General features: G+C 36.6%; 4 protein-coding genes across 10 annotated transcripts; 2 read left to right on the top strand and 2 right to left on the bottom strand.

Annotated features, from left to right (window-relative positions):
* Positions 1–25,925: 25,925 nt before the first annotated feature.
* Positions 25,926–90,381, top strand: atp11b (ATPase phospholipid transporting 11B (putative)). Of its 5 annotated transcripts, XM_053513402.1 has the most exons (31): positions 25,926–26,243; positions 44,171–44,287; positions 46,378–46,467; positions 49,296–49,376; positions 51,232–51,339; positions 51,991–52,119; positions 53,182–53,285; positions 53,636–53,683; positions 53,770–53,834; positions 53,964–54,045; positions 54,170–54,320; positions 54,460–54,657; positions 54,843–55,004; positions 55,491–55,666; positions 55,960–56,028; positions 56,534–56,607; positions 57,816–57,919; positions 59,060–59,241; positions 60,871–61,074; positions 61,939–62,092; positions 62,863–62,965; positions 63,497–63,642; positions 63,750–63,809; positions 64,565–64,692; positions 66,252–66,390; positions 67,942–68,007; positions 68,108–68,211; positions 68,873–69,038; positions 72,277–72,362; positions 75,418–75,549; positions 75,661–77,210. In XM_053513402.1, exons 1-30 carry the CDS (start codon positions 26,217–26,219, stop codon positions 75,500–75,502), a joined length of 3,408 nt encoding a protein of 1,135 aa, XP_053369377.1. In that variant the 5' UTR covers positions 25,926–26,216; the 3' UTR covers positions 75,503–75,549; positions 75,661–77,210. The 5 variants fall into 5 exon arrangements, with proteins under 5 accessions (XP_053369377.1, XP_053369375.1, XP_053369379.1 ...); XM_053513400.1 differs by lacking the exons at positions 72,277–72,362; positions 75,418–75,549; positions 75,661–77,210 and adding exons at positions 83,187–83,290; positions 88,625–90,381; XM_053513404.1 differs by lacking the exon at positions 72,277–72,362.
* A 133-nt stretch (positions 90,382–90,514) lies between these two features.
* mccc1 (methylcrotonyl-CoA carboxylase subunit) lies at positions 90,515–106,239 on the bottom strand. Its single transcript, XM_053513405.1, has 19 exons — positions 105,957–106,239; positions 105,506–105,549; positions 104,430–104,563; positions 104,007–104,102; positions 102,788–102,909; positions 102,549–102,696; positions 102,143–102,264; positions 101,884–101,995; positions 99,277–99,358; positions 98,803–98,930; positions 97,855–98,038; positions 95,904–96,013; positions 95,493–95,709; positions 94,169–94,255; positions 93,681–93,730; positions 92,277–92,414; positions 91,950–92,057; positions 91,142–91,213; positions 90,515–91,054 (listed from the first exon to the last, which is right to left on the bottom strand). Exons 1-19 carry the CDS (start codon positions 106,010–106,012, stop codon positions 90,926–90,928), a joined length of 2,139 nt encoding a protein of 712 aa, XP_053369380.1. The 5' UTR covers positions 106,013–106,239; the 3' UTR covers positions 90,515–90,925.
* An 890-nt stretch (positions 106,240–107,129) lies between these two features.
* Positions 107,130–121,283, bottom strand: LOC128542618 (lysosome-associated membrane glycoprotein 3). 3 transcript variants are annotated; one of them, XM_053512550.1, is made up of 6 exons: positions 121,158–121,278; positions 111,413–111,627; positions 110,097–110,216; positions 108,398–108,470; positions 107,990–108,157; positions 107,130–107,389 (listed from the first exon to the last, which is right to left on the bottom strand). In XM_053512550.1, the coding sequence occupies exons 1-6, from the start codon at positions 121,246–121,248 to the stop codon at positions 107,250–107,252; spliced, it is 807 nt and encodes a 268-aa protein (XP_053368525.1). In that variant the 5' UTR covers positions 121,249–121,278; the 3' UTR covers positions 107,130–107,249. The 3 variants fall into 3 exon arrangements, with proteins under 3 accessions (XP_053368525.1, XP_053368526.1, XP_053368524.1); XM_053512551.1 differs by lacking the exon at positions 121,158–121,278 and adding an exon at positions 112,795–112,875; XM_053512549.1 differs by lacking the exons at positions 107,130–107,389; positions 107,990–108,157; positions 108,398–108,470; positions 110,097–110,216; positions 111,413–111,627 and adding exons at positions 116,663–117,064; positions 117,680–117,850; positions 118,132–118,204; positions 118,909–119,028; positions 120,277–120,491 and having other exon boundaries at positions 121,158–121,283.
* Positions 121,284–126,659: 5,376 nt separating this feature from the next.
* On the top strand, positions 126,660–130,634 carry kng1 (kininogen 1). Its single transcript, XM_053513674.1, has 7 exons — positions 126,660–126,968; positions 127,211–127,327; positions 127,399–127,468; positions 128,914–129,089; positions 129,252–129,362; positions 129,642–129,731; positions 130,166–130,634. The coding sequence occupies exons 1-7, from the start codon at positions 126,771–126,773 to the stop codon at positions 130,487–130,489; spliced, it is 1,086 nt and encodes a 361-aa protein (XP_053369649.1). The 5' UTR covers positions 126,660–126,770; the 3' UTR covers positions 130,490–130,634.
* Positions 130,635–134,160: the final 3,526 nt, after the last annotated feature.

The raw sequence follows: 134,160 nt of genomic DNA, 5'->3' as shown, positions 1-134,160 counted from the left end.
AGCTGTTAGTGAGGGGAATAATTTGATCTATTACATTATATTGTAAGAAGCATGTTTTTGTCGAAAGTTTATAAAGCATTTAACTTGAATGACGATTGTTCCGCAAGATGAGCAAAGATTTTTAATAAATTTTGACTTGGAAAACAAACATGTCTTTGTTTATGAGTATGCAGTTCTTGTTTTGACGCCAGCATTACAGGATTACAACTGAGCCAACGGTTTTTCTCTCTCTTGTGCTGCGGAATTGTGGGTAATCGTCTCCCTTGCTGCGTCTTAGTGCGCGTCTCTTACTGGTTGTTAGAATTATTTTATATAAAAAGGAGTTATTTCGACTCTCTTGCTTTCTTCCTCATAGATCTGATATTAACGTGTTAAATCTTCCCTGCTGCTATCTTCCTGTCTCCTCTTGCATCTGTTCTTTCCCCTCTCCCCCCTAACTTGAGTCAACATCTTGTGATTCGTTTCTGGACGAATCCCCCTCTGACTTCCTCTCCTTTGATTCTTCAGGATCTCACAAGGACATTTACAATGGTTCATGTTCTTTGTAGTAACATATGTCTACGTATGGCACAGGCGTTTGGTCAAACATATAAAAACCTCATCTTTTGCTGTTAATAAACAGAGACCTTTCTAAGAGACAACGTGTGTGCTTATCGAATCGCAGCGGACAGACCGAGCAACTCACTTCTTCTACTACGCAACTTTAAAAACTTTACAGTCGTATAATCAACATCTGTGCACTATAACACTGTGACCACATGTGTGCGCATAAAACACATTTTATTTTGTGTCTGTATGCGTGTGTGTACAGCGCATGTGTAAAGCAAAAGCAAGTCTCATTAGAGAGGTTAAAGATCCAATTTCTCTCTTTGCTTAAGGCTCAGCCTGCTCTTTGTGTCTGTGTGCGCGCGCATCATTGGACACCATGCCACTCACATGCACTGTCACGATTTTTTTCAAAGGTAGAGTGCAGGTTAATTTATTTTATTTTTACTTTATAGCATTCCGTTAGTGTGTTGCTCAATCGAGTGTCATTAGGGAGATTTCTTTTTTATTATTATAATAAAACAGTGTTTTGGGCACGTGTGAGTGAAAAGAGTGGAGGAAGGGCAACTGTGTAAGACGAGAAGGGGAAGAGGGGAGCTTACTTCAGATTCAGACAAACACATATACACAGTGCCTGTGCGAACAAACGAAAACACCTATCTGCCAGGATTTGCTTTTACTTTTTGTAAAGGTAAAGTGTTTTTTTTACTTAATATTTTGTGTTAATTATATTTATGTGTTTATTTTTTGAGGCTGTGGAACGAATAATTTGAGTTTGTATTAGGTTTTCGATTTGGTTTACGAGTGTTTTGGAATACGTGTCCGCTTCCTGAACGAATTATGCTTGTAATCCGAGGTTGTACATGATTTTTGGCACATGTTCCCTCAGGATTTCACTTTCACGTTTAGGACATTATTTGTTAGCAGCATGTCCATTCAAGAATTGGAATAAATTGAAAAACTTAATAACATTAACTTAATAACATTTTTTTTTTTTTAAATAAAGAAAGAAAGAAATAACCACAAGTAAAAGAAATTGAGAAAAAAAAAATGAGTAAAAGAAAAAGTAACCTCCATAACAAGATTTAAAGCATCAGTATTGTTCAATTTCAACTCAAAGAAACATGTTCCCACAAAAAGGCATTTTATCATTTATTTATTGCTATAGCAGCATAACAGGATTTTTCAAACTAACATCAACATTATTCTTTGAAATGTGATGAACACAGAACAAGAAGTGCATGTGATATTTTCTTATATTCTCTCTCTCTCTCTCTGTCTTTCTCGCTTTCTACTTTATAACACATTCCAAAGGTATGTTATGTTTTTTGAGTACATTAATAATACTAAGATAAGTACATGCAACAAAATAGAGTATGTGTCCCAAATACTCTTAACAGTAGTAATCTGGAACAAGTAAACCATCATAAAACATTTATACATGATATCATGTAACTTTTTTTTTTTTTAGTATTACATCATAAACATATGTAATATGTTAGTCATGATCATTTTATAACCCTTCTACTGTAAACAGAGATTTTTATTCAACTGTTAGTTGTTATTATTATTTGTTGGTCTTTCGGCGGCTCCCGGCAAGGGGTCGCCACAGCGGAATACCCAGTCCGCACTACAACTTGGCACACGTTTTACGCTGGATGTCCTTCCTGACGCAACCATCCCATTTTATCCAGGCTTGAGACCGGCATTGCATCCATATTGAATAATTTGTCAGATGAACTTTACAGCACAGTGAAATATTTTTTTGCATATCCCAGTTAGGAAGCAGGGTCAGCCAGGATACATCACCCCTGGAGCAGCTAGGGTTAAAAGCCTTTCTCAAGGGCTTATCAGTGGCAACTTGCGGGTGCTGGGCCTTAAAATCCTGATCTTCTGATCAGTAACCTAGTAACTCACAGCCTTAACTGATTGAGCCATCCCTGCCCTATAAAGATGTGGACATGCATAGTAGTTTATACAATGTCCACATCTTTATTTGTTTATATGTATCTGCTTTTGGGGGTCATTTTTCTTTTTGGTTCTGGCCAGACCCACATATATGACCTCAAACAAATTTGTAGCATAGCACCGTAACTCTGCATGCACTATACTGTATACTCTGCAATAAAGTACTTTTTCTAATCAGGCCCAATAAATGCTGCAAAAGTTAGACCCTCATAATTGACCTGCATATGTTATAATAGTTTTCATAAAACAAATCTTTTATTTCTCTATTACAGCACATTTTATCAACCTCTAGGTTCGATCACTATCAGAAATCCCAACAATACAAGTGCACCTGATACACTCGTATCATAATTTATCCCATTGCTTGATCCTGATTTTAGATATATTTAGATATTTTAACACCAACATTACAATATGTTCCTAGTGTGGTCTGAATAAAGATTTGAAGAGGTTTTCAAACCTTTTTGTTTGACAAAACCTGTTAGTGACACCTAGTGGAAAATCATTTAAACATTTCACCTTGAACATTTCTCCTGCTTAAACAATAACAGTTTCTAGATGGCATTTATTTCCAGGACAAAAAAAAGACTAAAATATTTATAATAATGTAGCCTAATATAAATACAAAGATGATCTATTGATGTAGTGGATCTAATAATTTAGGTATTTGTAACAGTATTTGTTACTGTAAATGCAACATAATATACATTTTACATCTATAGGTTGACACAGTGGGGTACATTCTGGATGGGTTGCCAATCCTTCGCAGGACACAAACACAAAAGGCAATTTAAGAACACAACTGATCCTAATCTGCAAGTCTTTGGACTGTGTGAGGAAAACCAGAGGAATCAGGAGAAACATACCAAGCACAGGGAGAACATGCAAACTCCACACACAAAGACCCGAGGCAGGAATCAAACCCGCACCCTGTAGGTGCGAGGCAGTAGTGCTAACCACTAAGCCACCGTGCCACCTTTATAAAAACCTGGTTGCTTTAATTAAAATTGCTTATTTAGCATACTTAATAATATCAAGTGTGTTGCCAGAATTAAAATGTGTACAGTGGAACCTTGGGCTCATATTCCAAAACACTCGTAAACCAAGTTGGATTTTCCTATAAGAAATAATAGAAACTCAAATTATTTGTTCCACAGCCTCAAAAAATAAATACATAAAAATAATTAACACAAAATATTAAGTAAAAATAAAACAAATTAACCTGCACTTTATCTTTAAAAAAAAGTAAAAATAATAATAAATCTCGACAGATAAGTTTTTCTGTGGATGTGTGTGTGTGTGTGAATCTAAAGTAAGCTCCCCTCTCCCCCTTCTCGTCTTACACAGTTACTCTTCCTCCACTCTTTTCACACGCGCGCAAACACAATGAAACACTGTTTTATCAGAAAAATAAACATGAAATCTCTCTAATGACACTCGATTGAGCGAGACACTAACAAAATCACTGCTGTAAAGTAAAAAAAATAAAACAAATTAACCTGCACTTTACCTTTGAAAAAAATCGCGACAGAGCAGTGTTTCTGTGTAGTGCAGAAAGAGAGTGTGTGTGTGTCTGTGTGTCTGTAAAGGCAAAACTAGAAGGGGTCTATGTGTGTGTGTGTGTGTGTGTGTGTGTGTGTGTGTGTGTGTGTGTGTGTGTGTGTGTGTGTGTACGATGTCCAATGACGCACGCGCACACAGACACAAAGAGCAGGCTGAGCCTTGAGCAGAGATATAGAATGTATCTTTAACCTCTCAAGACTTGCTTTTGCTTTACACACGCGCTGTACACGCATGCATACAGATAAAAATAATATGATAAAATATGTTTTACGCACACACACGTGGTTTTACGCACACACATGCGATCACAAAACTCCAGACTTCTGGTAATTCTCAGAATTTTTAAATCTACAAAAGGGTTAGGGCTTTTTCATATTTAGCTCCAAAGCTCTGGAATAGCCTTCCAGACACTGTTCGGGGAGCAGACACAGTTTCCCAATTCAAAAGTAGACTCAAGACGCATCTCTTTAATCTGGCATACGCGTAACTCATCCCATAACTTCATATTCCAGTACACCTATCCTGAATGCCAACTACGCTAATTCTCTCCATCTTTTCTGTATTTTTCTACCCATCCCGAGGCATCGGGAGATTGTGCCAGCTTCAGTAGACAAATGCCACCCCTCTGAGGTTTCTGAGGCATCCAGAGAAGGACCAGCTCCAGCTGGATTCTGTTTTATGATGGTTGGAGCTACGCATGCTGCTCCTGTGCTTCCAGTGAGCCAGACCCCATCTGCCCTCTGCACCTACTGACTACCGTGCTGAACTGGTCTTCATGTTAATCTACACAACTTCTGTTATATTGAACTTTCACCTGCACAACACACATGATGTTATTTCTATCTGTTATCACCCAGATGAGGATGGGTTCCCTGATTGAGTCTGGTTCCTCTCAAGGTTTCTTACCATCTCAGGAAGTTTTTCCTTGCCACCGTCGCCGTCACCCTTGGCTTGCTCATCAGAGACATTTCATTTATCTTTCATTCATCTAATTATTATCTAGACACATTTTTCTCACACATACACACTACCAAATATTTATTAAAATCTAAAATTTTTGTGAAGCTGCTTTAAGACAATGACCATTGTTAAAAGCGCTATATAAATAAAATTGAATTAAATTGAATTACAGTGTAACAGTACAGTATTTATTATACCAGTAATAGACTCACACTAAGACCCAGCAGGGGAGACAATTACCCACAATTCCGCAGCGCAAGACAGAAAAACCGTTGGCTCAGATGTGATCACGTGATGCTTAGTGTCAAAACAAGAAGCGCATGCGTGATACATATTACTCTGTACTCGTAAACCAAGACTTGTTCATTTTCCAAGTCAAAATGTATTAAAAATCTTTGCTCGTCTTGCGGAACACTTACAGACCGCGTTACTTGCAATCTGAGGTTTCAGTGTATTTCACTTTCAAAACACTTAAGAGAAAGAGATTTAAAGAACAATTTCTCAGTAAAAAAAAAGCATTCTTTATTGATTTTGAGCAATAACATTAATGTTAATTCTAAATCCAAATGATTAAAATGTAGGTAAATTCTCTTATATCAGTCTTAATATACTTATTACGTATATGTATGGGTATGTTATTATGGATACGTATGAATATGTGTAAATTATATAAATGCAGAAAGTCGATGCAGACTGATATTTGTGCAGCAGTAGCGCAGTGTTTCTTGCATGTTTTTCCACTTAGGTGTTGAATGGAAGTGAAGACAGGAGAAACTCCAACTAAAGAGTTCTCTACTGTAAGTTACTTGGTTAGAAGAACTCATAACCTTTTTAAATGTTTACAGTAAAATTCTAGTATTAATTAAACCCTTTGAGAGTTTATATATTTCCAGCTGAATCTGTATATGGACCCTGCAGTGTGTTAATTTAATTCAACACTGCTGGGAATTTTACAACATTACACCTTAGTCTATATTCCTGCCATGTACTTTACCATGTTAAACCTTTGTTTTTCATTTAACTCTGTAGCTTACCTTGTTACAATTTATTTCATAATTGTACACTGTTATTTATCATGTCTTCATTTGACTTCTTACCCTGTTATTGACCATGCAACACCTCATCTTAACGTATTACCCTGTAGTTTACCGTTACACCTAAGATTATGTTCTTAACCTGTAGTTCACCAGGTGACCCCTTAGTTTACCTTCTTATTCTAAAGTTTATCTTGCCTTAAATTTACTTCTTACCCCGTTGTTTACCTGTAATTTACCATGTCACATTCTGGTAAATAGTTTGTATTACTATAGTTCATAGTTTTTATTATATTTACATTGTGCTGTCTCTGACAATGACCTCGTTATTGAATCCATGAGAATTAATCCACCCATTTTATTGTTAAACATGTCTGTATTATATCTGCCCCCGCAAGTATGGATTATAAATATGTGTTCAGTGCATGCCTGAATAAAAAAACACATGCTTTTTTAGTGGGCGGCACGGTGGTGTAGTGGTTAGCACTGTCGCCTTGCTGTGAGTGATGCTTTTTTAGTCTCTCACATTAGTTCCACATTAAGATCAGGTGATGGTCTAAAACCTCCTTATGTCAAAACATAAATATGAATAGATGAAGTGTAGAAATAATGCGCTTCATTTCAGTCATGACTACAAGAGATGCATCCTGAATAATATCTCAGTATATCACTGTCTCTGTTCAAATGTATAGGTCTATCCTACTTAAATTTAAAATTTAAATAAAAGGACACAAAGTCCCAAAGGGTTCGATTCCCATCTCAGTGTGCATGGAGTTTGCATGTTCTCCTTGTGCTTAGTGGGTTTCCTCCGGGTACTCCGGTTTCCTCCTACAGTCCAAAAATATGCAGGTTAGGCTAATCAGCATTTCCAAGTTGCCTGTGGTGTGTGAATGAGTGTGTGAGTGTGTGTATGTGTGTGTGCTCTGCGATAGATTGGCACCCTGTCCACCGTGTACCCTGTCTTGTACCATAAGCCTCCTGGGATAGGCTCCAGGTCGCGACTTGAATACAGGATAAAGCGGCATAGAAGGTGAGTAAGTAAGTGAGAGAGAGAATTATTGAATCAATTATGATTAATCAGTCTTAATCTTCTAACAGTGTCTTGCAGGTATTAGATTTAATAATTTTTTTTATACCCTTTATGTACAGTATTACATCCAAGGGGTAAAAAAAAATTCTCTACTCAGAATTGTCAGAAGTTGATGATTAAATTTTTATAACAGCAGCTCTGACTTCAGTGCAATGGTTTAAGTGGAGAAGTTATGGAGAATATGTTAACAGTTTACGTTTATATAGAATCTTCCAGTGTAAGTACTTTGTTGAAAATAAACCGACTTTATGTTTGCTGGCATCAGGACAGGGGAGTTTACTTTAGTGCCAGGTTTACTGCTTCGTTTCAAAGCCATTTCGGCATTGTAGAGAAGCAAAATAACAAAAATCTAAAACTTGTGTTACTGGCCAAAAATTTATGAATTTAATGTACTGTAGTTAATGTACAGTAATATAGGTCAAAACAGGAACTTGTCTCAAATAACCAACTAAATAATCAACTTTAACATTATGGATATTTTCAGAAAACAGCACACTGTATAACCCATCATTAGAGTTTATAATTAATTAATTAAACCACTATGCTCATAATATAGGAAGCATACGTAAGTATTAGAACTGTTGATTTGCACTTCAGGGTCTGGATTCCTGCCTTGTGTCTGTGTGCGTGTTCTTCCGGCGCTGGGTGGGTTTGAAAGTTCTTCCTGTGCTCTGGTTTCCTCTCACAGTCCAAAGACATGCAGATTAGGTTAATCAGCGGTCCCACATTTCTCATAGTGTGTATATGTTTGTGTGTTCTGTGATGAATTGGCACTCCATCCAGAGTGTACCAGTGTACTTACTCATGCCCTAAGTCTCCTGGGATAGGCTCCAGGTCCCTTACAGCACTCTACAGATGATAAAACGGTATAGATGATGGGATAAGATGATAAGACTATGATCATAATAAAAAAAAAAATGCAAAGTATGATTGCTCTGCAGCAGAAGATGAGGTTGTCCAGGAGGCAGAGCTAGCAACATCATAGTTAAAAGTAAAGGTAAAAGTTTGACTATTCATTCCAGTGGGGAAAAATGAGGAATAAAAAATAACAATCACAAAAGAACAACAGGAGAATTAGAATCATTTAAGCACCAGGACTACATGGAATATGAACAAATTATTTTAATTTCAGCTTAAACTTGTTTCTGTCTTGAGTTTTGCTTTCATATGATCATGGTCTCGAACCAAAGGTTTATAAAAATGAGGATGTTATTGTTTTTTAAGTCTTAGATCTTGTATATCCCTATATGATACGTATAATGATAGGGATGTCACAAATATCTATACTGTTATATTCGACCTGTTTAAAGGGACATTCTTTTTAAAAAATTGCTTTATGCTTTTTAAAATTTGTCCAAGAATTTTTTTTTCCATATGGATGGAGCAAGTTTTTTTGATATATGCAGTAAAAATAAATAAATAAATAAATAAATACACACATACATTTTAGCTAGTTAAGAAAAGCTAACAATTTTTAATTAATTAATTAATTAATTTATTTATTTATTTATTTATTTGTATTGCATCTATCAAAAAATTGCTACATACTGTACATATGGACTTTGTCCCCAAATGTAGATTTTTTTTCCATATGGATAAACTTGCAAAAACATTCTTTTTAAAAAAACAACAAAAAAAAAAACAGTCTAATCATTGATGTACTGCATAAATTAAGCTGTCTAATTAGGTAAGGCCCCCAAAAGGATTTGATCATTTTATTTCTAAATATTGACTTAATTTTATTCTGACTTTATCTTATTTGCCTTTGACTCCATTATGACTTAGTCTTTGCTATTCCTCGAATTAACTCTACCCACATTTAAAAATCTGCTGAAATAATTTAGCTAATTTTAATGCCTATAGCTCACAGCCTCTTGTTAATCTACATATTGTTTACCTTAATAGATACTTTGTTAATGCACTGACAATAGAGGAGTGCACAGCTAGAAGTTATATTTTTCACTTTAAAAGACAATTAATGTTCGGTACTGTTTGTGTTAGCTACATTGAGTGTTGACAGAAGCATGAGGGCAGGTTTGGTTATCAATAGTTATAAAATCACTGTGCAATTCGACTTCTGCAGCTCTCAGCACACAGAGTATACCAAGGTGTCTATCTGTAATACAGTGTGCCAAAATATATATGGAATATTTCAGGCGCTGTGTGTGGCAGTGAGTGGGAGTGTGTTAGTGCCACATAAGCCGTTATGGTGGGGCTGATAGCGAGGCCTCGTGTTCACACTAACCAGTTTACCAATTCCATTATGCTAAGCCCGTACACACTCGCTGCTGATGAACGATTAGAAAATGCGTAATCTCCCGTGGCACCATCACCGGACTACAACAGGGAAATTTCATTCATCCTATCCAATTTTTCTCCTTATTTAAAAAAATAAATTACTCTCCCTCAGTAATCAGATCCATAGCAGGGCTGGTTCATGAGTTAAGCCAACTTCCATTACGCTTTCATCTCTTGCTGTATTGCACAAAAAATGTTTTAAAATCACACGTACACACTAAGAAACTCCAGAGCTCATTTGCCAATGCTCTCTGTATTATCTTTAACCAAAACCCATCAGGATTTCTAAAATATTGCAAAGAGAAGCTGTTAAAGCTTAGTTTACACTCAACCTGTACGAATATCTTTATTTAATTATAAAACCACAAAACTGTAAATTAAACATAATTATCTGTCATGATGTTTGTCAATTGCCCATAAGTAAAAGTAATTTAAAAAAAAAAGCATAAGTAATATATATATATATATATATATATAAATCATATATATATTAATTTTAAAAAATCATAAGTAAAATAAATATATATTTTCCTCCTCTGTTTTGTCATTAATACAGAAGTTCTAAATATTGTACGATATAGCAGAATATTGACATACCATAATAAACATGTATAACTTCTGTTTTATTTGCCCAGTATAGAGGAGGATTCCATAAAATATAAATAAACATTTTCTTTTTTTATTATTGTAGGCCACATGCAAGGTTTTTTATGAAATGTTAAACTATTAGAACATAGCAGATTACAGTAAATACCAAATACTCAAAAATGGAATGAACCAGCTACCTATAGCATGGGTTATAATGAATAAATACATAAATTAATAGATGACACATCAAATGTAGATTTGCATATTTAATTTGTCTAATGTAATGTTTTTTTTTCCTGAAACGTCACACTTTACTCACACATAGTTCTCAAAAAAAGGCAAAATTTAATTTTAAGTTTTAAGACACATCTTATTACATTCATAAAATCTGTGTTGTGTGGTTTATTACAAAAAAACATTACAACAAGCACAAAAAACTCATTAACCATTATATTTTTTTTATATAATTTTAACATATTAATACTATAAACTGAATATTTTTGAAGACATGGGCAGTAAAGCATGTTGTAATATTTACTGCAACATTTCTATACATTATAAGTTATAAGTCATAATATAAGAAACCCTACCCTTAAACTGATTTAAGGGACGCAAAGGCTTTTCACAGGCTAGTGTCAGGATAAATATTAATATGCATTAAAATATCTAACACAGACGAGGCCTTCAGAGTGATCAGGTGATCTGAAAATGGATCTCTCATCCTTTAAATGGCAAATGAGTTTGTTTTGTGTTGAGAGAGAGAGAGAGTGTGTGTGAGAGAGAGAAGCTGGAGCTGCAGATCTATTAGTTTGCTCTCCATGCATATCCAATTCCTCTTCAATCTGACGATGCATTTATAGGTATAATTGAAAATTAGCTGTACATGTTTTTTTTTTTTTTTTTTTGGTAGGCAGGCTAATTTATCACAGCCCATTGTTCCTCGGTGACACTTTCGCCCTGTGTCTAACGAGGCTGTGGGAGCTGCAGGTCGAGCCAAAGCGCCCAGATTTTGTTCCTCTCATGCATTTTCTGCGCTTTGTTGCTAATTGTGGCCTCCTCTCCATTGAGTGGTGAGTGGACTAAAAGAGCGTGCTGGCTCCACACCGGCCCGCTCGGCCTATTATCAAAGATACTCTTGATCTTTTCAAAAGCAGGAAATAGATTTTTTATCCTCTTCTTACTGCACGAGAGATGAGGGGGGAAAACGTAATTTGCAATGCGTCCATTAGTTCTTCATTAAAGCAAGATTAAATTGCACCGCAAAATCACATCTGCCTTGCCATGATTAAAGGGTGGCATTTTTTACAGGCCAAAACTAATTACTAGTCAAAATGAATGAGGAGTTTAAAAAAGCAGGCGTGTTTTTACTTTAGATAGTATGGCTTGTAATTAGATTTGACCTAATTCCACTATTTTGTCTCCATTAATGATATGAGACAGTTCTCATTTCTCTCACTCTTTCTCACTCTTGACTCACAGTGTCTAACATATCGTTTTAATAAAATTAGTAAAGTTTATATTAACGTCATTACTAGTTACAAAGTGCTAAATTATGATAGAAAGCGATAAAAAAGATGAAAAGTGTTGAATGAGAGAGTAATTTTTTGTTTTGTTTTTATTATAAACATTGATTAAAAAAATCTGAAATATCCCATGTATGTATGTCACTAATACATGTACACATTGTACATCTGTATTAAAGTATCTAAATTCTCATGCTAGATATTAGACATTAAATCCAATATATGCCAGTACCTGAAATAAATATTTGTTTCTGTTAATTAAAGTAGATAAGGAATAAAACGTAATGGAATTCTGTGTATTTATGTTACATTCTTCCATAATGGCACACCCTGAAGTAATTTACTCTGCTTATATGACAGCAATTTGCCAACGATTTATATTTTAATTTACTTAATGCAAAACTTCCTACATTTACATTAACAATGTAAAGTTGGGTTCAGTGTCATGGGAACATGCATGAAACCAGCTCCTCTTCTCGCTGTCATTACCGTCAAAAAAAAAAAAGTCAGTCTCTTACCAGCATCTCTTTTTTTCTCTGTCTAATTAGATTTAAAAAATAAAATAAAAATCAGCTTGTTTCTCATTACAATAATTACAGCTCTGTCTCTGTATTTAAAAGACACTGGAGACTCCTTTAATAAATAAGTACAAGTCTATAAGTTCAGTCCTTATAGGTCATTTTACCATATCACTGATTATATGTTTTTATTTGTTAAATAAGAAGGAAAAAGTGACTGGTGAAATATAACATAAGTGAGAACAGCAACTACAGACATTTCACAACATTAAAAGTTACTTTAAACAAATACAAAATATGAGTTTTATTCTTTAATAAACAAAATTACATTATTATGCTGTATCAAGAATAAAACACTTAGCAACATGCTGTTATTAGAAAATAATCAACTTGGGCTTAGTAATAATTCTCCTTCATCACATCACCTAGTTAATGATTATTTTACTTCAGAAGCAGTATACACAGTGGTTTATTCCCTGTTTCTTTATATTCTAATGTATTATGTCAGTTTTCAGATAAATTTTTCTTTAAAAAATTCTGATCATGAGAAATTGACTCTTAGGAAAGTTTTTTTTCTTTTCATTCTTCTTTTCATTCATTTATTTAGTGAAAATCCAAACACCTTAATTTTTAGTGTTGGAATCACCCCGATTGTGCTGAGCTGAGTTTTTTTTTACCTCTCTCTCTCTCTCTCTCTCTCTCTTTCTCTCACACACACACACACACACACACACACACACACACACACACACACACACACACACACACACAAACTCACACATATTTCCAGCTCATAAACATTGCAGCCTGAGCTTATCCTAAGCATGTTAGTGTTTGTGATGGTGTGTGTGTGATAGCAGCCTCAGTCCAAATCAGCAGAATGAACCGTGATCGTGGAACGTGTGTGTATGTGTGTCTGTGTGTAAAAGTGGACAACACATGCAGCAAATATGCAGCACGGAATTTATTATGATAACAAACCATTATAAATGCTCCTAATCTGCTTATGTCCAGGGTTCAAATTCATTCTGTATTTGTGCTTCACCGGGCAAATATTTTCTTCACAACATACTGTATGCTTAACACGGCAAAACCTAGACACTTCCTGTAAAGTTTAAGTGCTCAGAATTTATTTACTTCTTTTAAATTGATTACATTTTTTAAATCTAAGAATTTGTCCAATTGCATAACAGAGGATTTAAGCTAATTGAGAAAGAGGAAAGGAGGTGACATCACCACTCATATTTCATTGCAGACATGAAGCAAAAAGATCATCTTCATCATCATCATCATGTAGCAATGTTAAAATGCATGACATCCAGTGTTCTATTGCTTTTTTACAATGATTTTGTGCAAACCACCCAAACAACCTACCGAAAATGGTAAAGCAAAGAATCACCAAACATTTCCTTAAATATCTACTTTTTAATATTAGTCACTTCCCCTACATACTACCACCACCAAGTGTCTTGCTGCTATGTAATGGAGTGACAATCTTATTGTGTGCTGGGAAAAAATACACTTTTATGAGGTGGCTAATCTGAAGGTTTTATTACCGTGGTTATTATACTGTAGGTATGGTATGTGGTAGAGAAATGTTGACTGATATCGGATATTATTATATTTTCTCTCACTTTTTCTAGAGCGTTTGTCTTGTACAGGATCACAGGAGGCTTATCCCAAGGAACTCAGAGCACTAGGCAGGATACCTCTTTGACAGTGTGCCAATCCATCTAGCATGCACACCCTAACACCCTTACATTTAGTCTAATTGGCCGGTCTTTGAACTGTCGGAGGAAACCGGAGTACCCGGACGAAACCCACCAAGTACAGGGAGAACATGCAAACTTCACGCACACAGATTCCAACGTGGGACTTGAACTCTCAACCATTGGACGCGTAAGGCCACAGTGCTAACCGCAAATGCCGCCTATATTCACTTACAAATTAATCACAAACGTTTTTCCACTTTTCTGTGAAAAAAGTATTTAACTTTCAGGGTATCAGGGTAACCTTAATGCAAGTTTTCCCAAGGTACAGTATGACAGCAAAGGTTCGCTGATTTACTGGCAGAAATACAGTAAATAGATAATTAAAGATATGAATAATTGTAAGGATAATTGTATATATGAAAAAGTATTTATAATGACTTTTGATGGAAGTTAAACATTTCAATAGTCCAGAGTTTGGCATTTGATCCAGATGTAAGCAAAAAATGTAAACATTATTTAATGTAATCAGTTACTGTTTATGCAATTGTTTTTACTTTTTAATAAAAACATAAATTATAAAAATTATTACATAAATTATGTTTTGTTTTGTTTTTTGGTTCCGTATATATTTAAGGAATATCACTTGAGCAAGAGTGTGCTTAAACAGAATATTGGCCAATGTATAGCCATAGTGTATTATTGCTTTTATAACACAGTTCTATAAATAATCAGCTATTTAATATAAATTTATATTAAATAGCTGATATTTCAGACATAAACTAGCAAAATGCTCTGTTTGTTTTATTTCTCTGCCCTTAGAAGCTATACTCAATTTACAGCATGTTGGTTAGCTGGCTAGTTTGCTCACATTCATTTGCATTTCCTTTTTGACGGTACATCCAGTGAAATGTTGCATCCCTTCTTCCTTTTCGTCTTCCCCTGACAAGTTTTCATGTTCTAGGTCAAAAGTTAAGTTCCTAAAAAATACCATTTTCCAAGTTCACTGATGATGTAGCTAACTCACTCTAGCAATGTTTGTAAGCCAGAAAGTAAAGATTTATGTGACAAAATACACAAAATACAAACAATGAATTTCCCAGCGCGATTATAGAAAATATAGGACCGTAGAAGGTCGCTAAAACCACTATAAAACTAACTCTCATCAACCAATCAGATTGCAGAGTTTAACTCACTGATGTACTGTATGAAGTAGTTTTAACTACATTGCTGTTGAATTCTGCATTTGTTACAATTTCTACATGTAACAATACCGAAGATGCGAATCACAGAAAATACATCACATAAACAAATACTAAAATCTTTTTTTAACTTCAAGTTCTAATTGAGTTTAGGAAAGAAAGGAAAGAATAGCCGTTTTTTTTTCTTGCAGGTGCATGTATTGTGAAATGAACAGTTTTTTTTTTTTTTTGGTGGACTTGCTGACAATATTTCTCCTAAAATCAAAATATATCTATTGTTACAGAGTCAATAGCCCCATTAGCTACTACAACTACAGAAGTGTACAAATCCATATTATGAACACTGAGTTAAGTAAAAAGAAAATACTAAGTTTACAACTACTCGAAAAAAACGAGGGTCAGCCAGTTCAAAACAATCACAAGAACGTTTGTATCCCTAAATGCAGCCGTCAAAACAATCAAACTCTATGGTAAAACTAGTTTTCATGAAGACTGTCCCAAGATAGGAAGACCAAGAGCTACCTCCACTGCAGAGGATAGGTTTATCACTATTTCCAGCCTCAGAAACTGCAGTCACCTCAGACTAGAGCTCATATAAATGCTCCCCAGAGGTCAAGAGGCAGACATAGTTCAGTATCCACTGTTCAGAGGAGACTGTGTGAGTCAGGCACTCATGGTCAATTTTCCACAAAGAAACCATTACTTCAGAAGAAACTTGCTTGGGCCAAAAAAAACAAGGAATGGACATTAGACCAGTGGAAAACTTTTTAAAATATAAGGTTCTTGGTTTTAGCTGCTATATCTTTATCAGACATAGAGAGGGTAAATGGATAGCTCCTGAATGTGTGTTTCTGACTATGAAGCATGGAGAAAGAAGTGTGTTGGTGTGGTGGTGCTTTGCTGGTTACACTGTTGGTGACTTATTCCAATCTGACAGCACACTTTATCTGCATGGAACATTGCTCAAGCAATCACATTAGAACTAACTGAGACAGCATTCTGCAGCAACATGCTACTGTATACTATCTGGTTTGCACTTAGTTGGACCATCATTTGTTTTCCACCAGGACAATGACCTCAAACACACCTCTAGGTTATGTAAGATCTATGTGGCTAATCAGATGACTTGGCCTCCACAATCACCTGATCTAAATCCAGCTGAGATGGTTTGGCATGAGTTGGACCAGAGAGTGAAGGAAGAGCAGCCTACAAGTACTCAACACCTCTGGGAACTCCTTTAAGATTGTTGGAAAACCATTCCAGGGGGACTACTGTACCTCATGAGGCTGACTGAGAGTGCCCAGAGTGTGCAAATTTATCATGGCTATTTTGAAGTATCATAAATGTGAAACTATATTTAACATGGTTTTAACACACAATTTTTCTGGTTTAACAGCTTATAATAGTGTAGTAGCATATTAGTTTGCTTTTTGTTTAGATTTATCAGCATTGTTAATATAAGGAGTCGTGTCATAGTTATAAAGCATCATAAATAAGGACTAACTTTTTTTTTTAAATGATGATTTTGACATTATGTATATTCTCCCCTTTCTATGAGGCATATTTATTCCTGTAAACACAAGTCGCCTACTTGTACTTGCATATAAAAGCCACATCTTCCCTCTTGCTTTTATTTCCTTTAGGATGTGTAAAATGTGTCATGGTGAACGAGGAACTAATGATTTAACTGAATTCATCTCATCAGATCTGGGAGAAATCCTAATGTCACTTATGTCACCCTTTAATTCAAAGCAAATGAGTCTGGGCTGTAATAAGGAGCTTCTCCGAATTAGGTTCCGTTTGCAGAAAATTGCAAAAGCCCAGTACTTTTATCTGCGAATTTCACTCCTGCATAAGCAAAAAAAAAAAGCCTTCATACATTATTTGGTTACATTCCATCACTATGAGGAATAACGCTGGGTAAATTCTATGCATGCTAATGATAAATAGAAATCCACCTACCAGCCTACAGATAAAATGAGTTTAATTTTCCTCGCACCCAGCGCTGGGTTGGCCTTTCACAAATTACTTATGCACAGCTATTATTAAAATAGGAGGGAAAGCAAATTAGAAAGTCGTCATATCTCCAGACTGGATTTAGCCGAGGCAGGCCCGAGCCCACAGAGTCAGCATTTTCCCCTCCTCTCTCTCTCTCTCTCTCTCTCTCACTCTGTCTCGTTCAGAATTTCTCCTCATTTCCACATCTCTTCATACGTTTACAACCATGTTGAAGAAGGCCCGACCCTGTGTTTACCAAATTAACCTGAATCTTTTCTCCCCTACAAGTGTAATGCAATTTACAGCCTTGCATTCAGCATGTGTTCAAATGCATTTGTTGCTGAATTGCGGTGACCTTTCACTCCACATCGCTTCATCCTCCCGCCGCTGTGGGAACACAATGAGAAAATGTGACATTGTGTATTTGTGATTACTGCTGTGAGAATGTGAAGCAAATGCAAAGTTGAGCCCTAGTTTCTGAACTTATAAGGTGACAAAATGTTAATTGACATGGAAGTGTAAAATAAAATAAATACTATTAGATGTAAATAATGGATCAGAGTAAATTAAGCAAACCACATTGGCTTAGCTGACGTATGATCACAAAGTGAGCGATAAACTCAGCAGAAATGTTCGTACAGTAACAGTCATAACTCTATTTTTCATTGACAATCAGGAAAGGGCCGCGGCTTAAAGTCTGAAGGCATAAACCTGTATGTTAAATTATTCAGATAATGATGATAAAGATTCAGTTTGATTTGTATAATTATTTTTATATCACAACACTTTGTAATTTTGCATAATTAGTTTATTATTTTTCTAAAGTAACAGCTCTGACAATAATGAAGCTACAAATTACAGGTGTAGCCTATAATAATGCTCATTTTTTAAATACATTATCATTCTGTATTAACAGCTCTATTTTATCTGATTTAAAAAGATATATTAACGTTATTATAGTAGAGTCTTTCGTAAGGAGACCTTTTCAGTTAGTAAAGTTTTATTTTCGGAAATCTTCAGGATCTAGAGTTTATGCTTTGTTTATACCGCAGGAGTTTATGATTTGTGGTTTTTGGTAACTTGACATGCTGCATTCATTTGTCTTCTTAATTTAAAATGCAGAAAATGAGGATGATCTAGGAATGACTAGATGCGATACTCACTTACTCATGCACTCATTCATTATCTATACTGCTTCATCCAGTAAACAGGGACGCGGGAGGCCTAGAGGTGGCACAATGCGGGCAAGGAGAACATGCAAACTCCATGTACACAGACCCAAAGCAGAAACTAAAACCAGACCCTGGAGGTGCCACTGCTAAGCCACCCCTCCACCACTAGTTGGGATAACATTAGTGAAAAGTGAAACTTGTTTCCACAACATTAAATGTAACTTTAAATGGATAAAATAATGTGTCATCCTACAATGAATAAAAAACAAATTCAAATTCAAATTCAAATTTTATTTGTCACATACACAAACATACACAGTACGAAATGTAGTGAAATGCATTATACGACTGCCATTGACCCTAAAAGAGAATTAAAGTTTACAAATAAGAAATAAATATAAATAAAAGAATACGATAGAAATTAAATAAAAAAAATTAAATTAAACTAGGAAAAAATAGAACTAAAAATAAAAATAGAAATATGATGTGCATAAAAATAGAAATATACTGTACATAGAAATATGATGTGCATAAAAATAGAAATATACTGTACAAATTGAAATATACTGTACTGGGTGTGCAAATATGCATAGAACAAAGTGTCTTTGTGCAGAGGTAATTAAAGTGTCTTTGTGCACTGGTCCAGGATGTAAACGTAAACATGTAGTTTAGTTGTGAAGGTAGGTGTGCAAAGTTATTAAAGTGTCTAAACATATCATTTTTGAGTAGGTGACCGCCTTGGGTCTGTGTGCATGGAGTTTGCATGTCAAAAAAGAAAAGAAAAAAATATATATAGTCAAAAAAAAAAAAAAAAATAAATAAAAAAATATATATATATATATATATATATATATATATATATATATATATATATATATAGAGAGAGAGAGAGAGAGAGACTTTATTCTGCTATTTTATAAAATTCTACATGTTGCAAATGTTGTAACAGAGAGATACAATGTTGGTTCAAAACTTTCATTACTTTCATTACCCTGCACTGTAAAATTTCAAAAGGAAACTACACACTGAACATGTTCTAAGTACATCTGGGATAAAGAAGACACTGTTTAGGAATTTTGTGCTTTAAAATATTGGCAAATTTCTATATATACAAGTAACATAAGAGATTTAAAATTTATAAAGTTTCTAAAGATGGCCAGTATGTAGAGCAAAACTTTTCTGATTTGTTATTTTTGATCTTTAAACCACGGGTTTTAAGAATGTGTGTCTCACTGTGTGATTTTACCGCTACTGGCCCATTTTTTTTCTCCAACGTAAAGTCTTGCTCAGGAAATCCTTCAGTTTAATAACTCAGCTCCTTTTTTCTCCTTTGAATCGTGAGCATCTCACCTCAGTCAGCGAGTTCGTCTGAGAATGAATTAATTCAAACTGAATTTCTTTTCTGAAAGGAGCTCAGCCTGGTTTTCCATCATAAAGTACTCAGAGAAATTATTTCTGCAGTAATAATAACTCAAGAGCTTCTCAAGGACATTCAAGGTCCTTCAGACATCCTGGTAGAGAAGGACACTTCCACATTGTTATTATGAAGAAAACAGAAACGAAGAGGGATCAATGTGGAGATTGTAATGAAAGGATTCATAAATAACCTGAACTACACACAGTACACACAACAACACCTAGACACACACAAAACCAAAAATACAACTAACCTTTTAATGTATAAACATTTTTTATATCACAAATTAATATAAAACCACTCCTCAGTCAGAGCAACAGGTCTTCTATCAAACAAAATATTGTTCTGATAACCGAAATGTTTCTTTTTATGTCAAACAGAAGTTAAAGAATTTTAAAGTGAATTTTTTTTTTTAAATAATAACAATAAAGTTTTTACAGCAAATACACTTAAATATGGCACGATTAAATGCATATTTAAAATCAAATGTACTGATGAAAAGACATTATTGCCAAATTACATATAAAAAACTGTATGTTTACTACAGGATAACTTGAGTTATTATTACTGCAGAATGATTTCTGAGGAAATGTGTTCTCAGTTAGATCACTCGCTTGAGTCTCCTCACACACATTAAGGCCATGCCTCATCATTATCTTTTCATGGAAATGACCGTTTTTCATGCTCACACAGTGGTAAAATAGTCACTCACTCCTTTTGAAACATTTCTGTGCAATATAAGTTTGTGCACTCTTCTTTATGACGTGATGCTACAGGGGCACGGCAGATATTTTGATTACAACCTGAATTTATTCTTATGCCTATTTGCTATGACTTCAAAAATTAGTGTGTGTGTGTATATATATATATATATATATATAAAGAGAACATATATGTTAATGTGGATAGACATGTGGATTTTCCTTCAAGATTTCAGAGGCTTGAACAATGTGACAGATTTCAAATAATGTATTTTACAGTACTTTCACTGCCCACTGTCTAATTTTTTGTGCAGCTCCACTGTCTGAATCACAAATCCACACACTATAAGTCAAAATTCTGTGGTTAATTGCTATAACATGTGTTTGTGGTTTATTGTTTCTTACATTGCTAGTTTGTTGATAACTGATCACTAGTTTGTAAATTAGTGATTAGATTGCTGTTTAATTTAATTCTAGTTTTAATAGAATTTTTTTGTTTATTTGTTTCTAATATATGAAATAATTGTTTCATATATTGTTTTCAAGTTTGTTAACTAGTGTTTGTTGTAAGCACTAAATTCTGGATTGGGTTTTCTATAATGCTATTGTTAAAAAAAAGTTATAAGTTGCAGTCCAAAGCTGTTTTCAGTGTGTATCTTTAGGCTGACTATATGGCACTATTATAGGCAACAGCAAGTGGTTTCCAAGTGTTCAGTGCTCCAACAAGATTTAGGGCATCGCAATGGGTTATGCAGGTCTACAGAGCAAATAGGTGTGAAAGTGGGGTTGGAGCAGCAGCATCCAAACATGTAAGTTCACTATACCACTATACCCATGTATTCTCGAGGTTTATTCACAAAAGGACTGACCAAACAAATATACAGTATGTTGAACACTGAGACAGTGTCTGTGTTCTAAAACCTAATTGGAAGGCTTTTTAATAAGTAAATACATTTGTAAATACATGTATAAAAAAAACTCTGTTCCCAGCTGTAGTGTTCACTATTTGAGATATCAACAAACAGCCTGCACCTGTTGATTGAAGTAGGTGTGACAAATCATCAAAGACCAGCTTAAATACTGCAGCATGAAAACACTAAATGCTCTATATATTAACAGTGGTATCTTTTAATTTGATTTAATTTGGAGCCAGTGCAGTCCAGATAACAGAAGGGCGATGTAGTCATCCTATGTTCCAAGTAAGAATTCTTACTGCTGCATTCTGGACTAACGCTGTTTGAGGAACAATGTTTGTCTAGTTATAATGCTAGTTTTTGTATTAGTATATACTATGGCACTAATTGTGTATATGAATGTTTACTGTAACGCTAATTTGTAGATTATTGTTTACTATAGGGTGGATTAGGGTTTACTATAATGCTGGTTTGTGGATTTGTATTTACTATAATATTAGCCATTGCAGGGCTATTATTCATACTATTATCCATATCAGGGCACACACATACTCATTTACACACTATGGGCAATTTAGAAATGCCAATTAGCTCTCCACCACAGGGAAAACATGCAAACTCCATGCATGCAGAGACGGGAATCGAACCCGGACCCTAGAGGTGCAAGGCGCAGTGCTGACCACAACACCACCATGCTGCCTAGTGCGAACTGTAGTGCTAAGTTCAAGATGAATGTTTACCGTAATTAATGTTTATTTTAAAGATTATTTGTGGATAATGCTAGTTTGTGGATTAGCATTTACTATGGCAATAGTTTGTTTTTTTCTTTAACACAAATTCATAGATTAGTATTTACTATAACACTAGTCTGCGGATAAGTGTTTTCTGTAACATTGGTTCATACAGTAGATTAAAGCTTGGCATAACACACTAATTTGTGAATCAGTGTTTATTAAAACAATAGTTATAGTGTTAGTTAAGCGTTTACTGTAATATTAGCTTGTGGATAAGTGCTTACTATAAAGCTAGTTTGTGGATTATAGTTTAATGGTAGTTTGTTAAAAAAGGTTGTTTATTTCGGACAAAGTCATTTTGGATTAGTGTTTATTACATTGCTAGTTTAAGTAATAGTGTTTACCTTAACATTAGTTTGCTTAATATTAAGTGTAGCTGTAATTTCTATATGTATCCTTACCAAGAGTACCCAAATATGTCATCCAATGTAAGTAATAATATAATTATCAATATAATATAATAATTCTGTTGTTGGTCAGTTTGTGTCGTTATGTTGCACTGCCATCTATTGGGTAATGACATCATTTCATTGATTTTCAGTCTTTTCACTCCGTGTTTGAGTGCGCGCGCGCGCGCGCGTGTGTGTGTGTGTGTTGGGTGTCATTGGACAAACTTTATAGGCAAACTGTAAGTAAGTAAGAAATTGTTTTTTTACTGGTACTAAATAACATAGCTTGTTGAAGTACACATTTTAAATGTTGGTACAATTCCAGAAGCTAATGTTGGAACATTTCAGTGAGTCGGATCATTTGACTCGACTCACCAAAGAGAGTCGATTCTTTAACCTTACAAATGGCTCAGATATCGGCTAAGATCTCTCCCTCTCTCTTTTCTCTCTCTCTCTCTCTCTCTCTCTCTCGCTCTCTCTCGGAGAAGTTAAAATTCTTGTGACTCATATGGATTCAGTTTCGTTGATCAGGAGATAGGGACTGTAATTCAATCTGGCTTTTTAACTGGTAGATGTGTTCACATTTTCCTCCTCCGTTTGTTTAAAATTATTTTTGGCGTGATTCATCGTCCTGACCTCTAGATGGCGCACGAAAACCAATGTATTGTAGTGTATTTGAACTCTTAATCGGCTCTATTACAGAGACTGTTATAGAGACACAAAAGCTAAATATTTTGAGCAAGGATTTTTAAGAGATTAAAGGTGACTCAGAGAATATTTATATTATTTAGACAGATACGAGAGGCGGCACAGTGGGGTAGTGAGTATCACTATTGCCTTGCACCTACAGGGACAGGGTTTGATTCCCGGTGTTTGGAGTTTGCATGTTCTCTCCATGCTTGGTGGGTTTTCTTAGGGTACTCCTGTTCCCTCCCACAGTCCAAAGACATGCAGAGCAGGCTAATGTGTGCCTTGCGATGGAATAGCACCCCATCCAAGAGGATATTATTATACATATAGTGTTTGAAAAACTTTTTTATAATCATTTCTTTATTTATTGATTAAGTATTTTTGCTTTTTGTGATAATAAAGAATTATTTATAGCACATGTTATATAAAACTGATAAAATTATATTATATAGGTATTAATTGCATTTTTTGTTTATGTTTTAAGTTTACTGTAATATATTACTAAAATCAGCAAAAAATTAATTAATTTTTTTTTTTAATGTTTGGTGATAACCTGATGTGTAGTGCAAATGTAATGAAAATTAGTTTATTAGATAATTAAGATTAGTTTAATATATTTAATATTCTAAAGTATATTATTGAGTATAATAAAAAAAAATAGTGCACAATTATTGTAATATCACATTGTATACTGTAATGTTATTAAGAATGTTTAAAACTTCTGGCAGTACAATAAAACGTATAATAGTGAGTTAGGTTGTTGTTAAACCAGTAAAATAAGTTCTAAGGCACCTCTGCCTCACACGATAAATGTGCCTCACACCCGGAGTGCTCAAATCTCATCTCTGAGTGTGTGTGTATGTGTGGGTGTGTGTGTTTGTGTGTAGTTTGCAGTGTTTTCCCTGTGTTTTGTGACTTGCTCTAGGTGCTCAAGTTTTCTACCTTCTACCACAGTCTGAATTATACTCTGTATACCATACACTGTAGTGTATGGTTAAGTGTGTGAGTGTGAATGCCCTGTGATGGTGTACCCTGTGATAGGTTGGCATGCCACCCAGGGTGTCTCCTGCCTGGTGTCCTTTGCTCCCTGTGATATGCTCCATGCCTCCTCTTACTCTAAGCAGTCTGAAAACTGAAAGAATGAATAAAGTAATTCATTTTTTTAATTATTTGGCTCTTCCACATTCTTAAATACATTACTTCTTTAAGGTCGCTAAATGTTATGTTGCCAGATTTTGAATAAATCCTATTTGTATTGATTTTGGACTAATATAATTGGGATGGAGGATATAATTTACATTTGGGGTTTAATCTTCACTTTCATTAAGTGTTATTTAAAGTTATTTAATTTTTAGTTTTAAAACCAGATCATGTATAATGATCAATTCAATAAAATGTTAAAAATGTCTTAATTCACTCTGGCCTTTTTCAGAAAGCAGCCTTCCAAAAATATATAATAAGGCTATGATATAATAATAATTTCAATGTTATATCTGTCTCAATGATATAACATTGAAATGCAAACTGATAGCTCTATATAAATGTCTTTATACTATTATGTTTTATGTATTATGACAACAAAGACTTGTACGGCAGATGCGTTGCTTTATTAGATTTTTTCCCTTAAATGTTAATTTTTAAAAGTATTCTGTATAGGGATTTGTGTTTATTTAACATTCATGGAAGTCCTGGTAGTCTCCAGTGTCAGCACAACAATCAGAGGTAACGCTGTAACATGTATTGCATTGTGACATTGTTTAAACTTCGCATACTAACTTCAAAAAAAAAAAAAAAAAAAAAAAACTTTTGATATAAAGAAAACAAAACACTTATAGTGGGAATAATTCAGCTTTATAGTGATAAGTGTAACTTCACCTGATCACACAGATGAATGATATAGTACAGTGGTTCGCAAACCAGTTAAAGATCAGTTCTGAAAAATTAGGATTTTCGATTTCATTTAAAATACCAAATGATTCAACATGTGAATGTCACACAAAAAATGTGTTGCTGCTAGATTGATACAACAGCATATTTAGTGCAAATATAGTAACCCACAGGGGATGTAATGTCCAATGATAAAAGACTATACTGAACTTCCAGCCTCCTAACACACAGTATGACTGCTGATAAATCACTGCTATCTATTATTACTTAAATGATGATGGGGTCCCTGTTAAGTCTGGTTCCTCTTCCTATTGTCATATCGAGAGTTTTTTCTTGCCACCATCCCCCTTGTCTGGGTCATCAGGGACAATCTGATCATTTTTTTAATACATATTTTCTTACATATTTCATACTCATTTGACAATTTTTTTTATTGATACTGTAAAAGCTGTTTTGCAACAAGTATCATTGTTAAAAGCACTATATAAATCATATTTAATTTATATTTATATCTAAATGAATTAGAACTCACTAATTTTGAGGTGCCTGTTAGCTAACAATTAAACTCGGTGAAGTTAAAGACCAAATGCTTGCTGCTATCAATGTTGCCATGACAACAATGTCAAACAGGGAAACTATTAAGTTTATCCTTAATCTCGGGCTGAGGTCACTGTAACGATTTCCACATAGAGTAGAAAAAACTAATAGTTTATTGGTGAGTATAACAATAAACTAATATAAAAAATAAAAATAATTTTTATTTCAAATTAGGAAACATTGACTTTATTACATAGTATCACTGCGTTCCTAATTTGAGGTGTGGGATGGGTCCGGACCCAGACTTTGAGAAACTCTGATATATTACCTAAATGTATCAATCTGGCAACTATGAAAGCAACTTATGTGGTTTATTTTAAGCGATCTGGCAACCATTCTGTATGTGTCTGAGCGGTTTGTTGTTTCAACATCATTCAGTCAGTGGGAGGAAGAGCAGCTTCACTTCACCTCAGACATGAAGGACTAATAGACTTTATTTACATTTTTATTTTTAACGCTACTTCATTTCTTTCTCTGTGCATGCCGTGATGTACAGAGTGAGCACCTTGCGCAGGAGGAAAACATACATGTTGCGGAAGTATTTCGGCGGAGAAAGGAAAGGCGAGCTGGCTAACTTTTGCTAGCTAGCGAGCGAGCTAATTCGTTAGCAACGCATCTTATTAAGCTAGCTGAAGTAAGCTAAGCTAAAATCCTGAGGATGCTGCGGTGGATCCGGCAACAGCTGGTGAGTTACTCTTTCCTGCCTCTCTGGTTTTTATTCGCTAGTATTTACTTTGATGTAGTATTTAACATTTATAAATAGGGAATATTATGTTTTCGATAGGTTTTAATTAGCGTTAGCTGGCGAGCTTTCAGACCAAAAGTGTATGATTTTCTGAGTGCCAGAGTACCTTATGTACCTAATGAGTTGTGTTTACTTCAGTTTGTTTTATTTTTATTTCTATAACATTTTTAGCAAAAACTTGATAATAACTGAAAGCTACATGTTAACCTTTTCTGTTAAGTTTCTTTGACTAACCGGACACTAACTTCTCTTATGACGTCATACTTGAATGGGTAAATTTATATAATAAAATAATAATGTTAAATTTTTGCTATCATTCATACATGTTTTTTTTATTAAGGCTAATAGAATACAACAGAAAGCTTGATGAGCTTGAGTAATAAAGGTAAATAAAATAAAAACATTTTATTACTCTTATACAAAGTACCATAACGGAAACTACCTAATGATATCACAGTGCTATAATTTCCTCGTTTCCTTCTTCATCTACGTTCTTGTTTAGCGGCATTTAGAATCCAGTAGATTGGGTACATTATCGCCAACTGTCCATCTCATTCTCCCTCATCTGCCCGGCCTCTTAAAGACGATTTTCCAGACCACCCTTCCCTAAAACCTCTAATACATTTTCTCTATTCTTTCCCTGGCTTTATCTGTGTCTTGAATTTTGTCTGCTCTATCCGTTACTTTCACATGCTCTTTCTCCCCGACATGTTTCCTCCCAGGACCATTCAGCATCTAGTTGGAGTTCTGTAGGTTGCATTACCACCTATAGAGCTCTCTCTCCTTAGCTTCCCTGTTCTTTAACGCAGACGTTTCATCCAGTCTTCCTCCTAATCAACATTCTTCCTTCCCTGATCAGTGACATCTCATTTATTTAGATTAATTATATATATTAAATAATAGCATTGTGATGTCACTAGGTGTGTTTCTGTAACAGTACTAGTGTAACAGAGCCTAAATGCTTTTTTCCCCTTTATTAGTGGTGCTTGCAAAGCATCACTATTGTTATCTTGCAGGCTTATTATTTTTATTATTAGTGGTGCTTGCAAAGCATCACTATTGTTATCTTGCAGGCTTATTATTATTCTTTTTCTTATTCTTTTTCTTCTTCTTCTTCCGTATGAAAGTTCGGCGCGTAACTAGTCCCGCACCGTTTGTCGTAGACCCATGAGTGAGGTGTCAAATCAAGCGGCCTATACGGGAATGGGGTGCTATGACTTTTCTAAGGGGTGGGCGGTTAATTGCCCCCGCAGGGGGCAATTAACCGGGCAAAAAATCCCATAGACTTAACATTACGGCCAACTTTGACGGATTGTAGCGCAGAGAGGGAATCTTGTAGAAACGTAAACTTTTCCAGATTTGAAGAGGTTTGCAACCTGTGTCAGAAGATACCCCGCACAAGGGGATACGTTCGACCCCCGGGGCAAGAGGGGTCCCCAAAGTTGCCCCATAGAATTTGAATGGGGATTTTGGCAACTTTGCCCATTGACTTATAATGGGAGTTAAAAAAAATTACTAGTGCCGCACCGTTCGTCATAGACCCATGAATGAGGTGTCAAACCGTGCGGCTTATTCGGGAGTAGGGTGCTCTGACTGTTGGAAGGGGTGGGTGGTTAATTGCCCCCGCAGGGGGCAATTAACCACCTACAGACTTAACATTGAGACCAACTTTAAGTCCCATGAGTGAGGTGTTAAACCGTGCGGCCCATCTTCGGGAACGGGGTGCTGTGACTTTTCTGAGGGGTGGGTGGTTAATTGCCCCCGCAGGGGGCAATTAACCGCCCACAGACTTAACACTGAGAACAACTTTGACTGAGTCTTGCACCGTTCGTCGTAGACCCATGAATGAGGTGTCAAACCGTGCGGCTTATTCGGGACTAGGCTGCTCTGACTGTTCGAAGGGGTGGGTGGTTAATTGCCCCCGCTGGGGGCAATTAACCACCCACAGACTTAACATTGAGACCAACTTTGACCGAGTCCCATGAGTGAGGTGTCAAACCGTGCAGCCCATCTTCGGGAACGGGGTGCTGTGACCTTTTTAAGGGGTGGGTGGTTAATTGCCCCCGCAGGGGGCAATTAACCACCCACAAACTTAACATTAATTTAACTGTGGAACCGACTGTCGTAGAGACACTCTTTTGCATGTATCATCATGCTCATAAGCCACGCCCCCTAGCACCTTTATTAGCATGCTGTTAGCATGATGCTAACGCGATTAGCATTTTGCTAGCATGATGCTAACAAAATTAGCATCTTGCTAGCTTCATGCTAATTTCATCAGCACATCGCTAGCATGATGCTAACGCTATTAGCATGTCGCTAGCATTATGCTAACTTTTCGCTAATAACATGTATAGAATGTTCCTAGCATCATGCTAGTGTAATTAGCACGATGTTTAGCTGATTAGCATGGTGCTAGCTTGATGCTAGCTATATTAGCATGTTGCTATCAAGATCCCATTGTCGTAGAGATATGGAGGGTCAGAGTTTCGCCACGGCAAGCACCACTCACATTTTCTTCAGGAAATGTACCTCTCTAGTTATTTTTATTCTTCTTCCGTATGAAAGTTCGGCGCGTAACTAGTCCCGCACCGTTTGTCGTAGACCCCTGAGTGAGGTGTCAAATCGTGCGGCCTATACGGGAATGGGGTGCTATGACTTTTATAAGGGGTGGGCGGTTAATTGCCCCCGCAGGGGGCAATTAACCGCCCCAAAAATCCCATTGACTTAACATTGAGACCAACTTTGACGGATTATAGCGCAGAGAGTGAATTTTGTAGAGACATCAAACTTACCAGATTTGAAGAGGTTTGCAGCCTGTGTCAGAAGATACCCCGCACAGGGGGATAAGTTCGACCCCCGGGGCAGGAGAGGTCCCCAAAGTTGCCCCATAGAATTTGAATGGGGATTTTGGCGACTTTGCCCCTTGACTTATAATGGGAATTAAAAAAAATTACTAGTGCCGCACCGTTCGTCATAGACCCATGAATGAGGTGTCAGCCCGTGCGGCTTATTCGGGAGTAGGGTGCTCTGACTGTTGGAAGGGGTGGGTGGTTAATTGCCCCCGCAGGGGGCAATTAACCACCCACAGACTTAACACTGAGAATAACTTTGACTGAGTCCCGCACCGTTCGTCGTAGACCCATAAATGAGGTGTCAAACCGTGCGGCTTATTCGGGAGTAGGGTGCTCTGACTGTTCGAAGGGGTGGGTGGTTAATTGCCCCCGCAGGGGGCAATTAACCACCCACAGACTTAACATTGAGACCAACTTTGACCGAGTACCATGAGTGAGGTGTCAAACTGTGCGGCCCATTTTCGGGAACAGGGTGCTGTGACTTTTCTGAGGGGTGGGTAGTTAATTGCCCCCGCAGGGGGCAATTAACCGCCCACAGACTTAACACTGAGAACAACTTTGACTGAGTCTTGCACCGTTTGTCGTAGACCCATGAATGAGGTGTCAAACCGTGCGGCTTATTCGGGAGTAGGCTCCTTTGACTGTTTGAAGGGGTGGGTGGTTAATTGCCCCCGCAGGGGGCAATTAACCACCCACAGACTTAACATTGAGACCAACTTTGACTGAGTCCCATGAGTGAGGTGTCAAACCGTGCGGCCCATCTTCGGGAACGGGGTGCTGTGACTTTTCTAAGGGGTGGGTGGTTAATTGCCCCCGCAGGGGGCAATTAACCACACACACTTAACATTGATTTAACTGTGGAACCGACTGTCGTAGAGACACTCTTTTGCATATATCATCATGCTCATAAGCCACGCCCCCTAGCACCCTCATTAGCATGCTGTTAGCATGATGCTAACGCGATTAGCATTTTGCTAGCATGATGCTAACAAAATTAGCATCTTGCTAGCGGTATGCTAATTTCATCAGCACATCGCTAGCATGATGCTAACGCTATTAGCATGTCGCTAGCATTATGCTAACTTTTCGCTAATAACATGTATAGAATGTTCCTAGCATCATGCTAGTGTAATTAGCATGATGTTTAGCTGATTAGCATGGTGCTAGCTTGATGCTAGCTATATTAGCATGTTGCTATCAAGATCCCATTGTCAGAGAGATATGGACGGCCAGAGTTTCGCCACGGCAAGCACCACTCACATTTTCTTCAGGAAATGTACCTCTCTAGTTATTATTATTCTTCTTCCGTACAAAAGTTCGGCGCGTAACTAGTCTCGCACCGTTTGTCGTAGACCCATGGGTGAGGTGTCAAATCGTGCGGCCTATACGGGAATGGGGTGCTATGACTTTTATAAGGGGTGGGCGGTTAATTGCCCCCGCAGGGGGCAATTAACCGGCCCAAAAATCCCATTGACTTAACATTGAGACCAACTTTGACGGATTATAGCGCAGAGAGTGAATTTTGTAGAGACATCAAACTTACCAGATTTGAAGAGGTTTGCAGCCTGTGTCAGAAGATACCCGGCACAGGGGGATAAGTTCGACCCCCGGGGCAAGAGAGGTCCCCAAAGTTGCCCCATAGAATTTGAATGGGGATTTTGGCGACTTTGCCCATTGACTTATAATGGGGATTTAAAAAAATTACTAGTGCCGCACCGTTCGTCGTAGACCCATGAATCAGGTGTCTACCCATGCGGCTTATTCGGGAGTAGGGTGCTTTGACTGTTCGAAGGGGTGGGTGGTTAATTGCCCCCGCAGGGGGTAATTAACCACCTACAGACTTAACACTGAGAACAACTTTGACTGAGTCTTGCACCGTTCGTCGTAGACCCATGAATGAGGTGTCAAACCGTGCGGCTCATTCGGGAGTAGGGTACTCTCACTGTTGAAAGGGGTGGGTGGTTAATTGCCCCCGCAGGGGGCAATTAACCACCTACAGACTTAACACTGACAACAACTTTGACTGAGGCCCGCACCGTTCGTCGTAGACCCATGAATGAGGTGTCAAACCGTGCGGCTTATTCGGGAGTAGGGTGCTCTGACTGTTCGAAGGGGTGGGTGGTTAATTGCCCCCGCAGGGGGCAATTAACCACCCACAGAATTAACATTGAGACCAACTTTGACCGAGTACCATGAGTGAGGTGTTAAACTGTGCGGCCCATTTTCGGGAACAGGATGCTGTGACTTTTCTGAGGGGTGGGTGGTTAATTGCCCCCGCAGGGGGCAATTAACTACCCACAGACTTAACATTGTGACCAACTTTGACTGAGTCCCATGAGTGAGGTGTCAAACCGTGCGGCCCATCTTCGGGAACGGGGTGCTGTGACTTTTCTAAGGGGTGGGTGGTTAATTGCCCCTGCAGGGGGCAATTAACCACCTACAGACTTAACATTGACTTAACTGTGGAACCGACTGTCGTAGAGACATTCTTTTGCATTTATCATCATGCTCATAAGCCACGCCCCCTAGCACCCTCATTAGCATGCTGTTAGCATGATGCTAACACGATTAGCATTTTGCTAGCATGATGCTAACAAAATTAGCATCTTGCTAGCGTTATGCTAATTTCATCAGCACATCGCTAGCATGATGCTAACGCTATTAGCATGTCGCTAGCATTATGCTAACTTTTCGCTAATCACATGTATAGAATGTTCCTAGCATCATGCTAGTGTAATTAGCATGATGTTTAGCTGATTAGCATGGTGCTAGCTTGATGCTAGCTATATTAGCATGTTGCTATCAAGATCCCATTGTCGTAGAGATATGGAGGGCCAGAGTTTCGCCACGGCAAGCACCACTCACATTTTCTTCAGGAAATGTACCTCTCTAGTTTACATTTATTACTCAACAACTAAGCAACAAATAATGAATAGTTAATTACCTTTTACTACACGAGGTTTTATTCGTGTTTCTGAATTTAAAACATTAAGTGATTTAATGAAGTGTGTGTGTGTGTGACTGTCTGTCTGTCTGTGTGTGACTGTCTGTCTGTGTGTGTCTGTCTGTCTGTGTGTGACTGTCTGTCTGTGTGTGACTGTCTGTCTGTGTGTGACTGTCTGTCTGTGTGTGACTGTCTGTCTGTGTGTGTCTGTGTGTCTGTCTGTGTGTCTGTCTGTCTGTGTGTCTGTCTGTCTGTCTGTCTGTCTGTGTGTCTGTCTGTCTGTGTGTGTGTCTGTGTGTCTATGTGTGTGTCTGTCTGTGTGTGTGTCTATGTGTGTGTGTGTCTGTGTGTGTGTCTGTGTGTGTGTCTATGTGTGTGTGTGTGTCTATGTGTGTGTGTGTGTCTATGTGTGTGTGTGTGTCTATGTGTGTGTGTGTCTATGTGTGTGTGTGTCTATGTGTGTGTGTGTCTATGTGTGTGTGTGTCTATGTGTGTGTGTGTCTATGTGTGTGTCTGTCTATGTGTGTGTGTGTCTGTCTATGTGTGTGTGTGTCTGTCTATGTGTGTGTGTGTCTGTCTATGTGTGTGTGTGTCTGTCTGTGTGTGTGTGTGTCTGTGTGTGTCTGTCTGTCTGCCTGTGTGTGTCTGTCTGTGTCTGTCTGTGTGTCTGTCTGTCTGTCTGTGTGTCTGTCTGTCTGTCTGTGTGTCTGTCTGTCTGTGTGTCTGTCTGTGTGTCTGTCTGTCTGTGTGTCTGTCTGTCTGTCTGTGTGTGTGTCTGTCTGTCTGTCTGTGTGTGTGTCTGTCTGTCTGTCTGTGTGTGTCTGTCTGTCTGTGTGTCTGTCTGTCTGTCTGTCTGTCTGTCTGTGTGTCTGTCTGTCTGTCTGTCTGTGTGTCTGTGTGTGTGTGGGTGTGTGTGTGTGTGTGAGAGATTATATTCAGGTGTGAGGACAGACTGTAACTACACTTTTACACCAAAAAAAGCTCTGTACAACACTTTACACACAACTTAGTCATCAAACCTTAAACATTATTGTCTTATGTTTTTTATTTTGACCAGAGCACAGAGCTGCTACAGAGAAACCGAAAGGCTGTTATCTTGATTATTAGAAATGAAAAACAATTATTTAAATACTAATTACAAACAGGAAGCAAAGGATATAATATTAAGTAAATATATAATTTTTAACATATTTAAGTTATTTATATACCAATTTATATCAATTTAAACCAATTTCTAAATGTAAAGGTACATGTTGTTTATCATAGAGATGTGATCTGATATTTGCCTGTATTATCTCCTTTAAATAATCTTTTTGAAGACAATCATTAAAGTTGAATAAATTTGTAATGGCCAGGTCGTTAATAATAAAAAAAATCATTAAAATCACCAAACCCACATGCAGAACTTGTAATAATCTTGCTAATAACAGTTTTTTTTTATTAATACTTAGTTTTTTTTAAATTCTGTTAATACTTTACTCACTGTGTGTGCATTTACTGTCCTTCTAAAATCATATTTCCCGCCTGTGTAGTCACATGACTCCGCCCGTCTTGTCTGACACATGGAAGCAACATGAAGTAGAAAGAAAAAAAAAGAGAATAATCATCAAAAAAATATTTATAAAACTCATCAGTGAAATATATGGGAAAAGTACATTAATACCGCACATAAAGGTAGAACTTCAAAGCCATTTTGTTAGTAAATTTAATTGTAAAATCTTTAAGTAATTGTGATATTGATTTGATATCATATCCTGCCTAAAATTCTTAAATTCTTTGCTAGTCCTATCATTGTTTGGCAGAATTACACTGTTAATCGACTGTTTAAAAACTACACACGCATGTAGTGATGATAAACGGAAACGTTTATTAGGTAACATCTGTGTGAAAGTCTAAAAACAGGAGGAGGACTCAGACACAAAAACTGCAAATACAAAGGAGGTGTGGCTCAGCACTACTGCAGTTCAAACTGATCTAATGCTCTTGGATTAGGTCACAGTTGTTCATTTATAGTTATATTTCATTAATCTGTAACCTAATTATCTCCTAATTATTAGTATCTTAAAATGTAACTCCAAAACATCTCTAAAAAAACAAAACAAAAAAAACAACAGCAATATGTTTTTTCTTTTTACCATTTTGCTTATTCTTAAATAGAAATGCAGATTATGAGACAGGGCTGGGCCCTATGACATCAGTATAATTATAATGAACATCACAATGTATTTACTGCAACATGGTGATTATGCATATCATGATAGGGTTTTATAATAAAACTAAATCGTCTGAATCATATTTTATTTGTAGATTTTTGCTAAATTCGTTTTTTTCATATTTTACTTTCGAAGTTTATATATATAAGTTTATAGTAATATATGTATATATATATATATATATATATGTATATATATATATATCATGGGTGGGCGATATACCGGTAAACACGATTAACTGGTAGAAATTTGTCAACCAATAGAGATTTTGGTCTATCGTTTTAGTCGTGATATAGATCACGTGATGTTGCACGTTACATAACCACACAATACATATTCACTTCTATGGGAAGCCAAACACATCTAAAGTGGGGCAAAACCATGGCACGCAATTGAGCCGGCGTAGGTAGACCAAATATCTGCCCAGCCCAGTGGACAGCGCAGCGCGACTATCTGGATAGCGCAGAGATGATGGTTCAATCAGGTGACACGGTTTCGTCCAACTTTTCATGTGTTTGGCTTCACATACACTTCGACAATGGAAGAAGACTGTGCAGCAGTGAGTTTGCTTAAATGTGATGAAACCAACAACGAGGAGATTGTAAAGAAAAATGCATCGTCTGTGGTGTGGAATTGGTTTGGGTATAAGAAAAGTGATGTGACTAAGACGAACGAGATTTGCAAGGTATGCAAGTGCACTGATTTAGCAAGCGGTGGAAACACATCAAACCTTTTTTATCATCTGAAATCTGATCCAAACGAATATGGCCAAAGTAAAAAAAATGCGACAAACCTCAGCAATTCACAGTTTAAATAAAATTACACTATGTAAAACAGTTTCTTATTGTTTGAATTTTTATATTATTTTATATATTGTGATAAATATCGTTATCGAGGTGGAAAATTGCTTCTATCGTGATAGAAGATTTTGGTTATATTGCCCACCCCTAATATATACATAAATAATACATTTTAAAATCCTTTTTTTAAAATAAACTTGCATCAGTTTTAAATCAAGTTGTTAAATTCTTTTTCACTTAATTTTTATATTTCACCATAAGCACAACCATTTTGATGGCAGTGTGTAAGCAAAGTAAAAGGTGATGCATGTCACATATGTCAAAAATATAATATCACAGTTCTGCAATATTACCCAGTTCTACTAGTTGTGCATGTGTGCTGTGTAGACATGTCCTATGTGGAGATAACAGTCTACGTTATGAATAAACGCTGTGTTTGCGGTGTTAGCCGCATCATATCCTACCACATAATCTTTAGATGACAATGCTGATGTTTTATATTTTCCTGTCGGTGTCTTTAAACAGCAAAAACACAAGTGTGTTTTTATGCCTTGTTATTTTGGACTTTATTTAAACCCCATGCATTTGATGGTTCACGTTTCCCTAAGCATTTCTTTCCTCCATAATTAACATCTCTCTCTTTCCGTCTTTTCTCTCACAAGTCAGGCGTGAATTTGAGCTTCCTGCAGGGAACCCCGAACATGAACACGGAAAAACTTTGTGACACTGAAATGTTGATGTTGATCAATTTTCTATAATGGCAGCTCTGACAGTAATGCAGCTGCAAGTCACAGGTTTTTATTGAAGCGCTCATTCTAATATGTTGTTTCTGTAGAAGCAGCTCTTTCACAGGGACTTTTACTGCAGATGCTCCACATCATAAATCTTCACAGATCTTCAACTCCAGTCCAGGAGGGACAGTGTTTAACACACAGTTTATAATTCATAAACAACATAACCACTGAACCTGGTATCTATCAGATTCGTTAAATCAGCTGAGTATGAGCAGAATAAGCACCAAACTGTGCTGGACACTAGCCCTGTCGTAAATGGTAGAAAAAAAAACATTATCATTAAGGTGGTGGCAACATTTTTGCAAGGAGGACTGTTAACAGAACTAATTTAATGTAACTGTAAATTTATTTTTTGAAAAATAACAAGATAACATAATATTTAATAAAAGCAGAATCTTCAGAGCAGTCATTATTGTGCAGCGATCTGTGATTTTTTTTTTTCTTTGCAAATATATATTTCTTTACACAAACGAACAGTGCTATGCCTCATCCATGTCCTATAGTAGGTATGTAGCTGAAGTTAGTGTGTTTTGTGTCATAGTTAGAAGCAGATTTATTACTTTTCAGGTAGTTAATTAAGTGCTTTTTGAGCTTCCAGGTAGAGACAATCTCACCTGACAGGTTTTCTGCAGTCACTGTGTTGATGTTCCAGGCGTGTGTGTGTGTGTGTGTGTGTGTTTGTGTGTGTGTGTCATCAGGTTCTCAGGGTATACAGGATGTCAGCATTACACAGTCACATTCACAGTGGTTTGAAGGCATGGTCTGTGTGTCTGTTAATTCTAGTGATGGTGCATGGGCCCTGTGTACATGCCTGTCAGTCCCAGTGAAGGAGGTTTGGCCTCTTTGTCAGTCCCAGTGAAGGAGGCGTGGCCTCTGTGTGTGTCTGTCATTTCCAATGAAGAAGGCTTGGCCTCGGGGTTTTTTTCCCTGCCCTGAGATGAGGCAAGATGTACCAGTAGTATGAATTATTAATTAATGTTAATTAGGTCTAATGCCTAACACCGGGCATTGTTACTGCATTTCACTTCATTCATTCATTCACATCATTATTTTCATTAAACAACTTAATAAAATATTGTAAAATTAAATTTTGAAAGTAGGGTGCTTATCCATACATTACAGTAGCTTTGTATTGCTGCATGTTTGTCAGTTTTTCATGCCTGCAGCATTCTTTTAAGAGACTTGAGCTCAGTGGGAGGAGGCGCTCCATTAATCTGATGTATTTAATTAAGCACTCTGGTCTCGTAATGTATTGATTTATTACAGCCTGTGTTTCATAAGTGCTTTAATGCGTTTCACTTCAGTGATTTGTTTAAAAGCTGGTTATTGAAGCTCAGATTAATTTTACACACTGTTTCAGGTTTGCTAGAGAGTGGTATAAATGTACATTACCTCTCAGAGGATCGCACACGTTTTCCTACAGAGAGGTTTAAAACAAAAATCCACTGCAGATTTGAAGTTCATGGAATAAAATAATGTTAAAAATATGCAGTTTAGTACAACTGTCTTGAGGGTATTAAACTGCAGACTGCAGTATGAATTTCTGCCATGTTGTTGTGTCTACAGACTGTGTCATGGCTGAAGTCATGTGGTCAAATGGTTGATCATAAGATTACGCTGATTCATTTGTCAACTGAGCAGGAAGGAAGCTACTTAGAGGAGCCTTTAAATGATGGAGCTAGTAGAGATTCCCATGCAAATCATCCCCATCCAAAAGGAGCAGAAAACAAAAAGAGCAGAATTGTTCCTGTGCAGTTTACGATATAAAACTTGCAATAAATAAGTTCACCTTCCAATTGGAATGAACAGTATCCAAACATAAACATACAGTTTTTACTCTTTAGCATAATATTCACGTGACTGAAATTTTCACTGTTGAGCTGGTGCTCAAAGTGTTGAAACACACCTGAGAGCTGACTGGCTGCGTATTTAATCACTTCATTATTATAATCACCAAAAATGTATCAAATGTAAGACTTCTTCGTATTTTTTTGGTGAAAATCTGCATCCTATTTTTACTTTCATGTTTTATTTACCTTTTTTGGCTGAATTCTTTCTGCAGTTTTATTAATGAATAATAAAAAAACCAACTTATAAAAAGTTAATTTCCAAACAAGCACAAAGAGAGTTAATATTACATTAATGAATTTGGAGCGTTTACACACATTTACTGTGACAGAAAATGTGAGTCCAGTTGAGAGTGCAAGAGATTTGAGAAACAAAGTTTGAAGCTTCTCATGCTTCAGATATCATTGAAAGGTTCATGATACATATGCAAAATCATTCCCAATTTGTATACAATAAGGCCCATCTGCTGTTTTAATGGCAGAGAGAAAGACTGTTCTTTTAGTGAATTTTTGAGTAATTACTCAGTATTGGTGAACTCTGAAGTTATCTTGTAGTTAAAGTTTAAAGTTCTTTAAAAGAGTTCCCTGAATGTTTACGTAAGTTGGGGGAATTTTCTTCATCTCAGTTAAGACATCAAAATTATGAAATTCCATAGTGACCCAATATCATAGGTGATATTGATAAAATTGTCAAAGAGGGTAAGTACAGTGAGTAGTAAGTAAAAAAACTAACTGATGACAAATAAAGGCTAATCTGTGCTTGTGTTTCTGTCTATAGAAAAATTATAAACTATACCATTTTGTTAACACATTGCATGCTAGAATTTTTTTTTCAATTTTTTACTTTGGCACAGGCCTGATAATGCACTTTGTAATTCATGTGGGTTCTACCGTCAGAAACGCCTTAATAGACGATATCAGTAGTTGCCTTTGGCGTCTGTTCGACAAGAACTTGAGTATACGTGGTGGAATGTGAGCCGGTTGCTTGTCAAAATTCAACATCAGTAGTTGAATTTTCACAACCAGAAATCTAACTGGAGTGTCGTCATGAAGAGGTTCTGGCAATTCGTTGAGAGATCCCAAAGTTTCCTTTTGTAACAGCAGTGCAATCATATTATTGTGTCATGACAAAACCACTTCCCTTCAGTGCAGTCAGAACTCTGACTTGACCTTTTATGTTTGGCAGCACAGTTAGCACCAATGTCTCACACTCCCAGGGTCAGGGACTTACCTGTTACTCTCACATTCAGTCTGTATGCGAGGGGATTGGGAGTTTTTCTCTAGTTTCCTCTGCAGTCCAAAAACATGTTTTGTAGGATGATTGGCAATTGTGGTACTCCTGTAGGTTGCCAGAGGTAGCGTAATTGTACTTACAGCATCGTCAGCAGGCGTGAAGTCATTCAGGCCATTGAGGCCAACTACTGATGCTGGCTTAATGGGTGAATGGATGGATAGATTGAACAAAATCACTTTATTCTGTTCTTTTCTATTTTTCATCTATTCATTTTTGGTTACAATCACAGAGATGTTTAGTATGAGCATTTCCTGAAGCGCTTGCCCTGTATCTGATTGTGTGCATTGTGCTGCTGCCACATGTTTGGCTGATTAGATAACTGAGTAGGTGTACTGTTATTCATACATACAATGAATGCAGTGTGTGCATGCATGTTTTGCTTAAGCATTATTTATTATTCCTTCTTTTTATTTTGGTATACTTGGAATAGACATGTGGTATTCCATGAGTCCTGCAGAGCAGCTAGAGAGTAATGTTTAACTACATGTACAACTCACTGGTCACAGATGTTTTAATAATCGCTATCCCTGAACAAGGGCACTACTTCGTGTGGAACAAGTGATAGTACAAGTGATAGTGCAATAAAACAGTAACAGTTTGCTAGCTGAGCATACTCTAAAGCAGAGTAAGTGGAAATATAAAGTAAATCTTGTACATTTCTCAGGACTGCCCATCACCTCCATGGTTTATTCTTCTCACCTTGTAGTTAGCTTTACTGCTGATTGTTACAAAGCACTTATGCTGAAGAATTTTTTTTTTCCATACATGTTTTTATTTTTCTTCTTATAGATGAATGATTGCAGACTTTTTTAATTGGTTAATGTGACACGTTTTTCTTGTGAATGAGCTCTTTCTATGGAAACCATAGCATGTGAGAACAAGTGCATTGATTACAAAACATTTTTACTATGGTCATAATAATAGTAATTCTAATACTAATTCACCTTGTAAGTAGCTTTATGCTCTTGAACAGACTGGAAGTTTCCTTGTTGCTGTTTTTTTTATTAAATGAAAATGAAGGACGTGGCATGCAAAATGAATGTAAAGCATGTTGAATCACACAGAGATTGACTTTAAAGTGAAATGTTCTGGTTTGTCTGTCCTTTTTTGGAATAAATTGCATTACACAGTAATTAAGTCACACACATAAGCCCTCAGTGATTGTTAATGGTTTCTGCACTTAAGAAAAATTAAAAATACATTTGTTGAATTACATTCCTTATTGTGGTCAAAGTTTAATCAGTGCCTCCTTGTTTTTTTGAAAATGCAGCCTGTTGTCTGATTGATTCGAATGCTGGCTGCCCTTGGAGAGGTGTATGTATATGTACCTGTACCTGTGTGTGTGTGTGTGTGTGTTTGTGCGCGCGCGTGCATGTGCAAACAGTGCAAACAGTGCAAACACAAAAGCTCGGTGAAGGCAGCTGTTGAAAGTGTGTCACACGGGTTGGATGACGTGGCTTCCTCACTCACTAATTTTCATGGAATGAAGCAGCAGCTGTAACTCTGTGCTTTCACTTGCGGTCATTTCACTACCACCTCAGCCCTGAATATTTAAAGGTATAGGTCTTTCTTTAATACGAAACATTACAGAGAACACAAACAAGAAGCAACAAGGCCCCAATCCCTCTAAATTGTTCCAAAGTGAAACTTTAAATTAAAAAAGTGCTTAACCTGTGAATAATACTATTTTTCATGCCACGCCTAGGGTTTTGAAGAGCTTTTGATAGACAAAGCATGAGGAAGCAAAGTAAGAGGATGCATTAAAGATTTTAAAATCAAATACACGTTTCTGTTTCAATAGGCTTCTTATAAGTTTAGTACTGCATCTTACATAAATTATGGGTTATAAATTCTTGTGCAATATTGTGCGATACTAAAATATCACAAGTGGTATTGTGTGGTGTCATTACACCAATGAGTTTTTGTTTTTTTGCCATTGAGATAACAGACCGTAAGTCTTGTGGACCTGAAGAAGTACAATTTACAGAACTCACTGTATATGTGTACTATATGTACCCTATCATAAGGCATGAACATAGGGTTAATATATTGCGTTATATTTGTGACTAGTTTACATTTTTAAACTGTATTTTCACTCACTCAAAAACTCTGTCTCGTGTCTTAACATTGCAGTCCTGTCCTTGCTGTGATCTAAAGATGCTGCATTTAGGCAGTGTTTCTTCAGTGATTCAATCCAGACTAAATAAATTCACAGCAGGCATTGTGAAATTTGTACATGGTAGTGGAGAATACGGAATTCAAAAGCACATCTGTTCCGTTCTGTTTTATGCATTCCCGGTGCAAGAGAAAAGTGTTGGCACTATTATCTGGAGATCATGTGTATAAATCCTGCTGCAGCCATCATTAGCCAGGGGTCTAGGAAGCAGATTGGAGGGGTGGCATACTTCTGTCTAGAGCTGGGTGATATGTCCAATAAATTTAATCGTGAGTTTTTTTAGATTAAATACAATTTTAGAATGATTAGAGGGTATAGGATGGATTATTTTTAAAATAACCAAACAGTGTTAATACAAATTTCATTAACAATTTTTTTTGTTATTTTTGAAAGACTATAATCGGTACAAACAACATGCAAATCTTTGGGAAATCTTTATTTATTTGGGTTCTGGTTATGGCAAGTTATTGTCATTCCTGTTATACAAAATAAAGTAATATTACAAAATATGTGGGATTTGTAAAGTGCAAGCTAAAGACTTGAATTGTTTCTTATAAAATAAATAGTTGTAAAAATACTAAATGAACTAAATGGAATAGAAGTAGAAAAGAAATATCTGATGAAAAACTATTTTGTAAACCAGTTCAACATGAGCATTTTGCATGTTTTTAGCAAGGAACACAAGCCTGTCCACTACATCAGACTTGAGACATGCCCTGTAGCATGATACAATGCCCCCGCCAATACTAAAGAACGTCTCTGATGGGGCACTTATAGCAGGAATAGCGAGATAGTTCTTGGCCAGATTACTAAGTCTCAGAAAGTTTGCCTCATGTTGCTTTTCATGTTTCTGAAAAACTTTTGGCTTGGAAGCTCATATTGGTGGATTATTTTGAGCATATGATAAAATCCAGGCTTTTCAACTGTATATATGGGCACAATGTCTTGTGATGTAATGTGCCACACCATCAGTAATATCTTTCTATCGAGGCCCCTGCTTATCAAATGGGATACAGTGGGAAAATGAGACTGCTATTGTTACCTGCTTTTTAGCCGGGGTTTTGGCACTACTGCTGTCTTGTTTAGCTCCCAGCGCTACACACGCCTCCCATTCAACAATGTGGTTCTGTTTGAGGTGTTGGAATAAATAAGTCATGCTGCTTCTTTTAGTTGCTGCAAACTTCAGACAGATTTTACATTGGGCTTTGGCTTGTTCAACGCAAACCATTTACATACGACTGAAGAAACCACACCTCTCTCATAAACAAGCTCTTTGGTTTCGTCATGTTATATTTTGTATTTCCCACGTAGCAGAACTACAGAAGCTCAAGTTGTCATACAAAAGTTAAATTATGAAATTAATTTCCATTTTTTAACATCAACAAAGAAAATCAAATTAGTAGACCATATTCATATAATTTTTTTATTAATAAACAAGCAACTGAACTTCTACTCCTCCTGGTATATTGCAGCCTGCTAGGGGACCAGTAAAAATCCAGTCTTAAAGCAATGTTATGGCTTCACCTTTCCATTCTAGCATATATCTCTAAAGTGTCACATCAGATAAAAAAATTTGACCCTGACCTTTTGTTCTTTGATTATTTGTTCTTTTTATCATCCTGAAAAATAAAATCAAAAGCTGAAAGCAAAGCACAAGTGTGCTGCTTTATGGAAATGGGTTGTGTTGTCATGGCGATCGATCAAGCCATGATTTGATTAGTGTCCCTCTGTAGATTTAATTATTTAGACAAATGTGCAGCATTTAAGTTAGAGAGAAATCCAAACTGCATCATAATCTGGTTACGTGTGTATCGAGAGGTCACATCAATGTAAAAAAAAATAATAAACTTTTTTTTTTTTTTAAGGAATATGATTTCTGCGGTCTGTGCGTCATGTCTGACATCCCACATCCCTTCCTGAGGGACTGTAAATAAAAAGCCAGTACTGAAATTCAGTAGTAAGTGATTTAAGTCCGCAGTGCTGCAAGTGAGACCTTTCTGTAATGAATTGTTCAGCTGCTCTATGTCTGAATTAATAATGCACCTTTCAGGCCAGGTCTGTCGTTCTACAGAGATTAGATCTCTAAACTACATTGGCGCCTAATATTGACATCATTACATAAGGCACAAATCTATGCCACTCTTTTTAATGCTGTTTCGCAGAGCTAAAATGTGCAGTAACCAATCACATATGAGGAGACATTTGATGCCATGCTGTTAGAGAAAAATAGTGCACAGTAACTGGCAGGATACAACCTGGCATAAAGCGGAGATACACTTACCACTCCAGAGCATTGATTATTTTCCTGTATGTTCTGAAGATACCGTAGGAACTTGTCAACTGATTAAATTTTTTTAGAAAACAGCATAGGTACATTTGATACTGTAAATCTGTTCACACATACAGTAATAGCAGCTATAACCATTTGGTTTCTCCCCAACCTCTGTGTGTGTGTGTGTGTGTGTGTGTGTTTCTTCTTCTTCTTCTCCTCTCCTAAAGTTAATGAGAAAAAAGTCAAATGTTGTTTTACTGAGAAACCACAAAAAAAACCTTTGTCCTGAAGATGTTAGAAATGTTGTGTTGTTTACAGCTTTAAAAAATTTTTTTGGTGCTGTCTTCATCTGAAAATTAAAAAAAAAAATTCACCTTGCAGAAAACTTGTTACTGTATAGGTCTTTATGAATGAGCTTTTATCATAGAAAGGATAAGTTATTGGTATGCATTGCATTATATAAACCTTTCATTTAATACGGAATTAAATCGTCTACTGCTACAGTATGATTTGTACAGTGTTAATTAGTTGATATAGTTCCTAATTTTTCTTGCTGATTCCCTTTTTCTGTCTACACAAAGGAAAAAAAAAATCAGCTGGATGGATAGACAGGTGAGACAGAGACAGCTTGAATGTCTAAACTTCTGCCTTATTTGTGTTCCTCTCTTGCAGGGTTTTGACCCGCCGCATCAAAGTGACACCAGAACCGTTTACATCGCAAACCGCTTCCCTCAACATGGACATTACATTCCACAGAGGTTTGCGGACAACAGAATCATCTCCTCCAAGGTAAGTCAAGTCTGAGAGCCCCTTAATTTCACAACCATTCCTGCAGCACAAAAAACTCTAGACTTCATCCTAAAATTATCGGCTATGTTTAAATAAAATTGTGTATAGTTTCTACAATATTAGAATAATAGGAAACTACAGTTCTGATCCCGAGTCAATTGTCCATTATATTAGGAACACCTGCACATTCTGGCAGTAATCTAACCGGGGTGAAGAACAAAAAATGTCATGTATCATCGATGTTGGTAGCGGATGTGTTGGTTTGAGTATTTCAGAAATTGCTGTTCTGTGAATTTCACACTCAGTTTGGGGTGAAAAACAAAAGAAAAGAGCCTGCAAGCTGAAACACATGGTTGATCAGAGAGGTCAGAGGAAAATGGCCCAAATGGTTTGATCTGCCAGAAAGGATATAGTAACTTATATAAACACTCTTAAACTACTGACCACCGTTATAAAGGCTTCTGAGTTACAATATTCTTCCTGTCAGTTCATACCAGTCATCCTCCTCTGATCTCGCATAACAGCAATGTGTTTCAGCCTGGAAACCCTTATCACACAGGATGTTTATTGTTTTTAACACTTTGCTGAACTCAAGACACTGTTGCATGTGAAATCCTCGGACCAACTCATTTGTCATTAACAACCATGCCACAATTAAAACCACAGGGTTTACACTTTTTTTTTATTCTGTTGTTTGACATGAACATTAACTGAAGTTCTTGACCTGTATCTGCATTATTTTGTTGTCGTGCTGCCAGATGATTGGCAGGTAAACGCATGAATGAGCAGGTGTACAGGTGTTCAGCTGTTCTTGTTAAAATGACTGGTTATTGTATTAGAATCTAAAGAGAGGCTTTATACTTTTTTGGTTTACTTTTCTTTTGTATTTTTTGCTTCAAGTAAAAACCACAATTATGGTTATGCAAACCACAGTGGCTTTTTATAGCTTTTATTGTCTGATGGTCTGTGATCGCTAGAAGTGTTAAAAGAAACATGTGAATTTAAGGACAAATTGAAAATCTGTCCTGTGCCCATGTGCTGCTGTCTGTGACAATATTTTAGTGTTATTCATTTATTAATTCTAAAAATACATGATAAACATAGAATGAAACTGATAATGCAGCACCAGAAATAACATAATATATTTGTTATAATTATATAGTTAGTATATAGTTATAAATCTGACATTAACAGAAGAATTTATATTTACTTACAGTATTAAAAAGGTGATCTCTCTCTTTCTGTATAATGTGTATATTTCAAGAATATAGTATTTCAGAAATGTGGTATACAAGATCACAAGATCAACTATTATTTCCTCAAAACATTGCAGACTTTTTTGATAGATTTTTAGTATGAAAAATGAAAGTTGAGCAATATAACACAATGATACATCTTTTTATCTTCATTATCATTAGGGTTCTAAACTTTAAAAACTTTATTAATTATTTAATGTTAAAAAACCTTACTTTTTGTCTTGAAATTTTTAAGTATTTATAAATGCAGAACAGAAATCTCTTAGCCCACATTGACCTTTTGTTGGCGCTGTGTTAGCAAAACCACAGTAAAATTATATATTGTGATGTGTAATTTGAAGTAATGTTATATTGTGTGTAATATTATTGCAGCTTTCCTGATCTTTAATGTATAACAAATCTTTTGTTTCGTTAGCTTTTTTCTCCCCGAATAAAATTACACACTTGTATGTGGGCATTCAGGTCAAACCAAGACTTGATTGTGTAGAATAACAGAACACGGTTAGTTATATAATTCCCTGCTACACTAATACACTTAACCCACCGTTTCACTAGTGCTTGAATACCATCAAGGTAGAAAGTGTTCTCAGGTCAATATGTGGGATGTGGCAGTAACTCCCAGCCGTAGTGTACAAGTGGTGTGACGAGGTCCTGGTTAAACAGAATGCTTTGTGCGTAAAGTCTTCTGTAAATGTCATTTGGTTTTACAGTTCATTAAAAGTCCCGGTTTGACTTGAACGTTTCTTGTACATGCCAAATTATAAGTTTTTTTTGTTCTTTTTCTAATGGGTCAGAATATATTAATCACTCACAGCTTTAATATTTCCTCTGCAGTACACCATATGGAACTTCATTCCCAAAAATCTGTTCGAACAGTTCAGAAGGATAGCCAATTTTTACTTCCTCATCATCTTCCTTGTCCAGGTAAGACACAGTCCTTCTCACGATTTGATGAGTGTGTGTGTGCTTGATAATTGTTTGTGTGTGCTTGATGAGTGTGTGCTTGATGAGTGTGTGCTTGATGAGTGTGTGCTTGATGAGTGTGTGCTTGATGAGTCTGAGTGCGTGCGCGTGTCTGAGTGCGTGCGCGTGTCTGAGTGCGTCCGCGAGTCTGAGTGCGTCCGCGAGTCTGAGTGCGTCCGGGTGTCCGCGAGTCTGAGTGCGTCCGGGTGTCCGCGAGTCTGAGTGCCTCCGGGTGTCCGCGAGTCTGAGTGCGTCCGGGTGTCCGCGAGTCTGAGTGCGTCCGGGTGTCCGCGAGTCTGAGTGCGTCCGGGTGTCCGCGAGTCTGAGTGCGTCCGGGTGTCCGCGAGTCTGAGTGCGTGCGCGTGTCTGTCTGTCTGAGTGCGTGCGCGTGTCTATCTGTCTGTCTGAGTGCGTGCGCGTGTCTATCTGTCTGTCTGAGTGCGTGCGCGTGTCTGTCTGTCTGTCTGAGTGCGTGCGTGCGCGTATCTGTCTGTCTGTCTGAGTGCGTGCGTGCGCGTGTCTGTCTGTCTGAGTGGGTGCGCGTGTCTGTCTGTCTGAGTGTGGGTGCGCGTGTCTGTCTGTCTGAGTGTGGGTGCGCGTGTCTGTCTGTCTGAGTGTGGGTGCGCGTGTCTGTCTGTCTGAGTGTGGGTGCGCGTGTCTGTCTGTCTGAGTGTGGGTGCGCGTGTCTGTCTGTCTGAGTGTGGGTGCGCGTGTCTGTCTGTCTGAGTGTGGGTGCGCGTGTCTGTCTGTCTGAGTGGGTGCGCGTGTCTGTCTGAGTGGTTGTGCGCGTGTCTGTCTGAGTGGTTGTGCGCGTGTCTGAGTGGTTGTGCGTGTCTGAGTGTGTCTGCCCGAGAGTGTGTCTTTCCATCTGTCTGTCTGTCTGTCTGTTCGCGCATGTGACAGAGAGAGAGAAGTTTCTTTCACGTACCTTTGTGGAATTTAGCAGGTGTCTGTATCAGGCTTCTAAATGGTCTTAATTATTCCACTCCTCTGTAGTGTATCATGGATTCCTCTGTTCTCCTTTATGATGATCTTAAAATAGCTTCATTTGAGCTCTTTGTGACTTATTACATTTGTTTGTTTATGTGCTGTAGGTTTATCTGATCCCCTTAAGAGAATATTACTTTTGTGACCTTTATTTTATCACGCTGGTGCCCTTGAGCCAGCTTTCTTTTTATGAAATCTGCTATCTCAAGATAAAGGTTATGAGAGCCAGACTTCAGGTTTTCATGAGCGAAATCTTAACCGCAGTAGAGGGACTTTTTTTTAAACAAAATCAAGACCCACATTCATTTTTCTTTCATTTTTGCCTCACTGCTGTAAAATTTTCTTTTCTGATCAGTGTTGATGACTTTTTATAACAGCAGAATAATAATGCACTCTTTCTACAAAATTATTGTTTTCATAGTGACATTTACAAGAACTTGTACTTCTTTTGTTCATGTGGTAAAATTTTTAGGTTGGGTGGGTGGATGGATGAGTAGATATGTTAGATAGATTGATAGACAGATATCAGATACTGTAAATAACTAAACATGTTATGACTGGTGAATACGTGCAGTAGCTTATTGAGCAGATAACAGTATAATATGTGTAATATGTGTAATATACCTGTAATAAAAAATCTACAATAGAAAATATTACTATAGTAGAGAAACTATACTATGTATCCAAAAGTCTAATATACGTACCCAAATTACACATAAATTATAGACAGATATACAGTGGTACCTCGGCATACAAACACCCCAGCGCCTGCAAATTTTCACCTTAAAAACTAACATTTTGCAAGAACTTTGCTTTAAGCATTTTCGGCATACAAGAGACCGGGCAAGTCGTGCATGCGTCTGGTTGCTGTTCAAAACTTGTTTACGTCACTGGAAAGCCAAGTGAAGAGAGTTTACATATTTTTTGTGGACCTTTTTTTTGCATTTTGTGCAAGATATGATAAAGACATAGCAACATGGGTCATTGTAGTGTTAGAAATGGTTAATATTGTTAATATTTTTGGGTGGCTAGAACGGAAACTTATAAATACTGAACTTCACTTTAAGAACTAGTCTCTGGAACAGATTAAATTTGTATGCCTAGGTGCCACTGTGTAGTGATGATAAGATAATCTTTATAATATAAATATTTTAGTTGTCTAGAGATAATTCAGAACACAAAGTATAGAACAGTGCTGCCAGATTATTAGTTATGCAGTAGTGTCCCAAAATTATAGCGTAGTTTATTCAGCGGGATAACTGCTCTCTGGAGTTCCTGCTGAGGTTGCTTGCTTTATGCAGAAATCTACTTTGATGCATTGCACAGTTTTCATCACTTCTTGCAGGGCTTGATGTTTGATCTTTGTTTTCTGCCATCTTCAGGACAGGAGAGGTTAAACTCTGCATGTTTTTATGTTATTAACATCAGGAAAGAGGGAAATAAAAGAAAGCCAAGTGAGGGACTGAGTGTTTGTAGCTACTGTAACATATTATTAACTGTTAGCTGATTTCTGTGGTATAAAAAGAATGAAAGACAGGCTCATGTTTAAAATGTTCTGCTTCAGGGTGGTTACAGGAGCTCTACTTCTTCTTATCTTTTGTTGATTATTTAAATATTGCAGCACATCTCTTTTTAGTACAAACATTTTTAAGCGTTCTTGTAGCTTTTTATTGTTTTTTACAACTGGAAGTTACTATGATTATGTTTATATGTTATTGATTTTTGTTAAGTAACTAAAACATATACTTTGCAGTTCAGTAGCAGTGAATTTCTCTCTTATGACACTATACTTCTTTCTACAGTTAATGATAGACACACCAACTTCCCCTGTGACAAGTGGACTTCCCTTATTTTTTGTCATCACAGTAACTGCCATTAAACAGGTGAGTTTTCTGCATTAGCTTTGTGAAACATGGTGCGCTAATTAAATAGTAATGAAAGTATGCAATAGTGTTAAATTCTGAAATTGTTTCTTTGACAATCCTCTTTGAAAGTATTGAAAGATCAAACTTTTCAACTCTTATTTCCTGATAATTACGTGTTAAATGGTACATGGCACCTTTGGATGCAGACCACACAATTTCTTTGTAGGCAGAATTTATAAAAACATAGTCTTAAATTAAACGCCTCAACGGGGGTAGCCGAAAGACTGACAACTTTTAAGTAAATTAAAGCAAATAATACTTAATATTTTATTGCATATGCAAGCCAGTGAACCAGTGACATCATTAAACTGTCACATTCTTCTTGCATTTTTGTGATTCTTTTCCAGCCCTGAACCACAGCTGTACTTTCATTCCTTGGTTTCTTCCCTGTAGTCTGCTCTTTGGGAGGTTAAATGCATGCTCAGTTGGATTTAGGTCTGGCCAGTCTGAAACCTTCCGCTGTTTTACTTAATGAAGTCCTAAGATTTGTTGGCAGTTTGTTTTGGGTCATTGTCTTGCTCAAAATTAGATTTCCTGCATTTCTCTGTAAATTGGCAGACAGAATATTTCTGCAGATTTCTGAATTCTGGAACATTCTGCTGCTATGATTACAAGTTACATTATTAAGAAAGATTTGAAGACTTGTTCGAAAATCCGTCATGCAAGCACAAGCCTTCACACCACGGTTTCCATGTTTGCGTGATGCGCTTGCATATTTTGGATCACAAGCAGATCCCATACTTTTGCCTTTATGTAATGTAACTGACCGACTTGTGTTTTTTTTTTTTCTTCATAGCTCTCACATTGTTTCTACCATAAACTGCTGCTGTTTTACTTGCCTGATGTGTTTGATGTCTGGTTGTTATTACGGGGATGTTTTTTAAGGATATTCCATATTGGCTATGTCCAATGCTTTTGCAATAGCTCTGATCAATTTACTATCTTTCATTTATTAAAAATGGCTTGCTTTTCTTCCATGGACAGCTCTCTGGTCCCTTTTTTTTAAAACGTCTCCATAGGTGAATTATAGGGTTTAAACTTAGAGCAGAAATTCAGAGCTATTGATTGTTTAAGCAATAACGGTATCATTGGTCACTAGAAAAATAGGTAGGTGCAAACAAATGTGCAGGGTTGTTTAAAACATCTAAATGTAAGTATCAGGAAATTCTGATCTGTTGTCTCATATTTGTGTTTTGATCTATTGGCGTTTCTGTTCCAGTATGTTCAGATGTATATTAAATCAGTTTTCTTTACTGATTCAAATTACAACAATTATTTACCCATTTTGTGAAATAACATTGTTTACGTTTTATTTTAATGTGACAACATGAAAGGTGTGTAAATCCTTTACTCATCTTTTTGTTACAGTTAAGTAGGAACAAATGCAAATTTGCGAGGGACTGACTACACCTCCTTCACTAAACCTGACAGAGAGAGACCATGCCTCATTCACCCACCCACAAACAGGCCACATCGTTCTCACTGAGACTGACACAAAAATACACCTCCTTTCCTGAAAGTGGCATTACACAGAGACCACTCCTTCCTTACTGACACATAGAGGCAGCGCCTCCTTCCCTGAGACTGACACGAAGGCCATGTCTCCTTTGCTGACACAGTGACGTCCAAAAATCTATTCTTCGTGTACTGAGACAGACAGACTAAGCCAGGCCTCCTTCACTCTGGTGTCAGTGGTATCTGTTGTAAAATTGGCTTGACTAGCACCCCGGTTCACAGATTGTTGCGATATTACATACAAGAGGAATCACGTACCTTTTCTTTTTTGTTCCCAACACACACACACACACTGCAGGGCTACGAGGACTGGCTGAGACACAAAGCCGATAATGAAGTAAACGGTGCTCCAGTATTTGTGGTGCGCAGTGGCGGTTTGGTGCAGACTCGCTCCAAGAATATACGAGTGAGTTACATTGTAAATCTATTAAATCTACTCCCATTTCTATAAAATCATTAAACTATAACACAAACAAGAGCAGTCAAGGCTTTCTCTTTATCTTCTGCATTACAATTTTTACACCAAGTATTTTTATTGAATTTTGTGAAATATTTAAATATGGAAGGTATAAATTACAAAAAGGCAGTTTGATTGATATGGCAGACAACAAATCACACATCTTTTTCACTACACCCCACTTTTCACCCATGCTTAGTTGTCTATGTTTGTTTTGCTTGCTCTCTGTGATTTGCAGTCTGATTAGGCGGGAGATAAAAACAATGTTCAATGTTACTCTTTTTAGGTTTTTGTTTGCACTATGTTTTGAAAAAATTGAACCTTCAGTTGCACAAATACAATTCCAATGATGTTTAACTTTAGTGTTTTAGTATTATTATTAATCATTACATTTTCGTATAATTAGTGTGCATGTTATGTTGTATATTGTGTGACATGGTAAGCCATCAAAACCATCCAACCATTTCTTGTTTAAAAAGTGTGTTATACCCACAGTGAATAATATGCCATTAGCATTTTTTCAGTAAAGAAAGATATATATATATAGATTTCTGTAAAGTTCTTATGGATTCTCTGAATGTCTCTTCTGTCTATTTCCAGGTTGGAGACATAGTGCGAGTAGCAAAAGATGAAACGTTTCCAGCTGATTTGGTGCTTCTGTCTTCAGACCGCGCAGAGGGGACGTGTCACATCACAACAGCCAGTTTAGATGGAGAGACAAATCTGAAGGTCTGTGACAGTTTGAAGATTCATGCTGTGACTACATTAGTATACATCATGAGTATATTTCTAAAAAGCTAATCGCACAACCCAATTATGAGTTCATGAGCTGAATCAGTGTGTCGGTGTGCAAAACAACAACAAAAAACAGTCAGTTTTGTGCACAAGATTTCTAAACATTTCAGTTCTGCTGATTTTATGAAAAAATATTGAACTTTCTGAAATGATGGTATGTTGCTTTTACTTAGGTTTAAACAATAAATACAAGATTATCATTTAAATAAAATTTTAAATAATTTAATCTACAGTTTGTAAATCATGACAAAACAATGTACTAAGTATGATAAATCAGGATTCCACCTAAGCTTGTATGATTTTCAGCCTAATTTTGCTGTCATTTACAAAAAATCGTGTAAGAGCTTTTTGGTCTTAGAACGCCCAGTGTGACGATGTGCTCTCAGACAAAGATGCGCTGTCACGACCAAAATTGCCTCTAAAAAGTCCTGTTAGTTTAAACTGTTTTTTTTTTTTAACTCTGAGCACTGCTTTAATACTCATCTAATATCCACCAATAGAAGAGTAGTGTAGGAGGACACCAAAATCATAAGACAGCTACACATGGAGGAGTGGTGATGAAGAAGTGCAAATAGAAAAAGGAAAACAAAACTCTATTACCTATGATGTCCATTGTTAAAAATGCTATACAGAAGTTGAATTAAATTGAATTGAAGTTAATTAAGCCAGTTTTCTGCACAAGCTGATAAGTCACACTGATTGATTACACGAGTATAATAATTTTCTTTGATTGCAGAATTTGGACAAGGTTTTAGTAAAATATTAATTAAATTACTGAAATTAAATACCATCAGGTATTTCACACATCAACACATCTATACTGAGTTGCTTGCATGTAGGTAAGTGGTAAACAGTCTGTCCTCAGTGGAATCTGTGAGCTGATGTAAAGCACTACTGTAGAAACTGCAGCTTTCCTACTGCTGTGCTTTCCCTTGAACATGCTTATGAGCCATTAGGTGATTTCTGCTGCCCAGCTCATTATCCCTCTGTATTCAGACTCACTACGCGGTACCGGAGACGGCTGTGTCCCAGTCTGTGTCACGGCTCGAGGCCCTGCAGGCCGTGGTGGAGTGCCAGCAGCCTGAGCCTGATTTATACAGGTACGAGAGTCAGAGTCAAAACCAGGGTTTCAGTGCTGCTTTTCAGCACACTTTACTAAATGTTTATTTAGTTGTCTGGCCATGTTTATTACACAGTTTAAAGCCCATACAGCTAAATACTAAAAGATTTAAACTAAATGCAAAAATTGATTAACGAGTTAGAATGCTAACTTAATGTCTATTTATTTCATGGAAAAAAACCTGGGAAATAAGTCATTATTTTGCTGAGGTTATGATGTTTTGTGTAATTGTATTTCTTTACTTTGTATATATATATATATATATATATATATATATATATATATTATTTATTAAGCTCTGATCATTTTTGTTTGTCTGTTTACTTACAGATTTGTTGGAAGAATCACAGTAACACAATATGGAGAAGAGATTGTCAGGTATGTTTGTAAGACATAAAACTTTGGTTTGTTGTGCTCATTGTAAGGACTAGACAGCTAACAGCTGTGTTATTGGTTGTGATTAGACCTCTAGGACCAGAAAACCTCCTGCTTCGAGGGGCTCGATTGAAAAACACCAAAGAGATCTTTGGTACATTTTCAAAATTTTTCTTTTCTGCACTTAAGCATTTGTGTGTGTTTTGGATGTTTTAAAAGTGTTCTTTTAAAGCATCGGTTGTGTGTTTGTGTGTTTAATTATCCACATTTTGTTTGTGCCTAGGTGTGGCTGTGTACACAGGCATGGAGTCCAAGATGGCTCTGAATTACAAGTGCAAGTCCCAGAAGCGCTCAGCAGTAGAGAAGTACAAAGTTCTCGCTCTCTCGTTCACTTTCTTTTTTTACCCAAAATGGAAATCGTTTCATACTTCCCTCACTTTTATTTAAATTCACAATTGACCTTTTATCAATTGCCTAAATCTCTCTCAGATCGATGAACACATTTCTCATCATCTATTTGAGCATCCTGCTTTTTGAGGCTGTCCTTAGCACCATTTTGAAATACGCCTGGCAAGCAGAGAACAAATGGGACGAGCCATTCTACAACAAGAAGACAGAGACAGAACGCAACAGCAGCCAGGCAAGAGCTGTCTCTTTTTTTTTTTTTTTTTTATAAACTGCTCAACCAATCAGGTCATTGAAAGGAGAAATTGGGACTGGGTGGGGAGGGAATTGGATTAGTAGAAATGTCTAATAATTTCATTTCATGTTTTACACAGATTTTGAAGTTCATCTCTGATTTCCTGGCCTTTCTGGTACTGTACAACTTCATTATCCCTATCTCACTGTATGTCACTGTGGAGATGCAGAAGTTTCTGGGTTCCTTCTTTATCGGCTGGGATCTCGACCTCTACCACGAGGAGAGTGACCAAAAAGCCCAGGTCAACACTTCTGACCTCAATGAGGAGCTCGGGCAGGTGTGTGTGAGAGAGAGCCTTTGTTTGTTGAATGCTTGTATGTGAAATCTCATCATGACTTTATTTCCACTTAGAAATGTGGACTATAATACATGTTTCTTTTCTCTGTTGTTCAATTTCCACTCCTGAATGAGATGTTTTAAAAGTCAGCAGAGTAAAAGTTTTTTGCTCTTACTGTGCCGTAGGTGGAGTATGTTTTTACTGACAAGACAGGAACTTTGACCGAAAATGAAATGCAGTTTCGTGAATGCTCCATTAACGGCGTCAAATACCAAGAGATTAACAGCAAATTGGTCCCCGAGGGAATGACGGAGGACGTCCCGGACATCGGATCTGTTTCTCGCCTGGTGAGACTCCAATTCTTTTTAAAAACACTGGTGATGTAAAATTATAAGAGTGTTCGATGTTTGAGAGAAACTGCAGGAAATGTGATAAGATATTCAAACACCAGCTCTTGTGTAAGGGTTTTTATCACATTTTTTGTGTGGGGCTGTGATTTAGACCAAAATTGTATTTCAGTGTGGCCCATCTACAACACTCTGATTGGAAAATTACATTCTGACCCAAAGTCACTGTTTAATTTTTAGAAAAAGAAAAACCCTGTCAATAGTGTTTCTGTAAAGTGATGATGAAGAGAAAAATCTGACATTTTCTGACAGTATTAACTGTTTTTTTTCCCTACATATCATTAAGCTTTTTTAAGCTTTTAAGCAAATTTAAGCAAGTTACTATAGCACTTAGCCTATTTAAATTGTTAAATTGTTTAATTTGTTTTTTTTTTCAGACCTATTTTTGGATATTTAAATGGAATTGTACGTGTTTTTTTGTTTTAGAGCAGGGAAGAGGAGCTGTTCCTGAAAGCAGTCTCTCTGTGCCACACAGTTCAGATCAGTTATGATCAGACAGACGGTGTGTCTGATCCTTTCTCACACGCTAATGGATTCACCCCTCAGATGGAGTACTACGCCTCCTCTCCTGATGAGAAAGCCCTCGTGGAAGCCACCAAGAGGTAAAAATAAACCTGCCGTGTGTACAGGTTAAGAAAGAAAATAAGGGGGAAAGAAGTTAATGGAGAAAGAGCTTAATAAAAAAAAGAGAGAGAGAGAAAGTAAGTCTGTCCAATTTAACCCTGGACGTTTTAGAGATGTTTTTGTGGGTGTTTAAACAGACCTTTGGACCACATTTCACTGTTCTAATTTTAAAGACTATGAGTGAAAAAAGGTCTGTTACTTGTCTCATCACTGTTAAACATTATAATGCTGTTTTTTCCCCTGATTATTTCTGCTCTGTTTGATGTTGCAGGATGGGCGTGGCCTTTGCTGGAAGTAATGGAGAAATCATGGAGATCAAAACATTCGGCAAATCAGAAAAGTGAGACTTAAAGTTATATAGACCTAAGTTATTTAAGGAAAAAAACACTCAATGTTGTTCTGTTATTGGAAAATAATTAACAACCTGGTGTTGTGGTATAGTGGCATTACTTTTGCCACCATGATGTTGATTATTTTTCTGTAACAGCACATATCAGTCTTTTCTCCCCCTAATACCACAGCAGCTTTTCATATTAAAAAACACAATTTAAGTTGTTACAGAAAAGTTCCTCATGAAAAACTTTACTTGATTTAAAAAAAAATCTATGTAATGTGCACAAACTTTACAGACCCAACAAAGTTCTTATCTAATGAGTCCCTAAATGAGCTGTTACTATGATAACGTTAACATATTAGATTATGTATATTAATATAAATCTGTGATTTAAATTTAAATCAGAATTCAGCAGCACTGTAGTACAAAGTTAAGATATGTACTTTGTTTGGTCTGTGAAGTTTGTTTTTGACTCAATAGTGTTACAGCACTCAAGGTTTTTTTCCCACAGGTATAAACTACTTCATGTATTAGAGTTTGATGCAAACCGAAGGCGCATGAGTGTGATATTACAGGCTCCCTCAGGTATGTGACAGATACCTGATATATATCAGTATATACAGTATATATATCACATCAATCATATGTCTAGTGCTATATACATATGCTGTGTTCATATTAAGTCGGAAATGGAAACGAGGAAAAAATTTTTTTGGGGGGGGGGGGGGTATGCTAGTCAGGTACCCTGAGTGATTTATGTTTATGATTTATTTAATTCTTCAAAACAGTCAACTGTATGTCAGTGTTTAAGATTTAACCAATGCATGTGATTAAGTTGAGGAAGGTGAAGTAATTCGTTCTGTATACTCTGTTTCATTTACTGTTGACAATGGGAGTCGCCTTATTTGCATGATGCAGTACACAGACAAACAATTCCGGATTGAAGGATTTTCTTTAGCTTTTTGTAGTCTGACATAAGAAGGTCTATAGTCCAAGCTTTCGTTAAATGCAGTCTAATAAAAATAGATGTAATATACAGGCAGTTGTCATGTACAAAATAAATATTACATGTTACACATTTTTTAAATGTTCAATATTTGACTCCTGAGGGTTAACATGTAATGAAATATTCCTTAAAGCAGTGCACAGATCAACAGCTACTGTATAATGCCTTCATCTTTTGCCAGAATAACAAGTTATTACAAGTTTTTGAAACATGAAAGTTGTACTTACCAGCAGGACGCATGGAATTTTCATTTGTGTTGTTGGGCTTTAAAACAAAAGCAACACAAAAAAGCCAGTATTTTAGCTTTCTGTTTTGAAAGGCATAAGATTGAGTTTTAGCCAGATGGTAGAGGTTTTTATTCAGCTGTTGTATATGATACTATATAGACATCAATTTCTTAATCAAAGAAACTCAACTCATGCGAGTTAAGATTGCTCAGTATAGGTGTTCATAGAATTTATTTGTTATTTACACAGTTGAAACTTTAAAAAATGCACAATTCAGTTGGTAATTCCACTAACAAATACTGGGCATATTTAATTTCCGATGTACCATATGTATTAAACAATTTACAAGAGGCAAACTATAAGCAACAAGTATAAGCGCAGGGTAGAATCTAAAAGGTGTCTTTTAAAAGTCCTCGTTTCCATATTTTGAGTAACATCTTAATAGCAATGAGTATGAAATGCTGATCTGTAAATAACAGTTTAATTGAAAAGGAGAGTTTATGTCTGGTGAAATAAAACCATACAAAGTGTCAGCTAACCACATGGTGTGTGGTTATTAGGGGAGAAGGTGTTATTCACTAAAGGAGCCGAGTCCTCTGTTCTTCCCTACGCCAAGAGTGGAGAGATCGAGAAGACCAGAGTGCATGTGGACGAATTCGCTCTGGTAAGAGACCTGACCGTCCCTGAGACTGATTAGTTTTACGTTTTGATTGGAAAAATATATTCTGCTGTTATAGGAGGATAATGAGTAATTGTATGTTATGATGAAGCGGAGGTACTGGTACTATACTGAAATTGTGTACTTTTTAGAATCCCTGAGCTGTTACTATAGAAACAATAATGTATTCAAGCGAGCACAAAAATGTAAAGCATCTGCATTGTCAGAGCTGATATTATTGAACATCAATCAAAAGAACAGAATCATGACAATGCAGGTATGCTGAGGAGGATTTCTTTTTTTAAAGGGAATCTTGTGTAGGTGTAATCTTCTGTTTAAGACTCCTATAATGTATATGTTAAAGATTGTGACATATCCTATAATAGCAATCAGGGGAAAAATGGTTTTTGTGCCATTGAAATAATTCACGCAAGGCTTGCAATAGCAAAAATAAATCTTCTTAGGACATAATGTAATTTTAGAAAGTGAAACAGTGCATCACGCATTCCTTGTGCAGAGTTATCGGCGTCTCATTAGAATCAGCAGTGGCTTTATACGGTAGAAACTTGTACTTACATGTGACATGTCGGCTGTAGGTGTTGAATGCTTCAGTAATTATATTAAATGTGGCTTTTGACACTAATGTGAAAATAGTTATAGACTTATAAGTAAAAAATACAATAAAAAAAGCTAAAGTATGAAGATGCGACTTTGGTTTGTTTAAGCATGTTTTTGACACTGGGAGGATTTTATGCTTTGCCGTTTTTCTAACTGTTTAGTGCTGTTACAACATACAGTACCTGATGTTCTACAACATAATTGTGACTATAAATGGTATAAGGTTTTTTAAATAAAAAAAAATAAATATGTATTGGTTGGCATGATGCTGTGGAATAAGAGGATTGAATAAAATAAGGAGTATTACAGTTAAAGGTTAACATATTTGTGTGATGTCATTGGTCTCTGCGTTATCCCTTATTTGACAGGTTTGTGGTATTTTCAGTGATGCAGTTATTTTTATCATGCATCAGTAAAACTTGACTTAGCCAGACCTCTTAATAATATTACTGAATATAATGTATAGGCTATGGCTATTTTGACAAAGTGGCTATTTTATGAAAGTTTTATGGTCATTTACATTTGCAGAAGGGTCTGAGGACACTTGTGGTGGCCTACAGGCTCTTCAGCGCGGAGGAGTATAAGGAAGTAGAACGGCGGCTCCACGGGGCTAGAACTGCTCTCCAGCAGAGAGAAGAGAAGCTTAGTGAAGCCTTTAACTTTATAGAGAAAGACCTGCAATTGCTCGGAGCCACTGGAGTGGAAGACAAGTGAGTCTCCCTCTCTCTCACACACACACACACACACACACACACACGCACTAGCTCATTGAGGTGTGTTTAAGGATTAATCACAAGAATTTATGATACTGTACAGCTCCCTATATACCTACAGCATAGAAGTACACAGGATTTTCCAAAGATACAATCTGTAATTTAGAAAAAAGGTGCTTCACACCTCCGAACCGAGGGCATGGTTCTTCCCAAGACTAGAAAGAGGAGTCTGTGCTCCTCTTCAGATTTTCTATAATTTCACACTTTCTTCTAATTAGTAGTTATGTTTTTTTTACAGTTTCTCTACAAAAATAATTTTATACCTACGTAACTGCATTTACCTGGCATTATATTTATTTAATATACAGAATTTTAATGCTGAAAGATTGTTAGGCTTTATTCACTGTAGTGCCCTTGGTGTAATAGAAGGCACTTTCTCATCCTCATTTGAATGTCTTTCCAACACACCCTTTTACTCCCTAACCTTCCCCCCTCACCTTTACCCTATTGCCTGCTCACTTTGCTGCTTGTTTATTCTTCTTTAACATCCATTCTTCTCCTTCTCAACCCCACCATTACAAATTATATTCATGTGCACAGAGTGGTGTGACTGCTTTGTGTTTTCAGCCTTGATCCCCTGAGACTGTGTTCAGCCATTTAACTCATTCTCTGTAATCGCACTGATCAGCACGTCATTTTGATTTAAACTGCATGAGGTTATGTGCTGTTCTGTAACCCTTTTATTTAGTTTTTGCTCACTGGTTATGTGTTAAAAATCACTTGTTATATTTTTCATTTGTTCATTTTTTTATCTGTGGAATTATGCAGACCTGATGGAAATTAAATCTGCAACGTTTTTTAGTTAGATTTAAGAGTTTGTAACAATATAATAAAGTTGAATGGTTTAAGTAGCTATTTTTTATTCCGTACAAAATACAGATCAATATGGCTAACAGACAAACAAGGCCCTGTCTGTGTCACTTCTTTCTCTGGTATAATCTCTCTTTCTTTTGCTGACAGACGTAGAGGCCACTTCACCTTCATTATACATTATAACTAACAAAATGTTCATACCTCTGTCATTATGACCAACAGTGGTACTATATCTGCTTGCCATATTTTTTGACATATAAAACAATATCTTTTTTCAAAAGAATATACATTTTGTGTAGTGCAAAGTAGTGCAGCTGTTGTCCAGTTCACAGTGTAGCATGCAAAAAGTACAGTTAATGTCCACCATGAATCTGCAAACAAGGTTGAGCATGTTTCTCATAAAATCACTGATTGCCTAATATATAATAAAAATAATTAATTTAATCTGATGATCCATTTGATCTGTCATTGGTTCGGCTTATGGCTGGTGATTGTGTACATTGTGTACAGGTGAATGAGCACTGAGACAACCTACTTGTTTTGGTTATGTGACCCACTACAACAAGCACTGGTCAAATCAGTCAGTTTCTATTAAAACGAAGTGTACTGTATAGGTCAGTTTCTATGAAAAATGAGTGGGTGTATTACACATGGAGTTTTAGGTATGTTGCAAAGACACGCCAATCTCTGCTTCCTGAATTCCATGATAAAATTGGGTTTTGTAGCTGCTTGTACGTGTGTATTGACGTGCAGGCTGCAGGAGAAGGTCCAGGAGACGATTGAGGCTCTGCGATTGGCTGGAATTAAAGTATGGGTGCTAACAGGAGATAAACATGAGACAGCGGTCAGTGTTAGTCTGTCCTGCGGCCACTTTCATCGCACTATGAACATCCTGGAGCTTGTGCAGCAGAAATCTGATCATGAGTGTGCAGAGCAGCTACGCAGACTGGCACGCAGGTAAACACACACACACACGCGTGCGCGCACGGATCACACACATGCACTCATACACTCACAGCAACAACAATAACTGCCCATTTTTATTTGTCTTTCGAATTTGTTTTCTATTCATATTTGTGGCTAGCTGTGTATGGTGTAATTACTGCAGATTCATTACTTCAAAATACAATAAAAAAGTTATTTAAATTAATTTGTAAAAGAAAACCTAATGGTAGATTGAAGATTGGTTCATTATTGTCAAGCCATATCTGATTCAGTCACAGTCTGTATTGATGTTGCGTTAGAAGACACATTATGTTCAGTACAAATTTTTTATTATTCAAGTTTATCATTTCTGCATTATGTACAAAACTATTCACTATTTCCAAAAACAATAAAAAAAAAAGAAAAACATTACAGAAGAATATTTTCAGGCCTGTAAAAAACCTACATTAAAAAAGCAACAACAAAAAAAGCTACAAACAACAGTCCAGTTTAGAGATGGAAACAAAAAACTAATGCTCCTAATGTTCCTTGTAAGCACAAAGTTAACAGAAGAATTCATATTGTCCAGGCTGCTCAGTAAAACTCAACAGCTCTTTTACTTATAAAACACTACTGATTAGTTTCAAGCAAAGAGTTTTCACACCGAATATTGACTCTTGCTGTGTTTATTGTATTTCTCTTTAGTGACCTTTATAGAAGTTACTTTTATGTAGAAATGTTTCCAGAGATATTTTTGCCCATAGCGTTGTTGTTTTTTGTTTGTTTGTTTGTGCCCAAGACTTTTGCACAGCACTGTAGGTAAAACAGTTAGGTTTTACTGAGTGTGCTGGAGAATAAGTAATAGACAGGGTTTTTTAATGGTGTGTTTGTGTGTAGGATCAAAGAGGACCATGTAATCCAGCACGGGTTGGTGGTGGATGGTGCAAGTCTCTCTCTGGCTCTGCGTGAACATGAAAAGCTCTTTATGGAAGTGTGTAAGAACTGCTCTGCTGTGCTCTGCTGCAGGATGGCACCACTGCAGAAAGCCAAGGCAAGTCAAATTTTGCTGTGTGCATGCAGCTGTTTGTTTGCAGCTGTGGTGCAGGTATATATGTTTATTTAGACAAGAAATATATTCCCACACATCACACACTTAATACCTTTTTTATCTGTTCAGCCTCTCTGTAAATACAAGTTTGTGTAAATATAACAGTAGTGTTATGACTAACAACTATCAAAATAATCAAGATTGCTGGAGTAGCATGACTAGTGTCATTGTAGTAAAAAAATCACCCAACTACTGTTAGCATGGTTATAATTGAGTAATAGATATTAGCATGACTATAATTAAGCAATATTTGCCAGAGTGCTGTTATACAGAATATAAGCTTGCCAGTGAATTGGCCTTAGCTAAACACAGCTGTGCTGATTTATTGTTTGGTAATTGTTTTTTAGGTGATGTTTTGTTTGATATGTTTTGGTAAAAAAATATATTTAGTGGTAAAAAAATATTCTAGGCCCATTCTAGGCCTTAGCTCTCTATTTTTTTTTTTAGTTAAATGAGTTTTAGTTTTCCGTTGTGATCTTACAGTCTTATCATTGTCCTGGTTTTATCTTTTTGTTCAGTTTCACAGTTTACAGTATCTCTCCTAATATCTGTGATTTATTATTGTTGTCCACTAAGTGTAAGATGTATGCATTATTAATAAAGTCCCATATTATTTTTATATGATTATTAAGAGCTCAGTGCTGCCATGCTGGGTGGTGTTTTCTTTTTCTTTTTTTTAAAGCTGTGTTTGTAAATACGGTGGTGTTTGACAGGTGGTGCGCTTGCTGAAGACGTCTCCAGAAAAACCCATTACATTAGCCATCGGTGATGGAGCCAATGATGTCAGTATGATCCAGGAAGCCCATGTAGGGATTGGTGAGTTTCTGAAGACAATGGTGCATGTACTCTCTCTCTAATTAGCTCAATTTAGTGTGTTTAAATTCTGTAACTTAATTTTTTTGCTGGTGAGTGTCTGACCAAATTATATTGATTTTATGACGGCCCTTGCACTGACTAATTAGCATGCCAACTTTGTCTGACCCACCATGGATCTGAAGGACGAAGCTTCGTGTACATAGCTAGTGTGCCCTCAAGTTAATAAAATTCTCTAATTTTATTTCAGACCTTATTTTGACCCGCATTGTCTAATTCACCTTTAATTGCCAGGGGTTTAAAACATTACAGGGCTATTGTTACATCATCAAATGCCTTAGCTTTGTTGAGCTTTAAAAGCAAAACTGATTAACCTAGAATCATTTTGCATGGTGACTCAATCACATTATGTAATATAAAATGTCCCTTTACAACCATCAGTTGTGAAGAAAAGCTGACTAGTGAAGAGTTAATTGTTTTGAAAGGCAGCCTTAATGTTGCTTTAATGTTCTAATAAAATATAATGATCTTTAGGTATCATGGGAAAAGAAGGAAGACAGGCTGTGCGAAACAGTGACTATGCAATCGCTAGGTTTAAATTCCTCGCCAAGTTATTGCTCGTCCACGGACACTTCTACTACATTCGAATAGCAACGCTCGTGCAGTACTTTTTCTACAAGGTATGTTCATTAGATTCTGCCTGTTACTCCCTGGATTTATATTATCGTCACAGACGCATGTTGCTTAAATGGTTTTGTGTTTTGTTTTTTTGTGTTTTATTTTGTAGAATGTGTGCTTTATCACACCGCAGTTTTTATACCAGTTCTTCTGTCTGTTTTCACAACAAGTAAGTCTCTTTTCCATAGTTTGTAATCTATTCATGTGTGTGTTAAATGTCCTTTTTTTGTGAGTGTGTGTTTTGTCCTTCATCTGTGCACTTTAATTAGGTAGGTTTTATACACAAAACAGATGAATGATAATACATATTTATAACATTTGAATAAACAACAGATAACACAGAGGTATCCACCTGTGCTCTTATTGCATCTAAATATGTGAATTAGGAATGTCCTTAATATTTCTCACACCCATTTATTTTGGTATGTTGAGCGCATACACACTGAATTGAAATGTTTTTTTTTTCCTTTATGCCCCTTTTGTCGTTGTTTGTCTGGGCCTGTGCCTCTGTCAAGGGCTCAATTCATTTGCATGGTTACATAACCGAAATCGAATGTATTTTGGTAAATTTGAGAATGTCTTCCATAGCACTTAACTGGTCTGTCCCCTTGTTGTTGACTGGTTTTTGCAGGTGGTACAATTCAATTCTGGGTTGATTACTACGTACTATGGTTATTTGCATTCATGGTTTAACTAAAACAAAGTATATAAATAAAGATATTATTATGGTAATATCTGAGCTAATATCATTTACCACTACCTTAATCGATTTGTCAAATATATATCTGTGTTTAAACTCATTTTATATCTGTGGATAATGCTAAAATAAAAAGCTACCAATTTTATGCAAATGTATTATGTGTTCTGATACTGTTACAGTTACTTCCTAAAGTGGTACATTTCAAAATGCTGCGTGTTTCACAGACGCTGTATGACAGTGTGTATCTCACACTCTACAACATCTGCTTCACCTCCCTCCCCATCCTGGTGTACAGTCTCTTTGAACAGTTGGTTCATCCTCATATTCTACAGAGCAAGCCAGCACTTTACAGGTATATAACACACCTCGCTTACACTCGCGTCCTGCTCCCATCAACACTAAAACAGAGACGTCTTTTTTTGTAACTAGTAAAATAATTCTTATTAGTAACAATCTTGCTATCCTATTAATAACAATCTAGATTTGTTTGGAAAATGACGTAATTGAAAGGGAAAAAAATGACGAATAAAGTTGGAAGAGAGCTTCCATTTAATAAAGTAAAAATAATTGGTTAGATTATAATTATAATGCGCTGCTCAATTTATGGTCAAGGTCTAATGCGTGAAAAATCTAATGTTGTGGCTTCCCCAAAACTCTGCCAGGCTTTGAAAGGCTTAAAAGCCACACCTACTTTATTTGTACTGATCTATTACTGTGCAAAATCTTAAGCCACCCCTCAATTCTTTATATTTTCCTTCCAAAGAGCCAGGCTTTATACAATATTGTGCAAAAGTCTTATGCACAGTGTTTTTTTACTAGAATCTTTTTAATAGAACTTCATTACAAAAACATTTCAGATTTCCAAACATTAGTACAGTGTTGTATAACACAAAATACAACATTGCAGAAAAATACTTGTATGCCAGAAAAGAAAGCACCTTATATAAGCAACCAATTCAAGACAAAAACGAAAGAGAAGCTGCTGGTTTTTGCAGGGGCAAGTGTCACCTCAGTCTTAAGACAAACTATGGGTGGTTCTGCAGGATGTTTATCAAAACTTAGTTAATTTTTTTTATAAAACTGCACAAATTGTACTTTAGACTAAAGGGTCCCCGTTTCATAAATTATTGTTTACTGGTTTTTATAGATTTTGTTAATTTTAAAGGCTTACTGGCTCTCTAGCAATTATTTATGTGCCTCAGACTTTTGTAATGTGGTCTTGAGGAATAAATACTTCTCAAGGCTTTCTCAAGAGTTTATTGGTTCTCATTTTTGGCAAGGTTTTGTCTCTCATTTTCAGCCCAGTCCCTGTACCTGACCAGTTTAGGATGAATGTCTTTTGTTTGTTAAGCCACAGAGTAACCTATGAATAATTCAAGAATAAAACAATGTCTAACGTAAGGCATGAACAAGAAAGAACAAGGTGCAGATAATGACAAATTATCAGGCCGCTGATTAATATGCTGGTGATGCTGAAAGCTGAGTGGTTGGAACAGACGGGAGAGGAAATGAGATTGCTGTTAAGGTTGTTAGATTAAAAATATAAATTTTAATTGTATGTTTAGGACCGTTGCAGTTTGTTGCAATAAAACATTTGTTCCCATTTAATAAATTGAATATACATAATTTCCTTCAATATAAAGAAATATGGGGTGGCTCAAGACTTTTGACCAGAAGACAGCCACACCTGGCGCAAGAACCGGCTATGTTAAATGGCCATGGCAGCCAAAACTGACAGGCACAAAGGCCATGCCTCCTTTCCTAGAACTAACAACAACAACAACAATATTAATAATAATCATCATAATGATAATAATAATAATAATAATACATCTTGTTCTATTAATAACAAATTTTCATAACAAATTACACCTGTCTTAAACAATCCATTTTGTAACCTCACGTTAACAGAGATATCAGTAAGAACTCGCTGCTGTCCTTCAAAACCTTTTTGTATTGGACCATCCTGGGCTTCTGCCACGCCTTCGTCTTCTTCTTTGGCTGCTACATCCTGATGGGAGAGGACACAAGTCTGATGGGAAATGGGCAGGTCTGCTTCTGCATGTGGACACATGCACATGCCACACAGTCTCATACACTTCCTATTTTTCTTGTTCTCTTTTTACTTTTTATTCTGTCACTTGAACAGTGCCAGTCCGTCAGTCATGCAGATAATAATCAGAAAAGGAGGAGTGCACACGTGCAGAGAGAGAGCAATGTTTTTGTCACCACTTTCCATCTTAATGTTAGGATTTCCGATTTGTCAGCTAATCACTTTTATATTCAGTATGCATCAACATATAAAGTAACCAGATGTTGAGTGGGTAGTGCTACATACAAATACAGCCCAGAGCCTCTGGCACTGTGTACTAAATGTTCATCTTCTTACTTCAAGGGCTATTTAATTAAGCATCACGCCATATGCAAGAAAACATACAACCAATATATTAAAAGTTTCTTGTAAACCCTATTTATTTTCTCACGTTATTTTTATACACTAGTGCAATTCCGCTATTCCAAAGAGACTCCAGCGCTTTGTAACAGGCAGTAAAAAAGCTTTAACTTTTCATTGTTCAGCATCTTGAGGACAGAGTAGTTTATACTTCACTGGGTGAATAACTGTTTATACTGTAGCAGCTTTGACATGCATGAAAACACAGACTTTTTTTGGATGTTCATAACAAAACATATTCCTGTAAGAATTTGGTGTCAAATGGCTGTGGTATAAGAGGTATAATAATCAAATTCTCTAAGGAGGGTTAAAAAAGTAACTTCTCTTTATCACACCAACACACACAGTGGTTTATTCCACTTATTACTTATTGCTCAGAAATACCCTCTTTCACCATGTATAATTAGTTGAATTATTTCCTAAGCTAACCAAATGTATACATTAAGTTTAGGGGGAAAAAGAGGTTTTATTTTGTTTAGGCTGGAACTGCAAATTAATTGAGTTTTCTCTTTTTAAAGACTTTAAATATTTTGAGAGTTTGAGAATATTTGTTAAGATTAAAAATAGACCAAAATTGGACAAAACATCAACTCCCTGAAGTCATTTGTCTGGTTATAACGTTGATAAACTTTGGCTTGGATTTCTGTTTGTTTCCTCCCAGTTTTCTTTCCCATTCCCCCTTCCTTTATTTCTCATCTTTCTCTGTTTCTTTTCTCTCTTTTCACACTCTGCATGCTTTCAGATTTTGCGAGCTAACAGGCAGCTGGTAAGAGTTGATTGGATTACAGACGTGCATGCCTCCCGTTATTTTTCATGTCGTGCCATCTTTGGATTTCTCTCTTACACACACACACACACATACACACGATCTTGGAAAAATTCCCTCGCCGTGCTTTGCATGACTGAGGGGAAAATTAGCTTCCGATCTTCTCCGGATTTCCTTCTCATTTCAGATAGTCAAGTATCATTTACTCAAGCACTGTTCTTTTGTTTTTAAGAAAAGCTTGCAGACATTTAGCAAACAATCGTGTCCTCAAACATTTAGCATCTGACTAATCAACTCCTGACATACTTACAAATAACATCTGTAAAAATCCTGTTTGGATTGTGAGATGTGAGATTTATAAATTCCGCCTTCTGCATTTGTAGATGTTTGGAAACTGGACGTTCGGTACGTTGGTGTTCACTGTTATGGTCATTACAGTAACATTAAAGGTAAGCGGTGTGTGTGCTTGTGTGTCAGTCGAAAAAACACATCTGAAAAAGGTGTAATTTTGAATTGATTTCTCTTTTTAATTAATATCTTTTATGATAGCTGGCGCTAGAGACACACTTCTGGACATGGATGAACCATTTTGTCACGTGGGGCTCCATTGCTTTCTACTTCATATTCTCCTTGTTCTATGGAGGAATTATATGGTACTGCAGCACTTTATTCTTATACGACACACAAATCATAAACAAAATTACTGTCGACTTCTTTGATGTGGCAGGTTATGACCATGTGAGCTGTTGTAGTGGGATAAACATGACCTTGATAACTGCGGTAGTAATATTACGACGTTGTAAACACTGCGCTAAGACCTTGTTAACTGCTGGATCTGGAGCAGTGTTAGGACATAGTGAGCATTTGCAGCAGGATTGTGACCTGGTAAACCCGTTGGGATTGTGACCAATTACACAGTTGTACGGTAATTAGATTTTGACCCAGTAACCTGTTTATTATAAATTAGAAATTTGTATTAAATACACTGGTCTAAAAAACTAACCATGTAAAAACAGGATTGTGACCTAGTAAACTGCTAGAGCAGTAGTCATTTTAAAATTTTACAGTGTTGTAGAGGGTTCGACCTTGTAAATCGTCATAATGGGCATATAGCCTTAGTAACTGCTGCAACAGGATTACATGACCTTGTGTATTTGTGTGATCTTACTTACTGCTGTAGTTGTTAGCTGAAATTAGGCCATATTAACCATTGTAAAATTGTATTGGTAGCTAATTTATCATTGCATTAATGCACATGTGAGCATCTATATTTGTAGAATAATGACATAATACCTTTCCTCCCTTTTCCCTCAGGCCATTCCTTCACACACAGGACATGTATTTTGTCTTCGTCCAGCTGATGTCAAGCGGCTCGGCCTGGTTCGCCATCATCATCATCGTCATCACCTGCCTGTCCCCTGATGTCATAAAAAAAGTGTTTTACAGACACCTGCAGCCCACCAGCACACAGAAGTCTCAGGTCAGAATGGTTCTCTCACTACATCTAACACTAATGATTAAGACGACTGACCAAAGCAGGATGGAATGTGGTGTTTTGCATGAATGGCATTTCAAGATGTGTGCACTGAGTTTAGCTGTCTTAGGCACTGCATAAGCTGACACTAACAGAGAGGAAGCATGTCATTCAGCACAGCAAAGCACAGCATGGCTTGTCAGCAGCACACAATCATGACGTCATTCACAGTAACACACTCACAGTAACACGCTCACAGAAGTGTACTGAGACTGAAGGATCTTCATGTGTACAAACCACATCCTGTGGAAACTTTATAGACTTGCAGTCTAGCTGGTATTTACCTTTAAGAAGAAATGGTTAAAAACATTGGATTGCATTGTAGTAGATGTGTGGTGTGGTAATGATCATTTCACCTTCCTCCTCTTTCTGAGAAGTTGAGTGATAAAGACCTGAAGTATAACTGGTCCATCCACATCAAGTTCCCCTTTGCTGTGGTGTGTGGGGTTTAAAGCCTCACTCAGGACGGGAGTTAGCAAAAAATACGTTATGGAACAATATGATACACAGTGTTTACCATTGTTTCATGCACTATAGACTTAGATTTATGTGTTAACGTGTCTTTTCATTATGACACAGAGAGAGGATTATGGGTTAAATGTGACACACAAAGACATGCTAGCGTGCAGTCCTCCCATGAGCACCATGAGCATGAGTATGTCTTTTTGGTTCTATGCATTGGGTGACGGCTGATTGGTTGGCAGTGAGGCATTTCTAATTGCGTAACTGAACTTCACAAGTTTGATTAATTCAAAACACCTGGAATCAGATAAAAGGTCAAAGGTGCAGCATGTTAACACCGATTCATGTGTTTTTACTTTTTGATCATTTTTCAGACCAGTGTATTTAATACAGATTTCTAATCTACACAAACTCTTGCACTGAACAGCTGGTAAATGAGCACAAGCAAGTTTTTGCCCTTGGCTTTCATTTTTGTTTCACAGACAGCAATTTCATCACATTATTGTAGAATGCATTTGTGTATAGGATACTACAATCGTGATATTATGTTAAAATCAACTGTAGTTCATTATAAGTGAGCAATAACACTGAAGAAAAAAGGGTGGTGATGCTGAATAGTGGCACAACTATCAATTGTCGCACTACTGGACACAGATCCTCCAGAAGACATGCTCATTTTACAGAAAGTTGGTTAGCTGGCTAGCTAGCTCAAGTTTATTTGTAAGTACTGGTTAAAGGTGCTTCTGTTAAAATTGATGTTACTTCTTCCTTCTTTTATTCATTTGACCTTTCATGTTTAAAATCAAGTTAGATTTTTAAAAATCAAAAAAAAATAATTTTTTATACTTTACTCATACAGTGAAACACAGAAGTTGCTTTAAAAAAATAAAATAAAATATGAGTTCTAATTCATTTAATTATGACATGGTTCCTACAACAGTGCCTCCTAGAGAATACGTAACTAAACTCAACTTTATTTGTAAGCACTTTAACAACAGGAATGCCCCAAAGTGCTTCAAATAATTAATAAAATAATCTAAAAAGACATAATTAAAATAACATCACACACATATCTAATAAATACATTTTACTGTAAAGAATACAAGTACTTTTAACATGCATGCAGAGGCAGACTCACTGATAAATCAGCTTCATAAACACTAGCTGATGATCTTCATCTGTTCTAATCTTCATCTGTCCACTTTGTTCTGTTTTTGCCCACTTTGGCCTCAGAATCTTATACTGTTGGTTGTATAAAATGGGCCTTGCTTGAAGCTTCGATGTGTTTAATTTTTCTATATTTGTAAAAAGAGATTTTTTTAAGGTAGCCTTTGTCAGATTAAACCAGTCTTAAACCAAAGCATTTTTCTCTGACCTTCCTCATCATCAGCATGTTTCTGTCCACAGAAGTAGATTATTATTAGTATTAATTTTATATATTTTTTTTGCACCATTGTGTTTAAATTTGAGACTGTTATGTGCAAAAGTCTTGGGAGATTTCTGATAGACTCAAACTGTTGCCAAACACCAAACTGCGGTCAAAATCACTAAACTATGTGTTTAAACGTATTGTGTTGCTGCCAAATAAGTGGCTAACATTCGCATGAAAGTGGCTAACATTCGCATGACATGACCACATTCATACTCTCTCACTGATGCAAGACTATAATACGGTCGGACCGTTAAGTGTTACAGCGAGTCCCAGTCAAGGCTTTAAACCCTTTCATGCTCCGATGAGAGCTCATCCAATCAAAAACCAAGCCTCTTAATGTAGTTTTAGGTGCTGTCTGCTCATTTTGTGTGTGTGTGTTTGTGTGTGTGTGTGTTTGTGTGTGTGTGAGAGTGCTTACCTGTCTTCTTTATGTGATTGTGTGTTGTTGATTGTGTGTTTCCTTTCAATTTTTTCATACAGAGTATTTCAGACTTGGAGTTTGTTTCCATCTGTACATCGGTCACCAGTCGGCATATCTGACTTGAGCTCATTGATTGATTGTTGCCATGGTTTCTTGGCTAACTACTGTACTTGCTAGTGAAGGTGCCATGCACATTTTGCATGTAGAGATGTCATATGTTCATTTAGAAAACCCCAAACCAGGTTGACCCAACTAAAGGCAAATAAAAATCATTTTGTAATGAATTATTGTATTTAACTATACTAGATGAATGCACCCAGTAGTTTAGTTTATTATAGTTACATTTTTATTTATTTATTAAAAAAATTTTTTTTGTTTTTCCACTCTTATATATAGAAAAATACAGTGCCTTTGAGAATGATTGGACACCACAGTGTGATGCTAAACATTTCATATGATTAGCTAACATTGTTCTTCCTCTCTCATTTGCATGAAGTAGAATCATGTCTCAGGTTCTGCCCTGCCTATTCAATTCCACCAAATAGTCAGTGGTCGTTTATTGAGTACAAGATTTTTTACAGTAAACTTCATCAAGAAGTAGCTTTACGGAAATCCAAAGCTGGTGTCTGATCTCTATTGAACGTTTCCGATCTCCTCACTCTTTACCAAGACATTTTTTTAGATGTTCATTTGCATAAATGTAAAGTTTGCAGTCACTTGCTTCCTTTCTCTGTAATACTGACTGGCTGCCAGCAGGAATGCAGGGGTAAAATGTCCGACTGTGAGTGTGTTGACATTGCTCTACGTCTGTGTCTTTGTCCTCTTATTACTGATCCTATGTGTTTTCACCCCCTTCTCTCGCTCTGTAGATGTACTCCAACCGAGTTGCTATAGGTGACGACTACATCGCTCTGCAGCCGCTCTCCAGAGCCAAGAATCAGCTGGGCAAGATTAGGTAGAGTAGGAAGAGTCATTTAACCCCTCAGTGTCGTGCTGCATGCTGTGGTGAAACCCAACTAACCAGAAAACTAACTCAGAAAGAAAGAGAGAGAGAAAGAGAGAGATGTTCCAATACTATTTTAACACACTTTCTCCTTTACGTTTTTTTCTTTGTTTCAGTTTTTTCTGTCATTTTGGACGATTTATTCTAAAAGTAATTTTTAACAAAAAAATTATAAAAATAAGGAAAAAATCGCAAAACGTGTCCGCAGAATGGGGTTTATGTTTTTTGTTTATTTGCTGGTTGTTTTGCTACAGTAAGGGACATCAGAGCATTTCCTTATCATAGTTAATAAGAGTTATAGCATTTATACAGTGAAACCTTGGATTGCAAGCATAATTTGTTTAGGAAGCGTGCAGGCATATTAAAAAACTTGTATGTCAAAGAAATTTCCCCATTAGAAGTTTTTTATTAATAAAAAAATACAAATAAATAAATAAAGCAAATAAGCCTGCACTTTACCTTTGAAAAGAATTCCGACAGGGCAGTGTTTCCGTTAGTGTGAGTTTGTGCGCACACGCTGTGTGTGTGTGTGTGTGTATGTGTGTGTAAAGGTGTAAAGAGGAGGAGGGAGGTGGCTACTGAATAGGACGATTTCACTTTCACACACACTAATGGAAAATTGCATGTGTGTTTGCACACGTGAGTGTCATGGAACATCTCTAATGATACTTGCACACTAACAGAATCAGTGCTTGCTTTGACATTTCCTTTTTCTTTATGCACGTGCACACATGTGCTCACAATGTTATAAGAAACAGTATACACGTACAGATGTTGACTATATAAGTGAAGCATGCACAGTGGGACTGAGCATGAGAGACGATTGCCCATAATCCCATAGCGCGCAAGAGAGAAGAAAAATTGGCTCAGTTAAGATAACGTGACACTTGGCAGAGCGCATGCGTAGTACTTATATATCAAGACCTCACTTGTGTATTAAGTTTAAATTTATTTTAAAAATTTGCTCGTCTTGCAAAACCAAGTTACTCGCAATCCAAGTTTTCCCTGTATTTCTAAATTATATTTATAATTAGTGTGTGATCATTATGATCACTTCAGTTGGATGGATTTAAATGTAAACTTTAATACTCAAGAACAAGTTTGACCTAATATTATCTCTGCAGTTAAACAAATGTGTGTCCAGTAAACAGTAAGAATCTTCCTGTACCCATTTAAATCTGTACTAAAAGGAGCGATGGAATTAAACAAGGGGTTGCTAGATCCAGAAGGGTTTAAGAACCACTGTTTTACATGACGGCATTACAGCATGATGCTGCTTTGCTTATTTGTGTAAGTATGTAAAAACTGCTCCACTCTTGTGATTATAATTAGAAAGAGTGTATGGCTATTAAAAGTAAAAGCTAACAAGGGTGTGTTAAAACAGTACTGGAAATCATAGAGGGAAAATTGAGTGAGCTGATACCAGAGGTCACACAGTTCATCCTGCATGTCTGCCCGAGTCAACCTGCATGTCACTAATGCACATCCCATTTCATTAAAAAAAAAAAAAAAACATTTTGGTGACAAAAATTTCCGTAACTTGCAGCAAACCAGACCTGACCCGTTGGTAAAAAATACCATTACAGTTGTACCTAGAGGTGGCACCATACCGCTTTTTTCTTTTTAATATCTATACTGAAACATTGACTATGAATAGCAATATTTATTTATCTTTAAATAATTAATAAATGTAATAATAATACAATAATTATATAATAACCATAATTGTATTCAATAATAAAATAATTTAGATAAAAAATATATAGTAAGTGGTTAATTAAATAAAATCTGACAAAAATTCACCTAAGTCTGTTTATATGTAAACATTTTCAGTTAAAAAATGTTCTCTTCTTGCATTTATTGACTTTAGGAGTGGCTAACTGTAACTGTTTAAATTTTTTGCACTGCAGGAAGTTATCTAATATTTCCACATAATTACAAGATAAGGGCAGATTATTTTTTAAACTCTGATTGACCGTTTCTTTTTTTAATAATAATACTATAAACAACTAGAGCCATCTCTAGTCGTAGCACAGCAGGTGTGTTTTCAAACACAGGCAAAATTTAGCATAAACTCTACAGCATCTTATCTAAATTAAAGTCATCTGAATTTTATTTAATTTATCAGGTTATCCAGCGCATGTTCCACCGCTGATCCGCCATACAGCAATGTTTTGTTGTTCCACCTCTGTGCTTGTGCACAATGCTCTTTTTTTCAGGTCATTTCACCTATTTGTCTTTTAGCTCAAGCTGAAATAAGCTCTGTAATCTAGGCCTTGTTTTTTCTTACCCCAACATGCATGCTTCAGAAAGCACAATACTCTTTATAACTAAACCCCTGACACCGCTTCAATGTTGTTTTTTTTGTTGTTTTGTTTTTAAATCCTTGAATGCATATGCAAAAAGATAAAAAAAAAGATTCGTTTGTTGTACTTTATTGCTACGAGCACAGAACATGATCTCCAGTCCATTTGACATGAGATTATTATTTTTTAAATAATCATAAATCTATTTTTTTCTGTATTAATTAAGTTTACAACAGAATAAAAAGTAAAAAAAAAAAAAACTTACATGTGTAGAAGGAACTTATAAGTCTAAGTTTTTTTAAACATTTAAAACAAAGTTTAGAGTTCTCCAATTGGATCTACTACCTCTAGTGGGCGCTACAGCTACATCCCCATGTTAACGTGCAAACACAGCTTGTTATTTAGCAGGTTTCATTTATCGTGTCACATACCGTAATATCTGGAATAGCATTCTGGCATAACTGTAATAGATGATACATAATACTCAGATGTATTATATCCATTCCTAAATCATAGGCTAAAAAAAGTGACCTATGTTCCAGAAATTATGGTAACCGCAGAATTTCCTTTCAACACGGTCTCCGCAGTGGACCAGTGGCCATTTTCTTGCTCACTCCTCATAAAAAAAACAAACTTTTTTTCCCCTCCGTTCTACTGTTTTCGTGGTTTTGGAGCCTTAACCAGCTGTTTTGTCCTTCCAGATGGAAGAGGATAAAGTTTCAGTCGGCTCAGAATATGACTCTGCTGAAAGCAGGGACAGAGGGGAGGACAATTGGCAACTGCTAGCTGCTTCCCCTTCCTCTACCCATCATGCAGTCCCCCCCTTTCCCTAGGTAGTACTGCCCAACATAGACCTGTGAAAATATGTGCGTCTGTCTGTCTCTGTGTGTGCTTATATATGTGTGTGTGTGTGTGTGTGTGTGTGTGTGTGTGTGGTTACTCAGGTCATGGGGAAGGTTCATGTTTCGGTTCTGCTCCATCATGTTTGTACTCTGTACTGTGCCATCCATCTGTCAGAGCCTGTGTGTTCTGATCCTCACACTCGTGCCTTTAAGATGTGCATGCTTTTAAATCATTCAATCATTACCTATATTTTTGCAGTATATCTTTAGGAAAAAAAACAAAACACTTTATGGTACATTTTTGTTTGTAATATCCAGATATTATCATAACTGGTACTATGATGGGAAAGCATGTAATGATTTTTTTTATGTATACTTGTTCAGGTATTTTTTTATATTATTATTATAAATGATTTATACGTGACTGTATGACTTTTTTGTCACTGTGTTTATCTTCATTACCAATAAATGTGTACTGTCAAGCAGTGTTTAGCTTCAGTAATCAATTAATTCAGTATTTTTTTTGTTTAGAATCACATGTGAAGGAGTGATTTGTTAATATCCTTTTGTGTTTTAATATTACACGTCTGTTTGCATTGATCATCAGCTCTTATCAGAGAACGCAAGCTACACCTTATTAACACCTTCACTAGCACTGTGGTGTAATACAGCTTTATAACAACAGCTGTAGGTCCAGTTCATATTACTCGGTCTAATATGCCAACCTGTCTGCTTGTACGATTCTTATATGATTTCAGCGGCGATTGTACATCGTACAAATCTTTGTTAAAACACTTGGGTTGTACTGGTTCTAGAACTGCTAAAATAAGATTTCTTGTTTAAGAAGGTTTGCGACAGGTTAAAAAATGTCCAAATGTCGTTACTCGCTCCCCCTGAAAGCACACTCGCTTGGTTGTCGAGTTGAATTTTGAGTCTTTGGAGACGGTCACAGCGGCTGATGGCCCCATTCCACTAATGGGTCACTTTCATTACCCACAGTCTCCCCCCTCTGTTTGGCAGCAGAATTATCATGAGAAAGATGATCATCGTGTCAGAAGAAGAAGAGGTAATGTCAGGAGCTCTATCCTAACCGCAAGCCCTTAACACAAGTAAATCGTGACCATGTGCACTCTTCTGCTCTCAGAACTGCTGCCTAGCGTGGTTGATTTTCCACTCGTGCATGGTAATGTGTGTGATTTTTGAGACTAGGCCTCATACTTTCAAAATCAGACAAGAGTGATTTCTATGCCGAGTGGACTGAGTGATGAGCGTCAGTGCAATAAGAAAGCATTCTCCAAGTGTTCCTCACACACCCAACATTGTACAATTTCATAAGACTTGAGAAATGAAGGTCTGAATATGTTATCATTTCTAGAATAACAGTAAATTTAAAGGGACTTATAAGGTCTGGCGGATGCCTCACAGGAACAGATATTTAAAACGTTTTTACACGAGTTTGTCTAAGAAGAGACGTGTTAAAATTTCACATATCTCTTCTGTTAGCACTTTGTAACAGTCAGATGAAGCTTTTTCAGATGTCTTCATGACAGATAAGTTTTGGAGCTTAAAAAGAATAAAAATGTGAGAGGCTGTTTCTATGTTCCATGGCATTTAACAATATTAAAGGTAACTAAACATAAGTTTGACAAGGCAGTGATTAATAAACACACTGCAAATATTAGGAAATTGTTTTTATATAACAGGACTAAAACGCTCCAAGACTTATGTTTATGCTGTTATGGAAACATAATCAACAACAAAGTGGTAATTGTATCTCCACTTCATCACACCATGTTGGTTAATTTTCTATAACTTCATGACACTGAGAGTTGATTCCTGAGAGCTCTTGTGTGGTGAACTGATGGATATGTTATCATATTGTATGTGCTTGCGTGCGTGTGAGTGTGTGTGTAAGAGAGAGAACGAGAGGGAGAGAGATGTCTCTGCTTCAGATCCAACTGGAGGCTCGTTTGATTAATGACTCTGCATGGTTAATTTCAGCTCATTACAGATGTCTGGTGTCTCCATGCAGACGCTCCTTTCGTCATTAGTGGGCCGCCGTTTTACTTTAACGAGCTTTACATGTTACCAAAACAGTTATATATGAAGTCTTATAATAATATAGTAATAACATATTCATAATAACACAACATCGACACAACCACATAAGTCTGCACAAAGGATTGAATTTTTTTTGAGTATTATTAAATTGAATTATTTAGGAGTCGCAGAGGCTCTGTGCTGCCTCAGGCTGTGACACAGTTTCATACCGTTTTTACAAGATTCTCTACACAGTTCTTGCTCAGATCAGACCTGCCTGGCTTGCTGCCTTATCTATAGGTTTGTTATACACATGTTTCTGCCTGTAACATGAACCCCTGTCCTCTGAAATGCCCCAAATGTGCACAATGATTTTCTTGAACCTCTTCTTTTTTTCTTTTTTCTTTTTTTACTTGAATCAGTTTCCTAAATATTGTTTAAATCACCATTTTATTTGTTCTTTCGTTGGATATACAAAAACAATAATTAAAACTAATAGACAGGATGTTACTTTATGATAATTTGTCATTATTTGTTATTGCAGAAGTAGTAGTAGGTAGCACCCTGGAATTTGTACAGTGGGGCAAAAAAGTATTTAGTCAGCCCCCCAGTTGTGCAAGTTCTTCCACTTAAAAAGATGAGATAGGCCTGTAATTTTATCATAGGTATACCTCAACTATGAGAGACAAAATAAGAAAAAAAGATCCAGAAAATTTTGATGGATTTTTAAAGAATTTATTTGCAAATTATGGTGGAAAAGAAGTATTTAGTCAATAACAAAATTTCATCTCAATACTTTGTTATATACCCTTTGTTGGCAATGACAGAGGTCAAACGTTTTCTGTAAGTCTTCACAAGGTTTTCACACACTGTTGCTGGTATTTTGGCCCATTCTTGTTGATGTTTTGGGGCTATCGCTGGGCAACACAGACTTTCAACTCCCTTCACAGATTTTCTATCTGGTTGAGATCTGGAGACTGGCTAGGCCACTCAAGGACCTTGAAATGCTTCTTACGAAGCCACTCCTTTGTTGCCCCTGCGGTGTGTTTGGGATCTTTGTCATGCTGAAAGACCCAGCCACGTTTAATCTTCAATGCCCTTGCTGATGGAAGGATGTTTTCACTTAAAATCTCACAATACAAGGCCCTATTCATTCTTTTCTTTACATGGATCAGTTCTGTTTTGGTTACATCTGACCATATAACATTCCCTCAGTCCACTTCTGGGTCATCCAAATGCTCTCTAAAAAACTTCAGACAGACTTGGACATGTACTGGCTTAAGCAGGGGGACACATCTGGCACTGCAGGATTTGAGTCCCTGGCGGCGCAGTGTGTTACTGATTGTAGCCTTTGTTACTTTGGTCCCAGCTCTCTGCAGGTCATTTACTAGGTTCCCCGTCTGGGGTTTTTGCTCACAGTTCTTGTGATAATTTTGCGTGGAGCCCTAGATTGAGGGAGATTATCAGTGGTCTTGTATGTCTCCCATTTTCTAATAATTGCTCCCACAAAACACCAAGCTGCTTACATATTGCAGATTTAGTCTTCCCAGCCTGGTGCAGAGCTACGATTTTGTTTCTGGTGTCATTTGAGAGCTCTTTGGTCTTGGCCATAGTGGAGTTTGGAGTGTTTGGTTGTGGACACGTGTCTTTTATAATGATAACGAGTTCAAACAGATGCCATTAATACAGGTAACGAGTGGAGGACATTCTCTTAGAAGATGTTACAGGTCTGTGAGAGCAAAAAAAATCTAGCTTGTTTGTAAGTGATCAAATACTTATTTTACAGAGGAATTTACCAATTAATTAATTAAAAATCCTACAATGTGATTTTCTGGATTTTTTCACTTATTTTGTTTCTCATAGTTGAGGTATACCTATGATGAAAAGGCCTGAGGTTGAGGTACCCCTATGATGAAAAGTATGACGGGCCTCTCTCATATTTTTAAATAGGATAACTTGCACAATCGGTGGCTGACTAAATACTTTTTGGCCCCACTGTAAATTGACTCTTTTACCATTTAAGAAATGCCAAAAAACATTCATCTTAATACAGCAATATACTATACTATATACTATACTATTAGTTCACACTTAATTATTAATGATTATTTATAGAAATTCTAGTTTAACTCACAATCACTGTTAGTAGCGACAGCAGAAGGCCAAGTGTGCAAGTCTACTCCTCCAAGTGGACAACAAGAAGCTGCCAGAAATTGATGCTCACAATAGCATCAATTTTTTGTTCTTGTCTGACAGAAGTGGAACCTAATGTACACTTCAGCTGTTGGTGCTTATTCACCTCAGGGTATAACGGCTGTGTGTGCTTCTATATTTTGGGGCAATAGTGACTCAAATAGTTACTGATGGTTACAGTTATCGGGGTCTGGGTTCAAGCCCCATTTTGGCAGTTTTAGAAACACTCAAACCATTCGATCTGGTGCCATCACTCGAACTACGGTTAAAGTCACAGCGATCATACTTTTTTCCGCCTCATTTTGATGTATGATGTGAGCTTTTAAACCTGTTTCTGCATGACCGTGTGCATCCTGCTGTGGCCACACGATTGGCTGATTAGATAACCGCATGAGTGTGCAGGTGAAACTGTGTTTCTCTAAGAGTGGCTGGTGAGTTTGTATACAAATATATATTTTTATTAGAATCTTGTTGCTTTTGTTTGCTATTAGCATTTTGGGTTAAGCATTAAAAGGTTACTGTGTAAGTGTTTACAGGTATTACCTATAAACAGAAAGATTTTACAGTATTTGAACAAAGTTTTCACATGCAGAATCAGCAGATAATCTGGTATTTGGCCTCTTTAATGAATTGCAGTAGCTGACGCTGCATTCTCAGCTTAGAAGCTAGCCTTTTTTTCTACAAAGCTGAGATGTAGCATGTCTCTGAGGGATTTGTGGAAATGGAAGATCTGTGAGGGGATGTTTGCTTAGTCATCAGAATGCGGAGGTAAAGATTCCGCCGAGGAAGATATTATAAACTGATCAAGTGATCAACTCCCTTTTTAGTTTGCACAGTGCCGTTTTAAAACTACAGCTGAAAAAAAAATTTTTTAAATGTCTGTATATGAATCTTTAGGTGTTTATCAGAACAATGTGGAAACTTCTGGCTTTAAGGCAATATGATACAATCTCAATTCACATGACGGTGATTCAAGATATGTCAATACTTTACCAAATGAATGAATCTTCTACAATACGACTCATTTTGATTCTATTTAGCTGTCTTTGATTTGTAATCAATTTTGTTAAATACTGTTTATATTTCTATATAGCTGCACGATTTGATAAATAAAAAATTACACAGCGACAGATTATATTGTCAGATTTTGTGATTGCAATTTAAGCTACAATATTAAACATTACTATTACTATTAAATGTACCATTTCATCTTTAATTGCACTTATTTAGGCTAAAACCAAATAATGGCACAAATGATCTCAGGAAATATTTATTGATCATCTCAAAATAAAATTAAAAACTACAGTACAGTTATTGACAAACTGTACATAGATTTACAGTTCTGCATATATTATGTGTAACAAATTGCAGCCTTTTGCGATCAAACTATTTCGATCTTTATTCAATAAATTTTTGTAATTTTATTCTGATATCTGGGCTGAAGTTTTTCTGAATGTTTTATTTGTTAGTTTGTTTGTTTTACACACAAAATGTGTCCTTTTTTCAATAATCATTGACAATGATAAATTAATTTCAGTTCTTTAAAATTAAAACAAATCCATTTTACCCCAAATCAGCTAAGACATGCTATGGGACAGACGGACAGACAAACAGCCACAGACAGACAGACAGCCACAGACAGACAGACAGCAACAGACAGACAGACAGACGGATGGACAGAAGCAGGATAAACATACTGTGTCCTGGGTTGGGTGAGTCTTTTCTGATGCTGCTAGCCTTTATCTGCAGCTGGCTAGCAAACACATGCTTGTCCAGGTTTGCCATTTCGACAACCCATGGTAGGTTTTTCCTGTCCTCTGCAGTGCAGTTGGCATGCAAACATCAAGGCCAGCGGGCCCAACTGAGTCCCACTGTGGCAGTCATGTGTGAACAAGATTTACAGGGCTGGACCGAGCATGTAGCCGTGCGGTACTCCAGGGTTCAGAGTGAGTGTGAAGAGGAGTTGAGTCTCCCTTCTCTCAGGTTATGGTCTGTTATATAATGCGGTTCTCTTGGCCCGGCTTGCTGGTTTTGTGGTGATGTTTGAAATGAATATATATCCTTACACAGGTTTTTGGGTGCTCCAGGTGAGTGTGGTGCGTAATTAGTTGGTCTGTTTGCTTGCTTAGCAAACTGATGTTTGTTCAGATCAGTGGGGCTGCTGGCCTTGATGTTTGGTAGTACAGGTTTCTCTAAGCAGTTCATAATCACCAGTGTTTAAGCAACTAGTCAGTCATCATTCAGCAATCTTACTGATGATGTTTTTAATTTTTTGTGTGCACTGTTACTACGGATTTAAAACAGAGGCAGCAGCTTGTACTCAGATTAAAAACGTCTTCTTATCGATCAGTACGTCTTCTGTGTTCAGCCTAACACCCTGTCAGGTCCTGCTTCCTGGTCCATGTCAGTCTTCCTCAGGGTGACTCAGACTTTGTGTAGGTGGAGCATGAGAGTGTGTGAAGAAAAGATTCAGGTTATCAGGGAGTGCCGTGTCATTTTCCTTCCCTGGATAAATCCTTACACTGGTAATAAACTAATAATCTGTGGGATTGATGTGTGTCAAAATCTTGTAGTTTAATGACATTAATTATTGTTCTCAAGATGATGTTTTATGTGCTGCTGTATGTACTCTTTGTGCCCAAGCAATAGAAGCTCCTAGCTACCAGGTGAGTCATGACAGCATTTGCGTCTGTAAATAAATAGTAATTATTTTATCTGAAATTCTTTTCAGGTCTCTTATTTTTAAATCTGACACCGGATTTAATATTTATTATTAAATGTTAGCAACTTTGTAGCTCAGAGACAGACTGTTAATTCGCTCACACACACGGTCACTTAAACACTGATGTACTGTGAATGAATTTGTCATGCAGCTGAAGGACGTCACCCTCATCCTTGAGCTAGAGCTTTATCCATCACTCTTATAGATCAACTGTGGGCCTTATATATAACACACACACACATAAACACATTGTGTTTCTCATTCATCTTCTATGTGCGTGTGTGTGTGCATTACATCACTGAAAAAAACATTACCTGTGTATTGTGTTTGAAATTTGAGATGTTTAATAATAATAATAATAATAATAATGTTAATCATTTTAATCCCTCTTGTTTTTCTTTTACTTTACTGATCCACTGTCTTCTCTAATCATTGTTTTTCTTAATTTGTTTTGTTTTTGTCTTTTACTTTCCTGCTCTAACTGTTTCTTCATCCTTCTTATTGCTTTTTTTTCTCTCTCGCTCATATTTTTTTCTCTTTGTACTTCCCCCGTCTTTCTTTGATCCCTCTATCTGCTGTTATTTCTCTCTTAATCTATCTTTCTTTATCACTCCATCTAAATTTTCTCTCCTTGTCGCTCTCAATCTCTCTCTCTCTTTCTCTCTCTCTGCAGTGTATCGAGCCGTACCGAGGCGTTACCTGTATGGACTCAGTGTCTTGTTTCCCAGAAGGCCGTGGTTTCTGTGGCTTTTTGGAGCGACTGAAGCGGGCCAACAGGTGCCAGTTCTCTCTGTCTAACACTCCTGAGGAGCTTTAGAGTGCAGCCATAAGCACTAGGCACTGCTCTTGCGCGGGGCGGGGTGGGGCAGGGCGGGGCAGGGCGTGACGAGTAAACTAAGCTTGACCTTTACGTGTAGCTTGAGGAAATACGCGGCTACAAATGCACTAAGGAAAAGTCACGTCTGTTGGTTTCTCTGTCTTTTCTTTAACTGTGGCATTGTTTCTTTCGCATACTGTTGTCGCAGAGACATTAAGTCATTCTGGACATTAGCCCATTTAAAGCATTCATCATTTCTCGTTGAATGTTGGGCAGTGTTTAGTCATTTGGATATGTTGCCTCCTAGTTGTGTGTTTGTGTCTGTTGTGGTAGGTTTTGGTACGGTGGCCCTGAAGTGCAAAACAAATTAACAAAACCCAAAACAAAATAACAAATTCAAAACCAAATTAACAAAACGGAAAACAAAATAACTAATATCTGACTGGCCGAGAAGTGCAATACAAATTAAGAAAAAGGGAAAACAAATTAAAAACCAAATAACAAAACCCAAAACTATTTTTTTTGAGGGGGGGAGTTTTGTTGTTTTGTTTTTGTTTTTATTTTGTTTTCGGATTTGTTAATTTGGTTTTGAATTTGTTAATTTGTTTTCCGTTTTGTTAATTTGTATTGCACTTCTGGGCCAGTCCGATACAAACCGGAAAAGGTAGGCAGAGATTGCGAATGAAATGCTTACCGCTAATTGGATGAGACATCTGTCACTCAAGATACACAGGAAGTACTGTGGTAGCGGTAGATTTGTGTGTGTATGAATGTACAAACATTATTGTGGTTTCAAATATGGCGTACTTACGGTGGCCCTAAAGTCAGTTTTGTTACCTTTTTTGCACTTCACGGCCATCATAGTTTCAAGTGAAGCAGACACACAAGAAACAAAGATAAAGAAACAAGTTCCTACTTCCTGTATATCTTGAGTGACAGATGTCTCCTCCAATCAGTGGTGGGCATTTCATTCGCAAACTATACCTACCTTTTCCGGTTTGTATCGGACTGGCCGAGAAGTGCAATACAAATTAACAAAACGGAAGACAAATTAACAAATTCAAAACCAAATTAACAAATCCGAAAACAAAAATTGGGTTTTGTTATTTGGTTTTTAATTTGTTTTCCGTTTTGTTAATTTGTATAGCACTTCTCGGCCAGTCAGATATTAGTTTTTTTGTTTTCTGTTTTGTTAATTTGGTTTTGAATTAGTTATTTTGTTTTGGGTTTTGTTATTTTGTTTTCAGTTTTGTTAATTTGTTTTGCACTTCAGGGCCATCGTATTTTGGACTGTGTGCAGCCCTAATGCACTCTGCTTCCCAGGTTTTGTCCTCATCTGTCTTTGGGAAGTTTCTGTGCACAGAAAAGCTGTGAGATGAAAAAACAACTCTCTTAAAGGAACAGTTCGGTGGAAAAAAAAAAGGCGTTTTTTTTTTTTTTTCATAAAACTGGTCCTTTAATGCTAAAACACTGCCACTGGAACGAAACGTTTTACCGTCTACCAGCCACAAGAAAACAGCGAGACCACACATTGGCATAGCTAAGGAAATATTTCCGAGGGAAATTAAGAAATATACGAAATATTATAATCTAACTGTGACGAAACTTCTCATAATATCTCTAAATGCTACGGAAAAGAAAACATGTTTTATTTTCACAACGGTTATATTACACAACAGAAAATGATTTCAGCTGCATGGCTAAAACAACGGGAATCATACGAACCATAATTGAACAGGAAAAAAACGATTGTGAATGCTCCGTCCTGTTTCTTAAATCCAACATGCTAGAGCAAAAGCGCTTGTTAAACGTCGGTCAATGTTTTCTGAACATCGTTTATAAACAATTAAAGTGCAAAATCGCGTTGTTTAACAGGCTTGTGCCATATATTACAGTATAATGGTCTCTACAGGAGATCACACTGCCATGATGTGCAGGGACGTTTACTCCAGATATATTATATTACCAGACCTGATAACTCTTACGCATGACAAGCATGCTGCTCCCCAGTTAAATGGCAGAACTCGCTAGTGCCAACTTATCATTGAAAAATATACCAAGACAACAGAAGAGGAGCTGATCAGTATTTAAATGATTGACATTCACAATTAAACACCTGGAAGTCCCGCCCCTTTTCACCCACTCGTCAATGGACTCCCAGGGTGCTCTCGCGTGTTTGCAAAGAAAATGTAATCCTTCAGTGTACTGTATGTTGGACAAGTGAATGTTTAATCAGTTAACTGTGTTTAGTAGGCATGTTACTGAAAAGATTCAGACACCAGGGAGGGAAAAAAGGTATATATACAGTACGAATATATTTTTATATTATTAATAAAATAAGTAGTCCTCCAACAATATGCCAAATGGAAAAGTTAGTAAATATGCTGGCTTGAACTTAAAGTAGCAGAGCAGGGGTAAAAAAATGGCGATTAGGCAACTAGCGTATAAAAGGCTTTTATATGTACTGCATGTTAATACAAAATCAACTGAAAAGGGAAAAATCTATACTGCACTGGTCTATTTATAACGTGTGTGCTATATAAATCGTAAGTGAATAAACATTTAGAACTGTCATAAAATGCTTTAGGTGGCTCAAAACGCCCTGTAAACCCCCCGACAACTCTGGGACCGTGTCAGAAATCAGATGAGACACCAGAACTGTAGATGTGTTTATTATAATAAAGGATTTTTTTTCCTCAGTATTTTCCTATAAACCCAACGCCTTAGGGAAGATGACAGAATCCTCTGGAGCTGCCTGTGGTGTGTGTTTGGTCTTCGTGATGGGTTAGAGCGTGGGCGAGAAGTGCGTGTGTGTGTGTGATATGACTAATCCCAGACATATCCTTACACACATGCCTACTATGTTTCTCTTTTTTATTTTTGTAAATTTTTCCATAACAAATCATCCAAACAGCCATACACTAGTTGTGCTGATAATCAGCAGTGTAAGGAATGTTTGAATTTAACTCAATGTTTAATGATTAAATAAGTGAATGTTATAGCAGCTATAGCACGGTCTCTAAAAGCAGTTCTCCTTACGACTTTACCCAAAGTCTGCTAATATATAATATCGGTCATTTTTGTGCAGCATGTCTTTACATGTGTGATTTGAGAGATTGACCATCATACACACGCGCACACACAAACGCGCCCCCTAGTGGTATGCCCTGTTATTTCAAATAGTGGTTTGTTTACGGTTTGTAACAGAAAGTATTATTATTAAACACTAGTTTATAATGTAAAAGTAATTGTTAAAAAAATTTCGAAGCAGTGATGAAACTCCGAGCTGATTGTCTTTAGTTAAAAACATCATCACTAGCACTTCGGTCAGAAGATCTTGAATTGTTTGGTTGAAAAGCACCTCTGACATTAGTGCAGCTAAAAATAAAAATGATAATTCATGAGCTCATGGTAATACGCTCTTTTTTCTATAGTATCAGCTCATTTACTCATCATTCTGGTAATGTTTTTCTCTGAGGAGCCTCAAGTATCAGCGCTTTATAAAAGTCAGAGGTTAAACTCTAACTTTTCCTGAGATGACAAACTGCTTGACATGCACGACTGGTGAGGTTATGACTGTTTATAGCTGCTATAACTAAGAACAGAAACTATAAATAAAGCCCCGAAACAGATTGTCAAAAACATCCAGTCTAGTTTCACTGAAAGATTTTAAACCATCTTTATTTTATAGTAACCTAATACATAAAGCTGTCCTATCTTTCCATGTCTTGTCATTTCATTCGTGCTGCGCTCGCATGCCATCTTTTTCCATCACTTAGTCATCTGTCTCCACTACATTGTAGGGAAAGTTAAAGGCGGAGGCGCTGTAGCGAAAGACCACACATGGAAAATGTAGTATATATATATAAAAATGTTCACTTTACACTACGTTCCAAATTATTACACAAATGATATCTTTCTATGATTTTCATAATTAGTTAATGCAAATGACAGTCAGTATAATTTTCTAGTCATTAACTATTAGGGTATAGTTTTAATTTTATTGAACAAACCTCCTAATGATGACAATATTTATTATAAAAATAAAAAAGTGAAAATGCACTGTTCCAAATTATTATGCACAACAGAGTTAAAACATTTTATAGGTTGTAAAGAACTGAAAAAGGTATCTGCATGAACCTGTCTGTGCTCCGAATCAGCCACAAATGTCTTCACAGTACGATGAGTTTTCATAAAATATCTAATGTTTTTATACCTTGTCCAAGGCATTGCACTATTTGATGCTTTTCGGCAGCAGAGAGATTCTTTTTCTTTCCCATATTGCTTGAAACCTGTGGCCTGCTTAATAATGTGGAACAACCTTCTTCATTACTTTTTCTTTAATTGGGTTTATCTGGCAAAACAAATATCACACATGTCTGAAATTTATTTCAGTGATCCAAAGAGCCCTGAGACACAATACCATCCAAGAGTTTAATTTAAAAACTGTACATTTAATGTTTGACACTTACATCCAATTTGCATAATAATTTGGAACACAGTGTAAAGAAGTGTGTGAACTAGTGCAAAGTGAAAAAGACTAGTAAAATTTATATGGATAAATTATATAGAGTAAAAATCTATACACACTTTGGGAAAAGAAAAGTATGTATAAATATTAAAATACAAAATTTATTGCTGTGTTTATATTTTGATATATATGATATTATACTATTTTTCTTTTTCTAAAGTGGGTATAAATATTTTAGGTGGCTCTGGATCCAGTCAGAAAGAATAAAGCTGTAAGAATGAGACACATCAGAGAAAATCTTACTAAAACAGTTCCTATGGAGTTCAAACTTATTTCCCAATTTATAAAGATTTACAGCTTTTTTCCCCTGTATACAAAGTTTGATCATTTTTAATTCAGTTTTTACACACACAACTGTCTGTTGATACAAAGTCCTTACAGTCTTCATAGGTCCAGCAATATAGTCGACACTGTCTTATATTCTTGTCCAAATTTCAAATGAAGACAAGACATGGTTCCCTCTTAGATGAACACACACTACATATACAGTGAAGGCTGAAAACTAACTCAAGTGTAATTTTAAAGATCTTGAATGAGGAAAAAAATATAATGCGATCTTTATTAGGGGGAAAATTGTCAGTGTATCAGATTTGAAATCTGGGAAAAAAGTCGATTTTAATTCCGTAGTGCGACTCAGGCCCAGACTCCAATAGGTGCATCTCCATTTAACAATTTAATTATTTAACATTTTCTATCATGATGTCATCACTCACACCTTCACCCTTTCTTTTGTTTATTTATTTAATTCTTTGAATGCTTCCAGATCGTGGAGTGACCCAGATCCGTTCTCTTCCAGCGACCGCAGCGTTTTGACCCTTTCTCCTGTGGAAGTCTCTCACTGCTAGTGTATAAAGAAGTCCTCATCATCCTAAAGAGAAAATCTACCGGTTTTCTTTTCTATCACAAAAGAAAGATTTTTTTTTCCCCCCCTTTTTCTACATGTATGCACATCAATCAGAGCTGACCGTCCTTTACTGAGAAAGCCATACAAGCCTCTCTGTATTTCTCCTGCCCTGTCATGTAGCATTAGCTCACTCCAGAGATCTAGTCCTGACATCACTTACTGAAGGAAGCAGACTCATCAGCTTCAGCTCCATCCACCCTTCACCTTATTTATGCATTTACACATTAAGTTCTTCCATTATCCTCAGTTAATTACCATGCACATTTGTCTTATATTTTTCTTCTTTTTATTTATAGTGTGTATATCCTACTGAGCGAGCGTATAGACTGCATGCGCTCCTCAGATTTCAGAGGCCTTTGGGTTACTACGGCAACCGTCCGGAAGTCACTTTAGAAATGCGCTTTATTTCTGAAGGTCAGGAACAGTTCAGCCAAAAATAAAATGTCCTCTTCATCCAAATGTAGTCAGTCAGTTAAAACATTTTACTGCCCAGTTTGCTTCTTTTTTTTTTTTGCACTATAAGGCTAATGTATAATATCGATCTTGCACGTCAACATTGTGTGTCAAATTGTTTTTATTAAAAAGGCATTGATACGGACAGTGGTACAGGGTTAAAGTCTAATAAGAGGCTAAAATTTTGCAGTTACCAACCTCTGATACTATGACTTAACCATTGTGTACGGCACTTTAGGCCACACTCCTTTCTAAATCTAAAACCCAAGCTGTGCTAATGAAGGATATCAGATTTGGTGCTCTACATCTTTTAGCTTCTTGGTGATAATGGTATCATATAGCTTTAGGACCTGCTAGTTTATTTACAGCTCCAGCACAAAATGAGACGAGCAAACATGTCCTGGCTGACTACATTTGGAAGGTGTGTATGTGTGTGTGAGACTTTGACTGGTTTTGTTCATTTAAATTAGGATGTTCTTAGTGAAAACTCCAATACCGAAGACATTCAGTCCTGTAAAATATATTTATAAAAGTGTGTAATACTTAAATCCATCTTAATATATTACCAGAGAAGAATTTGGGAGCGGTCACAGCTCTGACGTGAGACTGGATATAAAACTGTGGTTAGCTTTTTTGTTGTTGTTGTTAAACTTATTTTCAATGAATGAAGAGACTGTAGACATATCAGATAAGGAATTGTAATTTTTTTTTTTGTCAATTATATACTTCTTGGTTATTTTGTTTGTTAAATCACTTTTTGTGTCAGGAAACACAGAGCATCAACAACCCCCACCTCCATTTATGTCAAAATATCCACACAGCTGCCAGTTGATTAGTGACGACAGTGTTACAGCTAATAAACTGACAGCTCAGTGTGTTTGTGTGCGTTTATGCTGTGTGTTTCTCAGAGACAGTAGCAATAAGAATCTCTGGACCAAGGATGGTCCACACTCGCTGCGAGGCCAAAGCGCCATTCCTGGTTTGTTTCCATCATTGTACATTTCAAGAAAAAAAAAATGTTGGCAAAGTGCGTTACTGTAATCGTTCTCTCCTGACAGTAAAAGTGTTCAATTATGGAAATTCTATTTACAAAAATAAATCTTTTTTAAAAAAAAATATTGTGCACTATGTGATGTTTGTACTTATTTTAGATGACCTTTTGTCCAATCAGTGTTTGAATAACTATTCTGTTTGTGTGATGGTGATCTAAAATGACCATCCCTAGAGCGATGAGATTCCTGGGTCCAGAATGATGAATCAATACGTCTCTGCACAATCCACATGACACATCCAAAGTCGCAAGAAAATATATACATTTTATTATATATTTATTTATTATTATTTAAAAAAAAAAGAAAACCCATCTATGTTAATCTCTTAGCTGTTTTTGGCAGGAAAATCTGCCATGCATTTCTAAACAACTGTACACCGGGAAAGAAAAGAAAAAAATGCTACACCACAAGAACGGAACTCACATTTATGGACATCATTTAACATTAGTTTTTAACAAATGTCAGAAAATCCTTCCAACATTTAAGCATTAGTGTTGAACTTTCCGTCTTAATTATTAGAAAATCAGGATGTCTGATTGAACCATAACCAGTAACGCTTTACACTGAGAGTTCCTACTACTTCACTAACTGAAGGCCTCAAGTTAGTAGCTGATGGCTGTACAGATGAAGTCCATCAGAGAAACGTTTCTTTCTTTTAGGAAGCCTGCGCCACTTCCTCCTCTTCCTCGTCCATTTGCACCAGCACTGCGTGACGATTGGCCTGTGAACCCTCTTTAAATAGGACCTTCTTAATGACACCTGCTTTAGGAGCTCGGATCGTGTGCTGCAAACACAGGATGGTACGATAAACCGACAAACAAGTTTGTTTTTTTTTTGTTTTTTTTAACTAAAGGAAGCGTCTCCTGCTTACCTCCATCTTCATTGCTATCATCACCATTAGAGGATCTCCTTTCTCCACAGTATCTCCAACCTTCACAAAGACCTGCAGGTATATGCACACACTTTAAACCACCAGAAAATAAATAAATAAAAACTTCACCTGTATCTAACCACCAATTTCAACATCAAGAGGAATCATTTATTTAGACTAATATATAATGTGTGTGTGTAGTGCTGATATAGAAAAATTAAGATGGTGTATCGACATGCTCATACTGACAAAGGTATTGTCCTTCCAAAGCATGTGATTTTAATTTACAAAAAAAGTGATATTAACTGTAAAAAGTATGACATAGCATCAGTGGAACAAGCTAGATCCTGATCTCACTTGTACATTATAGCAGCTATAAAAGTGACGCTTCATTAGCCACTCTTTTCTCTCTGTGTAATTTGTCACGTTACTGAAAGCTGCAATGCGTAAACTCCACTGTCCTGATGATTTGGAGACCAAAGTTGACTGTTACAAAGCCTGGACACTGGAGATTTCTTTCATAAGTGTAAATGATTACACAGTCTTTTAATCTGCTAAGGAGGGGCTTCCAATGTACAGGTCCCCTTCAATAAGCTGTTACTATAATTGAGTGCTTAAATGTAAACCTGTGACTTGCAGCTGCACTACTGTCAGAGAAGGCACTATTAAAGAAAATTCAACACCTTTAAACCAATCAAAATTCTCAGCTGATTTTTAAACCCAGACTTCCCTGTGTGAAAAAGAAGTATGAGCCACAAGCATGTTGTACAAAACAACACAAAACAGGACATACAGTTTAAACACATACCTTCTCAATGGTTCCAGTCATGGGTGCCACTGCACCACCTTGTGCTCCGGCGGTTCTCATGCCAGCCAAGAACTTTGGTACAGGCACTTTTACCTCCACACTGCCCTCCTACAGAACCAGGAACAGATTATAGATGGTGCTGCAATGCAGTGCTCTGTACATGCCTGATTTTTGCCCCCATTTTATGAGTGGTGGTGCTGCTGCATGATTGTCTCACTGGCTAATTGCATGAGGACAGGTACAGAACTTGCAGCAGAACATAGACTTGATTATTATTATTATTATTTTATAAATCTATAAAAATATCCTTTATTAAACAAACCTCACCATGGAGAAAAGATGAACTGAGTTGTCCAGTATGACCAGTTTCGGTCGAGACAGAATTCCATTTACAGAGCACTGCAGGTATGTGGCTCCACCCACTTCCTGCAGCTCACCTGACACCTGGAACACCTGGTCTCCAGTCTAACACACAAACATATACATTTCATTACACACACATCTCTGATGTAGTTTAAACAAAGAGCAGTCAATTATACTTCTGGAAATTCTTCTAGGCTTAGGCGATAGAACAATAATGATGTACACTGCAATAGACAAAATTGTTTGGTATGATAGCTGGTTTAAAGCAGTGTATAAGGAGACCACCATTGTGTCTATTTGGGGGCTGCATTCTTCAAAGGAAACTTTTAAAAGCTCATATTATTGCGACTAAGGCTGTTACATTTTGAAGGCTGCATCAAACGTGAAAGCAAAGGGTGTCGTGGTGTTCACCTCACGTCCCAACCTACTGTATCCAAAGATTCCTTGCAAGCCGGGGAAGAGACCAGAAGAGACAATGGTGGACACAGGACCCGAAGATATTTAAGTACATGATAAAAATAAAACATTATATCTAAATGAAAATAAATAAATACAGTTTAAAATAATAAACAAGGGGATTTACGTAAAATCTGCTTCCTGAGAATCGAGTTTTTGTAAAACATGCTTAAGCTTAAGTGATACACAAAGTTAACCAACGTAGAGACCAGTGTCTCTACGCAGTGTCACACGCAGCTGGCATACACTTCGCTCCCGAGACCAGACACACCCAACGTGAGGGAGATGATGAATGCAGAAAGTGAGAAAGAAATTGTCGATAAATTAGGACAGGTTAGATCGGGAATATGGCAGTTTTTGTGCTGTGTGTAAATTGTGTAGTCGAACAGTTTAGACCAAAATCAGGAATACATCAAATACATTATATAGTTTACTTTTAACATTGCATTTACAGAATTAGAGTTTATATTTCTTTTTCATTTTTATTTATTGTCTTACTGATGTTAGGTCAGCATACCTGTTGATTTTACTTGCTTCTTTTATTTAATGCGACTCTAGGAAAGAATTTAATTTTATATGCACACACTATATATATTATATATAAATATAAAATTTTCTTTTATAGATAATTTTTCCCTATAAGAGGGTTAATAAAAAAAAATTCTACTGTTCATAAAAAGTATAGCATTGTAATAGCTTAACATAAATTATAAAATTTTATCAAAATTGATATTTTTAAAAATTATGTAATTAAAAAAAAGCCCAGACCTAAAATTAAAATATAAATTTTCTAGAAAACCTCTCAACTATTACACACTTTTCTTTGTTTAAATAAAACTATTAATACTGACAGGTTAAAGTATTAAAATAAGCACATTAACATATCATAGTAAACATATTGCGTGTGTGTACCTTCATGCTGTATGTCCCATCTGGATTGTAGGTCACAGCTACTGTGAGTTCTGCAAAAGACACCACACACAAGTCATTTTGATAGTCCATTAGAGATCATGCATAGTGCAGAGGACAGCTATTTCAAGAGGCTATCCATTTCCTGCTCTGGACATGCACAGGAATCGAAAGTGTTACATCACCATGAGGCTAATCCATCATACATGCATGATTTGGAGAAGTGGAATATTTTCCATGCGAACTAAAGGGGAAAAAAAATACCAAAAAAATAGTGCAGTTGCAAAACCCTAGTTTGTCTAAGGTAGAAATACTGTATGTGTGTGTGAGAGAGAGAGAGAGAGAGAGAGAGAGAGAAAGAGAGATTAAATCCTACAGCGCCACTGCAATCAGTCTTCACTATGTTTACACTAGATTTGTGATGCCACAGGAAAAGCAAAAGACTGAGATTAAAAGACTTGATAGTGTGTGTGTACAGGTTTACCACTCACTGTTTTCCCCGAGCTGGAGTGTCAGGTTCCTGCAGCAGAGCACATTGAGCCGGCTCCCGTTACCCGAACCGAAAGGAGAGAAGACATCTGAAACAGGAAGGCTTTATTAGTGACATCCAACAGCAGTTAGTCGAACTCTCCAACTTTAAAATTTTGTTGAAATACTTTTAAATGAAAGCATTCTTTTTTTTTCTTTAAAGATGGTGTTTGACAGATCCTCTCAACTTCATAATTAATGTTGTCTGCACTTTATAACCTTTTTTTTTTTTTAAATTAAAAGAAAAAACTTTTTTTCTTGTAAAATGTAAAGTTTTTAAAGGTTTTCCAGGGTTTATGTTATTTTTGTGAACATTAGACATATATATTGTGGTCACACTTAAATGATTCAGATCATCAAACAAATTTTATTATAAAGATTATCCAACTAAATACAGAATGCAGTTTTTACATAATTATTTTATGTAATAAGAGAACAAAGCTGTCCAAACCTTTCCAGGCCCATGTAAAAAAAGTAATTGCCCCTCTTGCTAAATCGTAAATAAACTGTGATTTTCGAAAGCTGAGTTAAATTTCACCTGCTACACCCAGGCCCAACTACTGTTGAATCACGTAATCACTTAAATTGAACCTGTCTAATTAAAAAATTGAAGCATGCTAAAAAATCTCAAAAAGCAACACAATGTAAAAAAATCTAGAAACAGATGAGAAACTGTTTGTAAAGGGTTACCAAGCCATTTCTAAGGTGTAGGGACTCCAGCAAACCACAGGGAGAGCCATTATCCACAAATGGAGAAACCTTGGAACAGCGGTGAACTTTCCCAGGAGTGGGCAACCTACCAAAAGTACTCCAAGAGCACAGTGGTTCAGAAGGAACGCAAAAGAACCACAGGCCTCGGCTGCTTCACAGAAGATCAGCGTTCATGATTCAAGAATAACAAAAAAGAGACTTCCAAATATGGCATCCATGGGGGAGTTCTAAGTCTAGTGCTGACCAAAAAGAACAAGAAGGCTCGTCTCATTAAAAAAAATAAAAATAAATAAATAAAACATCCAGATTATCCCCAAGACATGGGCACATGTTCTATGGACTAATAAGAAAAAAGTGAAACTTTTTGGTAACTAAAAAAAAAAAAAAAAAAAAAAAAAAACACATCACACCATCTGGGGCTCCCCCAAACCACACACCCACCCCATAATAGCCTACCCATACTACCAACATTGTTAACACACCTGAGTCAGGTAAATGAGTTGATCAATTAAAAACAGCTGCTGTTAGTACAAGCCAGAATTTTAGTCAGTGTGTGTAATGTGTTTGCATTCCTACCATGTGACTGGCGCAGAAACTCCCGTGTGTTCTCTCTCTCCTGCAGCAAAAGTCCGAGAGCAGCCTGACACACCACGTCTCCTCCCGGTGCAGTCGGTTTAGGAAACAGCTGATCGTAGTGCTGCTGGATAAAACTGGTGTGAACGTTTCCTGCCTTAAACTCTGCATGACCCGAAAGACTTAACAGGAAGTCAATGTTGGTGTTGAGACCCACAATCTAAGGACAGAGAACGTTAAAATCCCAAAATTAATAAGATACCTGTGGACAACCTACCACAAATACGTCATGTGCATTTTTACAGTTTATTACCAAACTTTTAAGGGGAAATTTTTTTTATATATGCTTTAAGTATTTACGTTTTAGATTTATTACAGCACTGCAGTGTGCAATGTTCTCCTCTAGAGTCTTACATTGTACTGATGTAAACAGTACCGCAGTTTCTGCAGAGCAGCTGGGCGATCCTCTCCCCAAACCACCAGCTTAGCGATCATGGGGTCATAATGAGCTGAAACCTCGTCTCCTAACACACACACACCAAAAGAAAATCATCAGATATAACTCAGTAGAGAGGAAACTTTATTAACCTGTTTTACATTTGTATTTACAACAATACAACTGCAGAAAATAATTTCGCAGTGATACAAAAAATACTTCAGGAATAATTCATTTCACATAGAATATAATCATGGAAAGCAAATTGTTTTCAAGTAATTCCACTGAAGGAAAAAAAGAAAAAGATTGCAAAATGTCCTATATACAGAAACTGAAACTTCTGACCAATCAGAATGCAGAACAGCACTGGGGTTTATTTAACTCACATCAGAAATGGCTGTGTAAATTTCACCATGGGAAAAAAAAAAAAAAAAAAAAAAAACTTCCCTCTCCTACACAGTATATATCACATGGAAATGACACATTACTACAGGAAATAACAGCTATAAGCAGAAGTAGATGTTGAACTCCTTCACTTTAGCAATACTGTCTAATAGAGGGGAGGCATTATGGGTAACGATGAGCCACAAAGTTTGTTTTAATGGGTACACCACAACACAGGCCAGGGTGCCAATACTTTAACCTTGAGCAAAATTTAACTTAGCCCATGCTTCCATGCTCCCACGCACCTTGCAAAGTTATACGAACTCACATATGGGCAGTCGGGCATTGTCTGTTGCTGAATCTCGATTAATCAAACTATATCTAGTCTGTGAGCACTAGGAAGCCCTCAAAGCTCCCGTGTTAGCCAGGAGCCATTCGGGGAGCAAGGGGGAAAAAAAGAAGAAAAAAAGAAAAAAATCTTGGGACTCCTGTCAGACACTGTCTGCATTATTTTTAACTTCACACACACACATCCAAGTTTAGATTATATAGTACCTGGGGAAGAATGGAGACCAAATCTAAGTACTTTAGTATAGCAGAGGTAACTTGGAATTGGAAAAATTGAAAAAATGAAACACTAAAACATGTTAGAAAGTGAAATGTGTCAATACATAAGGTAAGACAATGACATTAGAGCTAAAATGATTCCTCGAGTAACTCGATTACAAAAAATGATCAAGGAAAAAACTCCTGCTTCAAAGCTTTTTTAAATTAATTTTAAAAGCTTTGCGTTATGTTTTTGCCCCAATATTAGTTTGACGTGACACACCGCGCTTCCGTATGCAAGCCGCCAGTAAACAGACGAAAAAAAACCGCTTACGCCACCCACAAAGCGGAAGGAGACACAAACAGTTAGCTGTGTATTGATTTGAGGGAGCCGTCATTTGCGGGCTGCAAAATGGAAGAAAGCAATAAAAAATATCAGCGAGCCAAGAGAAATCAGCAAGAGAAAACGACAGAAATTGTCAGTCAAGGTTCATGTTATGCCTGAGCTGTAAAGTTAGAAACTTTTAGTCCTAAAGGTTAAGTTGCACAACTAAGTGTTTTTGTATAATTTGATAGCTACAGCCCGAAAGAACATACGAACAAATGATTCCTCAGACGAATACTATGTCTGTGATCTAATGTCTCTTTAGTACCTACCTGCTGTTAGTTACTTTTTGACAATTAAAATGTAAAACTTCATTGTGAATGTTAGCCTGAATGTAAGCAAAATACGCAGTAAGTTAAATTTTTAACAGATGCACCTAAACACAGCCACGGGTGCCAATACTTTCTGTCTAACTTAATTAATTGCGGCTCAGAAGCTGTATACTGTATGACAAGAAACAAGACATAAGGTTTCACCTTATGCGGTCATATACGTTGTGTTACGTGAATACAGAAAAGAAAGTAACAGCAGGGTAACCATGATAACATACATTCTGAGGTTTCCTGTTTGCAATCTAGTTAAAAAAAATAATAAAAAAAAAAACACATGCTAACCTTGACGTACTCCAGTCTCGATGCGAGTGTGCGTCTCCTCCTCTGGTGTGGAAAGGTGCAGGAGGGGTCCGGCTCCAGGCAGAAAGTCATTATTGGGGTCTTCAGCATAGATTCGAGCCTCAAACGAGTGACCTCGCAGCACAATCTCATCCTGAGACAGTGGAAGCTTCTCTCCAGCAGCCACCTGACACAGAAATCAAGCTTTTAAACCTTAAACCAACATTCATGATCAGAGTAACCATTAGAATGAAGCACAACCCTTTTAGTTGATTAGCTTTATAATTCCCAGAGGGTGAATTCTAGCAGATTTCTCCAATAAAAAACATGACTTTAGCATCAGGTTCAGTCTTGGCTTTATCTCACAGCGTTAGATTTCTCTTGCTACATCAGCAATTTGTGAGAGAATGCTATGTTTATTCTATCTGTCCTATTCTATGTTGCCAGATTTTCCCCTAGGCTTTCTCATGTTACATCAGCTTTCTCCATGTTAGATTTCTCTAGTTACATCAGCTTTTTCCTGCTGCATCAGCTCTCCTGTGCTCGATTAGCTTCCTCATGCTATGTCCAATATCTCCTGCAATTTCACTTTTCTCTTGCTATATACACTTCCTCTCATTTCTTAAACCTTTTGCTGCTTTATATGATTTCTTTTACTTTGCTAAATGTCGAGCTACATCAGCATTTTTCTCATTGTTAGATCTCTCCTGCTTTGTCAGATTTGTCTCTGCCCCTCTGATTTTTCCTCAGTTATTTTGCTCTTACTATGATGGACTTCTCTTCTCACGTCATCTTTTCTCTTATTCTATCATATTTTATGTATCCATCTTGAATAGACAGTTGTTAAACATTTGTGCTCATTAGAACACTATGCACCAACCTGCACAGCTCTCAGATCAGGTGTGATAACTGAATTGTGCTTTTGTTACATAATCACAATCATACCCTTACCCTGAGCTGCCACTCCACTAGGTCTGTCCCAGTGATCATCTCAGACACCGGGTGCTCCACTTGCAAACGAGTGTTCATTTCCATGAAGTAAAAATTGTGCTGAGCATCCATGATGAACTCCACAGTGCCTGTGCGCATACACACACACACATATATATACGTATATATATATATATATATATATATATACATACACACATATATATACGTATATATATATATATATATATATATATATATATATATATATATATATATACACACACACACACACACACACACACATTTTTTCTTGCAATATTTATGTCTCACCCACAATTCTACAGTGACTTCTTTAAATATGTATTAAAGAATATTTAAAAAGCTCCAGGTTATTAGAACAAGAGTTTGATTTTTATTAACATTATTTAATAAAATGTAATACTTAATTTGCTGAATCATACACATTCTGATCAAAAACATTTATTGTCTCACCTGCTCCCACATAGTTTACTGCTTTGGCAGCCCGGACTGCAGCCTCTCCCAGTTTACGCCTCACTTCAGGACTAATACCAGGCTGTACAGTACCACACACACAGAGTCGCATGTTTAAATAAAATTTAAATGTTGCAGAAATGGGTAATAATAATAAATAAATAAAAACCATGAGCAATAAAAAGGTTCTCTTATGGACATCAATGCCTCCTAAAAATTACTTTTAAATTTACGATCACATTATCAGCCTTAAGTAACTCATTTCTGATTTCAAAAAAATTTGTTTGACGTTTGACCAAACACATCCCATTCCCTGAGAAGGTTTCGTCAAAAGGCATGGCAAACAATACATTTTCTTTGTCACAGCACTTCCAGTCAGCCAGTTCACCTCATCATACCAGGAGAGCTGGAGAATTTTTTTCAGATTTTTGTCTCTCCTCGTAAGGAAGACTACTAAATGGTTTTGCCAAAATGAGGTCAACAATATTAGCCTGTCTGCGTCTGCCATTATGCACAGCTTGCTAGCTGGCTAGTTTCCCCTTCCACAAGCTACTTTAATTATATGAACGAACTAACTTTACAATGTTGAAACAAGGAGCAAAGTCAAGAACACTATGGTTTTTTTTATTATTTAAATAATGATTTGTACAAACAAAAATGGTTTATATCACCAGCAAACAATGCAGAATGCAGTACCACTTCACCTGCAAATCTGCATGGGACTGAACTCGAATCTCTGTAGCGCTGGTGTATACTTAAGACATGCTGTCAATCAAAAAAGAGCTTCTCTGGACGTGACGATTTTGGTGCATTTATCCAATTAAGGTCCAGCTTTTCTGCAGTGAAAAAAGCTCCTCTGTGCTGCCCATAGACCTCCAGTGAAGCTGGGCTTTAGGAGGGTTTAACGCGCTGTGCTGCACGGAAATGTATGACAAGAAAATTGTGTCAAACAATCTACAATAAATGCCTGATTTTGAACGAGCCAGTCATGAAGTTGAATCCGTTCTAGCGCACTTTTATTAAAACCAATATAAATACGACAGTGCATATATGAGCATTTATTTTCTGACATAATAGAGGAAGCGGAGCTTCCCTTGTAGAGCAGCTGCCACTGGTGCTTACACAACCTTATGATGTATTTTATGGTGTAAGCAAAGACATATTAATGTGTGTGTACTTGCTGTTTCAGAGGACAGACACGTCCACATTGGGTCACAAAAAAGTCACTTGCAATTATGAATGCAAACCGTGATGACATGGCAATCCGTTCTGACCCCCCCCCAAAAAAAAATCACGTTCTGACCGGAATTGAGCAATGTGAGTTGTTATGTGGACGTCGCCAGAACCGCTTCGCTGTGTGCAGTTTACTGGCTGTTCCTGGGCATGAGCTATATGGACAAAAGTATTTGGCCAAACCTGCAATGACATTGTATCCAAATACATATACATCCCTTTATATGTAACCATACATATAAAGGGAACGGAGTTGGTTCCCTTTTGCCACTATAACAGCTTCCACACTTCTTGGAAGGCTGTCCACAAAATTTGGATTCAAGTGTTTTGGTGCCCATTTTTTGTGCCCATTCATTCTGTAGAGCATTTATGAGGTCAGACATTGATGTTGGATGAGAACCTGGCTCACACTCTCCATTCCAGTTCACCCCTAAGGTGCTCGATGGGGCTGAGGTCAGGGATTTATGCCAGTCAAGTTCTTTTACATTGAATTCATTAAACCATATCTTTATCATTCCTTGCTGTGTGCACTGGGACACCATCATGTTGGAATAGAAAAGGGCCTTCCCCAAACCTTTGGCACAAGTCTGGAAACACAGCATTGTCCAAGATGTCTTGTTATGCTGAAGCATTAAGTATTTACTGGGGATAAGGGGCCTGATTGAAACACCTAAATTCAATAATTAACAGGTTTGGACAAATACATTTATCCATATAGTGTAGGGTGTTGGTGTGGCTGGACTGCAACACAGTGATGAACGAAATTGTATTGCATTGTAAAATCCTAATTTAACCCTTAATTCATAAAGTGGTAGTGGTTAGCACTGTCGCCTTGCACCTCAAGAGTACTGGTTCGATTCCCATCTTGTGTGCATGGACTTGCACAACTGTGCATGTTCTCCCTGTGTTTGGTGGGTTTCCTCCGGGTACTCTGGTTCCTCCCACAGTAAAAAGACTGAGTAGATTAAGCTAATTGGCGTTCCCAAATTGCCTGTAGTTTGTGAATGAGTGTGTGCGTGATTGTATGTGTGTGCTCTGCAATGGATTGGCACCCTGTTCAGGGTGTACACTGCCTTGTGCCCTAAGTATTCTGGGATAGGCTCCAGGCCCCCCCACGACCCTGAATACAGGATAAAGCGGTATAAACGATGAGTGAGTGAGTGAGAATTTATAAAAAGTATGTTAAAAATCTAATTTGATCAAACAATAAAAGACATCACAATGGTGTGCCTGTCATAGTAACATGTTGTCCTCAAGTATGACTGCTTTTCTGTCACTAAATCTTCTCCACACATTACCCATTCATTCTGAAGAATGTATTTATACAGTATTTTTATTTTATCCTCAATATAAATAAATGTCATCCATATTTACCCCTGGTGCTTCTTCTATGATTTTCTGGTGTCTCCTCTGCACGCTGCAGTCTCTCTCAAACAGATACACCGCATTACCATGTTGATCCCCAAACACCTGCACCTCCACATGCCTAAACAACAGCAAGAAGTAAAGAACAGTAAAGAAAAAGCTTCACAGACATATTGAGACAAATGCTGCTAGTCAGAAAGGCAAAAATATCTCCCAGCCTGGAAAGCAAGCGATGTGCAGAATTTATGTATGTGGTTGGACTCTTTACCTGGGGTTGTCTACAAACTTCTCCACTAGCATGACATCATCATTGAATGATTTGCGAGCTTCTCTTCTGGCAGATTCCAGCTGCTCATGAAATTCCGCTTCCGAGCGAGCAATACGCATTCCCTGCACAACGCCATACACACAAGCCAAACAGGGCAAGTAAACATAATGAGGACTAATCCTGTTTAATCCAGAGTTTAGCACCAACCGAAACATAAGCAAGATCTGTGATTAAAACACTGTTCCTCCATTAAACTTCTCTGATTTGTTCAATTTCTTTATTTATTAGCTCGGAAAGTTAAAACAAACTTTAATTTATATTTTATGAAGACAAAATGATTATGTCTAAATAAGTAAATATTTCTCTCTGTTTTTTCCCTAACAAAATTTTTGCTGATCTCCCTCACCTTCCCACCTCCACCTCGTACGGCTTTGATCATAACAGGATAACCAATCCTGCCAGCTTCAGCATGAAGCTTCTCATCTGATTGGTCCTCTCCGTGGTAACCCTCAATGATGGGAACGCCTGCAGCGGACATTATGTGTTTGGATGTGCTGATAGAGAACAAGCCAAAACAAAGTGATTTAATTATTCTGGTTATTAAAAGCTTAATTAAAAAAAAAAAAAAAAAAAGGAAAACATTACCTCTTGATGCCCATATCACGAATCGCTGATGATGGAGGCCCAATGAAGATGATGCCTTCCTGTTTGCACTGTTCGGCAAACTCTGTGTTCTCAGACAGGAAGCCATAACCAGGGTGGATGGCCTTTACCAAAAACACAAAGAAAAAAAATTACCACAAAAAAAAGTTTAAAGTAAGAACATATTAAAACATATACAATGTCAAGCAACAGGAAAAATCTTTAATGTTATAAAACAATTAAAATAATTTAAAACAATCAAAAATTGGTTCATAAGAAGTTCTTATTTACATAATATCTCAATGGAAATTGTGGTGTAAGTGATTTTATTTGTTTACTGATTTTGTAAGTTTAATTAAGTGTCTCTTTCTACATTCAAGCAACGTGAAGGGCAAACAAGAAGAACTGCTGTGCTACTGACATTTTTGTTTAGACAACAGGCAGTTCTGGAACCAAGTTTGGGTGTGCAAGTAAGAAATACTTGCTTTAACCAAGGGTTTTGTTAATAAGCCAAAATAAGTAGAATTACACACAAACAGTTTAAACTCTCCTGATTTTCTGCCTCCAAAAACTAAAGTAAAGGCAAACAACCTTCTCACGACCAGAGTTAGAAATCAAATGGAATCTAGATAGCAAGCTAAGCTAGAACTGTCAGGAGCGTTATAAGTGTGAATATCATGTGAGCTGTAGTTATTTCAAATCAGCAAAAAAAAAATGGTCAGTGGTTTTTCTGTTTAAAAAAGTGTGAAAGCAGCGTTGTGTTGTTCTTAAAACACTAAAGACGTACCATGCCTAAGAGCAATGCTTTTAAGAAAAGCCTTAACTCTGTGAACAATAAATGGCGCTGTTACATAACCAAACCCATATTTTTTTTATGTTGTTCTATTTAAAAATAAATACATTAAAAATAGTACTGTGACAGACCAAAAATTGTTCTATCAGGTTTGACGATTATTTAATTTATAATTCAAAGCAACTTGTGCTGATTGTTTCTTAACCAAGCAACTTATATTAATTCTTTAATATCAAGGTAACTTATAATTATTCTTTATTAACCAAGTGACTCGTAATTATTCTTTATTAATGAAAATATTAGTCCCAATACCTTATATCCAAGTGACATAAACTGATTCTTAATTAACTAAGGCAATCCTACTGAACCCTAGTGAAGCCAAGTGGGTGGAATGGTGGAAGAGTGGGATTAATGGTGGAAGAGTTGTACCTGTGCAGAGGATTTCTTGGCAACTCCTAGAACTTTCTCCATAGATAAATAACTCTGTTGTGATGGAGCTGCTCCAATGTGATATGCTTCATCTGCCTGCAATTTAAAGATGACATTTCTGTTCAGCTGTTTAATTTACAGATGGCAATGCAGGGCAAACACGGACAGATTAACAGGAATAGACAACAGACATCTTTCATATTGTCATGTATGTGCATTAAACAGAGGGTTAAAAAGTGCTAAGAAATGGGCAGTGGTGAAAAGGAAGTTGTAACGTGTGATTTCTTTCTCCATGATAACATGCATGGAGTGCCTGTCAGTATCGCTGTACACAGCCACATGTACATGCATTAAACAAAGCGTTAAAAAGTGCTAAGAAATGGACAGTGGTGAAGAGGAAGTTGTAACGTGTGATTTTCTCACCATGGCCACATGCATGGAGTGCCTGTCAGCATCGCTGTACACGGCCACAGAACGAACACCCATCTTTTTTGCTGTGCGCATCACTCTGCACGCTATCTCTCCTCGGTTAGCGATAAGGACTTTCTCTATCCTCCCTGCAGACACAAAATTAAGACCAGTACATACATGCATTTATCTTTCTTTTGTCCCTGTAATTCACAAACTTTAATATCATCCAGTGGAACTTCATAATTCACACTTTTGTCAGTTCAACTAAAACAATTAGCAGCAAATTATTAAGATGCAGCATTACTTTTTTTATTTTCAATATGATTCAAATATCACCATAATCTAAAATATCATAATATCTGAACAGATTCATGACATTCCACTTATCCATTAACTACCTGATTTATTAACCAAGCATGTTAAACTGAATTGTCATTAGCTAAGCATAATTCACTGGTTGAATGATGCTTAATGATGAGAAAACAATTTGAGTCTTATGTTCACCGATTAACCTAATCTGCATATCCTTGTACTGTGGGAGAAAACCAGAGTACCCTGAGGAAACCCAGCAAGCATTAGGGGGGAGGAATGCAAACTCCACACTTACAGACCCTGAGGTGAAAATGAAGGACCCTCACCATGCCACTGTTATGACAATGATGATGATGACAATAATAATAATGTACTAATAATGTTTTAGTGAGGATGACGTTTTACTGTGCTGTTAGAGTGATTATAGTGGGATTGTTATTATTTAGTTATTATAATTATCACTGTAATTGACTGGTTACTTAAGTTAAATGATAAATGATTTAATCTAATTCTCAATACCATGTGAATAACAGGAAATAATGATATTTGAAAAGTTAATATATTTTTTGCACTGCCACCCATGTTACATGTGTGTGTGTGTGTGTGTGTGTGTGTGTGTGTGAGTGAGAGAGAGAGAGAGAGAGGATTTTGTTTCACAAAACTAAACTGTTCTGTAATCATCAGAGAGTTGGTAGATTGTTTTTTTGTAACACTGGAGGAGAACTCTTGAGGGATGTGTGAGCATCCTGGAGAAATCATGGATCATATCCTCTTACCCACAGATGCATGTCTGACAGCTCCTCTGCCCCAGATCAGCTTCCTACAAAAAGAGACGCACAGAGGTCAATGCTTTCATTTTTCACAAAATCAGCCATATTTTGACAACAACCTGGTGTCCTTACACTCAAGGACACTGGCACTAGCACCGTTTCTGTCCTGCCCTTAACCTTGTCCAAGACTTGACGTCACTGTTCCCAGTTTGGGTTCAGAACATTAGATTTATTAAACTGAGCATTTCTTAGTCTATTCATGTTTAATTAATCTCAGAGAATCCATATCCACAGTCCTATATGAGAAGAGAGTAAAGCTGTACACAGTCATTTTGGGCTAAAATCATTTTGCGTAGCATTTAACTGCCTGACATTGAATAACCAAGCAATGCATGGTCAGCAGCACTAAATATGCAACACACAATAGGATTAAATATATGTCGTTGTAATGACTTACTGTAGCTGTGCTCTCAGAGCTTGGTTGATTCGTACTTGCAGGACAGCAGCCGCCATTTTTGCGAGTGAACAAACACCGATTAGCTAAGCTAATTTGCTAACAGAACCGGTAAATATTTAAAACTAAAGTTTTGTTATAAATTAACCTTATTTAAACAATGAATGTCACTGGATTATACGATACTTTACTGCATATTTTTAGTTTTAGCATGTTTCTTCAAAAGTCTGTAAATAAATACAGATATTGACAAAATTTTAGCTAGCTAACTAGCTTGAAATACAGTTTGACCCTAATAGCCACCCGTAGTTTCGCTAACCAATCACAGTGGGGGATAATGTAGGCGTGTTGGCCTTGTGCACTACATGAGTTACAACTCACACACCATAGAGAGTGCACTACATGTGTAATGAGCAATGTGGAGTTTATTCTGTAATGTTTACAAGAATAATAGCATTACATATATAATAATGTTTAAAATACATTTTGTAATGGTTTATTTCTATTTGTATTTATTTCTTTTTGTCTTTTTATTACATATTTTCCATAAACATGTGTTAAAGACAGTGGCACTGAAGAAAAGACAGGAGGCAGAGTGGGAGGTAGCAGAGATGAAGATGTTGTGGTTCTCTTTGGGAGTGACAAGGAAAGATAGAATCAAGAATGAGTTCATGGTGGTTTGGATTTTAAGTAGAAGCTAGAAGGATGCTGGTATTGGTAGAAGGATGCTGAGGTTGGAACTGCCAGGCAGGAGGTCTAGAGGAAGATCAAAGAGGAGATTTATGGATGCATTGAAAGAGGACATTAAGTTAGTTGGGGTGAGAGAAGAAGAAGCAGAGGATAGGGTTAGGTGGAGGCAGATGATTCGCTGTGGCGACCCCTGAAAGGGAACAGCCGAAAGACAGGAGAAGATATCAGTTATGTGCATGTGTTAAATTCCATGTGCATGTATTTAATTCCTCCATATTTTATTGCTAAAAACTATAATTGTTGTAAAAAAAAAAAGAATTTATACATGTAAAAGTAAACACAAAAAAAGGCTTACATTAATCAATACCATATTTTGTTATTCACATACATAATTTGTTATTCATATATAGCCAACAGTCAAAGTATGAAAACCCACGTTTAGCTTTCTAAAAGATGGAAAAATGTAAACTTTTTAGCATATGATGATAGGTTTTGTTGCAACATGTCATCATGGTTTATTTAGTGCATGGAATATAACAGGCTGTTTTTTTTATTTTTGATTGCTTTAGGCTGTAACAAAGTGATGTTTCTTGATGCCGATCACATTCAGAGTTGCTCGTATTGTTGACTACGATGTTCGCGCATGAGCACAAAGACCAGAACTGCAATAAGTATGACTCCTGCAACTACAGCACCCACCACAATGGGCACGATCCTCTTCATGTAGTCATCCCAACACTCTGTCTCTGCAAAAATAAAAATTAAATATTGAATAATAATTATAATTCATTTACTCACACAGCATCTATTGCACCTATTCAGAATCAGTAAGGTATTAAATCATGAGGGCTCATCAATTGCCACTGGTGAATGCCTCGAGCTTGCTCAATCTACATTTAGATTTTCCTCCAACAGCATTTTAAGAAAAAAGATCACCAATACACTACACCAACCTGCACTCTGGGTTATAATTAAATCAGTCACCATCTTGTTTTTTATTTTTTCATTTTATTGACTATTTTTGTTATGACCACTGGTGGTGCTGCTGATCTTGCTTCCTTAAAATTCCAAAATTTCAGTATCACAATCATTTGTAAACTCTAGAATAATCTGATTTAGATGCCAGAAATGAAACTGATGTCATTTGATCCATAAACAACACATGGGCTTAGCCTTAACATATACAGTAACATGATATAACATTTACACCAGCCAGCCCTGTATTTGTATAAATCAAGATAAGTACTTTATTAACAAATGGTAAATGAATGAGTGATTACAATCCACAGCAACATCTAAAAGAGTAGAAGTACAGTAAGTAAGTGCAATTTGAAAAATGTCTGCACCTTTTCCAAAAGTGGCACTGGGCATGTCAAAGGCCTGAACCCGCAGAGAGGTTAATTTAATCGTAAGGTCTTCAGACAGTAGTCGAGTCTTTGACTGGCACTTGAAGCTCTTGCCCTTAGTAGTCTTAAAGAGCTTATCATGGTCCAAAATGCCAGGGTAGCTTTTACCTGTGGTAGAGAGGAATGACAGCTGTGAAAGGTTTGTGACTAACCTGTTTTTGCTGCTTTTTAAAAAAATATATTTTTCATATAAATAATTCCAGTAAAAAAAAGCCCCAAAAAACACAGCATTTTGAATACAGATTTATTTACAGTATATATTCATCTTTTGAGAAGATAAACAACTGAAATACCATCTCTCATATTGGGAAAAATAAACATGAGGTTTAAGATGTAAACTTTACATACTTTTACATTGTTTACAGGAAGGCTCAGGCTCCAGCAACGCTCTCAGAGTGCTCACATATGACTGATCACCGCTCTGCAATGGGAAAAACAATGAGTGTGATCAGAAATAAATTAATAACCTTAGAAAAGGTACACAAATAACCATTAAAATTGTTAATTGAACCAATTTGGAACAGTAGTTATTTGCACAATGCGCTTACACCTGAGGCTAAGGAAGACTGCCTTTAGCACCAACCAGGAGCATTGGCAGTATGGCCTTTTCAGTGGCTTATGGACATAGTTTTACAACCTCACCGTCCATATAGCATCATATCTTGGCAATGTTGTCGTCCATTCATGCAGCTGGGAGGATCATCTATTTCCACTATTATGCACTGAACTATGGAAGATATATCTGCTCCCCTGTCTTGGGCGATCCCATAGAGCCACTGAGACTTCAGATATATGTCTAAGTATACACTGCATTGATAAGATGCTGCTGTTTGCATTTTTGTAAATTACAGCACTGCGTGTTTGTGGAACTTGGTCTACGGGTTTCTCTCCAACTTCTCTCCACCTTGTGGGCAGCAGCTTCTGATGGCCCTTTGTTGCAGCTTTCACAGGTGTGGACAGCCGGCCGAGCCCAGCCATCAATTAGCCTCAGGCGGGAATCTTCATGAGCTCAGACAGGTTTATCAGCATTTTTCAGTACGCTCGCCTTTTATGAACTAAAAGCTCGCCTTTTATGAGCTAAAAGCTCGCCTTTTATGAGCTAAAAACAAGTGAAATGGCGGCACTCAGTCCACTTACCTTTATGAAGCGAGTTCAAGCATATTGCGTGCTCAGGCTGGTGCAACAAAAGTGTAGCATGCTCAGGCTGGTATAAGGGCAGCATAGCATGCTTAGGCTGGTGCAACAACAGTGTAGCGTGCTCACCTTTGAAGACCCCGGGGCACAGGGTGTCACCCCTCCCACATGCCACTTATGTGTGCAGGTTGGTGTAAGTTGGCAGCTTTAGAGCGGCAGGTTGGACTCTCGTGGGAAGTGGCTCATGCAGCCTTTTTTTTATGCGCCTCTCCTCTCACTATGACGGCCAGCTGGCCACGCCCAGTCATCTATTGGTGCAGCCTTTGAGTGAACCCTTGTGACTTCCAACATCCAGGCTACTTACTCCAACTGGAAATGGGGGCCTTAAAAGCGAACATTGTACACTTTTCTTCTCACCAGCTTAAAAGCTGGTTCTCAGTGCAGATGAAAGCATGCAGTCCATTGATCAATCTCTACCATGCAGTGATCAAATGGTGGCTTTCAGTTTAATTGCCTTTGAGGGCGTGTGGCATCGCCAAACCCGCATGGAGCCTTAAACTTCTGACTTTAAACTTTGGTCTTTTTTACCCAGCGACGCTCTTAATCTGGACTCTGAGCAAAGATTTTATAACATGGCATGAGCCCGAGATCTATTCACTTATTCTGCTCCAGCAGTGCCCAATCTAGTGGGCCCTGCCACTTCTCACACCTGCTTTTTCTGATAAAAAAGACTATATGTGTAATTTTTTTAATGCAAATAATTATTAGAATTTTTAAATTGCAGTGGTATACAAGGAATAAAATGAATACATTGTACAAGAAAAATGATTATTAAAATTCTCAAATATACTGAAGTTATGGTACTTGATGTCCTGCAGGACCCAGGTTACTGTATACCAGTTACAGAACATACCTTGATGAATGTAAATTCCAGATTCCCTCCATCAAATATGAGTGAGAAGATAGCTTTCTTTTCGGTGCAGTATCCTGTTACAGTGGTGATTTTGGGGTCCATGTTGTAATATAATGTCTTCTATATAATTTGAAATAATAATAATAATCTTTTTAATGTAATGTATGGTTCAGAACACAGTATTTAATGTATTAATGTTAATACAATTTATTAAAACTGTCACAAACATATTTACACAGAATCACACATTGTAATTCTACACACAGCTACAGTAAGCTTTAAAACTAAACAAAAATACAGTACAGTTTTTAATTTCAAGTAATCACCTTTATTTAAAACTGGTCATTTGTTTATCATATGTAATTATATATTTTCTTGTTCAGAGTCAGAATGGTTTAAATAACATATTTCTTTTTTATATTTTGAGAAATAAAGCTAATTAACTTTATTTTAATATGTATTAGTAAACAAAAATTATAATTATTGTAAATTATTATAAATATTAAGAAAACAAAAATAATAATTGCAGAGGTATGGAGGGGGGATTGATGAGAATGCATTCATGAGCAGGTGGGATTGGACAGGAGCTCTTTATGTAGATTGGTAAGACCTCGTAAGGAGGATCAAGATTGTTTTTGTGTGTTTTTTTATTTTTATTTGTTGTTCCCTTCTCTTTCACTCAATTTACATCATTTAATTAAATATGAAGAAATAAGGGGTGGCTCAATACTTTTGCACAATACTGTAGCTCTGCCTTACAGTATCTATCTATCTATCTATCTACAGTATCTATCTATCTATCTATCTATCTATCTACTGCATCTATCCTTCCATCTTTTCAATAGTGAAATGAAAGTTGTATATCTAAGGCCTTAGAATAAACTTAAATGTTCGTGCTGAGGAAATAAAGGTACCATAAAGTAATTTTGCTTTTAGTTGGAGTGGTAACATCACTGCATACAACTTTTGTACGTTTAGTGTGTATATTGTACTACTGAAGGTAATTTAAAATATTTTTAAATGCACATGTACGGGTGAAATGCAGAGTAATAGACTCTAATAGGTAATTATGCGTTACAATTCTTTCTCTATGTATCTTAAATTATGTTTAAATGTACACATGTACATTTAAAAATACTAAATGTACAAAAGATGTCCTCATAGCCAAAAACAAGGAAAAGTGAAGCTATTTGAAAAAATGTTGTGCATGCATGTGACATGTGTACTGTTTTTCACAGCTCTCAGAGTGTAACATGACCAACTATTTCTTCACCTCGGTGTGCAGATAAACAGAAAAAGAAAACCACTGAGACTACCTTGTCTTCTTTTACGACAAATTCCACACCGAGACTGGCCATCACACACACTCGCTCATCCTTCTTCAGCGTGTAGGTTTTTATTAGAGGTTTGCTCTCTTTGGGTTGGAGTCTCGGTTTCCTGGACACGTTGTGCTGAGCCTTTGTCTCCTCCAACTGGTTCAGAAAGACCTCTGAGCGCAAAGAGTCTTTAACTTCAGATGACACACTGTTTCCTGTGGGCACAAACCATAACCTGATTGAGGTGCTCATACTTTTCAGTTCACTCAGCATAAGAGTTTATTTATCCACCAAATACAATGTGCAGAACTCTGGTCTGTTGATGGCAGTAATTTAAAAAGAGACATATGTAACACAACAAGGTCTCTCTTTTCACAGAATTGTTTTGTTTACCCCATAATTACACAATATATTTCATAATGTGGATTTTCTAATTATTCATCTATGATGAATATGTTAAAAAAAACATTAAGAAAGAAAAAAATTGAGTAGGTGTGTCCAAACTTTTGACTCGTACAAAGGCCTATATACAGTACTTTTTTTTATATTATGATTACTTTTTTTTTTTTTTTACTTCTTTTCCAAATGGATTGTATCCATATTTAAGCATGGCAAGAAGTAACAATCTTAAAGAAATTTCTGAGCATTTTGTTGGTCAATCTGAGCATGAACTGTTTTAGACACAAATAGCTACAAGTCTTAAAACGGGAAATGGGTAAAACATCAACATAGCCTCGAACTGATGGACCTGAGCTTTCTGAAATTCTTCTTCTCAGTCTATGCCTAAGGTAGTTGTTGCCCGTAAAGCTGCTTAAGGAAAATTAATAAAGTATTGAAAATATTAATAGTTAAACATTACTTGCTCAATAAGTCAACTTTAACATTTAAAGTGTGGGTGCCTGTTTAACTCTTTAGATTTATTTGCAATGTTGAAATGTTAGAGGATTTTGCAGTCTTATTATTGTAAATACCACTTTATCCTGTATACAGGGTTGCGGGGGGGCATGGAGCCTATCCCAAGAGACTTACGGCATTAAGGCAAGATACACCCTGGAAAGGCCGATCCATCGCAGGGTTTTTAAAAGAATAACCCCATGATGTGCAATGATGAAGGCTTATTCCCGGACAAGACCTTCTCTTATACTGAATTATATCCCCCCCCCCCACACACACCTGATTCAGTTCATCATTAACACTCAAAGAGCGGATTTAGTTGAAGGTTGCATTTAATAAACAAATCTGTGATGTGTATTATTATTATTATTATTATTATTATTGTTATAATTTTAAATATAATTATATATATTGTTGCTTCCAAACTTAAATGTTTAGTTTTCTGGTCACTTCAAAACTCATCTGATGTGGAGAAAACATGAACTCACCCACGGACAGCAGAGCAGCGAGGATAAAAAAGTGCATGGCCATGTGGTTTGCCTTAGTCATCTTAAGAAAAGAAACTGCTCTACTTCTCATCAGTGTATGTGTGTATTGTCTTTAAAAGTGCTGTTAACCCTTATGGGAACATCCTTCAGGGGGCGGGACTGTAACACTCGTCAACATATTAACAGAGTGCGTATGTGTGCATGAGAGTCAGAGAGAAAGAAAAAAAGATTTTTGTTTCATAAATCCTTCAAAAAACTGTACTGTAATCATTAGAGAGATAGCAGATTTTTGGTAAGATTGCAGAAAAACTCTTGAAAAACATCCCAGTTTTTCAGTGTCATCATGTTCTTTACGTCTTTGAACAACAAAAATAAACTCAGGTCTAATATGGCATTTACAATCACTTAGTAGGAAAAAGATCTCCAGCACAGACACTAGTCAGAAGATGGATACAGAAAATTTCAATGGCTTTATCACTGCCCAGAAGCAAAGATTCAAGATTCAAGATTCAAATAACTTTATTAATCCCAGAGGGAAATTGCTTATGCTCGGTTACAGGTGCTCACAGTTGTTAACTAAGAAAGGTAATAAATAATAAAGGTAATAAATAATAATAATAATAATAATCTTAAAAAAAAAAAAAAAAAAGTTCTTAAAACAGTAAGTACCATAAGAATATGACTCAGGGCCACTTGTAAGTATTGCACAGTAATCTAGTATTGTTTATGTAATATTGTATTATTGTATGTAATCTTGTATTACATATTTTATTGGGAAGTAGTATTGCAGTAATTATATTATTAATATGGTAAGTGATAATGTCCTGTTGTGTAACAGTTAGTGAAAAATCCACATACATGTGTGTATGAGTTACAGAGAAGAGTTGTAAATTTTTATGGCCGTTGGGAGAAAGGATCTTCTGTGGCGCTCTGTGGAACACTTGATAGTAATCAGTCTCTGGCTAAAACTGCTCCTCTGTTCAGCAAAGACACTGTATAGCGGGTGAGAAGGATTGTTCAAAATGGATTGTACTTTGGATAGAATCCTCCTCTTTGCTACTTCATCCACAGAGTCAAGCTCCATGCCTAGCACCGATCCGGCCTTTTTAATTGACTTGTCCAGTTTGTTCTTATCAGACACCTTAATGTTACCACCCCAACAGACCACAGCGTAAAAAATGACACTCGCCACAAAGTCCTGCTTCTCCTAAAGTCTACAACCATCTCCTTTGTTTTCCTGATGTTTAGTTGTAGGTGGTTACGCTCACACCAGGAAACGAAGTCATCCACCACAGACTGGTACTCAGAGGTGTCACCCTCCTTTACACACCCAACAACCACAGAGTCGTCAGAGAACTTCTGCAGGTGGCATGACTCTGAGTTATATCTAAAGTCAGATGTATAGAGGGTGAAAAGAAACGGAGACAGTACAGTCCCCTGGGGAGCTCCAGTGCTGCAGATCAAAGTCTCGGACACACAGTTCTGTAGTCGGACATACTGGGGACGGCAGGTCAGATAGTCCATGATCCAGGAAACCAAGCGGTTGTCAATGTTTATGTTCATTAGTTTCTCCCCCAGTACTGCCGGTTGGATGGTGTTGAAGGCACTGGAGAAGTCAAAGAACATCATCCTTACTGTGGTCCTAGGCTTGTCAAGGTGAGAGTAGGTACGATGTAGCAGGTGTATTATGGCGTCATCGACTCCCATGAACGGCTGATAGGCAAACTGAAGAGGGTCCAGAGAGGACTTCACCAGGGGACGAAGTGTATCCAGGATCAGTCTCTGGAACACCTTCATAATGTGCGATGTCAAAGCAACAGGCCTGAAATCGTTCTGGGCACAAGGACGTGGTGTTTTGGGTACCGGCACAATGCATGATGTTTTCCACAGTGCAGGGACTTTTTGCAGAGACAGGCTCAGGCTAAAGAGGTACTGGAGGACACCACATAGTTGGGGAGCACAAGATTTCAGGACTCTCGGATTGATCTTATCCGGACCTACAGCTTTTGTAGGGCTGATCTTCCTGAGGCCATGCTTCACCTGATCCACTGAGATATTGATTGCTGGGAGTGCAGGAGTAGTGACTGTGACTGATAAGTGATGTCTATTATTAAGAAGTGGAAGGTATTTGGTACAACACAAGCTCTCCTTGGATCAGGATGTCGTTCCAAACTGGATGAAAGAGCCAGGAGAAAACTTGACAAGGCGGCTATCAAGGGGCATACAGCAACTCCGAAGCAGTTGCAGGATTTTCATATATAATGGTTATTGTGTGGATGTCAAATCAAATTAAATCAAATCAATTTTATTGTCACATCACGTTACTGGTACACTGGTACAGCACATGTGAATGAAATTCTTATCTGCAAGCTACACAAGCAATAGTGGTGTATAATTATATACACATGCATATTTGTATATACACATACACACACGTTTGTGAGAGTGTGTCTACTTGTGTATAATACTGTAAATATATAAAGAATGCCCGCAATAAATGTTGTACAAAAGGCAATTACAGTGGTGTGAAAAACTATTTGCCCCTTTTCTGATTTCTTATTCTTTTGCATGTTTGTCACACAAAATGTTTCTGATCATCAAACACATTTAACTATTAGTCAAAGATTACACAAGTAAACACGAAATGCAGTTTTTAAATGATGGTTTTTATTATTTAGGGAGAAAAAAAATCCAAACCTACATGGCCCTGTGTGAAAAAGTAATTGCCCCCTGAACCTAATAACTGGTTGGGCCACCCTTAGCAGCAATAACTGCAATCAAGCGTTTGCGATAAGTCTTTAACAGCACTCTGGAGGAATTTTGGCCCACTCATCTTGGCAGGATTGTTGTAATTCAGCTTTATTTGAGGTTTTTTTTTGGGGGGTCATTGTCCTGCTGCAGCACCCAAGATTGCTTCAGCTTAAGTTGACGAACAGATGGCCGGACATTCATGGTTCCATCTATCACAGCAAGCCTTCCAGGTCCTGAAGCAGCAAAACAACCCCAGACCATCACACTACCACCACCATATTTTACTGTTGGTATGATGTTCTTTTTCTGAAATGCTGTGTTACTTTTACGCCAGATGTAACGGGACACGCACCTTCCAAAAAAGTTCAACTTTTGTGTCGTCGGTCCACAAGGTATTTTCCCAAAAGTCTTGGCAATCATTGAGATGTTTTTTAGCAAAATTGAGACGAGCCTTTATGTTCTTTTTGCTTAAAAGTGGTTTGCGCCTTGCCATGCAGGCCGTTTTTGCCCAGTCTCTTTCTTATGGTGGAGTCGTGAACACTGACCTTAATTGAGGCAAGTGAGGCCTGCAGTTCTTTAGATGTTGTCCTGGGGTCTTTTGTGGCCTCTCGGATGAGTTGTCTCTGCGCTCTTGGGGTAATTTTGGTCGGCCGGCCACTCCTGGGAAGGTTCACCACTGTTCCATGTTTTTGCCATTTGTGGATAATGGCTCTCACTGTGGTTCGCTGGAGTCCCAAAGCTTTAGAAATGGCTTTATAACCTTTACCAGACTGGTAAAGCCTGGTTGATTCATACTTCATACTACAGCAACAGACATTTTCATAAACACACACTGGCTAGCTAGGCTAATTTGCTAACTGAACTGACCGTCATAGGGGACAACATAACTGCATACACCATAGAGAGTGCACATGTCTAATAAGTAGCAATGTGAAGTTTATTCTGTAATGTTTACAATAATAAGGTGAATTTCAGAATAGTTTATTACTAGTTCTCTTTCTGTCTTTTCATCTTTTTATTATATATTTGCCTATAAACCAGTATTTTATGGATTATATAATTTATGTGCATGTGTTAAAGTTGAAATATGAAAAAAGGAAAAGCAACATTCCACATTTAATCCTTGCTATTTTATTACTAGAAATATTTTTTCAATAAAAAAATAAAACATTTTTCAATAAAATAATTTATACATCTAAAAGTAAACACGAATGAGGCGTACATCTATCTATATCAATACATATTTGTTATTCACACACTGCCAACAGTCAAGGTATAAAAACACATTTAGTTTTCTGATAGATGGAAAAAATCTAACAGGCTGGTTTTGGATTTTTGATAGCTTTAGGGTGTAACACAGTGATGTTTCTGTGATGAATTCAGATTTGTTCATAGCCTTGACTACGTCGTTCACGCCTGAGCACAAAGACCAGAACTGCAGTAAGGATGATTCCTGCAATTACAGCACCCACCACAATGGGCACGATCCTCTTCATGTAGTCCTGCCAACACTCTGTCTCTGCAAAAATAAATAAATAAATAAATAAATATTATAATTAATTTACTTATACAGCATCTATTATACCTATTTAGGCTCAGTAATGTATTATATCATGAGGGCTCCCCAATTCCCACTGGTGCATCTCCTGTGCACCTATACCTATCTAAATCTACTTTCCTCCAATAGAAACAAAAACAGGATTTCCTCCAATAGAAATAAAAACAGGATGGTCCACCTCATTAAATTAAAATTTAATACACCCACAAATGAATTTCACATACACTATATCAGGAACTGCTAATGATTTGTTATGGATACATAGGAAAAATGTCCAGATAGAGATCACTAATGCACTGCTCTCTGGTTAATTTCTTCATACCATTTACTGTATTTAGTTATGACTGTTGGTGGTGCTATTAAGCTCACTTCCTTGAAGCATCACAATAAACAACTTTTGTGATTTAATTTACATTCATAAAGAGGAGAAAATTCTAGGTGTAGATGTCAGAAATCATCATCAATGTCATTTTATCCAATTAAACTCTTACAACAGCCAGCCCTGGATCAGTAATGACAATACACATCAAAATCTAGAAGAGTAGTAAAAAAATACAATTTGGAAAATGTCTGCACCTGCTCCAAAAGTGCCACTGGGCATGTCAAAAGCCTGAACCTGCAGAGACATTAATTTAATCGTCAGGTCTTCAGACAGATATAGTTGAGTCTTTGACTGGCACTTGAAGCTCTTGCCCTTGGTGGTCTTAAAGAGTTTATCATGGTCCAAAATGCCCGGGTAGCTTTTACCTGTGGGAGGAGAGAAAAAACTGCTGTGGAAAGTTTTGACTAACCTGTTTTTGTTGCCTTTATATTTTATTTAGATATTATCCATATGAATAATTCCAGTAAAAAAATCAGAGCCCTAAAACACTTTTAAATACAGGTTTATTTACAGTATACAGTATATTATTATTTTTTATCAAAACACCATCTCTTTAATGGGAACAAATAATATAACATGAAAATAGGATAAAAAATTATTATTTTTTGTTTTAAGTGCTATGGTTTAAGATGTAAATTTTTCATACTCTTGCATTGTTTACAGTAGGGCTCAGGCTCCAGCAGCGCTCTCAGCGTGCTTACATATGACTGATCACCGCTCTGAAGGCAATGGAAAAAAACATAAAGTGTGATTAGAGATAACAAATAAACAACCTTTAAATTTTTATACGACAGACTTGGAACAGTAAAATAATGTTGGTTATTCCAAAGATGCTGTTCATTGTGGGCTGTGGACTGTTATTTCTCCTGGCCTTCATGTGTGTCATTAAATGTATTGTTATTATTAATACCAATAATATTATAATATTGTCGAATGACTGCGAGACAGGTTTTTCTATAGTATGCTACAGTACTAGTGTGGACACAAGAAAAAATTCAATGTTTTTTTAATTTGTGATTTATTCTCTACATTCTATAACAACAATGGAGATAGTACTGTAAATAGAAAAATAGCTATTAATATTTATGGAAGGAGTTTCCAGTGTCAGCACTCTGCAAAAGTCAGCAACTTTGTTTTCAGACATCTTGAGGTAAAGGAGTTTACACTGTGTGGTTTCTCAGTAAAATAGCAAAACGTTTCTTTGACTTAATAGTTATAATCAGATAAAAGAAAGAGTAGGATGTGTCACCCTTTAATTCATATCATTTTTAAACATTTCAAACGGTATGCAAACAATAAAATGTAGCCCTCTAAAATAAACATGATTGAAGGAGTGCAGTAACGGACTACTCTGTTACTTCCCAAACATACTCAAGTTATGTTACTTGATGTTTTGCATCCCAAATTTTGTCGCCTGACCTACCTTGGTAAATGTAAATTCCAGATTCCCTCCATCAAATCTGAGTAAGAGGTTAGCTGCCTGATCAGAGCAGAATCCGGTTACACTCGTGGCTTTGGGGTCCATGTTGTAGTACAATGTCTTCTACAGAATTTGATATAATAATAATAATTTGAATGTAATGCATGTGTTAATGTGGTTAATACAATTTATTAAAACTTTCACAAACATACAGTACTTTTACACAATCATATACTGTAATTCAGCTACATTGAGCTTTAAAACTAAGCCAAGAGTATACAGTAGTACAGTTTTTAGTTTGATTTAATCACCACAGTTTATGGGAAACTAGCCATTTTAAAACAGAATTAGTGATTTAAATAACAATTTGGTTATATTTAGAGAAATAAAGCCAGTTAATTTTGTTTCAAATAGTAATTGTAGAGGTATGAAGGCTGGATTGATGAAAGATCATGCATAAAAAGGTCGAATTGGCCAGAAGTTCTTTATGTCTTTATATAGGGGTGGGATTGGTCAAAATCCCTTGAGGAGCAGAGTGTATGAAACATGATTTTTTTTTTTGATGGGTGGGTTCATCAGAATTTCTTTAGAAGTAGACATACATAGTACTGTACAAAAGTCTTGAGGCCCTCGTCATGTCGTCATATTTGGCTTTCGAAGAGCCAGAGTTTTTTTTATGTAATGTAGTGAATAGTTCTTGGGGAGTGTTCGAAAGAGATAAGAGGGGAAATGAGATTGCTACTGAGGTTGAGGTTAAACAACCAATATTTAAACTGTATCTTTAGGCATTTCCAGCCTGTCACAAGTAAGAAGTGTCTTAATCTATCTATCTATCTATCTATCTATCTATCTATCTATCTATCTATCTATCTATCTATCTATCTATCCATCCTTCTTTTTAATTGTGAGAAGCCTTTAGTGCTCATGCTAAGAAATAAAGGTACCATAAAGTAAATTCGCTTGTAGTTGGAGTTGTAAAATCACTGCAAACTTTTGTATATTTAGTGTGTATATTTTTCCGTTGAAGGTACTTCATAATAATAATTATAATTTTAAATGCACACACGTACAGGTGAAATGTATAGTAACAGGCCACTGCACACCTCTGCTGATTAAAATTCTTTCTCCATGCACTTTAAATTATGTTTAAATGTACACATATACATTTAAAAATACTAAATGTACGAAAGATGTCCTCATAGACAGAAACAAGGAAAAGTGAAGCTACAGTCTTTAAAGAAATGTTGCATAAGTTGCTGTGCATGCATGTGACATGTGTGCTGTTTTTCACAGCTCTCAGAGTGTAACATGACCAACTGTTTCTTCACCTCGGTGTGCAGATAAACAGAAAAAGAAAACCACTGAGACTACCTTGTCTTCTTTTACGACAAATTCCACACCGAGACTGGCCATCACACACACTCGATCATCCTTCTTCAGCGTGTAGGTTTCTACTGGAGGTTTGCTCTCTTTGGGTTGGAGTCTCGGTTTCCTGGACACGTTGTGCTGAGCCTTTGTCTCCTCCAACTGTTTCAGAAAGACCTCTGAGCGCAAAGAGTCTTTAACTTCAGATGACACACTGTTTCCTGTGGGCACAAACCACAACGTAATAGAGATGCTTATGCTTCTCAGTTCACTCAGCACAAAGGGTTTTTATCCACCAAATACGATGTGCAGAACTCTGGTCTGTTGATGGCAGTAATTTAAAGAGAGACATATGTAACACAACAAGGTCTCTCTTTTTACTGATGGTTAATATCTTTATGTTTTTAACATTTACGGAAATACAGTAGTCTCCAGTGTCAGTGCTCCAGTGTAACAAAGCATGCTTGTATTCTATCAACGGGTCATTCCAACAGAATTCTTTGCCACACCCTTCGGGATAGGTAAAGGCACTCATCCTATCTATATATTTATATTTAATGAAAATATTATTGATTTATATAATAATAGAATCAATAAGAGTTAAGGGAGAAGGATAACTAGTTCTGTATTTGTGGTACAAACATCATCCACTCAATAAGTATTAGTTATTAGTAGTATATGACATTCTTTTAAACTGAACGGCTGAGTTACATACAGTACACACACACACACACACACACACACACACACACCTGATTCAGTTCATCATTAAAACTCAATGAGAGTATCCTTTTTTTTAAGTGTTGTTGCTTCCAAAATGATAATGCTTAGTTTCCTAGTCACTTCAAAACTCATATGATGTGGAGAAAATATGAAATCAGACTCACCCATGTACAGCAGAGCAGCGAGGATGAAAAAGTGCATGGCCATGTGGTGCGCATTAGTCATTTTAAGAAATGAAACTGCTCTGCTTCTCATCAGTGTGTGTATTCTCTTTAAAAGTGCTGGTAATCTTATGGGGACTCCCTTCATAGGGAGGGGCTGTAACACTCGACAACGTAATAACAGCCAGCAAATATTATAAACCACAAATGTAATACAAATCTTCAGCTTTTAATGGAATAATCACGCAAACTTAATACATTTCTCACAAAGTTAATAACAATCGTGGGCTGTTTTTACACTGAAGGGTGTTATAAGCGCTGTAATGTTCACAGCAATAGGAGGTCTCTTCCTGTAAAGCTCAGTCTGTCGAGTGTTTCTGTTTCTGAATGCAATTGAGTAATTTAATTTGCCACTATTGTGTAAAAGCTGTTTTTCCTCTGATCATGCACTCGTGGACAATGTTGCATCAACTTTTGTAGAACTACACTTATTCATTGACTCCCTCATTGTCTCTACCGCTTTGTCCTGTGTGCACCTGGTGGCCTGCAGTCTATCACAGAAGACTTAGGGCATGAGACAGGGTACACCTTGGATGTGAACACATACATACACACACTTATTCACAGACCACGGGCAATTTTGGGAACACTAATAAGTCTACTCTGCATGTCTTTGGACTGTGGGAGGAAACCGGAGTACCCGGAGGAAACCCACTAAGCACACGGAACTTGGAGGTACAAGGCGACAGTGCTAACCACTAAGCCACTATGCCACCATTAGTAGAACTTCAGTCTTTATTTATTCCTGTATGATCATGTATCATCTGTAGTTCTAATAAGTATGGACAGAGAGAGAGAGAGACAGACAGACAGACAGATATATCTTCTGGACATTTTCATTTATTTACACTTTTTAATTGCATTTACATTTATTTTGTCTTGTTCAGATTGTTTTTTATATTTCTTATATATTTTGGGAAATGTTTATATTTTCTATGCTCTACTTTCTTATAGTTCAGCTATTTATCTTTTTCTTATTTCTCGTTAATTGTTTTTAAAATGTTTAAGGTCACGGGAGGTCGTATAAGCATTTCACTGCATACCATACCGTGTATGACTGTGTATGTGACAACTAAAATTTGAGTATGACTCTGTATGACTGTGTATGTGACAAATAAAATTTGAATTTGAATTTAAATTTGCATCTATTGACAGAAAAGCAGAGACAGACAGACATAAGAATGTCTGTTGCTAAAACATATCAATAGACAGAAATGAACATGTTTTATGGACATGAAATTATTTGAAATAGTGTTTAAAGTGAAACCAGTCTGTCATTAATTTCCCTCTATGAAAAAGAAAAAATTTCCCCATCTATAAGAGAAAAAACTGAGAATGGCCAGAGAGACGAGAGGAGACAAGAAAATACTAAATAATCAGAATAATCACAGAAGCTTACTAACGTTCTTACTAAGCTAATCAAATGACAGAAATGACTAAAATCTTACACACAACACACCCTGATGTTACAACAGATAATTTAACATCTACTTCTCCAAGATCTTATGTTTTCTACAGAGAGGCAAACAGACAATATAGTGGTGTTTACTGCAGAGTATTTTCATTTTTGTCATTAACATGCATTCAGTGCTTTAATTCACTTTTTCAGTGTAGATGTTCTCGTCTTACTTCGGTCACTGAGGTTAACTAACCGGACAGACAGACGGACAGACATTTGGCCTGACAGGCAGATACTGTACATAAACAGACAGCCGTACAGGAAGAAAGACAGACAAATAAACAGACAAACAAGTAGTGACCTACAATCAGGCAGACATACTGATAGAGACAGACAGTCAGGCAGACAGACAGAAATTAGACAAACAGAGACGGATGAACAGACAGACAAAGACACAGAAAGAATGACAGATACAGATGAACAGATACATCAAACAGAAACAGAGTTTAACAGTTTTAAAATAAATAAACAAACAAACAAGAGTTATGATTAATCAGGTTGAAACCAATTTCATTCTAATTATTAATTGAAACTTTGTAGATGATTTTCTTCAGTAGTCTCTGTTCAGTGGTTTTTATCCATTTTCTCTTTGTGATAATCAGACTCTGAAAGAAGAAAACACCCAGAATAAAAACTTTTTAGCTGAAGCTGCCAAACATGAAGAAACCAAAGCTAAAGAAGCATCCATGGACTACAAATTAAAGACACGTTTGCCTGTAAAGACAATAAAGAAACAGAATTGAACTTGGTTAAAATACAGTGTAATAAGACATCAGCCATCCTACAACATCATGTGATGTCTAATACTTTACATTTACATTTGCATTTATTTCTATTGTTTTATATTACCAATGTTAAATTCTGCTTCTTTATTGACGCTATAGACATTATGTCTTTGATTTGTAGTCCACTAGTCTGAGAACTATATTTCCCTTAAGATATTTAGAAAACTGATTGACGTATAGGTGACTTGTGTTAAGGCAATTAAGTGAGGTGCTTTTAACCTCAGCTATCTGTCTGTATACGCCCTTGATGAAGATCTCTGACCAAAAACTTAAAAATATTTATAAATCTTCGCACAAATTGCATGTTTAGATGCCATTTTTCTTTTGTTGTAATAATCAAACCCTAACATTCTGCACTGTCGCTAACAAATTGTTTGATTTTTGTTGAATGTCTATTCTGGATGCAAGTTTATTATTCATTTTTTTAAATACAGTGAATAAGCTTCTGAGAAGCTCCACAGCAGAGGAATTAGAGCTCTGTGGTCAAAGGTAGAGAAGGTCAAAGTGTATTGTCCTTAATTACACACTACTGGAGTTTGTCTACGTGATTACAGCGACTGTGCATTCTAAAAAACACTGTTTACTCTTCCAAAGTCTTCAGGAAGCAAGAGCTGAACTGCAGCTGCCGCGTCTCACCAGCGACTATGAGAAAGTGTTAAACTGACTTACCACATGCAAAGTGTCCCACAGCAGCAGAATGAGCTGGTAAAAGCAGATATGTTCAAAAACAGAAATAAATTCAATTTCACAATGATGTACTACAGTATGTGAATCATCTTTTATAAAACAAAAGAAAAAAAACAAAGTAAACCTTCAAAATAGGGACAATAGGAAAGGGAATAATGCACAATGTGTATATGATTGAAAGACAATCAGAAATAAATAAAAAATCATATAATAAAGGCTTTGTTTAACCATTTTTTATGAGCTAAAATCTGTTTCATGTACAAATCTTTGCAGTTGTACTAAAGCTGATATACTCTGAAAATGTGTCTAACCAAAATCATTTTCTTTCTATTCAAATAAGTAAGCTCTTTCATTTTATTTTTGAACAGTTTTATACAGTATTAATACTAATTAAGTGATGTTTGTATGTTTGTCTCCTTTTTTTTTTTTACAGATAGACAGCTGGACAGACTGCGACATGAATTATGTTTTATTATTTTTAATTAATATTTAATTAATAATTAATAATTACTTTATTATTATCTGAATTACCTTAAGTTTTCTGGATTTTTTTAAATTAATGATTTGAACCACTTCTACATCGGATTCCTTTTTAATCAAGATTTTGTGCCATCTTATCAATGTTAGAGTTATTTGTTCAATAATTTAAAAGTAATTCTAACAAGCTGAGAGAAAAGCTGATTTTATGCCCTGAACCCTGTGAAATTCATTTGAGTCCAATTGTGTGGTGGCTCAGGCAGCCAAGGCACTGGGTTGTCAGTTTGGGGATCTGGGGATCCGGGTTTAAGCCCTGCTGTCGGTGGTTGCCCCATACTACCCAGTCACTGCATGTAATGCCGGTCCCAAGCCCTGATAAATATGGGAGTTGCGTCAGAAAAGGTATCCGGCTTAAAACCTGTGCCCTTGACTGAAGCGGCTAAAAGAAAGTGCACAAATTAAACTCAAAGCCTGCACAAATTCACAGGTCCATCTGAATCAATCTTTATATGTCATCTACTCAATGTTTAGTGCTAATGGCTTACGATTTCGAGTAGAATTGTAAAGTTAAGAGTAAAAATACATTCTCAAATACTAAAATGCAAAATGCCAAACTAAGATTCTTGAAGGTTTTTCTGACTGAATAAATAATAATAAACAAATAAATAATAATGTAAAAAATATAGGAGGCACGATGGTGTTGTGGTTAGCACTGTCGCCCTGCACCTCCAGGGTCCGGTTTCGATTCCCGGCCCGTCTCGATTCTTATCTCTGTGTACATATATAGAAAACTGTCCAGCAAATGAAATGTTTAAAAGGTATTTGTTAATAAAGTAACCAAGTACTTAGTCTGAGGTCATTAAAATGGTTTGTGTCTAGAGCTGATCCCATGAACCATTGCTTCCGCTTGTCCTGTGCACAGGGTCACAGGGGGCCTGGAGCTTATCTCAGGAGACTTAGGGCACAATGCGGGTACACCCCTGAGAGGGAGCCAATCCCTTACAGGGCACACACACACACACACACACACACACACACACAAACACACACTATGGACAATTAGAAACATCAAATAACTCAATCTGCATGATTTTGGACTGTGGGAGGAAACTGGAGTACCCTGGGGAAACCCACCAAGCACAGGGTGCACGGGCTGTTTTACCAAGGACACAGTGCTAACCACTACAACGCTGTGGCACCTGAACATTTGCAACTAGTTAATTAATATGCTATAATTAATAATGTTATATGTTAAATAATTAATATGTTAATCTCTATAAACACATAAAAAAGGGTAATGTGGTATAAACAAGTGATACATACAAGTAAGCATGTGGTGCAGTTTGGAGGTGTCATATTCACCATAGGAGGAAAGTAAAATATTGGCACCCCATCCATAATGTTCCAACATTCTACTGCTTCGGGCACAAGTCTCACTGTAAGCTTCATACTGTACTGTGTTTAAGATTTGTGGAGTGTTGACATTCTCTCAGTGCTGAACTCTGAACTATGACTCAAAGTTTAACCTGTAAACATCATGTGGGAAGGAAACATATGAAGTGGATATACAATGTGCATTAGTCCTTAATTAAATATACATTTGCATTGTGCAGAAAGTAAAGGAAAGAATCTTGCTGGAGTAATACTAGTACACATCACAAGATCATTAAAATTAAGGCTGCGTCTTTTATCCATGCTTTGGATAAGGCCGTGCCTTTGTGTTTGGCAAGTACATTTTTGACAACCATGTTAAGGTTGTATAATAAAAGCCTTATAGGGAGATGGGAGGCAGGGCTATTGTATAATCTATTATTTATGTGTTTCTGAATGATGGGATTGTTACCGGTTTGCACCTTTAAATGCTTTAGTCAAGTTGTTCACTTCAAAGTGTGTGTGTGTGTGTGTGTGTGTGTGTGTGTGTGTGTGTGTGTGTGTGTGAGCACTCTGAACCCAAATGAAAGTATTGATTTTTGAGAAACGTGTGGGCAGAGGCAAAGGCTCCCAAGTAAGTAAACATTTGCACTATATTCCCAGCAAATGAGTGTGTATCATCAGATCAGTGCGTTGACACTGTGTGGGTTATTTAGGTAACTGCGTCTTTTTAGCTACCAGGCAGCCAGAAAAAGGCATGCGCAAGACCTCAGGATAATGCAAGGACACAGAATTTGGGTGATTTTGGCCTTAACTTGGCTTTTTTGCTCTGAATCACATGCAAATGATGAGACCAGGCTTCAGTGTGATGATCAAAGCGTGGAAGATATTGTGTCGTCAGTTCTTTTAGAACACAATAAACAGTTAACTGAAGGAAACCAGCTTGCTCTATATCAGATCCTTAAGGCTATAAAGGTAGGCTGTGTAGTTATGAAATCTTAGTAACTGGTATGTTTATCTATATTTCTAACATTTCATCTCTTTATTAATTACCCTATTTACAATATTAAATCTTCATAGAGAGAGATATTTATCAGTAAAATAAGATTAACACGTTTAAACAAGTTTATGGTCTTATGATCAGTTAAATTGTGTATTTAGTGTGTGATCTTCAATTCAAGCAATATCTTTAATCCATTATTTCTTTTCTATTTCAGCTCAAAAATGAATCAAGTGAATTTCTTTCAGTACATTTTACAGCAAGGGAATCTGACTGTGCAGTAGGAAATGAGAAAACCTGGAAGGAGTGTGACTACTTGCAAGATTCCTCAAAGGTAATAAATAAATAAATAAATAGAATGCAAGTAATGTGGCCTCATCTGATTATTTTGACTGTCATCCCTAGCCGATCAAACATTGTCGTGCAAGACTTCAGCTGAAAGAAACAAACGAGATCTTGGCACATCACTGTTCAGGTGGGTCAATAGATTAAACTTTATCTCTTTTATATTTAGACATGTTGTCACTAGGGGGCACTGCAGACATTCCTGGAATTTTTAGCGCTCACAAACAATTCCTAGAAATTTAAGTCAGATTTCAAAAAATCTGTACAAAATTATAATAAAAATGTTTTTTAGTAAAAAAAAATGTTAATAGCATCATGTCTCTATTAACTAAACTATTTCAAGTGTCAAATCTCGAGAGAGAGAGAGAGAGAGAGAGAGAGAGAGAGAGAGAGAGATATTTGACAGTCAAATAAGTTTCACAAGTTAAACAAATCTAGCCCAGAGGCCAGTGATCAGTTAAGTTCAGCCACCAGTAAAGTTTAAAGAAGGAACTTTAGAGTATGGTGACAGGAAATTTATTATGAATTTAACATTTAAACATTCGTAGACATCCAATGAATTATATATATATATATATATATAATTATATATGGTGCTATTGCCATATAAAGAATGAGGCATAGACCAAAGAGGGGAATGTTTTTTAGGCACCTGGCGGTAAACCACAGGAAGTATTGCCTTATGTGGAATGATATAAAATGCCACAGTAAGCTAAGTGAACTTCTAATCCTAAATCTGAGTTTCTTCCTCATTTACGGAGTCTGAAATTATATCCTTCCTCATTTAACTTTGAAATTATGTCTCACGGAAACTTAAGTACTTTTGTAAGTTGCCCTGGATAAGGGCATCTGCCTAATGCCTACAGTAAATGTAAATATATAAAAACTGTGCCATTAATTAAACTAAATTAATAGACAAAAATCACCTATCACTAGATAAAGCATGACTGATTTTACTCTGGTCACAGCAGGTTTCACCAAAAAGAGCTTAAAGATTATTTTACATTGCTCCCTGAGTTTAATATCATCCGGTTGAATCTGTTGCATGGTTCAATGATAGAGTTGACACAAATAGCCAACTCACATATTTGAGATCAGATTTCAATTTTAACCCAAAAAACAGCACATCCACATTTTTTTCACGTAGGAACAGAATTATCCTGATTCACTTACATTGTTTGTAACACTTATAGATGGGAGATCACACGTATTCTCCTTTTTTATGGTAGTACCTCTCATCCCTCCTCACTGAGAGAGCTTGGCCAGTCAGCTTTCTCTAGACCTCTGGCTGCGAACTTTTTTAAATACTGTTGACATGCTCTGTGCATATTAGACATTGGAAAAGTTTCAGCTTCAACTCTGACTTTTCCACAGCGTTGACACTTCTTGCATAAATGTTAAACATTTTCCTTATAGAAAATGTCACCATATCTTTATACTATAGCCCTCCGATTTTAATATTGCTTTATGTAGCACATCAACTGTACACTAGTTACTGTTACCACCTGATAGTTTTCAGTATCATTTTAATGTCTACAGTAGATTTATACAGATTTGTGTTTTTTGTCTTGTCAGTGGAGCCTCCTATCATTGTAGGACCCCGTCGCCCATGTCTGGGCTGCCCTGAGAATATCAAAATCGACAGTGAGGATATTATTGAGCCTCTGAGCTACTCCGTTGCCAAAGCCAACATAAATAACCAGCATACACATCATTTCCTCCTCTACAATGTTGCCTGGGCTACAAGACAGGTAAGTTCTCTCTGAGCACACACCACAGATAATGAGTTAACTTGATTAGACTATCTGTGTATAAATCAAAATATATTTACAGTGTAATAATTATAACGATAACTAATTATAGTAGCACACGTTAGTGGTAACCTGTGTGTGTGTGTGTGTTTTCTTGTGTAGGTGATAGCTGGATTCAGATATCGGCTGCAGTTTGACATGGAAAAAAGTAACTGCACTAAAGAAAACTTTAAGGACATCACTGAGGAATGTCACCCTGACCACGCAGAATCAGTAAGAATCAAATAGTAAATAAGACAATCTGACAAATAGTAAATAAGACAATCTGACATATGTAAATGTACCCATTACCCTAAATGTCTTCTACCAAATCATCCTACACTCACATCAAAGACAATTTCTGACTCTATAGCAACATTTGTACATAAAATGGCCAAATATTAAGGATTTACTAACAAATCATAGACTTGTTAGTTTCAACTTAATGTGTTAAAAAAAATTTTTTACTTCTATTGATATTCTTCATATATGTCCTTGTTTTAACTTTTTAAGGTGTTAATCAAATGCAACTCGACTGTGGATGTGGCCCCATGGAGACATGAGCTTCCTGACACTAGTGTGAATTGTGCACCTTTACATATGGTGAGATGATGGGAGCTTTAAAAAAAATTATATATTATAGGAATTAAATAGATGGATAGATAGATAGATAGATAGATAGATAGATAGATAGATAGATAGATAGATAGATAGATAGATTATAATACTGTAATTAATACAAAAAGTTATATAATTCAGTTTAAACTTTCATTGAAAGATTATAGAAAGTATATTTATTTATGTACAGTACATGGTAAAAAAAAAAAAAGACAAATAAATCTTTGGCTCCAACATCACTTCAGCATTCTTTTTTTGTTTTTGTTTGTTTGTTTGTTTGTTTGTAGTTTTTAGTTTTTTGGCTTAAAGAGAAATGAATTACTGTGTACACATAACCAGCACCTTATTAGCATTCATGTGTAAACATCTTTATTTAACTTCTTTATATAATTTCTTGTTTCTCCAAATGTTAATTTCAGAGATTTGCAACACGCCGACGTCCTCCAGGTTGGAGTCCACTGAGGACCATACACAACTTTCAGGTCACATCTAAAAAGCAGGAATCATCTGAAGAATCCCAGGAGGGAAAAGCAAAGCATGGCTCACCTTCAGACCCAAACCCGAATCCAGAGCCTAAGCTCTCTCAGGACATAAAGGTCACAGTTAGTAATACCACTTCCATTAACTGTCCCAGCAAACCATGGAAAGATTTTGCTGTTGATCTTCTTCCTCCTCCCCCTCCTCCTCCTCCTCCTCGTCCTCGTCCTGATCCCCTTAGTGAAAGTGATCTGGTTACTGGGTAATCAATGTTTACAATATCTACAGTCAAATCCCTCTTTTATCTAATTTTGAATAAACTTTTTCAGACATTTCTTTACATATTACAGCAGTGATGCGATGTGAACTAGTATACTTATGTCTCAATAAAGAGGAAAATACATAACTTTACTGAACTGGTTGATTTTTAAGTTATCCATATAATAGTAATTTATAATTAGAGCTGTCAGATTTGAGGGTTTTAGAGTCAGATTTTTTGCCTTAAGATCACTAGTAAAGGTTTAGTGAGCTGAGCCATTCTTTCTGCTTTTATTATTTATTTTTTAGGTTTCTCATATTTTGACCTGTGTGTACCAAAAAAATAAATTAGTTAAAAAAGTAAGTAAATAAATAAATACATTAAGCACATTATTATACATACTGTATATACAGTGCCTTGCAAAGGTATTCATACCCCTTAAACACCATGTGATAGACCAACACAAACTGGCATATAATTCTGAAGTGGGAGGAAAATGATAGATGGTTACAAATAAAAATCTGAAAAGTGCAGCGAACATTTGTATTTAGCCCCCTTCACGCTAATACCCCTAACTAAATTCCAAAGGAACCGATTGCCTTCAGAAGTCACCTCACCAGATGGAGTCACCAAAGTCCACCTGTGTGTAATTTAATCAGAATTTTTTAAATCTAGCCAAAAATGTCACAAATTTAGAAAAGTCATACTGTATTGTTGATCTGCATCTAGCAAAGACAATATTGACATAAATGAAATTGGATCAAGATCAGTTCGTTTAGAGATCACCAAGGCAGTGTTAGGATCTGTGTGTACTTGGTTTGGTCTATCCTCAGCAAATTTATATGTCAGTAAAATCAACTCAGCTGACTGTCTTAATGCCCTACTGTAAATGTAATCTATGTTTTCTTGTGTGTGTTTTTTTTTTTTAATAGCTCCGACAATTTGGTCAGCTCATTATATTCATCAAAGGATGCAACCTACAATTTTCAATTAAAATAATAGTCATTTGTTTTTAATGAAGGTCTGATAATATTTAAAGTGCCTCCAGTTCATGTTCTTTGACTTCGGTTAAACTTCATCATCATTCCGGGGACTTAATGTGCTTGAAAAGTTTTTTGGTTAGGGCAGTGGGTAAACTATTTTTAGTTCGGTCCTCTTATTTAATGATTACGTAATGAATGTTGGGTTTGTGTGGCTTTATATATTAGGCGCAATCATTTGTTTTAAGTTCATGCCAAAACCCTGCTAAAATTGAGATTAAACTGGGTTAACTGGCTTAAACCCACCCAAAAAAAAAAAAAAAAAAAACGAACAGAGTTAGGTTATTCACGCTGACTGATGGTACTTATGGGTAACCTAGTAACTTATATAAATGTAAAACTACTGACCTAATTTCATTTGTAGACTTTAAATTATATATAAAAACATGCATTTACCTAAGCTTGTGATATTTTTGAAGTTGCTAAATTGAATAGAATAAAGAAACACAGAAATACTGTATATAAACCACACAGAGAGTGGATCACACTGTACACTGCACACTAACACACTGGAAGATGCATGCCTCTACGGTATGATGGCACAAATCTTACTAAAATAAAATGCCATGTACTGAATAAGATCCTCTTTGCACATTTATAAAGTTGGCATCTAGTATGTAATTAATTTTGCTTAGAATATGAGACGCCAGGATTGTTTACCCTTCAGCATGTGTTGTGAATAGTGGACACATGTACACTAGGGGCGCTATATACATCACAGTATAGTATACAGTATACATACAGTATATATTGTATATATGTGTCCTCTACCAATAACCCAAAATATCAACCTGATAGATGCTAAGTTACATTTAATTTGCAACTTTTTGGCACATGCGCTTATCCAGAGCGAATTACATATTTTTCCTCATTATACATATGAGCATTTGAGGGTTTAGGAGCCAGTCAGTGGCAGCTTGGTGATGTAAGTATGAACCTGGAACCTTCTGATCAGTAGTCCAAAGCCTTCACCAATGAGCTACCCGTGACCCCACAGCTGATCAGTATGAAAGTTTTTTTGCATCAGATTACACCAATGAATAAAAGGCCAGCACTTCAAATAACAAATTACAACAGCAAATGGCAATAAAATCACAAAATAATAAATATTCACGCTAAATAAATTATCAACTTATCATAATAAGCTTCCATACAAGAGATCAAGACAGTAACACACCAAAACAGAGCCAGAAAAAAACAAGGTGAAGAAGTACAATAAAAAATAATTAATATAAATAATAATAATAATAATAATAATAATAATAATAATAATAACAATTATTATTATTATTATTATTATTATTATTATTATTGCTTAAATAAAATAAAATAAACAGATAGGCATGTATTGATAGGGGCCTATTCAATGTAATTACAAAAGACAAAGCAGGTTTTAGTTTTTTCCTTTCTGCATTTTTGTAGAAAGTTACTTACCTTAATACTTAGGCTAGAGGTTCAATGACATGCAGATTAGATTAATTGGCAATTCCAATTTAAGTTTGAGAATTTATGAATGAGTATCCACACCAAAAACATCAACACCAAAAACAAATCCCCAAAGTTAAGGTCAAATCCAGAAAAGTGACCGTATATGAATCTGTGGACATATTTCTGAAATTTATGGCCATGATCCTAATATAAATGTATTAAAGTTCAAGTGAGCACTAACAGAACCTAGTGTCCTCAAAGTTTATTTATTATTTACTTAGAAAACGTTTCGTTGGATAACTCAAACGATTTATCTTATGTCACCTTCACTTCATTTACCATAGAAAGTATCTGAGGTTAATGGCCAAATTCTACACTCATAAATGTACATTTTCTAAATCACATTATAAACTATTGTTTTTCTTTGTAAAATCTAATAGAAAACTACAAATGTTTTTTGTTATTGTCTCAACATTCAATTTTAAAAATGTTTAGATTATACAACACATATAACTTTACACAATAAATAAAAACAGTATTCATAAAAATTTCAATAATGTTTGAAAACTGTTTTATGCAGCCAGTAGTTTTAGTATGCTGATTAGGCCCAACCTCCCTTCCCATGGCACTGAGATCATGTGACCTGAGACCACATTATAATTTTTTTTCAAAACAACCATTATCGCGGACTATGAGCCAACTTGCAAAAAAGGATGCAAGCTTTTTACAGAATCTGCAAAGAAAAATCTTTCCTTGTTGGGTTTTCTGACATCTTGTTCGTTTTGACAGCTTGTCTCATGACAGTTACATTTGCATACTCATTACTCATTTTACCATCTGTCAAAGATGGGCGTGTACATAGGATCATCCTTGACTGTGTTCAATTACTGTATTTTAGTGTTTATACAACAAATTGTATTTTCTACAGTGACTTCATTAATTTTTTTCCCCTTCATTATAATATACATTCTTACACATTTTACAAATTTTGAGAACCATGTATGGGGCGGCACAATGGTGTTAGTGGCTAGCACTGTTGCCTTGCATCTCCAGGGTCCGGGTTTGATTCCCAGCCAGGTTCAATTCTTGCTTCTGTATGCGGGCAGTTTGCATGTTCTCCCCATGCTTGGTGGGTTTCCACTGGATACTCTGGTTTCCTCCCACAGTCTAAATACATAAAAATTAGGCTAATTGATGTTCCCAAATTGCC

The sequence above is a fragment of the Clarias gariepinus genome, chromosome 15, assembly GCF_024256425.1.
Source record: "Clarias gariepinus isolate MV-2021 ecotype Netherlands chromosome 15, CGAR_prim_01v2, whole genome shotgun sequence".
Classification (NCBI taxonomy): Eukaryota; Metazoa; Chordata; class Actinopteri; order Siluriformes; family Clariidae; genus Clarias; species Clarias gariepinus.
Note: the sequence above shows the minus strand (reverse complement) of the source record. Positions and strands in the feature narration are given on the sequence as shown.

Excerpts from the sequence above, each read along its gene's own strand:
- mccc1 (XM_053513405.1), bottom strand. The coding sequence starts at position 106,012 with ATGGCGGCTGCTGTCCTGCAAGTACGAATCAACCAAGCTCTGAGAGCA. Across the intron at positions 101,996-102,142 it reads AAGTTTGTAGACAACCCCAG|GCATGTGGAGGTGCAGGTGT; the intron begins GTAAAGAGTCCA and ends GCTGTTGTTTAG. Across the intron at positions 95,710-95,903 it reads ACTGTTTACATCAGTACAAT|ATTGTGGGTCTCAACACCAA; the intron begins GTAAGACTCTAG and ends CTCTGTCCTTAG.
- kng1 (XM_053513674.1), top strand. The coding sequence starts at position 126,771 with ATGCAAGGACACAGAATTTGGGTGATTTTGGCCTTAACTTGGCTTTTT. Across the intron at positions 126,969-127,210 it reads AGATCCTTAAGGCTATAAAG|CTCAAAAATGAATCAAGTGA; the intron begins GTAGGCTGTGTA and ends TTTCTATTTCAG. Across the intron at positions 129,090-129,251 it reads TTGCCTGGGCTACAAGACAG|GTGATAGCTGGATTCAGATA; the intron begins GTAAGTTCTCTC and ends TTTCTTGTGTAG.
- LOC128542618 (XM_053512549.1), bottom strand. The coding sequence starts at position 121,248 with ATGAGAAGCAGAGCAGTTTCATTTCTTAAAATGACTAATGCGCACCAC. Across the intron at positions 120,492-121,157 it reads CGCTGCTCTGCTGTACATGG|GAAACAGTGTGTCATCTGAA; the intron begins GTGAGTCTGATT and ends TTGTGCCCACAG. Across the intron at positions 118,205-118,908 it reads TGGAATTTACATTTACCAAG|AGCGGTGATCAGTCATATGT; the intron begins GTAGGTCAGGCG and ends CATTGCCTTCAG.
- atp11b (XM_053513400.1), top strand. The coding sequence starts at position 26,217 with ATGCTGCGGTGGATCCGGCAACAGCTG. Across the intron at positions 54,046-54,169 it reads AAGCGCTCAGCAGTAGAGAA|ATCGATGAACACATTTCTCA; the intron begins GTACAAAGTTCT and ends AATCTCTCTCAG. Across the intron at positions 55,667-55,959 it reads CTCGTGGAAGCCACCAAGAG|GATGGGCGTGGCCTTTGCTG; the intron begins GTAAAAATAAAC and ends TTGATGTTGCAG.